The sequence below is a fragment of the Melitaea cinxia genome, chromosome 25 (assembly GCF_905220565.1).
Source record: "Melitaea cinxia chromosome 25, ilMelCinx1.1, whole genome shotgun sequence".
Classification (NCBI taxonomy): Eukaryota; Metazoa; Arthropoda; class Insecta; order Lepidoptera; family Nymphalidae; genus Melitaea; species Melitaea cinxia.
In genome coordinates this window covers 797361-941539 of record NC_059418.1, presented here as the reverse complement: position 1 = coordinate 941539, position 144179 = coordinate 797361, and the positions used below count along the sequence as shown (strand labels likewise).

General features: G+C 37.8%; 8 protein-coding genes and 1 long non-coding RNA gene across 9 annotated transcripts in view; 7 read left to right on the top strand and 2 right to left on the bottom strand.

Moving 5' to 3' along the window:
- Nucleotides 1-27141: 27141 nt before the first annotated feature.
- LOC123666140 (zinc finger protein 48-like) lies at nucleotides 27142-28352 on the top strand. Its single transcript, XM_045600352.1, has 3 exons — nucleotides 27142-27222; nucleotides 27603-27749; nucleotides 28179-28352. Exons 1-3 carry the CDS (start codon nucleotides 27214-27216, stop codon nucleotides 28308-28310), a joined length of 288 nt encoding a protein of 95 aa, XP_045456308.1. The 5' UTR covers nucleotides 27142-27213; the 3' UTR covers nucleotides 28311-28352.
- A 3863-nt stretch (nucleotides 28353-32215) lies between these two features.
- On the top strand, nucleotides 32216-34277 carry LOC123666142 (RNA-binding protein 48). Its single transcript, XM_045600354.1, has 2 exons — nucleotides 32216-32397; nucleotides 33518-34277. The coding sequence occupies exons 1-2, from the start codon at nucleotides 32287-32289 to the stop codon at nucleotides 34268-34270; spliced, it is 864 nt and encodes a 287-aa protein (XP_045456310.1). The 5' UTR covers nucleotides 32216-32286; the 3' UTR covers nucleotides 34271-34277.
- A 911-nt stretch (nucleotides 34278-35188) lies between these two features.
- LOC123666141 (tubulin beta chain-like) lies at nucleotides 35189-52456 on the bottom strand. The gene is made up of 12 exons (XM_045600353.1): nucleotides 52302-52456; nucleotides 49934-50045; nucleotides 48981-49106; nucleotides 48469-48570; nucleotides 47665-47792; nucleotides 45858-46025; nucleotides 45095-45209; nucleotides 44055-44125; nucleotides 37898-38037; nucleotides 37029-37188; nucleotides 36007-36108; nucleotides 35189-35329 (listed from the first exon to the last, which is right to left on the bottom strand). The coding sequence occupies exons 1-12, from the start codon at nucleotides 52356-52358 to the stop codon at nucleotides 35258-35260; spliced, it is 1353 nt and encodes a 450-aa protein (XP_045456309.1). The 5' UTR covers nucleotides 52359-52456; the 3' UTR covers nucleotides 35189-35257.
- Nucleotides 52457-52737: 281 nt separating this feature from the next.
- LOC123666145 lies at nucleotides 52738-53540 on the top strand. The gene is made up of 2 exons (XR_006745155.1): nucleotides 52738-53045; nucleotides 53118-53540. It is a non-coding gene; the product is annotated as an uncharacterized LOC123666145 (long non-coding RNA).
- Nucleotides 53541-57178: 3638 nt separating this feature from the next.
- Nucleotides 57179-58570, top strand: LOC123665843 (zinc finger protein 675-like). The gene has a single exon (XM_045600078.1). The coding sequence runs from the start codon at nucleotides 57179-57181 to the stop codon at nucleotides 58568-58570; it is 1392 nt and encodes a 463-aa protein (XP_045456034.1).
- A 6681-nt stretch (nucleotides 58571-65251) lies between these two features.
- On the top strand, nucleotides 65252-66700 carry LOC123665842 (zinc finger protein 675-like). Its single transcript, XM_045600075.1, has one exon. The coding sequence runs from the start codon at nucleotides 65252-65254 to the stop codon at nucleotides 66632-66634; it is 1383 nt and encodes a 460-aa protein (XP_045456031.1). The 3' UTR covers nucleotides 66635-66700.
- Nucleotides 66701-73654: 6954 nt separating this feature from the next.
- LOC123666134 (zinc finger protein ZPR1) lies at nucleotides 73655-87632 on the bottom strand. Its single transcript, XM_045600341.1, has 11 exons — nucleotides 87433-87632; nucleotides 86332-86465; nucleotides 84504-84622; nucleotides 83688-83861; nucleotides 80140-80255; nucleotides 78981-79122; nucleotides 77975-78045; nucleotides 77084-77173; nucleotides 76222-76397; nucleotides 75063-75184; nucleotides 73655-74273 (listed from the first exon to the last, which is right to left on the bottom strand). The coding sequence occupies exons 1-11, from the start codon at nucleotides 87535-87537 to the stop codon at nucleotides 74182-74184; spliced, it is 1341 nt and encodes a 446-aa protein (XP_045456297.1). The 5' UTR covers nucleotides 87538-87632; the 3' UTR covers nucleotides 73655-74181.
- Nucleotides 87633-89992: 2360 nt separating this feature from the next.
- On the top strand, nucleotides 89993-108556 carry LOC123666136. Its single transcript, XM_045600343.1, has 8 exons — nucleotides 89993-90190; nucleotides 101238-101389; nucleotides 103064-103230; nucleotides 103498-103590; nucleotides 104876-104978; nucleotides 105933-106105; nucleotides 107398-107523; nucleotides 108293-108556. Exons 2-8 carry the CDS (start codon nucleotides 101242-101244, stop codon nucleotides 108485-108487), a joined length of 1005 nt encoding a protein of 334 aa, XP_045456299.1. The 5' UTR covers nucleotides 89993-90190; nucleotides 101238-101241; the 3' UTR covers nucleotides 108488-108556.
- A 16940-nt stretch (nucleotides 108557-125496) lies between these two features.
- Nucleotides 125497-144179, top strand: part of LOC123665841 — a 35124-nt gene continuing 16441 nt past the window's right edge. Inside the window, exon 1 of the mRNA XM_045600074.1 lies at nucleotides 125497-125801. The gene's annotated coding sequence lies outside the window, so the exon portion shown is untranslated. The remainder of the gene's footprint in view (nucleotides 125802-144179) is intronic.

The following is a 144179-nucleotide window of genomic DNA, read 5'->3' as shown; positions in this document are numbered from 1 at the left end:
TTTTATAATGATTAATTTTTAAAAATTATTTTGTCTATATTTATACATTATATTGTAACAAGGTTCCACTACCACCTTGAAACTTAAGAAGCCGACCGATGGCGGGATAACCATCCAACTGCTGGCTTTGAAACACACAGGCCGAAGACGGGCAGCAGCGTCTTCGGTGCGACAAAGCCAGCCCTGCGGTCACCAATCCGCCTGCCCAGCGTGGTGACTATGGGCAACACACATGAGTTCACGCATTTTTGGCGCGAACTTGTGGAGGCCTATGTCCAGCAGTGGACTGCAATAGGCTGGAATGATGATGATGATGACGATTGTAACATACTATTGTATCATAATGCTGTCGGATTGTCTAATAAAATAAATAAGGTTGAATGCCGCTTGCAGATTCATAAGTGATAAAGATTAGTTTCGCTTGCAGACCCATGTGACAACTTCTATTGCCGTCTTTATCTGATTATTGACATCAATATTATTTGTACCTAAGAGTTTAAAATGTCATGTATAATAATGACGCATGATTATATGTCTCTTTCAGTAATATCTCTTAATAACGAACCTTGTAATTTTCGATGACCAGGAAACTAAATCAAAACTGGTACACCACTTTCTTGACCGACCGTACTGCCCCAGTCTTGCTGCTCCATATTTTGAGCAGGACATTTCCTGCTTAGTCCTACCAAATTTATGATGTGTTATAAATTGTATCTATTACAAAAATATTTTTGCTTTTTCAGTTCCCAATAGACGGTCAAGATCCCGAGCTAACGAAATACGCCTGTCCGCTGTTAAGTAAATCCGGTACGCTTGTTTTCGACACAAGTAAAACAAAAAATGGTTACCACAAAGTTTTAGAGGTAAGCGCTCAAAATAAAACTACAAATAATTGTGTTTGCTCAGAAAAGAATAATTGTGTTTGCTCGCAAACGAAAAAAAAACCCACTTCAATTACATCGACAGTAATACAACGTAGATCGACGAAAAAATAGTCAAATAACTACGCGTTATCAAAGATTACTTAAAAAGTAGTTATCAGATCTCGATAAAATTTATATGTGACCACATGATGAACATCAGCTTTCGATTAAATCAAGAATTATCAAAATCGGTATACCCAGTAAAAAGTTATTGCGGATTTTCGAGAGTTTCCCTCGATTTCTCTGGGATCCTATCATCAGATCCTGGTTTCCTTATCATGGTACCAAACTAGGGATATCCTCTTTCCAACAAAAAAAGAATTATCAAAATCGGTACATCTAGTAGAAAGTTATGCGGTATAATACAACGTAGGTCGACGAAAAAAGCGTCAAGTAAAAACGCATTATTAGATATAACTCGAAAAGTAGTTGTTAGATCTCAAATAAATTTAAATGGGACCAATTGGCACACACCACCTTTCGATTAAAACATAATTTGTCGAAATCGGTCCACCCGGTCAAAAGTTCTGATGTAACATACATAAAAAAAAAAAATAAAAAAAAAAAAAAACAAAATACAGTCGAATTGAGAACCTCCTCCTTTTTTGGAAGTGGGTTAAAAAAAGACTTCAATTACATCGACAAGTAATACAGTGTAGGTAGACGAAAAATAGTCATATAATACGCGTTATCAAAATTTACCCAATAATTGTGTTTGCTCGCAAACGAAAAACCACTGACTTCAATTACATCGACAAGTAATACAAGGTAAGTAAAGGAAAAAAATTAACAAACGCACTAGTCGTCAGGATTTCATCATCAGATCCTGGTTTCCTTATCATGGTACCACACTTGAGATATCTTCTTTCCAACGAAAAAAGAATTATTAAAATCGGTTCATAAACGAAGAAGTTATCCGCGAACATACATAATATATATATATATATATATATATATATATATATATATATATCTATACTAATATTATAAAGAGGTAAAGTTTATAACTTTGTTTGTATGTAGGGGGTAATCTTCGCAAATACTAATCCGATCATGAAAATTCTTTCATCAACAGAAAGCTACACTATTCAGGAGTGACATAGGCTATATTTTATTGTAATTGAACAAAAAATTAAGTAAATAAAAAAAAGATTAAAATATAATATCAAAATGGGAAATAAACTAGCGCCATCTATCGCTATTAGAAAACAATTTATTAGTCGAATCTGTCGGTCGAAGTCGGTCGAATAGGTAACCTCCTCCTTTTTTGAAGTCGGTAAAAAAAGTAATCATCAGATCTCGATTCAACTTTAATGGCACTACAAGACAAGAATCAGCTTGTCATTAAAACAAGAATCTTCAAAATCTGTACACACAGTGAAATGTTCTGAAAATTAAAAAAAATCCAGTTGAATTGAGAAGAAAGGGGTTCCTTTTTTCGATGTCGGTTAATTCTGTATCAAAACCATATTATTCGGTTCAGGGATATATCTATACTAATATTATAAACAGGAAAGATTTGTTTGTTTGTTTGCATTGAATAGTCTCCGAAACTAGTGAACAGATTTGAAAAATTCTTTTACTGTTGGGAAGCTACACTACCTGCGGGTGACATGGGCTATATAATATTTTCAAAAAATTTTAGAAAAAAATATATTTAATTTTTGTTAAATACCCGTGCAAAGCCCGGGCGGGATGCTAGTTAATGATAAAGATGTGTGGATTTTGTGGGTGCTGTATTCCATCCCGGACTATCCAGACCAGATATGACTAAAGTTGTGATAAACAAACACAAAAGGACCTGACCCCTGCTTTGGAAACGTTAGACGAGAAAATCGAGATCCTGTCCTCCGAGCTACGCACTATGCGGGACGCGAACAAGACCACAGCGTCCCCCAAGAAACCGTCTCTTGAGACCGAGCTCGCGGTCCAAGAGGTCAAGATGACCCTCGACTCAATCAAAGAAGGGGTCACAAAGTTAGCTCCACTGACGCCAACCACTTACGCCCAGGCCGCCGCCAAACCTAAGAGCGACACCATCGAGCACAGACCGAATCACACCCTAATAATTGCATCCCGGAATCCTAAGGAAACCAGCGAAAACGTCCTAAATAAAATAAGAACATCGCTGGACTTAAAGAAGTCCGGAGCAAGGGTGGAAAGAGTCAGGAAAGCGCGCGACCAAAAGGTTGTAGTGAGATGCGCGTCAAAAGAAGACATGAACAAGATCAGGGGCCAGGTTCAAAACAACAAAGAACTGACGGTACGGGAGCCCTCTAATCAGAACCCTCTAGTTTGCGTAAGGGGTGTGTTGTCGTGCTACTCTGACGAGGAGATAATTGACCACATTAAGGCCCAAAATGGCCATATCCTCGACGGAGTGGACCGGGCAGCGCTGAAAATGAAGGTGCGCTTCAGAAAACGTGCCCGAAACCCGCACGAGTGCCATCCTGTCCTGGAGCTCTCCCCCGAGGTCTGGAGGAGATTCACGGAGAAGGGAAAAATTTATGTAGGATTCGGACGATGCCAAGTCGATGACCAGTCCCCTCTCGTGCAATGCATGAAGTGCCTAAGCTACGGTCACACCAGGGCACTCTGCAAGCAGGAAAAAGATGTTTGCAGCTACTGCGGCGGCGAGCATACGGGGGGGGAACTGTCCATCGAGGGCTAAGAACGAACAACCTAGATGCGTGAACTGCTCCAGGGCCAAAAGGACAGGTGCTGACCTAGCTCACACTGCATACAGCACAGAGTGCCAGGAACGACAAATTGCTGAGGGTGACCCGGAGGCCAAAGTGGTGGTTCCCAACGAAGATGCGGACAAAACAGGCTGCGCCTTACGCTTTATACAGGTAAACCTGCAGCGCTCGAAACTGGCTACGGATGAGCTGCGTCAGGTGGCCGCAGAAAGGAGAATATCTTTCGCCTTAGTCCAAGAACCGTACATCGGTAGAACGGGTGAAATGAGACAATACCCGGGTGCGAAAATCATCCAGTGCACCCTGGGCCGCCAGAAACCAGTTAAGGCAGCAATCGTCGTCTTCGGTGACAATGTGGAAGTCATTCACGACCCCCAGATCGTCACCGAAAACCTGGTAGCGGTCTTTGTAAAGGCCGGCAAGCTCGAGCTCGGGTTACTGTCCGTGTACTTTGAAGGGGACCAAGATATGGAAACCTATCTACAGCAGCTGAGAGCGGCAACCACAAAAATCTCCACTCACCATCTTATAGTGGCAGGTGACGTGAATGCCTGGAGTCACTGGTGGAGCAGCAGCTCCGAAAATCATCGAGGAGCACAATTCCACGGATTTATAACCGAGATGGACCTCCATATTCACAATGTAGGCAATATCCCTACATTCGAGACCTATAGAGGCGGCAAGCTTTACTCGAGCTGTGTGGACGTGACTCTGACCAGTCAGTCCCTTCTTGCAGCAATGGAGAACTGGAGGGTGGAAAGAGATCTGATTACGTCTGATCACAACGCCATCACGTTCAACCTGCGTACCGAGGGACCTCTAAAACCGCTAGAACCAATCTCGACTCGCAGATACAACACCAGTAAGGCGAGATGGACAGATTTCACCACAAACTTGAAGTCCGAGCTTGCAGAAGAAAACATAACTCAGAGTTGCGTCTCTAAGGTCCTGGACAAAGAAGAACTGGAGGATATCATCAATAACTATGTCTCCGCGATCCATCGCACTTGCGAGAAAACTATCCCGAAGATAAAGCCGTGGAAAGGCGACCCCAGACCACCATGGTGGTCTGCTGAGCTTAACTCCCTGAAAAGGGAAGCAAAAAAATACAAACGTCGCATAAAAAATGCTGCACCCAGCCGAAGGGCTTACGTTGTAGAAGAATACATACTGGCTAGGGATAAATACAAACTAGCGGCAAGCGAAGCAGCCACCCAAAGCTGGAAGGAGTTCTGTACGGCACAAGACCGTGAAAGCGTATGGGACGGTATTTACAGAGTCATCAGGAAAACATCTCGAAGAAACGAAGACACATTGCTAAGGAGCGAGGTCGGCGAAACACTTTCACCGGATCAATCGGCTGAACTCCTAGCAAACACGTTCTACCCGATGGACTCTGTGACAACCGAAACTGCCTATCACAAACAGGTCAGAGAGGCCGTAGAATACAGAACTCCTGCGGAGCTACAAGACCTTTCGGATGATGATCCACCTTTTACAGCTGCCGAGCTGGAACAAGTTCTCTTGAACCAAAATCCAAAGAAAGCTCCAGGTCCGGATGGACTAACATCTGACATATGCAGGGTGGCAATAAACTGCGATGTGGGGTTGTTTTTAGCATTGGCAAATAAATGTCTATCGCTGTCTCACTTCCCCAAGCAGTGGAAAGTCGCCCACGTATGCATTCTCCGCAAACCAGCCAAGGAAGACTACACCCACCCGAAGTCCTACAGACCTATCGGACTCCTGTCGATACTCGGAAAGACAGTCGAGAAAATGTTAATAGGTAGACTTCAGTGGAGACTATTCCCTACGCTGCACCGCAGCCAGTATGGATTCATGCCACAAAAGGGAACGGAGGACGCCCTCTACGACTTAGTCGGGCATATCAGGAGGGAAATTAAATTAAAAAAGATAGTACTTCTGGTATCGCTCGATATAGAGGGCGCCTTCGACAACGCATGGTGGCCAGCTCTCAAGAAACAGCTAGTAGAAAAACATTGCCCGAGGAACCTATACGCCTTGGTCGACTCATATCTGAAGGACCGAAGAGTCATAGTAAACTATGCCAGAGCATCCTGTGAGAGGGAAACCACGAAGGGATGTGTCCAGGGATCCATAGGTGGACCGACCTTCTGGAACCTTATCCTGGATTCGCTTCTGAGAGAGGTACAAAGCATGGGAGTGTACTGCCAAGCCTTTGCGGACGATGTGGTCCTCGTTTTCTCGAGCCAGAAAACCAGCAACCTGCAAGCTTCGGCTGAAACCACCTTAGCGGCCATACAGGACTGGGGTAAACGTAATAAATTGAACTTCGCACCGCATAAAACCAATGCGATGGTAATGACCAAGAAGCTAAAATACGATACCCCCATAGTCCACATGTCCGGCACTCAGTTGAGGCTTGTAGAAGAAATAAAACTGCTGGGGCTCATTTTGGACTCAAAGCTCACATTCAATGCGCATGTGGCCGCCGTATGCAAGAAAGCGGCTAACATTTATAAACATTTAGCGCGCGCGGCGAAGGTGTCTTGGGGTCTAAACGGAGAAATAGTCCGAACCATATACGTGGCGGTGATAGAGCCCATCGTCCTGTATGCGGCAAGCGCGTGGTCCTCAGCAGCAGAGAAGTTGTCTGTAAGAAAGCAACTAGACTCACTGCAAAGAGGCTTCGCACAGAAAATATGCAAAGCGTACAGAACGGTGTCTCTGACATCGGCACTCGTTCTCTCAGGCCTGCTCCCACTCGACCTTCGGATCCGAGAAGCGGCCATGCTGTTTAAAATTAAGAAAGGCCACTGCGAGGACCTTCTGCCACCGGGCAGAGAGCTGGAGCGCAAGGTGGGTCCGATGCAAAACCCCCATCCATCTCTACTCATGCCAACTGAGTATGAGCGCTTGGAGAGTCTGAACCCTGAAGACCTCGAAAAACACCACATCGTCGGCTCATACATCTACACCGACGGTAGCAAAATAGAGGGCAAAGTAGGAGCAGCCCTAACGTGGTGGGATCAAGGCAAGGAAGTAAGATACTCCACGTTCCGGCTTGAACCGCATAACACCGTTTTCCAATCGGAGATGTACGCACTCTTCCGAGCCGTGGACATGGCGAGGAAATCGAAAAAAAGCTCTATTAACATCTTGAGCGACTCTAGATCGTCACTTGATCTACTAAGGAGTCCTTCGGTAACCCACCCTCTGGCCATTGAGATGAAGAGTCGCATCAGGCAAATCCGAGAAGACAATAGAACGGTGCGGTTCTTTTGGTTGAAGGCCCACGTAGGTACACCGGGAAATGAAAGAGCGGACGAACTGGCTAAAAAGGCGGCCCTAACGAAAAAGACGGCACCCGACTACGACAAAGTTCCAGTGTCGTATGTCAGAAGGTGGATACGTGAAGAGACTGTCGAGTTGTGGCAAGAAAGATACAATTCTTCGGTAACTGGCTCGGTCACGAAAATCTTTCTACCAGACGTAAAGACCGCTTACAAGCTGGTAAGAAAATCGGCACTAACACCTGTCGACACACAAGTACTGACCGGTCACGGAGGATTTGCGGCATATCTACACAGATTCCACCTTAGGGACAGCCCTTCGTGTATCTGCGACTCAAACTGTCAGGAGACAGTTCTGCACATTCTGCTGGAATGTCCGAGGTTCGGCGGAGAAAGGCTGGCTCTGGAACTCAAACTCCAGACAAAACTAGACCAGACCTCGCTCCGCACCATCTTGGAAAATGAACCGGGCAGAACGTCTTTCCTGACATTTGCGAGAAAAGCCGCTTCCTTGGCTGCAAAAAGAAATAGCACGACCGCTCTACCACAGGCTGCATTCATACCACATAGTGCCAGTACCGTCACAACAACTACCAACACAAACACAAACACAATTACACAGACACCGACACACGTTCAGGTCCGTGTCCCATATACCGTTTACCAGCCTGGGGCAACTGCTTCTCAGCCCCTGAATACCCAAACGCTGCGTGGCCAAATAACACAGACCACACCGTCTTCTCTGCAGAGTTTGTTCCAGAAGAGAGCCAATAAAAACGTACCTCCGCAACCTACTCACAGCAAAACACCAGTGGCCTTGCTCAAAGAATGGAAAGGAAGCGGTGAAGTGGGAATAAAGACCAGATGCGTGGCTCTGTTTATGGACAGCGAAGCGGAGAGAGTCGGAATGAGTTTTTGTCGCTCCGAAGGTCAGGATCGTCTGGTGGTCTCGCCGGGGCTTGCCCTACTGATGACAGGTAGCACGCAAAACACAAGCATAAAGCGCTCTAAGATCGAGGCGCTTGCGCAAAAACCGAAGGACGACTTAATTTACCGTCTGGTGCGGTTGAAAAATAAAACAATCGTGCTTTTCGAGGAAGGAGAAAGGTCTGCCTTCGCGCAGTCAAGTTTGTGGCTACAGCGGCTGGGCGAGGCCTCCGGTGGGGCCCCCGGAAGGATCAGTGTGGACTCAATGAGAGTCGGGTATGACAAAGGCAACGTATCAGACAGGTACGGGTGTCTAAAGGCCTCACTGAACAACGAGGTCATTATATACGAAGACAGGGGGGAGGATCTAGGCTACCTAAAACCCAAGATCAGGACATCTAAACCCCCCGCATCGCCGGCTCTTGAAGAGCCCACACCCAGCGGATCGGAGCGCCTACAGAAACAGGTCGAGGCCCAAAAGGCTGAGTTAAGCAATCGGACAAAAGCCACACCGAAACCGAGCCTGATGTCGATGGCGAAGTTTATCCAATCGACGATCTCCCCAAAACGAGGCAAAAAACCGCCCCATTTGTCCCCCAATCAGGTCGATACAAGAGAGCGGCAAATTAAGGCGTTGGAAAGGTTCACCGAGGACGAAAGTTCGAAGCACCCGGAGGCGCCACCAACTGTTCGAACAAGGGCCGATATGGGGCAAGTAACACCACCAAAACTTCGACCAGCGTCCACACCGTCTGAACACGCGCAAAATGCCCTTACCGAGTTCCTGGCCATAACAAAGGCAAACCGAGAGGTGACCCTGGCCACATGCAATAAGATTATGCAGACCTACCAGTACAACAACCTAAAGTTACTGGAGGTGGAACTCGAAGAAGCCGAAGCAGCCATTTACAACAACGACACTCGACAGATACTCAAAGGAAATATGTCGGGGAGGTATATGGCTGCATATAACATCACAGCAGGCTTCGTGAGCGCGGTCGAGTCTGAGGGGCAGGAACAAGAGCCTCAGATCTTCAATACACCACCAGGGGACCCGGTGGTGGTAGTGGCCAGATGCACGAAAGTAATGCTGGATGATCGGATACTCCGGATGGCTCAAACCATCACGGGGGACCGTGACGCCGATGATTCTTCCGTGGTCTGGGGGCTACCTTCACTGGAATGGATAAATGGGGTTCCAGGATGTGGCAAGACAACTCGCATAGTCGGGGAATTCGATGAGGACGAGGAAGTCGTCATTACGACCACAGTCGAGGCTGCCAAAGAACTTAAGGAGAAGCTGGCACACCGCTATGGCGTTAAAGCCAAATCTAAGGTGCGCACTATGGCCTCCGTACTGGTCAATGGTTTTCGAGGGGGCGCAAAAATCAGCCGTCTTACGGTAGATGAAGCCCTCATGAACCACTTCGGGGCCATAGTGATGGCAGCCCGACTATCAGGGGCCAAGAATGTGGTCCTCATCGGAGATATTAACCAGCTGCCGTACATCGACAGGGAAAACCTGTTCAAGATGCGGTACAGCAGACCAACCCTGATAACAGGCATATCGTGGGAGCTGTCTTGTACGCACCGAAACCCCAAGGATGTCGCCTTCGCCATCAGCGAGGTCTACAAAGATATTTATAGCTCAAGCCCAATAATCCGTTCCCTGCGCGTGGAAAGCTTCACGGGCGCGCAAATCTCTGCAAAACAGAACTGGACCCTATACCTGGTCTTCACGCAGGAAGAGAAGAAGTTGCTGGTGGACCGGGGATACGGGAAAGGGGAGGGGTCGCGTGTCTTGACTATCCACGAGGCGCAGGGCCAGACGAGTGAGAGTGTCATCGTCATCCAGACGAGGAGTGGGAGGCTGCGAATACATGACAGCGTTTCGCACGCGATAGTCGCGGTGACTAGACACACCAAGGCCTGTGTCTACTACACCGACTACAGAGATGACGCGATCTGTCGTTTCGTCGGGAGGGCGGCGGAGGCTACGGAAAAAGACATCCTCGAGCATAGTCTCAAGATGGCGATTCATAATAGAGACACCGCCGTCGTTGAGAGTATTCTCGAGATGTCAAAATAAAATTCGAATAGGTTGCTTTGCTTGGGAGGAGTAAGTTTGGTAGTAATATAGACAATATTAAAAAATATATTTCTAAGAAAACGATTATTACGCATGTAAATAATGTAAGAATTAGCTAGATATAAGTATAGTATTATAAGGAAATAATAATTTAAAAAAAAAAAAAAAAAAAAAAAAAAAAAAAGTTGTACCATAGATTAGATTAAGAACCGGTCGGTGGACTCACGTCTCTTTTGGAGACATTAAAAACAAACATAGTCTGACTTGAACTGCGATGTTGTTGACTAACGCCTACCTTGAAATAGAGAAAAAAAATAAAAATAAAAATTTGCATGTATTAGAGTAAAAAAGGACATGGGTTCATAAGCCCGTGGATGTATAAGACTTGTTAAAAAAAAAAAAAAAAAAAAAAAAAAAAAAAAAAAAAAAAAAAAAAAAAAAAAAAAAAAAAAAAAAAAAAAAAAGTTGTGATAAAAGACATTTTTTTTTTTGAAAGATTTACTGCGGAGTATATTGTTAGTCTCAGTAAGATCTAAATTCTGTTTTAATGCAGCTTCAATATAAATTATATCGATGGCTCCTAAGTATACTGAGTCAACTGACAACTTTTGACTATTTCATTTTTTAAAGATATTAATAACATTTACTTAATTTCCTATCTACCTATGTAACAAAAAAATAAAGTTATTAGAAGTAGAGTTGACTCAGTATACTTAGGAGCCATCGCTATCCACGAAATATGAAATTCCACAAACGATATTGAAATTGTCTCAACATAAAGTTAAAGTTTGTATTAATAGATAAAGCGTATTATTCGGTGCATGATTAAATCTATACTCTATGTCTATACAAAATAAATATAATTTGAGGGCCTATTTGTAATAATTAAGTAACCGCCTTTTAAAAGTAACATTTAAAATTCTAGCATGAGAAACCGAACAACATTAGAAAATTAATAGAAATTCACATACCGGATGACAATATCGTCGGCGACACGAATATTATCGGCGACACGAATATTATCGGTGACACGAATATTATCGGTGACACGAATATTATCGACGACAATGACGTTATCGCCGACGATATCTCTATAAAAGATGAACTTGTTTTCTCAGAAGTTGACGATATGCCGTTACTGGAAATAAGGTAAAGAAGTAATTTTTTATTTTTGAAGTAAAACTAAAGCTTCCTTACGCACAAGCTGGTGAATGCGTGGAGGCGAACGGAGCAAGAGAGAGGTGCGAGCATACATTTTCTTTCTCTCTTCCTCTCATAGCCAGTAACGTTTCGTATATCTAAGACACAGTGCAGGTCTATTGTGCAGAAGTTTTACTTCAGTCGTGTGGTCTAAAGCACACTCGTTTTTTTTTTAAATGGAGTTTTCTCTTTAAGAAATGATATAAGGTGCGCTTAGTGACCGTAGGAACAGAGGCTGTGTGTGTATGTTTAAATAAAAAAAGGGCTTGTACTTGAAATGCTCTTTGCAAATAAAGGGCTTCGCTTAACGTGATGAGACGTCCTACATGGACGAGGAGGCCTATGCCCAGCAGTGGGATATTACGGGCTAAATGAATGAATGAATGAATGATAAAATATTTTTTTATGTCACTAGGTCAGCAAACAAGCGTACGGCTCACCTGATGGTAAGCGATTACCGTAGCTTATAGACGCCTGCAACACCAGAAGCATCGCAAGCGCGTTGCCGACCCAATCCCCAATCCCCCAGGAGCTCTGGTCACCTTACTCACCAACAGGAACACAATACTGCTTGAAAACAGTATTATTTAGCTGTGGTCTTCTGTAAGGTCGAGGTACTACCCCAGGCGGTCTGCTCCATATTTTAAGCAGGAAATTCCTGCTGTGCCCTACCTCAGTTAAATAATTAGTAGTGATAGTCGGGGAATCCCCCTTATAAAATTTGTTTTTTTTCGTTTTTTTTCCTCTTTTTTTATAACATGACAGTTCTGAATTTTTTTTATGAAAAGTTATTCATTATAATATAGGTAAATGTTAAAAATAATTGTAAATTTCTCTTACAGAAAAAGCAAAACTTTTGATTTGAACGAAACAGAGATCAAAAAAGAGAAAAAAGAGAAGAAAAAGAAGGTTAAGAAGAAAATAAAAACCAAAGCACTTAAAGCTTTAAAAGGATTAGATTTTGAGTGAGTGCATAATGTTCACATAGTTTGGTATTTATGACTTTTCTTATGTTTTGAGTCGCACGTTGGCGCAGTTTGCTGTGCCCTGCTTTCTGCTTTGGGGAGTGTGGGTTCGATTGTCGCCCCAAGTTTTGGTGTAACTTATTTATTCATAAATATCGTGTCACAATGTTTATCTGGGATAATCTCCGAAACCACTGGATCGATTTTAATGAAACTTTGCACAGCTGTGTAGATAAATAACTTTATCCAATTTAAAATATGGGCTGTATTTGATTTCGATTAATGGCCGCTATATTTTTATTGCGAAATTAAAAAAATATATAGGGCGGTACGAAATTCGCCAGGTCAGCGATATATACATACTAGCTGACCCCGCAAACGTTGTTTTGCCATATATTGTATTAACATTCTCAACCCCCCCCCCCCCTATAACTCAGGGGAATGAAAAATAGATGTTGGCCGATTCTCAGACTATACCCGATCAGACTAGACCCGATATGCACACAAAATTTCATAATGTTTTATTAACCCTCTTAACTCCCCCCTATAATTTAGGGGTATGAAAAATAGATGTTGTTCGATTCTTAGACCTACCCGATATGCACACAAAATTTCATGAGAATCTGTCAAACCGTTTCGGAGGAGTTTAACTACAAACACCGCGACACGAGAATTTTATATATTAGATAAATTTATGTACATATATCGATAAAAAATGTGGCTTTAACTGTTATTTATAAGACTTTATGATGTTAATATAAATGATTATATTTGCTCACTAACGAAATATTAACAGACTTCAATTACATCGATAAGTAATACAACATAGGTAGTAATTAGTCAAGTAAATACACATTATTAGATATAACTCGAGTTATCTTGAGTGCTTGTCAGATCTCAATTACATTTAAATGTGTCTATATGTCGCGTACCAACTTTGGATTTAAAAAAAAAAACATTGAAATCGGTCCACCCAGTCAAAGGTTCTGAGGTAACATACTAAAAAAAAATTACAGTAGAAACCTTTTTGAATATAATATCAAAAATCGACCGATGTGAAATCATCTTATCAAAATTTTCGATCGAGCGGCTACATCGTTCCATAGCTTAATTGGCTAGAGCACCGACACGGTCAGTCGGAGACGCAGGTTCGATCCCCGCTGGAACGGTCGATTTTTGAGATGTTATTAAAAAATGTTTAGAACTCCTAATGTGTGGGTAACACAAAAATAAAATCGTACAAATTACAATCGAATTGAAAACCCTCCCTTTTTTGGAAGGTGTTCAAAAATTAAGAAAAATCTTGATTACACCTGCCCCCCCCTTTCATTTCCTCGGGGTTCTTAATGATACTAGTGTTTGTATTCAAAATCTTTATATTGTATAGAGTCGAGTTAAATTTAAATCAAATGATTTGACATTATTTGTGTAGGAAGCCATTATTGTAAGCGATTCAATTCACGATTCGATCACGCTTTTCGTAACGCTCTCGTCACGCATCCACCAACTCACTCCCCAAGTCAAGAGTGTGTAATGCCCCCACGCTACGCCACTGCTCACCAGATGTCGCTAAAACACTATGTAATTTTTTAAAACTTTTGCCCCCTTATAAAGCTATACTAAAGTTCTATTTCTTTATCACCAGGGCATCGTTAGAGGCTGATGGACGAAAGATAAGAGTCATACGAAAGCCGCCGGAAGTAGATGAAACGAAAATTAGGATTATTAAATTAGACCCAGCGGAGCAGTTGAAGCAGCGAGAGGTGTGTATCTACCCTACTTATATTATTATGATATGTTACCTTACCTATAACAATTAACTAAGGTAGGGCATAGAAGGAAATGTTCTGCTCAAAATCTGGAGCAGCTCGACTGAGGAAGTCTTCGACCTTACAGAAGATCACAGCTAAATAATACTGTTTTCAAGCAATGTGTTACTAGGCGAGTAAGATGACCAGAGCTCCTGGGGTTATCGTTCATCATCATTTCAGCCTATCGCAGTCCACTGCTGGACATAGGCCTCCTCAAGTTCGCGCCAAAAATGGCGTGAACTTGGATTCTTCTGGCTGGCTGGAACTTCGAATTGGTGACCGCAGGGCTAGCTTTGTCGCACCGAAGACGCTGCTGCCCATCTTCGGCCTGTGTATTTCAAAGCCAGCGGTTGGATGGTTATTCCGTCATTATCATCACCATCGAATACTTTTATGGTACTAGTCTTCATTTCGAAGATTCCGCAATGCTTGACAACAAAGACTTCGGGCAATGCAACCTGTTTGTTTTTTTGACATACGGTGCCGAGACGTGGACACTGACGATGAGACTATCCGTGAGAGAACGAAAATAATCAGCATAGCCCACAGAATTAGCAAGTTGACGTGGCAATGGGCTGATCGTTTGTGACGCAGGACCGATGGCCGTTGGAGAAGACGTCTCCTGGAGTGGAGACCGCGTCTTGGCAAACACAGTGTGGGTCGTCTTCCGGCCCACTGGACCGACAATCCACTGGCTGGATGAGTAATGCAGAAAAACGGGACGCCTGGTGCGAACTTGGGGAGGCCTATGTCCAGCAGTGGACTGTGATAGGCTGAAGCGAGTGATTCCACATGCCAGCAATATCTCGAATTGTAATTTTTACCTAATTTGTATCATTTCAGGAGGAGAGCAAGGCGACGCTTAAGTTTCCTTTCCAATGTAACCTCTGTTTCAAAGGGTTCAACTTTGAAGTGAAACTCAAAAATCACATGTTCAAACATAGTCCGGTGAGTTGTAATAATAATAATTTTTCTCTACTTTTACGTTTTAACACTTATCTTATTTAACGTTCGAGGGTTCGATTCCCCGTCGGAGCATATATATTTGTATAGATACTTGTTTTTAACCGACTTCCAAAAAAGGAGGAGGTTCTCAATTCGACTGTATTTTTTTTTAAATGTATGTTACATCAGAACTTTTGACCGTGTGGACCGATTTTGACAATTTTTTTTTAATCGAAAGGTGGTGTGTGTCAATTGGTCCCATTTAAAGGGGACTGTCCACTTTGTATGGGGGTTTCGGCCCCGAGTGGACAGACACTGAGAATAATAATTATATATTAAGTTAGTAGTACTATACACGTAGGAAAGCGAAAAATGATATAGTTTTGTGTCCAGGTGTTTCTTTTTTGTTTTTTTGTGGATAAGAAGGTTTCTGAAATAAAAAATCATTGTTTTTGTTATTTTTGTTCTACTAATCGGATTCGTGCGTTCACAGAATGTTATCTAAAAACTAGGCAAGTAGATTTATAAAATCTTGAAACCTTTTCTAGCCCAAAAACCAAATAATTGTCATGACATGGGCACAACAACCTACTGTCCGTCGACCAACCATGCAGTTGCAATAATATTTTTTTATGGCTTCTCTGCCTGACCTTTATTGTTTACATATAAAATAAATACAAAATATATTTTCCTACTTATAAATATGCCTACTGTGTATTTTACGTCGCAGTAGTGATGAATTCTCGGTTGACGGAAAACCTTTCAGTAGGTTGCTATCTATGAAAGAATATGGAAGTCAAATGAATGTATGACGCAAAAGTCTGTAGTTTAGGGTTGCCATAACAAATAATATTTTTAATAAACAAAATAAATCGATTAAATCGATAATCGAATTTAATATAATTAATTGTTTGATTTTATGTAGTCAATAACAATGTTTCTAAAATAGTTTATTTTTTACCAAAGTTAAATTGTTTTTACTAAATACACTTTTATAGACTTTTTTTCTTATTCCATAATTCGATTTAACAATTCTTTTAATCGATTTTAACAAATAATTGATTTAAAAATATTTTAAAATCGATTGTTCGTTAATAATAATTGTTTGTTTAAGACTGGCAACGTGGTATAATCAAATCACCAACCGGAAATAAACTAGACGTATATAATTAATGAATTAAAATACTTATTAAATAAACTTTTTATCAGTTTATATTGATACAACTGAAAATCACGAATAATCATGATTTAATATATAAATTTTTGGTATATTTGTTTTTTTTGTATAAACTCTGTTCACGCTGGGCCGAAAATGGACAGTCCCCTTTATTTGAGATCTAACAACTACTTTTCGAGTTATTACTTGACGCTTTTTTCGTCGACCTACGTTGTATTGTACCGCATAACTTTCTACTGGATGTACCGATTTTTGCTGGAAAGGAGATATCCCTAGTTTAGTACCATGATAAGGAAACCAGGATCTGATGATGGGATCCCAGAGAAATCGAGGGAAACTCTTGAAAATCCGCAAAACTTTTTACTGGGTGTACCGATTTTGATAATTCTTTTTTTTTTTGTTGGAAAAAAGATATCCCTAGTTTAGTACCATGATAATGAAATCAGGATCTGATGATGGGATCCCAGAGAAATCGAGGAAAACTCTTGAAAATCCGTAATAACTTTTTACTGGGTGTACCGATTTTAATAATTTTTAATTTAATCGAAAGCTGGTGTTTGTCATGTGGTCACATATAAATTTTATTGAGATCTGATAACTACTTTTTGAGTAATCTTTGATAACGCGTAGTTACTTGACTATTTTTTCGTCGATCTACTTTGTATTACTCGTCGATGTAATTGTAGTCGGTTTTTTTCGTTTGCGAGCAAACACAATTATTTTCTTCGATATTGTCCGTTGCGGAGACAGTGTATGTGTCTGTGACCCAGGCGCGCGGCCCGTTCAAGTGCGAGCTCTGCTCGATGCACTTCCCGAGCGCGTACTCGGCGTCCGTGCACGCGCTCACGCACACGCGCCGCTACGAGTGCGTGCCGTGCGGCCGCCGCATGGCCGACCGCCTGGCCATCACCAACCACTACCGGTGAGACCCACCACCACCACCACCACCACTGTACACGGGCCGTGCACGCGCTCACGCACACGCGCCGCTACGAGTGCGTGCCGTGCGGCCGCCGCATGGCCGACCGCCTGGCCATCACCAACCACTACCGGTGAGACCCACCACCACCACCACCACCACTGTACACGGGCCGTGCACGCGCTCACGCACACGCGCCGCTACGAGTGCGTGCCGTGCGGCCGCCGCATGGCCGACCGCCTGGCCATCACCAACCACTACCGGTGAGACCCACCACCACCACCACCACCACTGTACACGGGCCGTGCACGCGCTCACGCACACGCGCCGCTACGAGTGCGTGCCGTGCGGCCGCCGCATGGCCGACCGCCTGGCCATCACCAACCACTACCGGTGAGACCCACCACCACCACCACCACCACTGTACACGGGCCGTGCACGCGCTCACGCACACGCGCCGCACGAGTGCGTGCCGTGCGGCCGCCGCATGGCCGACCGCCTGGCCATCACCAACCACTACCGGTGAGACCCACCACCACCACCACCACCACTGTACACGGGCCGTGCACGCGCTCACGCACACGCGCCGCTACGAGTGCGTGCCGTGCGGCCGCCGCATGGCCGACCGCCTGGCCATCACCAACCACTACCGGTGAGACCCACCACCACCACCACCACCACTGTACACGGGCCGTGCACGCGCTCACGCACACGCGCCGCTACGAGTGCGTGCCGTGCGGCCGCCGCATGGCCGACCGCCTGGCCATCACCAACCACTACCGGTGAGACCCACCACCACCACCACCTTCAACTGTGGTAAACAAACATATAAATATACATATAAATCAATGTCTACTACTTTTTGTCAAGAATGTAGCACAAATTTCAAGAAGCATCGTTTTCGAATCGAATCGAAAATTCAAAAAGTGTATTTTAAAAATCTACAAATATTTCCAAAAAAAAATTTTTTTTTCAGAGCCCAACACGAAGGCGTACTATCCGTCTTTACTTGCCATATCTGCGGGAAAACTTCAAAGTGAGTAAACTTTATTTAAAACTTTACTGTCAATTTCACCGGTTTTCGGCTAAATTTCAAACAATTTTCTACATTAACCGATCAAATTCAATTGATACATTTTTATACAGCTAGATCGGTGTACGATTACCGTAGTTTACAGCAACTGCAATACTAGAAGCATCGCAAGCGTGTTACCAACCCTACCCCCAGGAGCTCTGGTACCCTTACTCACCATAAGAACACAGCACTGCTCGAAAGCAGTATTATTTAGCTGTGACCATCTGTAAGGTCGAGGTACTTCCCCAGTCGGGCTACTCCATATTGGGGGCGAGAAATTACCTGCTGTGCCCTAACTCGTTGAAACATCCATGCCATTTGTATTTGCAACCCTTGAAACCATGAACTCTTTCGTTGTGTGTAAAATTAGTCCAACGCTCAACAGATGGCGTGCGGATCAAAATAGATCGCGCTAAAACTTTATTTACGTGGTATAATATGTAAGATTAGTAATTTAAATAAATGAGCGATCGAGCATTCGGACGTCGGTGTCGGTGGTCGATACGTAGATCAGAATAATGTAGTGGTTATATTTATTCAACTCTTCAAGTAGTTCACAACTAGTCCAAAAGTCGACCCCCAGCGCCGCCGTAGCACGCCAAGTGCTATACATGTACGTTATTAGTCGATTTCTGATCGCCAAAGAATTCGTGTTGGAAATGGGACTATTTCTAGAGTAGAAAGTAGATAGTTGAGCCAAGATATTGCCGACCTTAAAACAGTAAATGTCGAGTTCTTTGTCGATTCTCGCAATCTACGTTTCGTAAGGTTTTTAGCTTCGCATGACCTAAAATATATATATATTTTTTTTTAATTCTACTCTCTCTGGAATCGTTTTACAATTTCAAATTATTTAGTCTTGATTTATTGTTTTTAGTAAAAAGTGTTATAATAACAGTCGACTGTGGGGCAGTGATGTAGCGAGCTTAACTCGCGCCCGGGGCATAATACCTTTTTAGCATCCCCTCCCATTCGAAAACCATATAATATGTCCAGCAATTTTTTGGTTTGCGGAACATTTGGCTCCCCTTTATGAGCATGCCCGCGGCATGATGCCACCACTAGCTTTGCCACTGCTGTGGGTATTGACCGCTGAGCGGCCGTATGGTCACAACTTGTTTAGCATTTAATTATTAAGTAAAACGACTATAAAAAATAAAGTAATTTTTTTACGGATGAAACGTGAAGATGTGCAACGTTTTAATAGAACAGCAACGTTTTTGTCGAACAACAGAGCCACCTAGCGTGTAGTATAGAAACTACAAAGGTTGTTACATTAATATCGATAGTATTACATTGCAAACTAACTAGATGGCGCTGGAACGGAATCTCATAAAATATAAAGCTTTAGATTTGTATCAATAAAAACGAGACTTAAAAATTAGTTTACCAAAGAAGTTTCACTTCTGACATGTGTACTTTGTACGCACGTACTTTTTTCCGGTTTTTCTAATATCTAATTTTACGAATGCATATTGTCCGAAAGAAATTATTTTTAATTTCTTATTTTCATTGATAAATTATTTTGTATATCAATCAGAAATAAATTATTTTCTTAGCAACGACAAAACCCACCGCGGTCACATGCGGAATCACCACTCGGGGACTCGCGTCAAATGCGATGAATGCGGGAAGAGCTTCGTCAATAGAGATTCTCTTGTCGAACATCAGCTGTGAGTGACATAAAAACATACATATATAATAACGTCCCGCTTCTGGGCATAGATCTTATCTACAATGAAGGACGATTCAAAAACGTGAAACGAAGAAATGAATGAAGAATGAATGAAGTAATTTTTGATTTCAAATTTTTAGGAGAACTCCAAATTACGCTCTTTTTAACCGTCTTTGAAAAAAGGAGGAGGTTCTCAATTTGAGTATTTTTTTATGTACGATCATATAACGTAGGTAAACGAAAATATAGCCAAGGAAATACGCATTATTACGAGTAGATATAACTCGAAAAGTACTTAATAGATCTTGATCAAATTTAAAAGAAATCCCATCATCTAAATCGATCCTGGCTGTGTGGCTACGGCATTAAAGAATATAGCCACCCCCTCTCTTCCCGTGGGTGTCGTAAGAGGCGACTAAGGGATAACTCAGTTCCACTACCACCTTGGAACGTATAAAGCCGACCGATGGCGGGATAATCATCCAAATGCTGGCTTTAAAATACACAGGCCGAAGACGGGCAGCAGCGTCTTCGGTGCGATAAAGCCAGCCCTGCGGTCACCAACCCGCCTGCCCAGCGTAGTGACTATGGGCAACACACGAGTTCACGCCATTTTGGGCGCGACCTTGTGGAGGCCTATGTCCAGCAGTGGACGGCAATAGGCTAAAATGATAATGTTGATGAAATCGGTCCATCCATTCAAAAGTTCTGAGTTAATACATAAAAAAATATGGGATTGAGAACCTTCTAAATTTTTTGAAGTCGACTAAAAATAGTTATACATCTATTAGTGTAAAACTGTCTCAGAATACACCAAGGGATCAAGAACTACGAGTGCGAGGAGTGCGGCAAGAAGTTCCGAACGAGGAATCAAATCCGACACCACATGGTCAAGCACAGCGACACAAAAGACTTCTACTGCGTCGAGTGTGACGTCAGGTGAGATTAACGACTCCACTGATCAGCCAGTTGGTGACATTTGTAGCGACATCGATTTTTGTTCCAAGGATTGTGAATTTGATTCCCACTATAAACAAGCAATAATAATAAAATGTCTTCGGTGCGACAAAGCCAGCCCTGCGGTCACCAACCCGCCTGCCCAGCATGGTGACTATGGGTAACACACATGAGTTCACGTTATTTTTGGCGTAAACTTGTGGAGGCCTATGTCCAGCAGTGGACTGTATAGGCTGTAATGATGAATAAAAAATGTAACTCTCTTTCTTTCTATCATCACTAACTTATATCTCCCTCTTAAATTCCGTTTACTTCGCCCAATCACACTTTTCGCAACGGTCTCTTCACGCATTCACCAGCTTACTTCCCAAGTCAACTCTAATCAATCGAGTCTCTTCTAATACAATTGTCGTTACCAAGATGAGTTGAGGATTCATAGAAAAATAGGTCGAAATTTTCTGCTCACTTACGACGTGGTCTGTCTATTTCCAAAAAAAATTAAATGAATCCCTAACAATAATGTGTTGTCCTGTAGCTAAATATTGTCTGAAATTGGCCTTCCAGCGAAATTTATATGCACTACATTATTTTTAGATTTAAATCAGCTCACACTTTGAGGCAGCACTTGAGACGAACGTCCAAACACAAGGATAAGAAGAGTCTCAAGTAAGTTTTATTATTTTTGTCAATTTTTTTTTGGGTTTTCGTTAAAAAATATGCACTAAATCCTGTATAAAGTTGGATTTTCCACTTGCATGTCGGTCTTGGTTCGTGCTTCACTAGTTACTGATAATGATATCGGATGGATCACGGTATCCGGCAAATAAAATTTAATGCTAGATAATATTGGTCACTTTTCAGCATGCCAAAGATAGCTAATTTTCTATTTGCTATCTGAAATATGAAAATAAGTAAAGATGAAAAAATCGTTCATTGTCAAACAAAACGGCGATTAATCCTGCGTAAATAGATCAGTGACCATATACAAGTAATGGTTGATTGATTTTGCTTGAAATATTCCATGGCTATTGCTCCAAATATGAGAAGGGTCGGAGTTTAATCCACCACGCTCTTCTACTGCAGGTTGGCGGATATATTCCCTACAATTAGTGACGATCTCTATCGTATATCTAAGATATAAAATCGGTTCCGGCAACTTTTTGTACTCTCTAAGGTACAATGTTAAGATTCACAAGATCAATTCAGATACATATGATCTCTATTTTCAATAGCTTGCCCGTTCTATTCTCGTGATATATCCGCCAACCCGCATTTGACCCTACTCACACATGGAGCAGCCAATATGAAGTTAAAGGCTTAATGGTGCTGGCTAAGCTCTAGACTAGGAAAAACCGAATTATGGGGTTTTTGTGGGTGGAGGGCGGAGGGTGTAGGGGAAGCTATACAAGGTAACACTGCCACACTTCGAAACCCCATGGTTAAAGTTTTGAGATTAGAGGATGAATTTAAAGCTATTATAATACCTTTGAGCTCCGCGTCTGACTTCACCTTAGCTCCGGCGCTGCGAGCAGTGCAATCCATGCGCCGTTTCGCAACTTTATAAGTTATTTTCGAACAGTACGTAAAAACGATCTCGACTCCAAGATCAACAAACGATACAACTTGCGGTAACCGTGCTTAGTTCCGTAGCTTTCAGATGTTATATTAACATTTCGCACTTGATATTAAACATTTCAGACGTTAAGTTATTGTTTTCACGCGGTTTTTTAACAAACGATACAACCGATGTTTAATGACTGAGATATAGATGCTTTAAAAAAAATGGCGCGCCACTTATCGTTTCGCTCCAAAGCAATGTAAGCATAAATTCATTGTTTTTGTTTAAATAAGTGTAAAGGCAAAGGCCTAAGACCATACAGCCTTGTTTCATGTTATGTTTTTTAATTAAATATATTTTATTTTTATTTATTTACTGTTATAAAATTACGTCGATAAACGGTGTAATTTTTAAATTAGATAGGTTAGGGTTTTTTTTGTAACAAAACTATCTATAAACGGTGTAATTTTTAAATTAGATAGGTTAGGGTTTTTTTTTTTTTTGTAACAATACTGTCTATAAACGGTGTGATTTTTAAATTAGATAGGTTAGGGTTTTTTTTTTGTAACAAAACTATGTCTATAAACGGTGTAATTTTTCGATTAGATAGATTTGTTTTTTTTTTTTTGTAACGGAATTATGCTATAAACGGCTCCTTTCTGATGTCAGATAGATTATGGTAATATTTTTTATTCATGTCATGTTTTGGAGCGAAACGATAAGTGGCCTGTCGTTTTTTATTATAACATCAATTTCTCAGTTGTTAAATATTAGTTGTATCGTTTGTTAAAAAACCGTGTGAAAACGTTAAATTAACGTGTGAAATGTTAAAATCATGTGTGAAAGCTGCGAAATTCTTCTTCTAACCTCAAAACTTTAACCATGGATATCTCCATAACCATGGGGTTTCGAAGTGTGACAGTGATACCAGGGGTAATTCGGTTTTTCCTAATCTAAAGCTTTATCAAAAGTTGTGTTGTGACGATAGATTCCAGTGTTCGGTATGCGACAAACGCTTCGAAACGCAAAACCAGCTACAATCGCACACGCGCGTGCAGCACGAAGGTGTCCGCGAGCACCGCTGCGGGGCGTGCGGGGCCGCGCTCGCCTCGCGCGCCTCGCTCAACAAGCACGCGCGCGCCGTGCACGCCGGCCAGCGCGCGCCGCCCGCGCACGTGTGCCACACCTGCGGCAAGATGTTCCGCGTGAGTGTCTCACACGCCGACACACTGTCACACACACACACCTCACCCAACAAGCACGCCGGCCAGCGCGCGCCGCCCGCGCACGTGTGCCACACCTGCGGCAAGATGTTCCGCGTGAGTGTCTCACACGCCGACACACTGTCACACACACACCCCTCACCCAACAAGCACGCCGGCCAGCGCGCGCCGCCCGCGCACGTGTGCCACACCTGCGGCAAGATGTTCCGCGTGAGTGTCTCACACGCCGACACACTGTCACACACACACACCTCACCCAACAAGCACGCCGGCCAGCGCGCGCCGCCCGCGCACGTGTGCCACACCTGCGGCAAGATGTTCCGCGTGAGTGTCTCACACGCCGACACACTGTCACACACACACCTCACCCAACAAGCACGCCGGCCAGCGCGCGCCGCCCGCGCACGTGTGCCACACCTGCGGCAAGATGTTCCGCGTGAGTGTCTCACACGCCGACACACTGTCACACACACACACCTCACCCAACAAGCACGCCGGCCAGCGCGCGCCGCCCGCGCACGTGTGCCACACCTGCGGCAAGATGTTCCGCGTGAGTGTCTCACACGCCGACACACTGTCACACACACACCTCACCCAACAAGCACGCCGGCCAGCGCGCGCCGCCCGCGCACGTGTGCCACACCTGCGGCAAGATGTTCCGCGTGAGTGTCTCACACGCCGACACACTGTCACACACACACCTCACCCAACAAGCACGCCGGCCAGCGCGCGCCGCCCGCGCACGTGTGCCACACCTGCGGCAAGATGTTCCGCGTGAGTGTCTCACACGCCGACACACTGTCACACACACACCTCACCCAACAAGCACGCCGGCCAGCGCGCGCCGCCCGCGCACGTGTGCCACACCTGCGGCAAGATGTTCCGCGTGAGTGTCTCACACGCCGACACACTGTCACACACACACCTCACCCAACAAGCACGCCGGCCAGCGCGCGCCGCCCGCGCACGTGTGCCACACCTGCGGCAAGATGTTCCGCGTGAGTGTCTCACACGCCGACACACTGTCACACACACACCTCACCCAACAAGCACGCCGGCCAGCGCGCGCCGCCCGCGCACGTGTGCCACACCTGCGGCAAGATGTTCCGCGTGAGTGTCTCACACGCCGACACACTGTCACACACACACCTCACCCAACAAGCACGCCGGCCAGCGCGCGCCGCCCGCGCACGTGTGCCACACCTGCGGCAAGATGTTCCGCGTGAGTGTCTCACACGCCGACACACTGTCACACACACACACCTCACCCAACAAGCACGCCGGCCAGCGCGCGCCGCCCGCGCACGTGTGCCACACCTGCGGCAAGATGTTCCGCGTGAGTGTCTCACACGCCGACACACTGTCACACACACACCTCACCCAACAAGCACGCCGGCCAGCGCGCGCCGCCCGCGCACGTGTGCCACACCTGCGGCAAGATGTTCCGCGTGAGTGTCTCACACGCCGACACACTGTCACACACACACCTCACCCAACAAGCACGCCGGCCAGCGCGCGCCGCCCGCGCACGTGTGCCACACCTGCGGCAAGATGTTCCGCGTGAGTGTCTCACACGCCGACACACTGTCACACACACACCTCACCCAACAAGCACGCCGGCCAGCGCGCGCCGCCCGCGCACGTGTGCCACACCTGCGGCAAGATGTTCCGCGTGAGTGTCTCACACGCCGACACACTGTCACACACACACCTCACCCAACAAGCACGCCGGCCAGCGCGCGCCGCCCGCGCACGTGTGCCACACCTGCGGCAAGATGTTCCGCGTGAGTGTCTCACACGCCGACACACTGTCACACACACACCTCACCCAACAAGCACGCCGGCCAGCGCGCGCCGCCCGCGCACGTGTGCCACACCTGCGGCAAGATGTTCCGCGTGAGTGTCTCACACGCCGACACACTGTCACACACACACCTCACCCAACAAGCACGCCGGCCAGCGCGCGCCGCCCGCGCACGTGTGCCACACCTGCGGCAAGATGTTCCGCGTGAGTGTCTCACACGCCGACACACTGTCACACACACACCTCACCCAACAAGCACGCCGGCCAGCGCGCGCCGCCCGCGCACGTGTGCCACACCTGCGGCAAGATGTTCCGCGTGAGTGTCTCACACGCCGACACACTGTCACACACACACCTCACCCAACAAGCACGCCGGCCAGCGCGCGCCGCCCGCGCACGTGTGCCACACCTGCGGCAAGATGTTCCGCGTGAGTGTCTCACACGCCGACACACTGTCACACACACACCTCACCCAACAAGCACGCCGGCCAGCGCGCGCCGCCCGCGCACGTGTGCCACACCTGCGGCAAGATGTTCCGCGTGAGTGTCTCACACGCCGACACACTGTCACACACACACCTCACCCAACAAGCACGCCGGCCAGCGCGCGCCGCCCGCGCACGTGTGCCACACCTGCGGCAAGATGTTCCGCGTGAGTGTCTCACACGCCGACACACTGTCACACACACACCTCACCCAACAAGCACGCCGGCCAGCGCGCGCCGCCCGCGCACGTGTGCCACACCTGCGGCAAGATGTTCCGCGTGAGTGTCTCACACGCCGACACACTGTCACACACACACCTCACCCAACAAGCACGCCGGCCAGCGCGCGCCGCCCGCGCACGTGTGCCACACCTGCGGCAAGATGTTCCGCGTGAGTGTCTCACACGCCGACACACTGTCACACACACACACCTCACCCAACAAGCACGCCGGCCAGCGCGCGCCGCCCGCGCACGTGTGCCACACCTGCGGCAAGATGTTCCGCGTGAGTGTCTCACACGCCGACACACTGTCACACACACACCTCACCCAACAAGCACGCCGGCCAGCGCGCGCCGCCCGCGCACGTGTGCCACACCTGCGGCAAGATGTTCCGCGTGAGTGTCTCACACGCCGACACACTGTCACACACACACCTCACCCAACAAGCACGCCGGCCAGCGCGCGCCGCCCGCGCACGTGTGCCACACCTGCGGCAAGATGTTCCGCGTGAGTGTCTCACACGCCGACACACTGTCACACACACACCTCACCCAACAAGCACGCCGGCCAGCGCGCGCCGCCCGCGCACGTGTGCCACACCTGCGGCAAGATGTTCCGCGTGAGTGTCTCACACGCCGACACACTGTCACACACACACCTCACCCAACAAGCACGCCGGCCAGCGCGCGCCGCCCGCGCACGTGTGCCACACCTGCGGCAAGATGTTCCGCGTGAGTGTCTCACACGCCGACACACTGTCACACACACACCTCACCCAACAAGCACGCCGGCCAGCGCGCGCCGCCCGCGCACGTGTGCCACACCTGCGGCAAGATGTTCCGCGTGAGTGTCTCACACGCCGACACACTGTCACACACACACACCTCACCCAACAAGCACGCCGGCCAGCGCGCGCCGCCCGCGCACGTGTGCCACACCTGCGGCAAGATGTTCCGCGTGAGTGTCTCACACGCCGACACACTGTCACACACACACCTCACCCAACAAGCACGCCGGCCAGCGCGCGCCGCCCGCGCACGTGTGCCACACCTGCGGCAAGATGTTCCGCGTGAGTGTCTCACACGCCGACACACTGTCACACACACACCTCACCCAACAAGCACGCCGGCCAGCGCGCGCCGCCCGCGCACGTGTGCCACACCTGCGGCAAGATGTTCCGCGTGAGTGTCTCACACGCCGACACACTGTCACACACACACCTCACCCAACAAGCACGCCGGCCAGCGCGCGCCGCCCGCGCACGTGTGCCACACCTGCGGCAAGATGTTCCGCGTGAGTGTCTCACACGCCGACACACTGTCACACACACACCAGTACAAAAGTGATGACAAACTAATATTAAACCATATGACCTACTTGCGTATATTGCATGATGCCGTCCATTACTGTGACGTCTCGGGTACATAAATGCACCAGTTTAGTACAACAAATGACAATAAAAAAAACAATGTGCTTTTGACCACACAACTGAAGTAAAACTCCTTTATCTCCATTTAACTTATATCTCCCTCTCAACTCTTCACTCCGTTCGCCTCGCCCGATCACACTTTTCGTAACGCTCACGTCACGCATTCACTAACTTAATCCTACTAAGTCAAGCGTGCGTTTAAAGTTTTACTTTGAAAATTGTAATATCGTGTTGTGTGCGTCAGGCAAAGTCGACACTCGTGAACCACGTGCGCACACACACGGGCGAGAAACCGTTCGAGTGCGCGATATGCGGACGATCTTTCGCGCAACGGACCGCCATGCGGACACACATCAAGCTGGTGCACCTCAAGATACACCGCAGCGCACGGGTATGTGCGCTCACGTAAAGTAATTTCTGGTCCAGCTTGTAACGTCCCACGGCTGGGCATAACCTCTTTCCCCATGTAGAAGGAGGATCAGAGCTTAAACCACGCTGTTCCACTGCGGCCCTACATGTTCCCTACTCTGAGTAACTAAAACTATCTGGTGTATATGATAACTACCGGAACAGACAGCTTAACGTGCTCTCCGAGGCACGGTGAGGAAGCCTACCAGGACAGACATCCAGACCGGAAATATATCCACTCTGAGCGGGAATCGAACCCGCGGCCGTCGTTGTTTAGGCGCAGCCGATACATCACATGCACCATTACACCAGAGCGGTCGTCACATAAATTGTTCATCACCATAATATACTTCTAAAATAATAAATCCCAAAGAAAAGTCCATAAAATTTAAATGGAAAATTTCAATTTTAGATCAAACCGAAGTTACCACCGCCGGAAACGATACCAAAATCGGATATGTACAAAGATGAGTCCCCCCTCATATTCGAGTGGGGCCGTCAGAACGAGCAGTGCGAATACTTCACTGTGACAGCGGGGCCTTGATACACCATTAAATATGAAAATAAAACTATTTAATTGTATACATATATTCGTTTTATTGCCTAAATCTATAGAAATAAATAAAATTGAAGTGTCTGCCTGCCTGCCTGCCTGCCTGCCTGCCTGCCTGCCTGCCTGCCTGCCTGCCTGCCTGCCTGCCTGCCTGCCTGCCTGCCTGCCTGCCTGCCTGCCTGCCTGCCTGCCTGCCTGCCTGCCTGCCTGCCTGCCTGCCTGCCTGCCTGCCTGCCTGCCTGCCTGCCTGCCTGCCTGCCTGCCTGCCTGCCTGCCTGCCTGCCTGCCTGCCTGCCTGCCTGCCTGCCTGCCTGCCTGCCTGCCTGCCTGCCTGCCTGCCTGCCTGCCTGCCTGCCTGCCTGTCTGCCTGTCTGCCTGTCTGCCTGCCTGCCTGCCTGCCTGCCTGCCTGTCTGCCTGTCTGCCTGTCTGCCTGTCTGCCTGTCTGCCTGTCTGCCTGTCTGCCTGTCTGCCTGTCTGCCTGTCTGCCTGTCTGCCTGTCTGCCTGTCTGCCTGTCTGCCTGTCTGCCTGTCTGCCTGTCTGCCTGTCTGCCTGTCTGCCTGTCTGCCTGTCTGCCTGTCTGCCTGTCTGCCTGTCTGCCTGTCTGCCTGTCTGCCTGTCTGCCTGTCTGCCTGTCTGCCTGTCTGCCTGTCTGCCTGTCTGCCTGTCTGCCTGTCTGCCTGTCTGCCTGTCTGCCTGTCTGCCTGTCTGCCTGTCTGCCTGTCTGCCTGTCTGCCTGTCTGCCTGTCTGCCTGTCTGCCTGTCTGCCTGTCTGCCTGTCTGCCTGTCTGCCTGTCTGCCTGTCTGCCTGTCTGCCTGTCTGCCTGCCTGCCTGCCTGCCTGCCTGCCTGCCTGCCTGCCTGCCTGCCTGCCTGCCTGCCTGCCTGCCTGCCTGCCTGCCTGCCTGCCTGCCTGCCTGCCTGCCTGCCTGCCTGCCTGCCTGCCTGCCTGCCTGCCTGCCTGCCTGCCTGCCTGTCTGCCTGTCTGCCTGTCTGCCTGTCTGCCTGTCTGCCTGTCTGCCTGTCTGCCTGTCTGCCTGTCTGCCTGTCTGCCTGTCTGCCTGTCTGCCTGTCTGCCTGTCTGCCTGTCTGCCTGTCTGCCTGTCTGCCTGTCTGCCTGTCTGCCTGTCTGCCTGTCTGCCTGTCTGCCTGTCTGCCTGTCTGCCTGTCTGCCTGTCTGCCTGTCTGCCTGTCTGCCTGTCTGCCTGTCTGCCTGTCTGCCTGTCTGCCTGTCTGCCTGTCTGCCTGTCTGCCTGTCTGCCTGTCTGCCTGTCTGCCTGTCTGCCTGTCTGCCTGTCTGCCTGTCTGCCTGTCTGCCTGTCTGCCTGTCTGCCTGTCTGCCTGTCTGCCTGTCTGCCTGTCTGCCTGTCTGCCTGTCTGCCTGTCTGCCTGTCTGCCTGTCTGCCTGTCTGCCTGTCTGTCTGTCTGTTGTTGTTATTTATTATTATTTAGAATATTGTTTATCATTCTCTGAAGATTTTACGAATATTTGTCAATTAATTTCTTTTTAATGCCCTTTAAAGTGATAGATTCGGGGGTTTTTCACCAATAATAATAAAATTTAAAAAATCTAAAATAGGTGAACATGGATTTTTCAAAATATTTTTCTGTTATTGCGATTGTGACGCGATCACATGATAAATATCAGCTTTCTATTAAATTAAAAATCATCAAAATCGGTCCATCCAGTCAAAAGTTCTGAAATAATATATATAAAAAAAAGACAGTCGAATTGAGAACCTCCTTCGTTTTTGGAATTCGGTTAAAAAGTGTCGCGACAGCATATGTCTAACTATTATAATTATGTCACAATACGTTTGGTGCAACGTTGTTGTGCCAAACAATGCCAGTCTACAATAAATGATTTAAGGTTAACCCACATTTTAAGGAGTTGACGATGTACACGGCGATGTCAACGAATCAGGAATAGGGAGCGTAGCACTAATGGCATCATAAGATGATAGCCTGTCATCTGCTAGATAGAATGATTGTTGAAGAATCTGAAGAATAGATTTAACATTGTTAATTTTTAAAGTTGATAAATCTAAGCTTCATTTCACTACTATGACTAAGGTGAACTATATCAGGTGGACTGATTTACGCTTGATTACCTTATATGTGAAATAAAAAAAAAACTTACGGGACAAAAACAGTGTGGCGTTAGGGTTGGTTTGGTGCCCTCGACTAATTTCGTTGTACTGTTCGCCAATACTTGAAAGTTAGTGGTATTGAAATGATCAGAACAAAGGACACTATTTTTTGCGAGCGTCCAGGTTAGTCTGTTGTTACAAAAAAAAATCCATATATCCCTTAAAATTGGATCTTGAGGAAATCTGCCGAATTTTTATATAAAACATTATGGTCGAAGTTCACATTAAGTAATTCTAGTAAAATGTGTTAATACTCGTGAGTATTGTATTATATTTAATTTAATGCAATTTTATTATACATATATCTATGTTTATTAAAAAAAGCTCGCAATATAATATTTAAATAAATCAAAATCTCAAAAATGTCTGGCTCATCTTTTGCCTTTGCTGTTTTTATCGATAACTATCTACAAACAAACCGGTAACAACACTATCGCTCGGCGACAGCGACTTCTTGGAAACAGACCGACTGGCATATTGTATGAGGGCGAGCGGCCTGTGTTGGTAAACAAATCGTGTCAACACGACCGATAACATTTGTTATTTTTAAGTTTGAAAAATGTTTAAAAGAAATATACAGAAATAATCTGATTAAAAAATATTTACGTATTAAAAAGATAAGGCCATCTTTTAGTAATTTTGACGTGGCAGATCTCTTTTTGCACACATTATGATTTTGATATTATGTACCTAATGAAATAATGATGTTTCTGATACTGATGTTTGGTAGGATATTATTCAGATAATATCATAATATTAATACGTGAACTAAAAACTTTGTACCTCTTTTTACGAAAATTACGTGGACGGGGAAGAATGAAATTTCGCACACTTATAGTTTATATAGAGAAGGAGTGCAGAATGATTATATATTTTTTAAATTATGCTTAAAAAATACATTAAATTTAAAAATCAATAAAAAAAATTACACAAATACACACACTACTATGTATTTGACACATACGCGTCAACCGAATTCAGTTTAGATTACATTTTTTATCAATATGTAATTCGTATTTAAATATGATTTCCAAAAAAATACGATTTACTAAAAATACCGAGCTAAGCTCGGTAACCCAGGTACTCCAATTTAAAAAATCATTGAAAACAAAACATTATTTATGAATAAATATTTGGTTTAGTGTTAAATAATATGTAACGTTTAACAGCGCGCATCAAAACGCGTCGTTCTAAGAACCAAAGTGATAATTATAAAAAATAAAAGTAGTGTATCGTTTATAAGTTAGCTACTCGTGAGGCATGCGTGACTCACGCTTGCCATTTTCTCGGACAATCGGATGAGTTCGGCTGGCCTCGTACGATACCTCGCCTCAAGTCGCCTCAAAAGCTGAAATGAGGGGCTTCCTCATCCTCAAATTAAAATGACGAGTTATTCATCACTAGTGCGGCTGCAACTAGTTTTATTGTACGCATATGGCCATTAGGCCTTAGACCTTGACAGAGGGGGAACGCCTGTACATGGCTACTCCCCTCCGTGTTGCTCTTTGGATCGTCTTTTCATCGTCATAATATAGGTAATCGATTAATGAAAAATTTCCCTTAATAATCCGTCGGATATGAAATGTACTAAGCTACTAAGATTGATTTTTTATTTTAATTCGCAAATAAATCTATTAACTATTATAAATTAATTTTTCATGTTTCAATAGTCAATTGTTAAAGATCGATTATAACATACCTAAATCGATTATTTTTTCAATCCCCAATTCCCCCAGTGACATTAGTGTGATATTTTGTGTCAAATTGACAAAATAAAAAGTATACAACGAAATTTGATTTATAAATTTATAAATAACAAATGGAAGAAAATAAGGAAAGTGATAAAGTGCTGTTACCACATCATAAACAACAGTCTCTGTGTACTACGCGCCTACCGTACAGGCAGGGTAGAAAGTTAACTGCTGTTAAGGTACAGAGAAATATGAATAATTTTGTCAACCATATAGACCCTATTATTTTGATATGAACCTGTGTCACTCAGTGAAAACCAAAATCAAAAAAACTTTATTGGAAGAGGCTTCAAAAGCACTTTCGAATCGTCTTTTGACAAATCGAAATTTTAATTATTTTTAAAAGTGAAGTTATCACCGATTCGAAATGTAGATTCTACAGAGAAGAATCGGCAAGAAACTCCGCAGCTACTCTTTTGAAAATAATATATAAATTCTTTTAGTACAAAATTAGTAATGTCTTGCATGAAATATAGCGTCACAAGTCCACACATCTTTATCAACTATGTAATTGTGCACTGAATAACTGAATGCTTTATCTATTAACATAGCCTTCTCCTCGTAAAAGAGTTTTTAAAACGTGTCCAAGTGTTTTTGAGTTTATTCATTACAAGCAATCAAAAAATTGAATTATTTATCATTATAATATCGATATAACAGTAAATATTGCACTTAGGGTCTGTTTGACCAGTGTGTTCACTATTTGACGTTAGCACGGTATCCAGCAGATAAAAGTATATTATATAATTTTTTTTTCAACATAAAACTTCGCTTTATTCATCAAATATTTGTTAGTCCAGAAGCTGTTGTTTATTATTCGAGCAGTAACAGGACCGAAGGGTGTCTGCTTAGTTCCTGCTACTGAAGCCTATCATTAGCTTATATTATAGATAATTGTGAAACTGGCTCTTAAGAGTCATTATTTATTGTATTGTATTGTAACATCTACATTCCGGATCAATAGAGCTTTTGGACCTTTTTATATATAACTCAATCCACAAACAAGCGTACAGCTCACCTGATAGTAAGCGATTACCGTAGCTTACAAAACGTCTGCAACACCAGAAGCATCACAGGCGTGTTGCCAATCCTATTCCCAATTCCCCCAATACCTTACTCAACAACAGTAACACAACATTGCTCAACAACAGTATTATTTATCTGTGATCTTCTGTAAGGTCGAGGTACTACCCTAGTCGGGTTGCTCCATATTCGAGCAGGAAATGTCCTGCTATGCCCTACCTCAATTAAAGCCTACTTAAATCGAGTGATTTTGATTTTTCTCAATTACGTTTTCAGGTATATTCAGTAACAAAGGAATCAAACCATCTCCTCATATTTGGTGTACCGTCCTTAAACCTCCGACAAGAAACAAAAGCCTTATTCGTGAAATTCGGCAAACTGTTACAATTCAACATATCAACACAACACGCCGCCGAACCATTCACAGAAACATACCACGCACAATACGATAAACCTCAGCAATCAAGATTAGCCAAGAAAATGCTCGACACAAAAAACTTTTACGGGGGCATCTTACACGTATGCTATGCACCCGAACTGGAAACTATTGACGAAACTCGGCAAAAACTTATCCAAAGACAGCGTGACGTGGTCTACAGGCTGAAAAACTTGCAGAAGGAAGTTAAAACTGTTCCCAATGTACCGGAACCGTCTAACTCGAGTAACGCTACCTGTTATGCACCTAAAAAGTTAGACATGGGTCAAGTAAATACGATAAGCATAGGAAAACAGATAAGGGAGGTAGTTTATAAGAAAAAGGAGAATAATAAAAGATTTAAGCGAGATAATGATGAAAAATGTGTTATTAATAAAAATATAGTGAATACTGTAGTCGAAAATCCTAGTATAAGTTACAATTTTACAGATAACAAAGAGATTGAAGTCGTTGATTGTACGAATATTGATTCAGAAGTAGTTACAAATATTAATGAGAGTTTAAATTACAATAAATTTGGTAATGAACTAATTAGGAAAGTTCCAGAGAAACCTTTAAATAAAATACAGTTTCATATAAATAAAAAATCTTAGCATATTATATACTTCTTTTTCTTTAGAGACTACGTCTCCATCAGCTCTTCACCGGTGATTTTGCCAATGACAGGCTAAAAGTGAATTATAAAAGTCAGGGGACAGGATCTGGCTTTGACAATAAAAGAGTAGATTAAGCAGCGGTTAATTGAAGTGGTTATTTAATTTTATTTTTTAGCATAATATAATTATAGTAGTAGCCATTACTAGCAGACTTAGTAGACGTTGTCCTGCCCGGAAAAGAAAACCAAAGCTACCTAATTTGATTGGTTACATACAAACAACAGCACCACCTACAGGGTCCAATTGAGATAAAAACTACCCTATCTTCCAAGTTGGACCAAGTTACAGATGCTTACAAAATTTTAATACAAATTGGTTCAGTAGTTTCGGAGTTTATCCTTAACATACATCGTGACACCAATCTTCTATATATGTATAAATAGATATGATTTCTTCCTCTTCTTCTTTAATTTATGGCATGTCAGCGTCGCAACTGTCCGTTGTGCAACATTCTGCCAGTTTCAAGTATGAGATTATGTAAATTATCGAGGAAACTTGTTTTTGATGCAAGAAAAGACAATTGATTGGGTTTTGTTACCTTCAGACAAATATAACAAAGATTTTAGTAATTATCAGGGAGATATACATCTAGGGTAGGAATCTAAACATAATTCTACTCTACATTTTATTATAGATATGATTTATTTTGTATAACGATTTATTTTTGAAATACAGAATCCTCACCAAAGAAATATTAAAATTCGTAATCTTTATTTACATTTCACATTTTAAATAGTTACCTAACAATCTTGATTTTATATAAAAATATAATTAACGATACAATTTTAAATAAATAACAATTTTAAGTGCTATAAAACTATAAAAAAAAAAACGTCACAAGAAAAACGTAAACGTAAAATACAGATAATAAATTAATATAGAATCAGGAACTTCGGGTAGATTAAATAGAAAATAATTATTAAATTATTCTTCGGGATATTCCTCTTCGGCCGGCGCTTCTTCTTGTTCGTCGAATTCATCATCGACACCGACTTCCTGAAACAATTATATTATTTTTTAGAGTAAAGAGAGAGGTGTGAGTACGCATTTTCTTTCTCTCTTCCTCTCATAGCCAGTTACGTTTCGTATATCTAAGACACAGTTTAGGCCTATTGCTAATGATACCACACCGACTTCGTCCTAAGTTGAGGTGCGATCTCGCTAGGAGACACCTTTAGGTCTCCCCATCTTCTTTCACGGCTGAGTCTGTCTCGGCCTCGGCAACACCACCCGTTGACGCTGTCAAGGCCGATAGGACATAGGACCAACAGCACTAATCAGAGTGCCTAGTGCGAGTTTTGTTTAATCCGTCTCGCAATAACGGGCGTAAATTTTAACTTCATTTTGTATGGGAAATTCGGCATTTCAACCTAGTTCTCGCGTTTGCCGCTAGATGGCTCTGTATCGATTGTATCGTATTCTTTATCGTCTAGGCTGCAGTGTTTAAATTCCCATACAAAATAATCTTCACGTATAAACGCGTTTCTGTCATGTTTCTGTGAATAAAACTCGCACTAGGCACTGAGTTCAAAAAAAAAGAAAGCCTGTTGCTAAAAGCTTACTTGTCAGTGTGGTCGAAAGCACTCGTTTTTTTTTTTTTTTTTTTCTTTAAGTTAGTTCCGTTTTTTATAAGACCGAGGGAACGCAAAATGTGTTCAAGTTTAAAAACTTACCTCGTACTGTTGATACTCTGAGACTAAATCGTTCATGTTGCTCTCTGCTTCAGTGAACTCCATTTCATCCATACCCTCGCCAGTGTACCAGTGTAGGAAGGCCTGTTTTAGACATTAATTCTTTTATAATAAAATATATAAAAATGTACTCTGTGGCTACGGTACTAAAGAATATAGCCACCTCCTCTCTTCCCGTGGCTGTCGTAAGAGGCGACCAAGGGATAATACAGTTACGCTACCACCTTGGAACTTAAAAAGCCGACCGGTGGCGGAATAACCATCCAACTATGAAATACACAGCCGGAAGACGGGCAGCGTCTTCGGTGCGACAAAGCCAGCCCTGCGGTCACCAACCCGCCTGCCCAGCGTGGTGACTATGGACAACACACATGAGTTCACGTTATTTTTGGCGTAAACTTGTGGAGGCCTGTGTCCAGCAGTGGACTGTAGAGGCTGTAATGATGATGATGATATAATAAAAATGAATGGCTGATACGTATGTACGTGGATACTTAACTTCCAAGGGTTGTACCGAATTTCATAATATTTTTATAATGGAACAAGTTTATTAAGTTTTTTAAACGCCCGTCGTTTCGGATACGTTCCGATCCTCCCTTGACCATCGGTTGCTGTATAATGAGTGAAATTCGCGGAAACATTACAAAACAATATTGATAATACCCACTTTTGTCAAAATAATCGCCATTCGAAAAAATTTGGTCATTCCCTTAATACATTCTACAACCAATCAGAAAACTTAAAACAAATATTTGACCACTTCTTTTTGAGTTTTCTTAAATTTTTACTAATTTAATATTACTTATTTACTTGCTAGACTACACAGAGTCCCGTGCACAAGAGATGTTCCAGTCCTACATGTAGCTCACCTTTCGGCTATTATGTACATTACAGGTAGATTTTTTTGGGTGGTGGTGAAAAACCCACACTCCCTCCAACCCCCCACACCCCCTTTTCACCGGAACCCCATAAATTTCTCGCCGGGAATGTACATAATTACCCACCTTTCTCCTGAACATCAAAGTGAACTGCTCAGAGATGCGTTTGAATATCTCCTGTATAGCGGTCGAGTTTCCGACGAACGTGGCGGCCATCTTGAGCCCACGCGGTGGCACGTCACACACCGCCACTTTCACGTTATTTGGTATCCATTCTACGAAGTAGCTGAAGATGAAAATAAAATAAGATGTAGTTTGTCTAAGTAGGTTTATTATGGGAAAAAAATGTTATAAGGACTCATGGATTTCACAGCCTATCGTGGCTCGCTATGAAAATTTGTCTGTATTTTTATGGGGTTCATGTAATTTTTTCCATAGGGTCGTACATCGGAACGTCGCTTCAGCCTGTAATATCCCACTACTGGGCATATGCCTCTTTCCCCATGTAGGAGAAGGATCAGAGCTTAATCCACCACGCTGCTCCAATGCGGGTTGGCGGATATATTCCCTACTATGAGTAACGATCGCTATCAGGTGTACGTACATGATAACAACCGGGACCGACGGCTTAACGTGCTCTCCGAGGCACGGTGAGGAGACCCACAAGGACTGCACAAACAAAACCCAGACCACGGGAAATACCTGTATGGCCAATACAAATGTTTGTCATGTTATTACAGGCTGAAGCGCGGATATCTGTCCAAGTGGGCCTTCCGACTATATTTCGGAGAGCACTTTAAGCCCGGTTATCAAAGACATCCGACAGCGGTCGTTACTTTTGGTACGCAGTTTATCTCCTGACTCACAATGGAACAGCTTTGTATGGAAATGGAACAGGATAAGCGGCAATGCAAATTCCCATACCGCGTTATGAGAGGCTGTGTGATCTATAGGCTTTTGTCAATATTTTTCTGAGTAATAACAGGTGATGCTACCTGCTGTTCTTGTCCTGAACGCTGAGCATCTGTTCGTCGACCTCCTTCATGGACATCCTACCGCGGAAGATGGCGGCCACGGTGAGGTAGCGACCGCGTCGAGGGTCGCAGGCCGCCATCATGTTCACCGGGCTGAACATCTGACGGTGAATGGGATATTTATTTATTTATTTATTTAACACTTTATTGTACACCATACAAATAAAATAAGCAAGCAACATTAGCAATAATTTGTAGAAAAAAAAATGTACAAAAGGCGGCCTTATTGCTTAAGAGCAATCTCTTCCAGGCAACCTTAGGGCAAAGGAGATGATATATTGACGGTGTAGGTGTAGAGTATAATTTTATAAAAAATAATAGAAAGCAACTCAATAAATAAACATACATACTAACACAGATAGTTTGTTTACATACATACGAACACACACATACACGCAGACACACACCCATACACACACATTCATACACACACATACACACAAAGTTCATACTAGATAACTAAGAAGTTTTTAAAGAAAGTTAATAGTGACAGAAGAAGACAATCATAAGACTGGAAACCTAAAGCAAAGGATTAATTCCCACCCATTTTAAGAAAGTGTAGTTTAACGGATTTCTTAAAAATAGGAAGGGATTGAGAACGTCTAATCCACAAGGGCAAAGAATTCCAAAGTCGAGCAGCTTGTACGGTGAAGGATTTGGTGTAGAAAGTAGAGGAATGAGAAGGAATTTCAAGAAGTAGATTGTTGTTCGACCGTAAACTACGTTCATGTAAATCAGTTAGATATTTAAACCGCTCTTTTAGGTAAGATGGAGTTGCCGGATTAAACATAATGCAGTATAGTAGCCTGAGAATGTGAGTATTCCTGCGAAGGCGAATTGGGAGCCACTTGAGTTTTTTGCGAAAATTGGAAATGTGATCATATTTGCGGAGACCAAATATGAATCGGATACATAAATTTTGAATGCGCTCAAGCTTATTCAATTGCTCCTCGGTTATGTCAAGGTAGCAAGTGTCAGCATAGTCATAGATAGGTAAGAGAAGACTATGTACGAGCGCAATTTTGGTGGACGTAGGAAGGAAATTTTGTAGCATGCGAAGGGATCCCACAGCAGAAAAAACTTTTCGACTTATCTCACAAATCTGTGGACACCACGAGAGGTTTTGATCAAATATGATTCCCAAATTTGTCACTTTTTCGCTATATGGAATTTCAACACCGTTAAAAATTACAGGGGATAATTGTGTCTTATTTAAGCGAGGAATAAGTTTAGAGCTTCCAATAATGATAGCTTGTGTTTTTCTTGGATTCATTGTTAAGCCAAAAGATTGACTCCATTTAGAAATGGCTAGTAGGTCTTCGTTAATACGAGAAACAGCCTCTGGTAATTCTGTAATGGTACAGTGGGTGTAAATTTGCAGATCGTCAGCGTAGAGATGATAATTTGAAGATATAACGTTAGTGACCGAGTTAATAAAGATAGAGAATAAAAGAGGAGACAGTATGCCACCTTGAGGTACACCAGCACTGATCTCGACCCAATTGGAAAAGGAGTCATTAGCTCTAACTCGCTGCCGACGACCCTGCAAATAGTCAGTAAACCAGTCAATAGCTTTAGGAGATATGTTAAAGGTACGCAGTGTATCGATTAACAAGTCAAAGTCCACGGTATTGAATGCATTACTAAAATCTAGCAGTGTCAACACCGTAACCTTCTGATTGTCCATATTAGATCGGATGTCATCAGTGATTTTGATTAGTGCAGTAGTCGTACTATGACCTGGACGAAAACCGGATTGAAAAGGATTGACGAGATTATATCTAAAAAGATAACGGCTAAGTTGCTGATGTATGAGACGCTCAAGACCTTTAGAGAGAAATGGGAGAATGGAAATAGGACGGAACTCGGATATAGAACAGGGATTACTTTTTTTAGGAAGTGGAATTACATCGGCATCTTTCCATGCTGACGGGAAAGAACTAGTGGAGATGGAGAAATTAAAAATAAATGTTATAATGGGACATAGGATATCAATAAGAGGGATAATCATAGCACGACTAATGCTATCCGATCCAATCGAATTGGACTTAATCGCGAGAATGTTTCTCTTAACTTCACTTTCACTAAACCGACCAAAGAAGAAAGCAGGAGTATCAGGGATTGGCAAAAAAGAAAGCTGGTTTTTTGTATTTAGTTTGGTTGTACTATCAATTGCAGTCGAAGAGGAAAAATGGTGATTTAGTGCATTAAGATCAAAGTTTTGGGAATCAATCCGACGAGTTTTACCAACTCCTAGCGATTTGAGAAAATTCCAGACTTTACTAGAATCTTTCTGTGAGACAGATTTATAGATAAATCTTCGTTTTGCATCTCTACAAGATTTATTGCATCGGTTGCGAACCTTCACATAATTTACTCTGTTGGCTTCACTAGGATCTTTTCTATATTTTGCCTTAGCTCGGTTCATTTTCTCCTGCAATTTCTTAATTTCAGGTGAAATCCACGGTGCAGGGAGATGCTTTATTTTTACGGGCCGAACAGGTGCATGGACATCATATAGCTGGGTAAGTAGTGAAACAAAAATAGCTACTTGATTGTCAATTGTGCTCGCACAATACACCGGAGACCAATCAATTTTTAATGCATCCTCTTGCAGACGTTCAAAATTTATCCCACCAAAATTTCGCTGCAAAAGAATTTTTGTTTTTGTTTTAGGAGGCCTAAGTTTATAGGATAGATATAGTAGGTCGTGATAGGAAAATGCCTCAGATGACATTTGACCGTGTTTAGTAACAAGGTCAGTTGAAGAGACAATAATTAAGTCTAACAGTGAAGGAGAACAGTTAGGAAAAATATGAGTAGCAGACAAAGGTAAAATATGCAGATCCACTGCTTTGACAACAGAATTAAGACGGGAGGACCGGTGGTCATTTTTTAACAAGCAGGTGTTAAAATCGCCCATGATCACTGTGTGGCTGTATGAAGGAGTAATGTTTTGTAACAATATTTCAAAGGACGTGAAATAGTCAACAGAAACACATGGACTATAAAAAACACCGAGAAGCAGTTTGGTATGTGAAAAACCTACCTCAATAAAAAGATGTTCAGCTCCACCACCAGTCTGAGGTTGCGAAAAGTCAATAATATTGTAAGGAATGTGTGACCGAAGGTAGATCGCAACGCCTCCGCCTGACCGACCAACGCGGTCATTGCGGATTAGGTGAAAACCCGTTAGAGAAAAAGAAATAGAAGACAGACAAGGCCTAAGCCAAGATTCAGAAATTAGAATAGCCTGAATATTACTATTGTTGCTAAAGGTAGACAAGAAATCTGGAAAGTGAGCAGGAATACTCTGTGCGTTGATATGTACTACATTAAAATTTTTTTGGCAATCTGAAAAAATAGAATTTAGATTGTCACTTAGGCTAGGAATACTATAGTAACTATCGTCACTACTATCTTCTGAATTCGATGATAATGATACAAAATCATCGATATTGTTTATAAAAGACATACTTTATATAAATGTGATGTGCAGTTATAATACTTGTGAATGAACAATATAAAGTCGTAATTAATATAAATATTAACTAAATAAAGATCAAAATTTATTAAAGCAGAAACAGTAAACGTAAAATATATGTATAATGTAATAATAATGACAATAATATAATAATAAGTGTTGTTACAATATACCATACAACTTCACCCGCCAGCCGCAAGAATATGAAAATAGTACTTTCATAAAAAAGATACAATAACCATTATAATAGACGAGTGATAAAAAACAACAAATCCAAATCACAAAAAGAAACAGAAAAAAAAAATATTTATAGTAAAAAAAATTGTTTGTTTAATCTAAATAAAATACACAGTACTATGCTACAGATCTTATCTATATAACAAAAAAAACACTAACGATGAAAGTGATTAAAAAAAAAAAAAACAACAAATCGAAATCACAAAATGAAATACTAAAAAATATTTGTAGTAAAGAAAAAAAAATGTTTAGTAACTTAATCTAAAAAAAAAAAAAACAGTCCTGTGCTACAGATAATATAATAACAAAAAAAAACATGACACTATCGCTGAGCAACTTTAATCATTATCCTACCTTACAATAAATTGTATCAACTAACTTACACGTGGGTAGATACACAAAAACTTTATAAATATATACCCACCAAAATGTCACAAAACAATAAATGAAAACAAAACCAAAACAAAGTATAGTTATATAAATATGAAAAAGTATGTTATAAAAAAAAGTAAAAAACATGTAACGTGAAAACAGAAATTTGTTAAATAAATAGTGCACAACAGCGGGGACCCTGGGCCCCGAGACAGAGTAGCCGCAAACGAGCTGACAACATTCACAGGTAACTTATTTATTTCTAACTGGCCTCTTCGAACGAGACGCAACTCCTCTGCATTCCGTGGTTTTTGATGTAGTAGCGATGGTTTGAGGTGATGACGTGGCCAGTGTTGTAGGTGTAAAATCAGGAATATCATCCAGATCAGATAAACATTCAGCTCTGTTGCGCGATCCGTCCGGAGCGAGAATAAAAATGCAGCCATCGCGTGTCCAGCACTTACTGACTCCAAAACGCTCTCGAGCCGCCAGGAAAGCGTCATGCCGCTGTTTGGTTAAAAATTCAGACTCCGTAATTCCAGTTCCCTTCAACCTTGTTTTTGCAAACCATACCTTATCTCGAATAGCCACCTCACTAAATTTTACGACTATAGGCCTAGGTTTCTTGCCTGTGGATCGACCAAGCCGGTATGATGACTTAATACTAGTACTAGAGAAGTTCGGTAGGTTGAGATTTTCAGCGACGAGACTGGTGATGCGAGCTGAAACGTTCTCAGATTTGTCTTCGGGTACTCCATGAAAAAGTAACATCTTGCGCCGTGTTTTCATTTCCTGACGATCCATGATTCTACTCAGGAGCTCAACTTGGCACTGAAGCTCAGAGAGAGCAGTCAGGATGAATGTCTTGAAAGCATTAAAATCAGATGCCAATGAAGAGGAAGTTAACCGTGGTGAATTTCTTTCCAATTCCTGTTGAAACTCGTTCATCCGTTCATGGAACATTTTCGTCATCGCTGATAACTTAGTGGTCACTGAATCCATAGCGATATATCTTAAATAGGAATATAGTAGAATTTAAAGGAGATTGCTCGCAGGTGAATGGTATTATTTAAACGCGATAAAAATTCATGAAAAAAGTTCAAATTACTATTATAACCAAATTATAACACTAAAAGTTTTAGCAGAGATTTTCAAACGTTGTTATCACTTCACACCTACCCGCTAAACTCCGGATATTGGAACGTAGACCCAACAACATACGATTGAAATCATAAGTTAAGTAATAACAAAGTTCCATACTAATTTAGGAGTTTGAGGAACATGGTGATTGAATTCCTCATCAACCAATGAAAAGGGAGGATCCTCCAACCAGACGGAAGTTGTGTCTGGCGGGCTGACGCCCCGACGGTTGTTGTCGGGATCTTGTATATATACTTAATCACTTTGAAAACTCTGATAGCGCGATGTAGCATACGTCAGTTTTCTCTAATTACGTAGTTTGTAGTCGTTCGTATTTCGCGCGATAGATGTCGCCACACTAACATCAACCCTTCATTCTACCATTCCCTACTTCCTACTACCACTACCTCTATTTGAAGAGTTTCTTAAAAATACTTTCTCAACTGACGTTTCATACTCATATTTTATCTGTGTGATAAACTCAAACGTCAAAGATTTAGGAATTCGTGTGCTGTCAAATCATTTCAACAAAATAGACATTAATTGTACTCCTAGTGTAATGCTGTGTTTACGGCACCAAAGAATATAGCCACCCCCTCTCTTCCCGTGGGTGTCGTAAGAGGCGACTAAGGGATAACACAGTTCCGCTACCACCTTGGAACTTATAAAGCCGACCGATGGCGGGATAACCATCCAACTGCTGGCTTTGTCGGGTTCTTGTATACATATTCAATCACTCTGATAACTTTGATAGCGCGATGTAGGATACGTCAGTTTTTCTCTAGTTTATATGTCACGTGATAGATGTCGCTACAAATCGCCTGTATCGATATTCCTGTTTTAGAGCGTTTTAATATTTGTGTACATAAATGTATATAGACTCACCTGTTGTGTCAGCTCTGCGACAGTGAGGGCTCTGTAACCTTGACTGTTACGCGCAGTTAGGGGCGCGAAACCTGAAAATTATTAACTTCTAAATAATCAAGTAATATAGTCAGTTCAAAAACAACCGCTCTGGCGTAATGGTGACTTGTGCAATGTCGGCGGTACCTAAACACCAACGATCACGTCTTTATACAAATATTTCCGGTCTAGTTGTTAGTCCTTGTGGGTCTCCCCACCGTGCCTCGGAGAGCACGCTAAGCCGTCGATCCCGGTTGTTATCATGTAGAACTTAGCGATCGTTACTCATAGTAGGGAATATATCCTACCCGCATTGGAGCAGCGTGGTGGATTAAGCTCTGATCCTTCTCCTACATGGGGAAAGAGGTCTATGCCCAACACTGAGATATTACAGGCTAAAGCGTAGCCTAAAGATAATATTCATAACAGTCTAATGTTATCCCAGATATTTGGTTAGCGCAATAGCCCCAGTAGTTTTTGAAACAGCGCGAGTTGGATCTCAATTCAAGACAATTTGAGGTCATACAGATGTTTGTAATACTTTACCGACACAGGATTTACAGCATAATGAAAGTCGATAATATAAGATTATCATGCTGTAGGGAGTCATTCTTGTAGTTTAAGACTTCAAAATGATGAGGAATCTATCAGACTATCTATTTGGTGTCTGTGATGATAACCGGTCACATCAACTTTATGTGCTATTTATGGCATGATGTGGAGCACTATAAGGAAGTACTCCATGTAACCCTTAATATTCTTACTGAGGCAGCTGCAACTTAAAGCAGCCCGACTTAGCAAGTACCTCGTCCTTACAGAAGATCACAGATAAATAATATTATTGAAGAAAAATTGTGTCCTGTGGTGTGGTAAGTGACAACGACTCTTAAGAAGGGACGAGAATTGGATCGGCAGTGCGTTGGCAATACTGGTGTTGCAAGGGTTCATAAGATATGGTATGGTATTATGGTATTGTATGGGCAGACTACCACTTACTGCCTTCATAATAAAAATATAAATACCAGGCATAAAGAAATGCAGTCGCGGAAAGGGCACCATGTTGACCGCCAACTTCCTCAGATCAGCGTTGAGTTGTCCCGGGAAACGGAGACATGTGGTCACTCCTGACATCGTGAGCTGGTTATAGTAAGACAATTGTTATATTAGCGGCAAAATAGTATTAAATGTTTGTTAGTCTAATTTGTCCACCATAAACAACTTTCTTATCTTCCCTGCTTTCTTTTTTTCTATAAATGGGTTTGCTCGCAAACGAAAAATTGTCAATAATACGCAATATTAGGCGTAACTCAAGAAGTACTAATCACATTTCGATCAAATTTAAATGGGACCCAGCATACAGCCCGTTGGAAAGTATCCCAATCTTACAGAAGATTACAGCTAAATAATACTGTTTTCAAGCAGTGTTGCACTCCTGTGGTGTTAAGGTGACCAGAGCTGCTGGAGGGGATTGAGGGTAGGGTCGGCAACGCGCTTGCGATGCTACTGGTATCTCAGACGTCTATAAACTACGGTAATTGCTTACCATCAATTGGACGGTACGCTTGTTTGCTACCGTATAGCTAGTAAAAACGAGTGTGCTTTAGACCACACGACTGGAATAAACCTTCTTTAACTTCATCCAGCTTCTATCTCCCTCGGAAATTCCGTTCGGCTCGCCAGATCTCACGTTTCGTCACGCTCTCGTCACGCATTCACCAGTGTACTCCCCAAATCAAGCGAACTTAAAGAAGGTTTACTTCTAACTATTCAAGACCAAATACTCACGGATACCAAATGATTCAAATCGCCGTACGTCGGCGAGGAGAGTCTCAGAGTTCTGAAGCAGATGTCGTAAAGAGCTTCGTTGTCGATACAAAATGTTTCGTCGGTGTTTTCGACCAGCTGGTGGACGGACAGGGTCGCATTGTATGGTTCCACCACCGTGTCTGATACCTGGATATAATTGAGAAATCATCATCATCATCAGTTCAGCCTATACAGTCCACTGCTGGACATAGGCCTCCATAAGTTTGTACCAAAAATGGAGTGAACTCATGTGTGTTGCCCATAGTCACCACGCTGGGCAGGCGGGTTGGTGACCGCAGGACTGGTTTTGTCGCACCGAAGACGCTGCTGCCCGTCTTCGGCCTGTGTATTTCAAAGCGAGCAGTTGGATGGTTATCCCGCCATCGGTCGGCTTTTTAAGTTCCAAGGTGGTAGCGGAACTGTGTTATCCCTTAGTCGCCTCTTACGACACCCACGGGAGGAGAGGGGTGGCTATATTCTTAATGCCGTAACCACACAGTAATTGAGAAATAATTACAAGAAATTGTTGGTCGTTTCTAGAATAAGTAAAAGTATAAAAAAGAGTGTGCTTTAGACTACAAAACTGAAGTAAAACTTGCGCAACGCAACTCTCTCTTTCTATCTTGAGTAACTTATATCTTCCTGTCAACTTCCGTTTGCCTCGTCAGATCACACTTTTCGTAACGCTCTCGTCATGCATTCGATAGCTTACTCCCCAAGTCAACCGTGCGGGAAAAAGTTTAACTTCAAAAAAATATTGAAGTGTGTTCACCAACTTTGACACGCGACTGGAGACAATTAATGTGTTTTCAAAAATATGTCCATTTCTTTCTGGCAAGAGATGTTGCGCGGTAAAAACGTCAATATCAGCGCCACTGTTCAGTGTTGTTTCACACGATTTCTTTCCCAATATGTTTTCTACCTTTAATATATTATCTTAGGGTGTAAATTTCAAAAACCGAGAATGAAAACTGACATTGCTAGAGCCATCGACAAAGTCAGAGTAAATGTGCGTCATAATCTGATATGAACTAAGGCTATAAGCAGTTTTTCAGACACACTCTTCTCCCCAAGGTGTCAGGAAAGGGACAGTGAGAGTTTCCCAAAAATGTGTTAAGAGGCTCCAAAAGCACTTTTGAATCATTATTTTACAAAATTAAATCCATATATTAAAAAAAAAAACGAGTGTGCTTTAGACCACACGACTGAAGTAAAACTTACGAAACGAAACGATCTTCACTAACTTATATCTCCATCTCAACTTCCGTTCGTCTCACCTGATACTCTTCGTAACGCTCTCATTCAATCAACCAATTTACGTAAATGTGATATCTATACAAATTAATAAAATTGGGGTGTCTCTTTGTAATATTAAAATACCGCTTTTTAATGCATATGGTACACACGGTACTTATACGAAAATAACATTTTTTACAATTTTTGTCTGTCTGTTTGTTCCGGTTAATCTCTGAAATAGCTGAACCGATTTTGACGGGGCTTTCACTGGCAGATAGTTAATGTAATGAGGAGTAACTTAGGCTACTTTTATTTTAGTTTTTTTTTTATAACTCTGCGAACTGACAATAACTGTTTTGTTAAATTCCAAGCGGACAAAGTCGCGAGCACAGCTAGTATGATATAAAATTAGTATTCTATGTCACGTTTATATCACATTTACGTCACGTGTCCATTGGATTATACGGATTTTTGTCGTGGTAGACGATCACGGACGTAATCGCGCCTAATTTATGGCCTCAGTCAAGCAAAGGCCTCTATATACACTAACCTTAGGGGAAGGAGTGACACTGAAGGTATTGATGATCCTGTCCGGGTATTCCTCGCGCAGCTTACTCAGTAGCAACGTTCCCAGACCCGATCCCGTACCACCACCCAGAGAGTGGGTCAGTTGGAAACCTACCACATACATAATATATCATAAATAAGTAAATATCTCATAACATACACACACGGTCGTCTGTTCCTATGGTAAGCAGCTTAATGCTTGTGTTACAGGTAACAGCCGACTGTTATAGCCAAATATTTGTTTATTAATATGCAAAGAAATAATATACATATATTATATAAATACACATTTTACACCCAGACTCAGATGGAAATCGAACCCAGATCGAACAGAAAGCAGGATGACTACAAACTGCGCCAATGGGCTAGATGAAAGCAAATCATGTAACTTGTCAGGGTTAGTCCATTAATTACGTGAGATACGAAAGGCGAGGAAAGGAAAGGCGACGCCGCGTTGGCGCAACGGTCACAGCCATGGATTGTACCTGTTGCGCTGGCGGTTGCGCACATGACAAACATTTGTATTGGCCATACAGATGTTTGCCGTGGTCTGGCTGTTTGGGCAGTCCTTGTGGGTCTCCCCACCGTGCCTCGGAGAGCACGTTAAGCCGTCGGTCCCGGTTGTTATCATGTACACCTGATAGCGATCGTTACTAGTAGTAGGGAATATATCCGCCAACCCGCATTGGAGCAGCGTGGTGGATTAAGCTCTGATCCTGCTCCTACGTGGGGAAAGAGGCCTATGCCCAGTAGTGGGATATTACAGGCTGAAACGTATAGTTTTTACCTTGTAAACAGTCGCAAGGCTCAGCTTCTTTCCTCACGACGTCCATCACGGAGTCGACCAGTTCCGCGCCTTCAGTGTAGTGACCTTTTGCCCAGTTATTGCCTGCAGTAAATAATAAATTTACTAAGATAGCACATAGCACTTACATCATCATTACAGCCTATACAGTCCACTGCTGGACATAGGCCTCCACAAGTTTATGCCAAAAATAACGTGAACTCATGTGTGTTGCCCATAGTCACCACGCTGGGCAGGCGGGTTGGTGACCGCAGTATTGGCTTTGTCGCACCGAAGACGCTGCTGCCCGTCTTCGGCCTGTGTATTTCAAAGCGAGCAGTTTGATGGTTATCCCGCCATCGGTCAGCTTTTTAAGTTCCAAGGTGGTAGCGGAACCGTGTTATCCCTCAGTCGCCTCTTACGACACCCACGGGAAGAGAGAGGGTGGCTATATTTTTAGTACCGTAGCCACACGGTACAGCACTTACATAACCTTTCAGAATTAAGTTTCTTACCAGCGCCGCTCTGTCCGAACACGTAGTTATCAGGTCTAAAGAGTTGGCCGTAGGATGAGGAACGAATAGCGTCCATCGTTCCCGGTTCGAGATCGACGAGCACCGCCCTCGGAACGAATCTGTTACCTGTTACAATTTTCTTTTAAACTTTAGGGGTGTGAGGATCAGGGTGTGAAGTCCCTCGTCCACCATAGAAAAAAAGGGTGCGTCCTCCAACCAGACAGGTGTCTGGTGGGCTACTAGCCCAACGGTTGCTGTCGGATTCTTGTATATTTTGTTCAATCGCTCTGATAACTTTGATATCGCGATGTAGGATACATCAGTTAAGTTCGTAGATAGATGTCGCTACAAAACTATAATTCATCAATGAAGACAAATATAATCAAAAGCTTTCATTCAACTTGTAATGTATGTATGTATGAAAGAAAGTAAGTATTGACATTTAAAAATTCTAAAGAGATTACTGGCCTTAACTTTTAAAAAGATGACAAATAAATAACACTGCTTATAAGCAATATTGTGTTAAATTTGAACAGTTACGAGTGCTGTAAAGGACTCACTATAGACGGCGCCACGGTTGCTTAGACCGAATATAAAATCATCATATCACTTCGATCTAGCGGTTCAATCGTTCCATAGCTTAATTGGCTAAAGCACCGACACGGTCATTCGGAGGTGCAGGTTCGATCCCCGCTGGAATGGTCGATTTTTGATATGATATTAAAAATTGTTTAGAATTTCCTCATGTGTGGGTAACACAAAAATAAATCATACGAATCAATATTGTGTTCTTGTGGTAAGAAAGGTAACCAGAGCTTTTGTGTAGGGTTGGCAACGCACTTGCGATACTTTTGGAATTGCATGCGTCTATAAACTACGGTCGCTTACTATCACCTGAGCCGAACGCTTGTTTGCCGACCTTGTCGTAAAAATATACTTATTTCAAGTCTCACCATCAGCTGCTTCATTGTAATACACCTGTATCCTCTCCAGCTGCAGATCACTGTCACCTATGTAGTGACCCGTTTGGTCTATTCCGTGCTCGTCCGATATTATCTCCCAGAACTGAAAAAAGTTTCAATCTAAATAATATTGAAACGCTAAATTAAAAAAAAAACTAGTGTGCTTTAGACCAAACGACTTCAGTCATAAAACTTCTGCACAATAGGTATAAAACAGTTTTGTGCTACTCTTACTGACACTGTATTAGGTCCATAAACATCGCAAATTTTTTTCGCGGTTTGACCTGCATTTTCCCTATTTTAAAGTAAAACTTTAAAATGTATCAAAGTTCTTCGTTAGATTTACCAATTTTGGCGGATAGAAAAACAAATGAAAAGTGGCGGGAATCTGATTTTTACTTTTTAATTTCATTTTTGAAATGTCACCTTTTCATTGTATCAAAACCAGCCAGTTACAAACAATACGACCAAAAAGATTTTATTAAAACTTTTTTATCAGAAAATATGAAAAGACTTTTTCTCCGACCTTATTATATTGCAAATTGAATAAAGTTTAAGAAAAATCGTCGAAATCGATATCCACTCAGTAGAATAGTTCTGAAAAAACAAGATTTTTAACACATAAAAAATACAATCAAAATGACCTCCTCCTATATTGAAGTCAGTTAAGATTCGTGCGTGCAGCCGGTGTTCATCGATTTATAAGACGTTATCACTTCAAAAAGGACGACTCGAAGGTAATTTAGAAGCCTATTTGAATAAAGTTATTTTTAACCGATTTTAAAAAAGGAGGAGGTTCTCACTTCAATATTATTTTTTTTCTTTAAAAAAAAAAAGACTAGTTTCGGAAACGTTCTTATTTATTAATGATAAACTAAAGAGTTTGTAATAAAAAAATAATTATTAAAAAAAAAACAGAAATCCGTATGCGACAGATTGCCGCTAAAAATGTAAAAGCAAGCCTTACAATTTAGTGTCAAGTGTATTCAGTGCACCGTGTATTACATTCCATTCGATACTTTCGTAAACTACAGACATTTTAATGTATTAATAATATAACCATACTAGCTATACCCGTGCGAATAATTATAATAATTATCACTTTGCTAAATAAACTAGCTATAACCGTGCGAATAATTTGTATTTAATAAGTATAATAATTATCACTTTACAAAATAACAAAAAAGTATTTATACGCGAGTTGTTTTAAAATTGAACAATAAAATTACCGACCGTCAATTATATTGACGTTGTTTTAAAATTAAAGCCGTCATATATATTAATAATTAATTATGTACGGTTCAGCCGCGCATACATATCGCCCGATTAGCTACATACAGGTCCCGTTTTTACCCTCTGGGTACGGAACCCTAAAAACATCCTCTGTAAAGAATTTTATTTGGATAAAGCCACAAGACAGAGTTAGTCTTACATAGGATCTGTTATGATTTCATAGTGCTTATAGAAATATCTTGCGGTGAGCTTGCGGTTTTTATCAGCGCGGAACTTTTTTTTTTTCAGTACTCACTAATAATATTCATAATATTTTATTTTTATTTTTTAAACGACTTCAAAAAGGAAAAGTTCCCTAATTATTTCTGTGTAAGTTATGTTACCTCATTACTTTTTGTAATTGTAAAGATTTTGATGATTATTTTTCAATTAAAAGCTAGTGGTTTTCCTGTGGTTACATTTAAGTTTGATCGAGATCTGACGAATAGTTAGGTATTCCTAATAATGCGTGTTTAATTGTTTAATTTTATTAAGTGGGTACCTATCCCTAGTTATTTTAACCTTAGTAAGAAATCGTGAAATAATTTTATTGACGTCACTCGTTGACCTTGGGACCATTACAATGTTTGAAGTAAATCAGACTTTCTAAAATTGTTGAAATTAATAGGGAACTAATAAATTAATATTAAAAGAAGACAGGGAGAAATAGTTATTTTTTTTTTTCGAACTCAGAAAGCTAGACACTTAATTTTTCTTTTAATTTTTTTTTTATTAAAAATATACTTATATCAATCATACTGCAGACGTCAATGGAGCTTTAATTATTTTAATTATTGATTATGTAAAATTCATAAATTTCAATTAGCAAAAAAGGGCAAACGTCGAAAAAAAATTATATAACACAATTGATGCTGTTTTTAGTTAAATAACTGATTATAAAAATAAATATGTTTATATTTATAAGAAAAGTGATTGTTAATCATGATTGCATCTTCAAGATGTGCAATGGACCGTGATCTCATCAACTGAGATATTTAGAGCATAACAAAATTATAAATAGACTACACTTTTCTATTTACGTCTCACTTAAAAATATTTAATACAAAAAATTAATTTTAAGAGTCACCTTTGAGCCGATCTGGTTGCCGCACTGCCCCGCCTGTAAATGCACAATTTCTCGCATTTTTTGTCAATGTTTAACTATAAAACACTTATTTTAAAAACGGTAGGTATATAAAAAATTGCGACTGTTATAAGCGTGCAATCACACGTGGGTCTTTTGTCAATAGTTGCTATTTATTTAATCAACAAAGTAAATTATATACGATTTGAATGTTGTTTTGTATATAAGTATAAAATATATATGTAAGTATATTTAAAGCGTTTTAGATTATTTAAAATTTCAACTTGTTTAAAGTATTTAAAAATTATTATGAATTGAATAAAATCTGTGATAATTTAATATAAATATCTTAACAATGAGTATTTATTTTATTTTATTTAATAAAGTAGTAATTATTATTTTTTTCTTTTTTGTCGCATTACAAATTATTTTTAATCTGTGCTCCTTTTTAATGTCAATTGTCAAACAATAATTTTTCCTTGGTCTATATTTTACCGTGAATTCTATTAAAATAATAAACTTATAAGTATCTTATTAGAAATAAATAACGTTATAACGTTTTATTTCGATCGGATTTTGTTTTGTTTGTGTTTATTAGTTGATATAGACGCCATGTTGACTGAATATCCCCTGAGGGATAATGGCTTATCGCAAAGCAAAATTTTCTATTGTTGAGTAAAAATTCCTATAAAGTTATGACGTGTGCGAGTGTATATTAAGTTTAATTGGAAACACAGTCGGTTAAAAGTGAGTAATGATTCTGATTTTATATTTAAAAAAAGGTTAAACAGAAAAAAAAAATGTTTTACTTCATTATAGATAATTTAAGGCGTACAATGTCGCGCTGTCGTGTTATCGTGGAAACATGTTAAACGACTTACTCGGATTATATATTTAAAATCATAGCTAAATGTAAAGTTTTAAAACTCGCATTTGTTTTTCTTTATCGAATCGTATTTTCATTTTTGAAATTTTTTTTTTCAAAATTCAGTAGTGTGCTGTCAGTCAGTCTGTGCTTATTTTGAAACGAAAAAAAAAAAAGAAAACACTCGCTAATTAATACTTCTAAGCTTAAAATTCCTAAAGAAAGTTTTAATCATAGTCAAAATGTTAGCATATGTACATTATAGTGCGAATTTTTCACATTAGAAATCGTAAATTGTCAAGAAATCACCTTCCAATGATCGGAGGTCGGAATATTTAGTTTTATGTAAATAAAATAATATACCATCCTTGGAGTGCAACTGGATTTCTTTTTATTTAATGCTGTCCGTTACAAATTCACCAATTCAACAGTTTGAAGGCAAAAGATGTGCTTGAATTTTTACATATTGTATAATATATCATAAACAATTGATAGCGATCGTTAATACACCAGCTAACAGTGGAGCAGCGTGGTGGATTAAGCTCTGACCCTTCTCCTACACGAAGAATGAGGCTTATACCCAGCAGTGGGATGTTACACGCTGAATCAATCGATCAATAATATGTAATAATGGATCTCACTTTGATTTTTCTGTAACAAAAAAAAAAATGCTTAGAATTCAATATTTATTTGTATTATTTGTATTTGGGAAACTAACTATAATCTACATATATAAAAATCGAATGCTGTTCGTTTGTCTCGCTTAACCTCGAGAATGGCTGGACCGATTTGCCTGATTTTGATCTTGAAATATTTGTGGAAGGCAATATGCGGATTATATGTATATAGTATAGTGCTGGTTGGCAAATATATTCCCTACTATGAGTAATGATCGCTATCAGGTGTACAATATAACAACGGCGACCGACGGCTTAACGTGCTCTCCGAGACACAGTGGGGAGAACCACAAAGACTTCACAAACACCCAGACCATGGTATGACATCTGTATGGCCAATAAAAATGTTTGTCATGTGCGGGGATCGAACCCGCAACTGACAGCGCAACAGTCACAAACCATTGCTGTGACAGTTGCACCAACGTGTCCACTGATAAAATCCACTGTAAAACTTTGCTGCTAAAACTAGCACACATACGGTAGTATATTATCTACATCTTCAACCGCTTGATCATAAAAATTGTATCCAGTTGCTTAAGATAAGCGCGTCGAAACAAACAAACTCTTCAATTTATAAAAAATATTTTACAGATATAAAATAATAGATTTAATTTTGTTTTTTTTTTTCTTGAATTGAAATAAAAATACCAATTTTATTGACCTTTTGCTTAGTGAATAGGTTATTAAAAAATTTACGATTCATTCGAATATTATATTTCTAATAAGCCAGTTTATTTACCTATGATAAGATTTTTTAGAGGTTGCCATAAGTTTTAAGAAAATAGACGTACTTTAGTAGAGCCTTCAGTTGAATTAAAGATTAGTGTTAAGCGTCCGAGATGTAATGGAAAAAACCTAAGCGCATGTTTCTGTCCAGTCATAAGTGATAAATTAAATTGTATATATTTTATTTTACTTACACCTAAGCCATATACAAAAAAAAAATCAGTCTAATAAAGTAAGTAAGTACAGGCATAAGTTAGATTTGCAACTGAACTTAAACCACTTCTTCTGCTTAGCCGAAGTTTTCTTCATATTTTGGAAATGGTATGTAATATTTGTGGAAGTTAATTTAATGTTTGCCGAGATTCACTTTAACCAAATAAGCTATGTTGAAACATCAAAAAATAGTCTCCCAAAGTTCTGGAAAATCAGAAGAGAGGAAATGAGTAGGAAGAGATTTTGGATGGAAATTTTCTGTCATAAAATTGCGTGTGCACTCAAATATATATATCAAAATAATGCGGAGAGTTTGTTTGGTTGTTCGAACGCGATTGTCTCGGAATCTACTGGACTAATCTAAATTAGAAATTAGAAAAGACGAACGCGATAAAAAACCGGTCGAGGAATATCATAGGCTTTGAGAGATCAGGTTATGAATTTTTGGGGTGAAGGTAGTATAAACCTCATCTTGGGTGGTCTCGGCGGGTTGTGCGTAGTAAATTCGTAATATTTGAAAATTTATAAATGTGTCACATTCTTGTCCTTATGCATTTGAGTGTATACTGCACGTTTATGGTAGACTCTTTTCATCCAATATCTCTTCCCGTTTTCTCCTTTCATGTGATGCTTCCGAAGGCATTAGCAGAACTCTTATTTTTGGGGTTTGGTTAAAACAGGTAGACTTACGAAAGTAACTTTTTCAAGTTACCAGATTGGTGTTAGAGTCTGATTAAGTATACTCGTACGAGTAGACCAGTATCCCCAAGACAATATCCACAAAATGTTGAGATATATTTCAAGAAAGACCATGAACCATCTGACCATGGCGGTCACCCAATCTGGAACTTGAAAATTGCATTGGTTTGATGAATTATTGAGAGAATCGATTTGGTTATCTAATTAAACCAGTTTTATAATTCTCTTGAAAAAGTGTCTCTTGTGCTAAATAGACTTGGAAGGTAGAAGTTAGGCTTTAATTTTGGCAGTTAAAAGAGGCTTCTGAAGAATCGGAGAAGAGAAATGGCTAAAAAAAAAAGAAATACGTGGCATTGACAATTTATATTTTCATAAGAAAGTCCAAAAAGTTCAAAAGTCGAATGAATAGTTTGTATTCTTATTCTCTCTTCGTATCCCGTTTCTATTTGGCGCGAACTTGAGGAGGCCTACGTCTAGCAGAGAACTGCGATAGGCTGAAACGTATCCCGTTTCATGACCTTGATATTTCATAAATTAAGTGCACTTGCCAAAATTTTTCATTTTAAATCTAGCACGCTAGACCCGATAGTGTGCTACCATGCCAAGACGTCAAGAGTTGTACAAATCGACATCAAGTTGGAGCATAAGCGGAAAATGTGTAAGTGATAACAGTGTGTTCAAATATATGCCGGATTAATAGCTAATATGTAATAAATATACCTTTTTTTATATATCGTTGGCAACTTATACAAAATCGCAGTATAGATAATTGCTTCATTATTCATTTTTATAGTATAAAGTTGAAGAGTTTGTTTGTTCTAATCTCAGGATTTAAAAAAGTTTTTCGTTAGCATCTTATTTAATATAATTAGTGGCCTCCCGACTTCGCACGGGTGTAAGTTACGTCACACGAGTAGCACCCCATGTGTTGGAGACATCGTGTCAGCAAACCATTTCGCCGTGATTTAGTTTTTTTTTTATAGTTTGCATGTGTCATTTGTTTTGCATAGGAAAGCCAATATTAAATCCTAATCCCATATATTAGAAAAAATTTGTAGCGAAACACTTAACTTTTCCTAGTGGACAAGAATTTAAGCAGTGATACAAACAGTATATTTTTAAACCTGAAAAAAGTAAACAAACTGCCCGAATTCGTATAAAAACTCGTTCTTTTGAAAAATAAAACAAAAGATTCAAAAAACGATGATAGAAAGATAAACATTAAGTAAAACCACGACGGAAGGCTCGCATATTTAGCTATAATACACATTATTGTAATATTATAGTTCCGACAATCACTAGGCTAATATCAATAACAAGAGATGTATTCTTACTTCAAGCAAGTATTACAATTGACGTCTATCGAAGCTGTACTTGACCATCTGGTTGATTGATGGCTCTGTCGCTAAATATACGCTAATAAACATCCACTCATAAACCTTTAACTAATAACTAGATCATATCTAAGATTATTCGCCAATAAATATCATAGCAATGTACTAAACAGTTCACGTGGTTTTATTTTTACGAGACGTGGCCTGATATTTTACATCTTAAAAATCTTCCAAAGTAAAGGTCTATTTAACGCAAAGATATTCTTCAAATCTAATCTGAAAATCCTGAGATTCGTCCAAACAAACTTTTCTTCAAAATGTCAATATAATAATGTAATCGATTTTCTTTGTCTTCAGATTGCAACAATGGAGGAATCGATGTACCAACACCAACAACCGAAAATGGAAGACGTGTATCCTCCCAAAGTTGAGGGTCATTTCCTCGATAGCAAGCCCCAGGAATATCCACCAGCTATGCCAGAAAACTATGCCATGCCTAAACAAGAACTAGCTTATCCACCCCCAAAGCCTGAAGAACAGATGATTCCAAGGCCAGGCCCGATGCCCAATCGCCCACCGACCAAGTTCATCAGTGTCACCAGTTCCGCATTGACAGAAGAACAAAGAGCGATGTACGAGTCTGTCCTATCCACATGGAAACCAGTCATGTTTCCAAAGCGTACCAAACGCTACATATGCCAGAAATGTAGTAAAGAGTTCAAGAATTATCAAAATCTGTACCTCCATACGACCAGAGTGCATTCCTCTGAAGAATCAGCAGTTGTTTGTGATATATGCGATAAAACCTTCAAGAATAAACACTACCTATACATGCATCGAATGAATAAACATTATTCCGAATCGGAAAAATGCTATTGCCAGTTCTGTCTCCAAGAGTTCAGGACGAGGCGAGCGCTGCATATGCACGTCAAACGCATACACCCAAATACATTGCCCGAGATTAAATGTCCAGAATGTGGCAAAGAGTTTTCCGTACCTTACAAGTTGAGATACCATATGGACAATTGCCACAGACCAGATCAAGACAAATACAAGTGCCATATTTGTCAAAAGTTGTACAAAAGTCACCTGAATCTGAACAGACATTTGCATTTTCAGCATTCTCAAGTCGAAAGGCACCCTTGTGTTTTCTGTCCTATGACATTCAAATCCAGACATCATATGAAACGCCACATTCTGAATATTCATCCTCCGCTGGAATCGAAAGTGACTTGTCCGGAATGCTTGAAGGAATTCAAGAATGATCAGTACTTAAAAGAGCATATGCAGGTGCATACGTCTTTCGAGAAGAAAGTGAAATGCGAGCTGTGCGATAAGTTTTTCCATTCGGCGGTGCGTTTAAAAAAGCACAAGAAAATCGTGCATCCAAACAAGCCTAAGATACGTTGCGAGAAATGTGACAAAGAGTTTGCGCATGCGCACTATCTGCGTCGCCATAACAACTCCGTGCACGTAGAAGTCGATGAAAGCAACTACCAGCACGAATGCGAACAGTGTGGCAAGAAATTCAAGATAAAGAGATACCTAAACAACCATCTACAAAGACACGAACAACAACACTTGAAGCGTATATCGCAAATGGTCAAAACTGTGATGGACGAAGGGGAAGCCCCACCCAAGGTCGCCAAGAGACGGGGAAGGCCACGAAAGGCTAGAAAGGAAATTGAGTTCATAAAATGCGAACCTGTTTCCAGTTCAGAATCTGAATCGGGCGAAACGGATTCCGAATCCGAATAATTAAGATAAATTAAGTTTCTAAACTTTCACGGTCACTATGAACACATTTGATTTTACGGGAGGCGATTTTCGTTATGAAGATCCCGATATTTCGGCGACATTGCAGACGCCATGGTCACTGGTGATTCGTATGATAGTCACCCTTTATCATGACGCGGCAAGCTCCGTAGAATTGAAAGTAATATAAATTAAGGCAAAGTACTCTCCAAAAACCTCATTAGGGGTGCTAATTGCAAAATAATAGCAATAATTCCAAATTTGTTATCCAATTTCTTCAACTAGCTAGCTAATTTTTTAACGGATTTAAAGTTAGTAAATAAGTGTTTTCCGGAATTTAACATTATTACGGCTAATACTCTAGATGTAACATTTCTTGTTAAAATATAAATAGATGTATGGAAATCGAATGCTTTGTGAGGATTTTCCTTAACGTTATAAAATTCTCAGCATTGTTAAAAAATAATAATCTGTCTCACCGGATGCTAGTAAAGTCTATTGAGGTAGACACACACACACACACACACACACACAGATACACACACACACACACACACACACACACGCGCGCGCACACATTGAGTACAGCAAGAAATATCTTTCTTCAAATTACGAGCAGCCCGACCTGAAAGTAAGCTCAACCTTACAGAAGATCGCGGACAATAATACTTTCAAATAGTATTGTGTTCATGTGGCGAGTAAGGTGGCCAGAGATTCTGAAGACTATCGGGGGTAGAATCGAAAACGCTTGCTCTAGGTGTTGCAGGCGTCCATAGTGTATGGTATACGTTTACCATCAATAGCCAACCTCGTTGACGTTGAGTTACTGATAGGTAACAAAGCAGCAGGAAGTGAAACAGGCACTTGAGGCCTGTTCAACTAGTTTTTGGCACTTATGGTTACACAAGTTGAGTGTAGAATATGAAAAAAAGTATAATTTGATGGTATAAAAGAAAAACTTGTCATAATATTTCATCTGTTTGATATTGTTATACGGGTGAAACGGGTCTTAAGGCTGAATTGAAAATATTTTTGGTGTGATAAATTTTCTGATGGCATTAAAATCCTAAAGAGATGCACAGTCTTTTTTTATATAAAGTCAAATACTAAATATTTTAAAATTATAATAAAAGTAAAATTATAATTTATATAAATTAATAGCAATATGCAATCATGTGATTGCATATTTTACCAGATTTGTCTTCTCAATAGTTCCGCGTGCTCATTAGGTAACTAAAAATGGCTGAATGACATCCGAAATACTACAGTAACAGGCTGTGAAATTGCGATGGCTAAAGCGTTATCCTATAAAAAAAACTATGTCAAACGGATGATTTTTTTTATACCACTAGGTCGGCAAATGGTAGGTAGGTTAAGCTACTAGCAGGATACAACAAGTGCACCGTGCCAAGCCAGAACCAAGACTGCCTTAGCCGCTGTTGCACCGATCGTTTTATACACGTCAGAATAACTCGAGTAATAGAATAAGTGAGGGTAGGTGAGTATCGAACGTTGTGCTAGGTGGCGTGATCGGTGCATCTGTTGTTTATAAATTCCTTTCTAATTTGCGTACGACAGCGCAAGTTCCGTCGGCTATATATTTTTTTTTTTCTCATTAAACCAATCTGTCAATCAATATTGTTTTTGAAGCTGGTTTATATCTCATACAATTATGATTGTAAATAAGAAATTTAAAGTGCAATGACTTTGTTTATTTTTTACTAGTTTGTAACTTGATGAATGACTCTTGTTTGGAAGGTTACGTCGGATTTATTTTCTTTCATCTTTACTGAAAAAGAAATAATCAGAAGAGAGAAATATATAATTTTACTGTTATTACAGTACACAAGAAAATACCGCAGTTTATTATATTTCTTTATGTGAATTTTTAGTCATAAAAGTGCTTAGAATATATTTCAAAGGCGAGTGCTTATATAGAATAAAAATAATAATAATTAAATGCTATCGGAAAACATAACTAACGAGGTACTTCGGTTTTCAATGTTCCATGTGCATTTAGTGGGTTCATATTATTTCACGAAGGAACTATCTCAGTTGTTGCAGTTACTTGCGTGGCGTGGTAACTTGCGTGGCGTGGTCACTTGCGTTTGTGTCATTTATGTGGCTTAATATGGTCGTTAATGTGGGGAATGACACTGACATTTATATTACGTGGTCACTTGCTAATCGTGGTCATGATATTTTTTATAGTTGTATATACATCTTATTTAAGAGCTTCTGTTAATTGTTGAGATTTTTTTTTTAATTGTAAAGATAGTTTTTATATAAATAATTATGGGGTTTATTAGATTTTAATTATGCTTGGATTTAGTGCGCAACTTTAAAGTTTTATATTATTTACTAGGAGATTTGTGCTTAATACGATAAATAAATAAAAAAATAAATATATTAACCTGAGATAGTTCCAAGTTAAATTAATTTTTAAAATATGTAAATAGTTTACTTAAAATTGTCTATTTGTAAAGATATTTTATAATTATAAAACAAATCTATGTGTTAAGATAGTATAAAATATTATAAAGTTTTCCTATTATGCACTAATTATTTACTTTGTTACTATAAATAAATGGTTTAACATAATGTTTATGTTGTTTAACTTAATTGAATCATTTTATCACTATTTTTTTTATACGTGGAGGCCCAGAAAGTTAGGTGAATTTCGAAAAAACAACAAAATTTGTACATAAACAAACCTTCGTACAATAAGAACAAACAATTAGGGTTTTAGCAAAACAATTGAAATTTTTCTGTAGTTACCTTTCGGGGCGATCTCAACAGACTAAAATTGAAAATTATTATAGTGAAGAATTACCAATCACATACGGCGTACCCCAGGGTAGCATATTAGGTCCTACGCTATTTCTGGTTTTTATAAATGATCTTTGTAACCTCTACCTACCTCGATGTAGAATTGTTTCCTTCGCTGATGACACTGCTCTTACCTTCTTTGGTAATAATTGGTCTCAACTTCAATCTACAGCTCAAGCTGGCATAAATCTAGTTTCTGAATGGTTATTCTCTCACTATCTGACCCTAAATATCTCTAAAACTTATTTTCTAACTTTCTCAATTCGATCCGCAACTCAGCCTACTACTCCATTGATTATTAAAGTCCATTCTTGCGCAAACAGTTCAAATCTAAGTTGTGACTGCCCAACCATTAATTCCACTAGCAAAATTAAATATCTAGGTGTTTTTTTGGACCAACACTTAAACTTCAAGGAACACGTTGAGTTATTGTGTGGTAGGATTCGTAAAATTTTATTTATCTTTAAACATTTACGATATATAGCCGGTTCTGCTGTTATTCGTCAGGTATATTATGCCTTATGTCAGTCAATCATTTCCTATTGCATTACTTCTTGGGGTGGTGCTGCAAAGACATCTATCAAGGCTCTTGAAGTTGCCCAACGTGCCATTCTGAAGGTGGCTACATGTCGACCTATCACATTTCCCACGGAGACATTATATAGGGATTGCAACGTCCTCAGTGTCAGAAAATTGTTTATTTTGAATGTTATTCTATACCAGCATAAAAGGATTTCCTATGTTCCTATTTCAAGTAGGCGTAAAAATAGAATATGTAATGTAATAAAACCTAAACATAATTTCATCAAAAGATTCTGTTGCTACCTAGGACCTTTTCTTTATAACAAGATCAATTCCGCGATTTCTATTCATGGGTTGACGAGAGTTAAGTGCAAGCAGGCTGTGATTACTTATTTACAAGATAAAAATTACGATGAGACAGAAGAATTATTAAAAATACAATCATAGTTACATATTGTTTTTACGTATTATAAAATATATTTATTTACAAATTATACGAGCTACATATACTTATATTATATTATTTTAGTACCTACATTATTTAAATTGACAAAGCTGTAGACTTTTGTCTACTTAAACTGATACATGTACTAGCTTCGGCACTTTCGCACACTCACTCATACACACATTTACATACATACACTTACACTCACACATACACTTACACTCACACATACACTAACTAACTCAAATATACTTGATTTCTTATTCAGCATCTTATGCTTTATTACTTTTTAAGATTGTATCTGTTGTAAATATGTCTACCCCTTCTTATAGAACTTGTGCCAAAATTATATTGTAGCATAGGGGAGGTTGGCTGATCATCCTTAACACAGATTATATCTATAATCCATATAGGATGATCAGTCTGAACTCAAAAAAATTTTGTGTATTTAACCTTATGCATAAGTGAACTTTTGTAATTGTTACCATTTGTTTAAAATGTTTATTTTTAAATAAAGCTATTATATATATATTAAAACGGTAATTTGCATATACCTAACATTGTCTTTCAATCGAAAAGACAGACGAGTTGGTTAATAAAAATGAATGACATTTGAAAATAATAAAAGTAGATTAAAAACTAAATGAAAACATTATAATATTATATGACTCGAGTTCAAAAGGTAATTTTAACTAATTTTTTCCATCACTAAAATAACAATAAACTGTTTTTAGTTTTTTTAGTTTTAGTTTTTAAAAACAATATCATTCAGATGTGCTTAGTCGCGCAGCAAATACTCGTCGAATCTGGACGTCAAATTGGTATAAACGCGCTTGCACATTGCGTGTGTAATAGCGGCTATCCTTACTGGATATTGTTCTTAAATGGGCAATCATGGTTGATTTATTGCAGCAAACTGGACTCTTATGTATTTCCATAGAAAAAAGTCTGCTAGTGTAAGATCTAGACTTTTGGGTGGTCATGCAATATCGCCTGTGCTCGATATGAGTTTCATGTAAACATCTCGTTTACGACAGCCATTCAAAAAGAAAATTCTCCATAGCGACTACTTTCCGAGACTTAAGTTACTTATATATACCAACCGCGCACTCCTCATTTTACAAGTTTACAATATTTTTAATTTATTAATTGTATTTATTGTACACTAAACAAATAATAAGCAAGCAACGTTAGCAATAATTTGTAGAAAACGTACGTGACAAAGATCTGGAAAGTAGATTCTGCTGAAGATACTCGCCAACTATCACAACAGTTACGATTTTACAAACTTTCAATAGATTACCTTACCATCATTAGTCAAATGTCCTGCATTAACAGTTACTGCTTTTATAATACAATATTTACTCTTATTAATGAATATCGATTTCCTTCTTTGTAATGAATATTCAGTCATACATCTAGCATGAAAGACAGAGCCTATAAAGCCACCAATTCAATGCATTTGAAATGAAATTAATTATAAACCTCACACTCTACCCCCCCCCCCACTAAGATTTACTCCGGTGTCGGGGGGTCGGAAACTCAATACACAAGCACAAACTCCCAGACCAGTGTAGGGATCGGACCCGCAACCGCCAAAGTGACATCGCAATCCAGCGCTGTGACCGCTGTGCTAACACGTCGTTGCGGCGTAGTGATGACACACTATAACTTCATACTATTTTTCCACGCTTTATAAGTTATAGTCGAAGCTTGCATATTACAGTCAGTAGTAAGTAGTGATAACCATAAGTATTTGACATTCTTAGTTTGAGTTATTTCGCACTGTTTTTCTATTCGCATTCATCACAGCTACACTAAAGTCTGACTGAGTCTACTTTACAAAGTACTAGTGCCACTAACAAAGTCACCCGTCGAGTGTAAATATTCTGTTCTACATATTTATTTATTTATTTGTTTCGACAACAAGAAATACACTAATACAATTTCAGACCAGATGATGCATTATTATAATTGTTGTTAATAATTGTTTTTTGAATATTGTGTCTCGTTTGGTAATTATCTCTTGTGAAATTTTTGTTTTGTTAATTTATTACTACTTAGTATAATAATGAATTGTTCGCTTAAGTGCATGCGGTTTGCGCCTGTAATTGAAGATACACTTGGCGAATAACTGAGCTTGCCCCTTAACATTTTATTAGTGTATTTCTTGTTGGCGAAACAAGTAAATAAATAAAGAATATTCATAGTATTAGTGACTTATGAAGCCTATGAAGTTTTATAAATGATACTTGAAGTTTTAAAATGAAGAACAGACTTATTTTTGTTTTTCTGATTCCATTAGAAACCAGAACTCTAACGCTGTTATAACAGCGCCAGAATTCTGGGTGCGATGAGTCGTTGAAATTTTGAAACGACATTATTTCAATCAAAACGTACGACTAACCTCAACGAAAGCCAAATTATGTGTAGTCGGCGAGAGCACACCAATTCAACAAAAGTGTACTGATAGGCTTATACATATAAGCATATACAAACTAAAGATTATTTATCTGTCTTCACTACTATATTCGTAAATACGTTTTTTTAACCGACTTCCAAAAAAGGAGGAGGTTCTCAATTCGACGGTAATTTTTTTTTTTTATTATGTATGTTACATCAGAACTTTTGATCGGGTGGACCGATTTCGACAAAAAATTTTTTAATCGAAAGGTGGTATGTGTCAATTGGTCCCATTTAAATTTATTTGAGATCTAACAACTACTTTTCGAGTTATATCTAATAAGGCGTTTTTACTTGACAATTGTTTCGTCGACCTACGTTGTATTATACCACATAACTTTCTACTGGAAATACCGATTTGGATAATTCTTTTATTGTTATTTTTTATATAATAAATTCGAAACTCTTGTTTTCAGATTGCAATAATGGAAGAACTTGTTTACCAACAACCGAAGATAGAAGATGTGTATCCTCCTAAGGTTGAGGGTCATTTTCTTGACACCCAGTCCCAGGAGCAGCCATCGACTGCACCGGAAGACTACGTGGAGCCTAAGCAAGAACTAGCGTACCCACCACCGAGACCAGAAGACCACATGATACCGAGACCAGGCCCAATGCCCAATCGTCCCCCGACCAAGTTTATCAGCGTCACTAGTTCCGCACTAACCGAGGAACAGCGAGCAATGTATGAATCTGTTCTCTCTACGTGGAAACCAGTGATGTTCCCAAAGACTACCAAACGCTACATATGCCAGAAATGCAACAAGGAATTCAAGAATTCCCAAAACCTTTACCTCCACACGACCAGAGTACATTCTTCCGAAGAATCAGCTGTTATGTGTGATATATGTGATAAAACCTTCAAGAATAAGCACTACCTATATATGCATCGAATGAATAAACATTATTCCGAATCAGAGAAATGCTATTGCCAATTTTGCCTGCAAGAGTTTAGGACAAGGCGAGCGCTACATATGCACGTTAAGCGCATACATCCGAACACATTGCCTGAAATTAAATGTCCGGAGTGTGGGAAAGAATTCCCTGTACCATACAAGTTAAGGCACCACATGGAAAATTGCCACAGACCTGCCGATGACAAATACAAGTGCCACATTTGTCAAAAGTTGTACAAAAGTCGCTTAAATTTGAACAAGCACCTCTATTCCCAACACTCACAAGTCGAGAGACATCCATGTGTGTTTTGTCCCATGACATTCAAGTCGAGACATCATATGAAACGCCACATTCTGAACATTCATCCTCCGCTGGAATCGAAAGTGACTTGTCCGGAATGCTTGAAGGAATTCAAGAATGATCAGTACTTAAAAGAGCATATGCAAGTGCACACGGCCTTCGATAAAAAGGTTAAATGTGAATTATGCGAAAAATTCTTCAACTCGGCGCTGCGTTTAAAGAAACACAAGAAAATCGTGCACCCGGACAAGCCTAAATTACGTTGCGAGAAGTGTGACAAGGAGTTCGCACATCCGCACTACTTGAGTCGTCACAACAACTCCGTGCACGTAGAAGTCGATGAGAGCAACCAGCACGAATGTGACCAATGTGGAAAGAAATTTAAAATCAAGAAATATTTAAACAATCATTTGCAGAGACACGAACAGCAACACCTGAAGCGTATATCACAAATGGTGAAGACGGTGATGGATGAAGGCGAAGGCCCGCCCAAGACAGTCAGGAAAAAAGGAAGACCCCGAGCTGCACGGAAGGAAATCGAATTCATAAAATGCGAACCAGTGTCTAGTTCCGAATCAGACTCTGGTGACATGACTTCTGATTCCGAATAATATTCTCTTATTACCAATTTGCAAATAATTTAGCTTAATAAATAAATAAAATAAATCGCTACAGAATCGAACATTTTCAGTGCTAATTAGAAATAAAGCAATAATTCCAAAAAATAATACCATTTTCTAAAAACTACGTACTGCTAGGTCGTTTTCGAATGCAATTAATAAATTAGCTCGTAATATATTTCAGAATATTTTTGACTTTCAACTATGAATCAAGGAAATATTTCTAGTTAAATATTAAATAGATGTATGAATTCCGCTGTTTTCGAATAAAATTAATATATAAAAAATTTACTTCATAATTGTCGGTTAGCTTAATTAGTTGGGAGCGGCATTCAAGAGAATTTATCTTATCAAACAGTGATTTAGAAAAGGCTGGATTGATTCCAGTATTAAACGTCTATTGAAGTAAAACTTCTTTACGGACTTTTGACTTGGGGAGTAAGCTGGTGAAAGCGTGACGAGAGCGTTACGAAAAGTGTGATCGGGCGAAGCGAATGAAAGTTGAAAGGGAAATATAAGTTAGATGGAACTAAAGAAGTTTTACTTCAGTCGTTTGGTTTAAAGCACACTCGTTTTTTATATTTAAAACATCTTAGAAGTTGGTTTTCAGACGGCATTAAAAATACAATACATTGTTTCAATGTGTATATATCTGGTTAGTTACTATTTTGATCTTTACTAAAACTTATTAAACTATATTAAATTCTATTTCATAGTTATGCGTAGATTTAACAGCACCCCTTTGGAAAAAATCTCATAAACCTAATAAAAACATGGACGAATGCAGACCAAAACCTCATAGATCTCATATCCTCTCATAGCTCCATGTTTGTATGTTTATGAGATTTTTCCATAGGGACGTTATGGAACAAAAATATATTTTACTTACTCCTTTAAAAGACTGTCGTAGACGCCAGTACCCACTCCTTAATTTTCAACATTGTTATTTATGTTTTCAAAAGTAACAATTATTTGGTGGTTAATGGCGTTTTAGTCAATTGACGACAGACAAAAAAAACTGCAGCAATAAGAAATCTCGAAATAGTTAAAACGTGACAATCTCGATTAACTTAATGTAATTATATTTATGGACACAATTATCTTTCTCAAATAAAACTCTAAAAGTATAAATTTTTGTATGGGATGCGCTTTCTGTACACGACTTTGAGTAATTTTTAGGATCATAAAAAAATTCATATACTTTTAGGTTAGTCAGTGATTAACTTATAAAGATCATAAAATTGATACTTTAATGCCGTCGGAAAACTACATCGGTTTGAAATGCTGCACATACGGATTGCATATGATTTACCTTAGTTATTATTGCTTAGTGTAGGCAGATTATGATTGATATGACATTATCTTACATGGCGTGGTCACTTGGAAGAATTTTTTATCTGGCTTGGTCACTTACATGGTCGGTAGAATGATTGTAATCTATATGGTCATTTATATTACGTGGTCAAAGTTTATTAGATAAATGTTTAAGAATGTTTTGTAAGAATATTTTTTTATTAATCGTTACGAAGGTTCTTTAATTTTAAGTTATATTAAAAATACAAATTAATTATGAGTTCTTACTAGCTATAAATTATGCTTTAATATAGTTTTTATAATAAAGATTACGTTGTAAATGTCTCAACTCTGGTAGTTAAGTCAAAATAAAATTCTTAGGTAGTTCCAAGTTAAACATTTGTTCTAATATGTAAGTAAATAATTTACTTAAAATATCGTCTATTTGTAAAGATATTTTTCGTTATAAAACAAATCTTAATCTTAAGATAGAATATTATAGTTTTTTTCCTATTATGCACTAATTATTTACTTCATTATTATAAATAAATGGTTTAACATAATTCTTGTCTTACTTAATATTTTTTATCTGTAGGGTGATGCGTGGAGCCACAAATGAAAATGTCAACATCGCAACAGCCGAGAAGTTGACAGAATTTTCCTATATATACCGACGATAAATTTGGTGATAATTTTAAAAATTTGTTTTCTCCAAATTTAAACTGTTTTGAAGAAAATGATGCAAAAAATCTGTAATGAAGAATGTCAAACTGTTTTGCTTGATTTCGCTGGCAACTCTGTGTTAAACTTATCATGATATCCAAAGGCTTTAATCATATTCAGACTGGGCTGTATGGATTATAGTCTTTGGCCTTTACCTATTGGGGATACATTTTTTGGGGGAGCGAGGAATAGGTGTAAATTTCCTTATCCCCCATAGAAAAGGGTAGATCCTCCAATCAGATGGGTGTTGTGCCTGGTGGACTATGGCCCAACGGTTGTTGTCGGGTTCTTGTATATATTGTTCAATCGCTCTGATAACTTTATCGCTATGTAGGATACGTCAGTTCTTAGTTCCGTAGTGCGTATGTTGCTCGATAGATGTCGCTACAATTTTAAAACAAACAAAAGCTTTAAATTAAAATAAATTGAAAACAGCATAATAAATAGTTACAAGCGAATTACACTCAGGTCCTTTTGCACTGATCCTGAATTTAATTTATCCTGCACATAAGTTACGAATAGACTTTACCATCAACCGTTTCTCATCAATTAATAAACTACAATTTTTAGACTCACATTTGCAAATAGAAATATCTCATAAATAAAGTGTAACTTGATGGTAATAAAGAATAATAATCCTTCGGGGTTCTTGTTGTACCACACAAGTTTCGTAGAGACGGCAGCATCAATATCTAATAATTGAGGATTGAACCAGCATCATTACTTTCAAACCAAATTCAACCAATTCCGTCTGTAGCATTCCACTGCTGGGCATAGGCCTATTTCACCGTGTAGGAGAAGGATTGGAGCTTAATCTACCACGCTGATCCATTTTTTTTTTATAACACTAGGTCGGCAAACAAGCGTACGGCTCACCTGATGGTAAGAGGTTACCGTAGCTTATAGACACCTGCAACACCAGAAGCATCGCAAGCGCGTTGCCGACCCAATCCCCCCCAGGAGCACTGGTCACCTTACCAACAGGAACACAATACTGCTTGAAAACAGTATTACTTAGCTGCGATCTTCTGTAAGGTCGAGGTACTATCCCAGTCGGGCAGCTCCATATTTTGAGCAGGAAATTCCTGCTCTGCCCTACCTCAGTTAAACCAAGTTAACCAGTCCAATGCGGGTTGACGGATAAGTTACCATGATTAACGATCTCTATCCGGTGTATATGATAACAACCGGGACCGACAACTTAACGTAATCTCCGAGCCACGGTGGTGGACTCACAAGGACAGACATCCAAACTGGAAAGAAATATTTGTACAAATACAAATATATCCATCCCGAGCGGGAACCGAACCCGGAAACCGTCGGTGATTTAGGTGAATACTCGTTTGGGGACCGGAGGAACATGGTGTTGAGTCCCTCGTCTGCCATTGAAAAGGGAGGATCCTCCGACCAGATGGTGTTGTGTCTAGTGGGCTACTGGCCCAATAGTTGTTGTCGGGTTCTTGTATATATACTCAATCGCTTTGATAACTTTTATAGCGCTATGTGGGATACGTTAGTTTTCTCTAGTTTATATGCCGTGTGATAGATGTCGCTACACTCGCGCTACTACACCAGAGTGGTTTTTGAGCCAAGTTTAATATAATGTAAAACTCTCAAATAAATTTAAATTAAACTGGTCGAATTTTCAACCAGTGAGCGACTGACCTATAATTAAACGATCAGATGTACTTTTAATGTCATTGTTGGTTGTTTCGGGTTGTAGTTTACACCGAAAGCCTTGACTATTTCTCATTTTATCTGTGTTCAATTTAGCTTACAGTTTCAACCATATTTATCGCTCTCCTTTGTGACTTTTTTATCCCACATGACTGGTGGAATCGACAGTGCTTCCCTAGCACAACTGAAAGCCATTAAACCCAATAATTAATTATTTAAAATTGGGTATATTGCCATTGCGATGTATTTTTAACCGACTTCAAAAAAAAGGAGGAGGTTACTCAATTCGACCATATATATATTTTTAACCGACTTCCAAAAAAGAAGGAGGTTCTCAATTCGACTATTTTTTTTTATGTATGTTACATCAGAACTTTTGACCGGGTGGACCGATTTCGACAATTTTTTTTTAATCGAAAGGTGGTGTGTGTCAATTGGTCCCATTTAAATTTATTTGAGACCTAACAACTACTTTTCGAATTATATCTAATAATGCGTTTTTACTTGACGCTTTTTTCGTCGACCTACGTTGTATTATACCGCATAACTTTCTACTGGATATACTGATTTGAATAATTCTTTTTTTGTTAGAAAGGGGATATCCCTAGTTTAGTGCCATGATAAGGAAACCCGGATCTGATGATGGGATCCCAGAGAAATCGAGGGAAACTCTCGAAAATCCACAATAACTTTTTACTGGGTGTAAGGATTTTGATAATTTTTAATTTAATGAAAAGCTGATGTTCATCATGTGGTCACATTTAAATTTTATCGAGATCTGATAACTACTTTTTGAGTAATCTTTGATAACGCGTAGTTACTGACTATTTTCGGTTTTTTTTCGTTTGTCTGCAAACACAATTATTTTATGTATGTTCGGGGATAACTCTGTCATTTATGAACCGATTTTGTTAATTCTTTTTTGTTGGAAAGGAGATATCCCTAGTTCGGTAAAATGATAAGGAAACTAGGATCTGATGATGAGATACCAGAGACATTGAGAGAAACTCGAAAATCTTTAACTCGAATAACTTTTTACTGGGTGTACCGATTTTGATGATTTTTAATTTAATCGAAAGCCGATGTTTATCATATTTAAATTTCATCGAGATCTGATTACAACTTTTGGAGTAATCTTTGATAATGCGTATTTACTTGACTATTTTTTTGTCTACGTTGTATTACTTGTCGATATAATTGAAGTCGGTTTTTCTTCGTTTGCCTGCAAACACACACACACATCTTTGCTCGATTTACCTGTTATACCTACGACCGCGTGCTGTCTGACGATAATGGTAATAACACTCACAGAAACAATCCTATATAAATAAAATCACAAGCGCTAACGAAAGATATTTTTACCGGCTTATTATCTGTGAGTTGTTGAACTCTAAACATATCGTTATCCCAAAAAAGGCAAAAAAAATTGTTTATAAAAAATTTATATGTCAAACCGAATTTTACCGCCAATTTGTGTGTCAAAAACTTTGTTGATAAAAATGGCGCTTATCATAATTTGACATTTTTGTAACAAGTAAAAAATATGAATAATTTGGAGAAATAAAACAAATTTCATCGAAATAAAAATATATTATTTATATTTTCCAATAAAGAAAATCCTCTCAATACGTTAAAATGCACTTCGCACAAATCAATATATAATATATCGCTGGCCCCGGGCAATAAAGCGGTATACGCCGGTTACACCCTTTTTAATGTTATTTGATTTTTGGCTTCTCTGAGTATCAATCTATCACTCTTATTTTTTTCAGTTTTTTTTATTAATATTTCGTTAGAATAAATGACAATAACCGTTTTATTGCATGGATAATTCTCTTACGACTAAGCTATGTATTATTGCATTATTCTTAAGAAAAATAACACAAAAAACCGGTGAACATCTTTACAGTAATTGTTAATGATCTTGCAATTAAAATAGTATCATCTATGAATTGTAATATACATTTTTTTAATTATTTCATTAAAAAAATATACGATTTGTTTTTAAAAAAATATTTTTAAAAGCTTAAATTGGTAAAAAAATAGCTTTCATTTGACATATTGAACGTCTGTTTTGGATCACTGTACACTGCACTATAAACAAATTAGCTTCTTTTATTTCTCCTGTAAAATTTGATTTTTGATATTACCGCTTTATTGCCCGGGGACAGCGATATAACAGTTTTCATTTTAAAAAAGTATATTATTTACAAAGTCCAGACATCTTAATATATATAAATCTCGTGGTACAATGTTTGTCCGCGATGAACTCTTAAACTACTTAACCGATTTTAATCAAATTTGCACACCGTGTGCAGTTTGATCCAACTTGAAAGATAGGGTATATTTTGTTTTGATATATGTAATTATTATATTTAAGAAAAAAAAATAAGGCGATACGAAGTTTGCCAGGTCAGCTAGTTATTATATAAATAACAAGTTTTTTTGTCTAACTTTGTGCTAAATACGAATACAAGCTAGACATTTAAATGAAATCACATACATTACATACCATTTATAACATACTAGCGACCCGCCCCGGCTTCGCACGGTTGCATAAACTATCAGTGTTCCTCTACTATATTATACATATAAACCTTCCTCTGGAATCATTCTATTTACTAAAGAAAACCGCATCAAAATCCATTGCCCAGTTTTAAAGATCTAAGACTTTGTTTTATACTATGTAATGTCATCTATCTCGCAACATACGAACTAAGAAATGACGTTTCCTACATCGCGATATTAAAGTTATCCGAAGATTGAACACATATACAAGAACTCGGCAACAACAGGGAGGGGCAGTAACCCACCAGACTCGACATCCATATGGTCGGAGAATCCTCTCTATGGGATGGTGGATGAGGGACTTTACATCCTGTTCCTCGCACCCCCAAATACTACAAAAGATCAGTAACATAAACAATAATATAGCCACGAGATAGGTTAACAACTGGGCTTGAATCACTGCTTCTGTGTGACTGATGGGTTGTGGATAGCTTATAAATGGTATGGTAATGTTTCATTTCAACGTCTCACTTGTATCCGTCTGTATAATATCGTTATGTCTCAGATCTCGAAGCGACCTTCCTCATCTGTCTAATGTTTAATTATAATTGTTACCTGTAATGCTGACCTGATAACGATCATTACTCACAGTAGGGAACACATCCACCAACCCGCATTGGGAGCCCCATGGTGGATTTAGCTCTGATTGTTCTCCTACATGGGGAAAGCGGCCTATGCCCAGCAGTGGGATGTCACAGGATAGAGCGAACGCCAATCCAGTAATTATAATATGAAAATAAAAGACAACCCAACGTTTACATTTTATACAGGCTTCATACTGCCAGTCGGTATTAAATTTTTTCCTTTTAAAGTCATCGATGAAATTTTTCAAATGTGAATTAAATAAGACGTTGAACGCCATGGGGGACCACCAGTTGGGTTGCGCTTGTTTAGTCCATGGGGCCAGTTTTAAAGACCTTATTAACAAAATTTTTATAATAAGTTACAGATCTAACTTATTATTCCTTACACTATCTAACATATTTTTGCTGTCATATTTTTTAAGTTGACTCTGGCAGTCATGTTGTTCCCCACGGCTCCAACGGGAAAATTGTGTATCGACTACATGGTGTCCCCCATGGCCGAAATAGAAAAACTAAAAAATCAAGGCAGCGTTTAACGTGTTAATAGTGTAAATAAAATAATTTTTATCCATTAAACAGATATATGAAGGTTGTTCTAGTCCGGATCTCCGTTATAAAAGCAAATACAAGTAAATAAAATGCATCTTAAATGACATCAAAGTACTGTCAGCCTGTCATTCTTCTCACTTTTCTTCAACTTTCTTCATAATTCTCTGTTTTTATATCATTCAGTCCGAGTTCATCGTTTTGTTCAAACGTTCTGTCGTAGCGCGTGACTTTTAAACCTGAAAATAAATAAAATTTATATAATATTAATTATAACAATTATTATGCTGTGTGGTTATGGTTAATACAGCCACCCCCTCTCTTCCCCTGGGTGTCGTAAGAAGCGACTAAGGGATAACACAGTTCCACATTACCACCTTGGACCTTTAAAAGATGACCGATGGCGGGATAACCATCCAACTGCTGGCTTTGAAATACACAGGCCGAGGACGGGCAGCAGCGTCTTCGGTGCGACAAAACCAGTCCTGTGGTCACCAACCCGCCTGCCCAGCGTGGTGACTATGGGCAACACGCATGAGTTCGCGCCATTTTTGGCGCGAACTTGTGGAGGCCTATGTCCAGCAGTGGACTGCGATAATCTGAAGTGATAACGATTGTTGGTCTTACTGTGGGGTTCTCTCGCGTATATAGCCTGTAGCCTTTCTCGGTAAATGGATAATCAAAAACAATAATTGTGTTTGTTCGCAAACGAAAAAAAAACCACTTCAATTAAATCGACAAATTAACACAACGAGGGTAGACGAAAAAATTAGTCAAGTAAATACGCATTATTAGATATAACTCGAAAAGTACTTGTCAGATCTCAATTAAATTTAAATGGGACACGACAAGCACCACCTTCCGATTAAAAAAAAAATCTTTAAACCCGATCCACCCAGTGAAAAGTTCTGAGGTAACATGCATACAAAAAAAAAATAGTCGAATTGAGAACCTCCTTTTTTGAAGTCGATTAAACAGAAACTTTTTAATTTCCACCTGTAATTTCTCAGATATTAGTAGAGACTTACCATCATCGTAAGCCGCTGGGTCGTCATTTAGATTCTGGACATACGAGTTTCCCGCTGGATCGTCCAGGATTAAGGTGATCGATCGCTTTCCGTCTAGAACTTCTTGAAGCTTCTCTATGAACCTAGAACGAAAAAAAAAATTGAAGTATTACAAACTGTTATCTGCCAATCTGTACTGAATGAAATGGTTTATCCGGCTCGAAGGACCAAATTACTGTATGTGATAAGTCTACAGGTGAGTGAGAGATGACACGTGAGGGAAGGTCACGACGTAAGCCAAACCCGACGAATGTCGATCTAACACTAAGTTTATTAAGATTATTGTCAATATATACAGGAAGGAGTGAAGTACAGACGTCATACGTGCAGTACGGAAATCTAAGGTATTTGCAAACAGCAATTTCGTAAGAAATAACCTGCTAAGCTATAATGGAAAATGAGAGATGACGAACGCGTTATAACCACGAGCTATACCAAATATACGATGAGCCAAACGTAATTAAGACCATAAAGATCGGGTGCCTGCGTTGGGCAGGGCACGTGTTGCGAATGGACGAGGCCAGAGTACCCAAACGCCTTTCAGAAAACTGACCGGAGGGCCGCAGAAGTCGAGGCAGGCCCAAGCTCAGATGGTTGGACGGCGTCGAACAAGATATTAAGATCTTGGGAGTAACAAGTTGGAGATGGAAAGCCTCTAACAGATCAGACTGGAGATCTTTGTTGGATCAGGCTAAGGCCCACCCGCAGTTGTAATACCTCAGATGATGATGATGATATTAGATCACAAAGACAATCACATCGCTGAATGTGAAATACAAAAGCATACTCTCTATAATTTTAGTGTGATAAGCTAATAATTATAATTTACGCCGCCAACCCGCATTGGAGCAGCGTGGTGGATTAGGCTCTAATCCTTCCCATACATGGGGAAAGAGGCCTATGCCCAGTAGTGGGGTATTACAGGCTGAAGCTTATAATTTATGAAATAGCAGTTCAGTCATTTTGAAGCCTATAAACAGAGAATGATTTGATTTATGTAAAACAGGTCTTAGCGTGCTGTTAAATCTGCTGATAAACCTTATCAACGACTTAGCATCAGATAAACTACATTAGCAAGCGGTGAAACAGCGCTAAGTGTATTATTGTCTCTTGCACTCACCTCTCCAAATTATCCTTACTAACTAAGGACGGTGTGTCTCCCTGCAACGTTGGAGCGTCCTTGATTTGCTCCAATGTGGCCCTGACGAGCCCTTCGGCTGTCGAGAACCTGCCGCCCAGGGCTCTGCCCCCCACCTCCAAGTCCAGCTCCGGTATTAACATGTTACAGGTCTCCGACTGTGGATAAGTAATATTGAGGAATTATAACGTGTCAACTATGAACTCGAGGTCTTTACGCACGCTTGACTTGGGGAGTAAGCTGGTGAATGCGTGACGAGAGCGTTACGAAAAGTGTGATCGGGCGAGGCGAACGGAGCGAGAGAGCTGCGAGCACGCATTTTATTTCCCTCTTTCTCTCATAGCCTTACGTTTCGTATATCTAAGACACAGTGCAGGCCTATTGTGTAGAAGTTTTACTTCAGTCGGGTGGCCTAAGGCACATTCGTTTTTTTTCTTAACTCATCTAATATTTAAAGTTTGGCCAAATTTAAAATTGATTGTAATCAAAAATTTAAAGAATATTTCGACCAAAGAAGCGGCTTGCTAGACGATGTACACCACATATTAAATGAATGTGTTAAATACGAAACAGAGAGAGAATCATTGATGAAACGGTTCGGCATAAATAAATTTGATATGGGTTCATTTTTATCTGTGTTAACAGAACCTTTGTCTGATGCAGCAAATTTGATAGTTAATATGATCTTACATCATCAACGATTCTTTCTCCACTTCTTAAATATAGTGGGAATTAGTTTATGATGGGGGCTGACATGTCTATGTAGACAAGTCTCTAAAAAGAAAAGAATAAATCTAATCTTTATAGGTCACATAGTTTATATTAATAAAAGTATAAATTTCACCTTAAGTATATCTCTTGAAAAATCCTCCTTGGTCGCTACACGGACCTCGAACCTCACACCCTGGTCTTCAACACCGCCTCCCGACTTCACCTGTAACATAATGTATATTATAATATTATTTTTCCTCTTAGCATAACATAACGATACACTTTATTGTACACCAATACAGAAATAATACATATTAGATTGATTTTAACAGAGTATCATAAGGTACAAAGGGCCTTATCGCTGAAAAGCGATCTCTTCCAGGCAACCTAGGGGCAGAGGAGATGGTGTTGTGTCGGTGTAGTACAAATTGTGATATACCATTTAAAGTGAGACATACGAAAAAACATATAAATATATAATTACATACATACACCCACACATACATACATATATATATAAATCTTCAGTTGAAAGGTATGTTAAATCGATGTAATTATTTTTAAGGGGTCATCCATTAATCACGTAAGGCTCGAAGTATCCCCCCCCCATCAAGGTCAGAAAAAAATCCATAATAAATATCACAAGATGGCGATATCACGTGTATTAATTTATCGTTGTACGAACGATTCCTAAACCAAACGACACACTGCAATCTTGTCTGCCTGTACTATTTGAAGTAAAACTTCTCCACACACGCTCGACTTGGGGAGCAAGCTGATGAATGCGTGACGAGAGCGTTACGAAAAGTGTGATCGGGCGAGGCGAACGGAAGTTGAGAGGGAGATAAAGTTAGTGAAGATAGAGAGTTTCGTAAGTTTTACTTCGGACTGTCTGAAGGACACCCATTTCTTTTTTATTACAATGCTTAATTTGCCAAAATTTAATAAATTATATCTGTATTTAATTATACGTGATTGGGGGGGGGGTAGTCTAAAAAGTGAGCATCATATCACCAAAACTGACCTCATTAGTCCTGTGTCCACACGCCTCACACACAGTCGCCATGATGACGACTTCCTTAAAATGCGGTATCTCTGGAATTTTAAAGTTGAAATAATTTAAAAATTAATGAAAAACAATAGGAAAGAATGCACTTGGACGAAGCGTGCGTAAGGAAGTTTTACTTCAAAATGAAGAGGGGGGGTGTCAGAAGAAGGGGGGGTGACAGAGAAGGAGGAGAGATAGAAGAGACCACAGTTTAAGCAACTAATTTAGATGCTTATCAACACGGAAAACAAAAACCTAATAATTGTGTTTGCTTGCGAATGGAAACAAAGCGACTTCAATTACATCGATAATACAACGTAGGTCGATGAAAAAATAGTCAAGTAAATACGCACTATTAGATATAACTCGAAAAGTGCTTGTCAGATATCGATTAAATTTAAATGAGTCCACATGACACGCACTGCTTTTCGATAAAAAAAAAATCATTGAAATCCGTCCATCCAGTCAAAAGCTCTGAGGTAACATACATAATAAAAAAAATTAAAAATACGGCCAAGTAAGAGTAGGACTCGCGCTCGCACTGAGGGTTCCGTACAAAAATTATTAAAAAATATTTTTAATGTACGATGTAACTAAAAATTTAAGATTTTCCGCAATTTTTCCTTTATCTGTGCTATAAATGCTTCGTACCCAATTTCAACATTCTGAGTTCACGGGATATATTATGTAGGTTTTGATTCCCTTGCGAGAGCCGAAAATTTCTAGCATAAATGGCTGTATCTTTTGATTGCGTTGGCTTAGAGATTTGATTTTTTCACAGCTCCAAGGGACAGTAGACCTGAGTATTTGATATAAATTTCAGCTTAATACTTCCACGCGTTCCTGAGAAAAATGATCAAGACCCAGATCTTGACAGACGGACAACATAGGGTTCCGTTTTTTCCTTTTGAGGTACGGAACCCTAAAAAATAAAATCGAGTTAAGAACCTCTTCTTCTTTGGAAGTCGGTTTACATACTAACTTGTAAGCTTCATATTTGTGTCAGCCGGAGCGTTGCAGTCGGGGCAGTTGGTTCTAAACTGCAACACTTCATCTGAGACTAGTTGGTCGTAGCTGGCCTGTGACGGGTCGCACGGGGTCAGAGTGTTCGGAAGCGGGTTCACCTGGGGGTTAACGGGATGAATTAAATCATAACTTTCAATATTATTGCAATTAATCACACCATGACATGAACACACAGATATTATTGTTACTTATTTCTATTTGTACTCAACCTAAACACGGTCGTCTGTTCCTTGAGTAAGCAACTTAATGCTCATTGTAGGTAACAGATATATAATTATGTATAGATACATACTTCTTTACGCACGCTTAACTTGGGGAGCGAGCTGGTGAATGCATTGAGGCGAACGGAGCAAGATAGAGAGGTGCGAGCACACGTTTTCTTCTCTTCCTTCCTCTCATAGCCAGTTACGTTTCGTGTATCTAAGACACAGTGCAGGCCTATTGTGCAGAAGTTTTACTTCAGTCGTGTGGTCTAAATCACACTCGTTTGTTTTTTTTTTTTTTTTTTTTTTTTTTTTCGGTAATTAACATTCAATTAATACATATAATGGAAAGAAAGGAATACACACCCCTGGAGACTACACAACCAGATCGGTAAACAAGCGTACGGCTCACCTGATGGTAAGCGATTACCGTAGCTCATAGACGTCGCTGTGTTACCGACCCTACCCTTAATCCTCCAGGAGCTCTGGTCACGTTATTCACCAGGAACACAACACTGCTTGATAGCAGCAGTATTACCTAGGTGTGATATTTTGTAAGGTCGAGGTACTTCCCCAGTCGGGCTACTCCAGATTTTGAGCAGGATGTGTCCAGCTGAGTTGTTACCAGAAGAGAAACATTTTTGAATATCATATCAAAAATTTACCGCTCCAGCGAGGATCGAACCCGAGTCTCCGACTGATCGTGCCGGCGCTCTAGAAAATTAAGCTATAGAACGATGTACCCACTAGATCGAAACTTTTGATATGATGATTTTTATTTTCGGTTTAAGCGAACCGTGGCGCCGTCTATAGGGAGTTCTTTACAGAGACCCGTAACCGTTTTTGATATGATATTCAAAAATGTTTAAAACTCCTAATGTGTAGGTAACACAAAAATAAAATCGTACATACCTCATCCTGTGAAAAAACCCCCAAAACATGATTCTGTTCCTTGGTCCGCTTGAAATCTGTCCGTTCACACCTCGGATCCTTGGCCGGTGCTTGAGGGTTCTCTACGAAGCAGTTACCTGAAAATATTATAAGACCTTATTATCATAGAGAATAGACTCCGTTACATTGTAATGCCTTCGCCATGATATGCATATCCTATCTACTCTCTTTAATATCCTACGTGACCCAAACTCTCCTTCTTATCTTCGATCCCGTTTTCACTTCCTACCCTCACCTAATCGTTCCAGACAGCACGGCACGTGGCATTACAACAAAGCTGGATGTACCAAAGTGCAATACAAAATTCAAACTTAATTCATTTGCGATACGCGCCTCTATACTGTGGAACAAACTCCCAGAAAGTATCCAAAAAAGTCCTTCCCTTGTTTCCTTCAAACGTAAATTAAAGGAGCACTTTATTTCTCAAGTCAATTTACAATCAAGTCAATTTACCTATCTATTATGTTATGTATTTGTATGTATTTATGTATGTATTTATGTATGAGTGTATATACATACACATGTATATGTATGTATATATAAATGTAAGGTATGTATATATGTGTATGATATGTATGTGTGTATGTATTTATACTTGTCAGTTTGTAATACATTACAGTTATTCAACTATTTTCTTCATTGCTCTTTATTCTTGTTCTTCAACTTTTTCCGAGGCCACTTCTAGACTTAATTCTGCCCTGTACTACTTAAATAATTGGTTAAATGATCATGGTCTTACCTTGTCTGTCCCAAAATGCTCTGGCATCGTTTTCACTCGAAAACGCTCTGTCCCAGATAGCGTGTCTCTTCACATCAATAGTCAACCTATTGCCATTCAGAATCACGTAAAATTTTTGGGAGTCATACTGGACTCCAAAATGTCGGGCGTTCAACATCTAAATTATATTTCTAACAAATGTGAAAAAAATATTAATATTCTAAGATCTCTCTCGGGCGTTAGATGGGATCGCACCCTTATTCGCAGAAGTTGTTGTACAATGCGATTATACGTAGCCATTTTGACTATGCAAGTTTCGTTTTGGAACCATGTAATAGGGTTGCTCTCTCATATTGGACTAGATTACAAGCGAAATGCCTACGAATTATAGCTGGAGCAATGAAAATGTCTCCTACTAATGCCCTTCAAGTGGAATTGGTTGATCCTCCTTTACATCTCCGCAGACAGTTCTTATGTGATAGGTTCCTTATTAATGCCGTACAAAACTTTTCTCACCCTTTAATTAATAAGCTCCATGATCTCAATCAGCTTATTAATAATTCAAATTTTTGGACCTATAAAGATAAACCGCCCCTTACTAAATCTTTTCTTAAAATCAACATCAATGGTATATATCAGTTTGACAAAAATCCACTATTCACGTATAGCTACGATTCCTTGATATATCATCCTAGAATTATCCTGAACCTAGGAATTACTAAAGAATCACCTGGCGCCGCACTTGAGTTTAATAGAATAATCGATTCGGACTGGTCAGAATGGTTACATTTCTTCACTGACTCATCTAAAATTAACCCCGAGTTAAACGTTGGTTCTGCTGTCTGGATTCCTAAATACAATATTATCTTGAATTACAAACTGCCTCCTCTCTCCTCAACTTTCTCAGGTGAATGTATTGCCATTTTGGAAGCTGTCTTGTATATTGAATCTCATGGTCTTAATAAATCTGTAGTATTCACTGACTCTCGAAGCTGCCTCCAGGATTTATTGAAAAGTCCATTTCATGCTAAAAATAATCTTCCCATTACTCTAAAGATAAAAGAAACACTGTTCAAATGTCATCAGTCGAATATTGAAGTAGCGCTTGCTTGGATACCGAGTCACAGCGGTATAACAGGTAATGAGATGGCAGACATATGTGCAAAAGACGCCATTCACCTAGGCTGCGATAAATATAATAAATGCTTTACCCGAGACTTTAGAAGTTTGGCTAAACAATACCTGGATAAATCTTGGGATAGATTATGGCAATCTTCAAGACTAGTTACAGGTAAATATTATGGCAATATCCAGCCGTGTATCCCTGTCAAGCCATGGTTTTTTAAATACTCCGACCTAGGTAAAATAACTACGTCGATAATTATCCGTATACGATTGGGTTTCTCCTGCACACCTGTGTTCTTAGCTAAGTTACGCATTCGTGATAGTTCCTTATGTGAATGTGGCTTGGAGGAAGGATCTCTCGATCATTTATTTTTTAATTGTCTGAAATTAACTGTATCACTATATGATATGCTTCCCAAAAACATTCCGCGGCCGGTCAATGTTTGTTTTCTTCTAACTTTAGTGCCATCTTCTTTTTGTGTTGTCTTAGCTAAGTTTATTAGAATCAATGATATAAAATTATAATTTAAAAATAAATTAAAGTTAAATAGTCATGTCAAATATTTTCAACTAACTGCAGTTTAAGCGGCTTATCCCACTATTGTACTGTCAAAAACGGACCGTTTCCGGACTTATACACTTTCAGTAGGTACTTGTCATTGGCAAAATCATCGGCGAAAAACTGATGGAGCCATAGTCTTTAAAAAAGAAGAAGAAGAAGAAGAACTATTTTCTTTACATTGTTATTTCTTGCACTGTGTCCCCCGCTATATGACACTCTCTCTCATGACCATTGGTTAACTGGAAGAGATATCTTCTATAGGGATAAGTCCACCTTTGCCATCAACTATACATGTAATTTTCTGTATATTCTGTTTTTTTTTTTTTTTGAAATGCAATAAAGGTATATATAATAATGAACTACTTGTATAAGTTAATGTGTAACAAACTTAAGGTTTAATTAAAATTGTATTTGTTATCATACAAGCTGTGATATTATAACGCATACGCATTCGACCTATAATATCCCACTGCTAGGCATAGGCCACCCTTCTTAGAAGTCTGAAGACGCTCAACAAACATCTCACACTCGTTACCCTTACAATATATACTAATTATTATAATCTTAAGGAATTTGTTTGTTTGAACACGCTAATCTCATCAAACTGAGGTAGGGCACAGCAGGAATTTCCTGCTCAAAATATGGAGCAGCCCGACTGGGGAAGTACCTCGACCTTACAAAAGATCACAGCAAAATAATACTGTTTTCAAACAGTATTATGTTCCTGTTGGTGAGTAAGGTGACCAGAGCTCCTGGGGGGATTGGGGATTGGGTCGGCAACGCGCTTGCGATGCTTCTGGTGTTGCAGGTGTCTATAAGCTACGGTAATCGCTTACCATCAGGTGAGCCGTACGCTTGTTTGCCGACCTAGTGATATAAAAAAATAATAATAATAAGCTACAGGTTTAATTTGAATTTTTTTTTGTGATGGTCGACTGACCAAATAATCGACTGATTAACCAAGGAAGGCTTTATACGCTATACAATATTATGGTAACTTTTTTTCTCAAATTAACGCTTGTTAAATCGGGGGGCAAAGTTCTCAAATTAACACAATCATACTAAACCACGGGGCAAAGCTTGAGTAAATATAAAATCTCTTACCACTGATGTCTTCCAGTTCCAAGACCCAAGACCCTCCGTTCTTGAGGGTCTGAAGACGCTCAATAAACTGTTCTATCTGTGCCGCTTCCTCCGGATGCTGCTGTCTCCGGACCTCCTGGTCCTGAGTGAGACCGGCTATCGCTCTGGTGATGATACCCTCGACTGTCGTTACCTCTGTTGACAATAGATTGATTATATTGTATTAATGATAACTGAGGTAAGGCACAGCAGGAATTCCCTGCTCAAAATATGGAGCAACCCGACTGGGGTAGTACCTAGACCTTACAGAAGATCACAGCTAAATAATACTGTTTTCAAACAGTATTGTGTTCCTGTTGGTGAGTAAGGTGACCAGAGCTCCTGGGGGGATTGGGGATTGGGTCGGCAACGCGCTTGCGATGCTTCTGGTGTTGCAGGTGTCTATAAGCTACGGTAATCGCTTACCATCAGGTTAGCCGTACGCTTGTTGGCCGACCTAGTAATATAAAAAAAAAAATAATAATAATGGGCATAACTTCTAAACTGTAACCAGTGGCGTAGCGAGGGGAGCCAAGGGCGGCATCAGGCCTAGGGCGCTACTCCCAAAAGGGCGCCAAATGGTCCGAAAAACAAAAAATTGCTGGACATATATGGTTTTCAAATGCGGGTTGGGGGGGGGGCACTAAAAAGGTATTGTGCCCAAGGAGCGAGATAACAACAATTAAGTAGTACACACAAGCACAGGCTTAGCAAATAAAAAAAATGAATCATCAAAATCGGTACACCCAGTGAATATCAAAATGAAATCCTAAGATTTTCTTGAACGGTTCAGCTTACCTCCCTTCTGACTCTGTGCTGGTATCTCAAAGTCCAGCTCTGGTATACGTACAGCGGTGTAGTCACTCTTCACAACTTGTCTGTTGAGATCTATTGGGTCTTCCACGCGGAGTTTCCATCTGAAACATACAATCAGTCTGTAACATCCCACTGCTGGGCATAGGTCTCTGTAGGAAAAAGTTCGTATCTTAATCGATCACGCTACTCTACTGCAGCATTGCATATATATTTCCTACTATGAGTAACGATTGCTATTCAATGTCTGTGATAAAAATCGTTATCGACAGAATTAGATCTTTAAGGCACAGTGGGGAGACACCCAGACTTTTAGGAAATATTTGTACACTTTAATTCCATCCTGAGTAGGGTTCTAACCGGCGAGCATCATCATCTGAACTATAGAAAGTACTATAATGGCAAACAATGATGTGTCTTTTAGGCTCCAGCCTGTAATATCCCACTACTGGGCAAATGCCTCTTCCCCATGTAGGAGAAGGATCAGAGCTTAATCCACCACGCTGCTCCAATGCGGATATATTCCCTACTATGAGTAACGATCGCTATCAGGTGTACATGATAACAACCAGAACCGATGGCTTATCGTGCTCTCCGAGGCATGGTGGGGAGACCCACAAGGACTGCACAAACACTCAGAAAACGGCAAACACCTGTATGGCCAATAAAAATGTTTGTCATGTGCGGGGATCGAACCCGCAACCGCCAGCGCAACAGGTACAATCCATGGCTGTAACCGTTGCGCCAACGCGGCATGATGTGTCTTATGCAAGAGATTGATTCAATCGTCAGTACTATGGACACCTTCAAATATTAATTCGAATTTTTTAATCAATTTTGAGACATTTTGGGTTAAAGTAAGGTGTACGCGCACAAGCAAGCGCGATGACGTCACGGCGACCGGCCTGCGCCGCCGCCGCCTTCACCACGCCCCACCGTGTCCTTCTTCCCCTCTCCGGGCCCCCGCGAGTCGAACTTTGAACGCGAGATTCGACGCACGTTACTCACTTTTAAAATTATTGTCCACTTATTACGCAATAAAGTTGTCTTTATTATTACTTTATTTCTTTTGCTGAATCCATCGCAAACATAAGGAAAAACAAACTCTACCAATGACTTGTGACAATGATATAAAATTGTTCAGTGGGTTGCAAGATGAGGTAATAATAAATATTACATACATAAAGTTACGTAAGATACATAACCCTTCTTGGCAGTCAGATAAAATAGAACACGACTATATAGGTCCTAAAAAATTAAAATAATATAAAGAAAACATTTCGTATCGCACAGGACCACGGCACCAGAAGTTTTAAAATAAAACCGAGTGTGCTTTATATCTCCCGTTCAACTTCCGTTCGCCTCGCCCGAACACACTTTTTGTTACACTCTCGTCACGCATTCACCAGCTTACTCCCCAAGTCAAGGTAAAGAATTCGTATGATTTATTTTTGTGTTACCCACACATGAGGAAATTCTAGACAATTTTTAATATCATATCAAAAATTGACCGTTCCAGCGGGGATCAAACCTGCATCTCTGACTTACCGTGTCGGTGCTTTAGCCAATTAAAGTATGGAACTATGTAGCCGCTAGATCGAAATTTTTGATATGATAATTTTATATTCGATCTAAGCGACCGTAGCGCCGTCTATAGTGAGTTAATTGGCTAAAGCACCGACCGAGCACCGGCACCGGTAAGTTGGAGATGCAGGTTCGATCCCCACTGGAGCGGTCGATTTTTGATATGATATTAAAAATTGTCCAGATAAAGAAGTTTTACTTCAAAATATATTCAAATAGAATTACATACCTGACACCAAGCTCTGCGTAGGACCCGCCGGGCTGTATTTCATTATTCTCAAAGCCACACTGTTCACATGAGAATGACATGATGACCACATTCTTGTAGTGCGGTATCCTTGTTAAGAGTAGCCGAGTTATACCCTGAAATTATATAATTCATGTTGTAACTATAATATTTTGATTTTTGGTTATGTATTGACTGGTCCATTGACTGAGTTAGCAGTGATCCATGGAAGTAACTAACTTTTGATCCAAAATTGTAGGTTTTTTTTTATAGTACTAGGTCGGCAAACAAGCGTACAGCTTACCATATGTAAGCAATTACTGTAGCATATAGACGCAGGTGACACTAGAAGAAGCATCGAAAGCGCGTTGACGACCTACCCCCAATCCCCCAAGAGCTCTGGTCACCTTATTTACCACAGGAACACAACACTACTTGAAGGCAGTATTATTTATCTGTGATCTTCTGTAAGGTCGAGGTACTACCCCAGTTGGGCTGGTTGACTGGAAAAGATCTCTTCTAGGGATAAGTCCACCTTTGCCATCAACTATACATGTAATTTTCTGTATATTTCGTTTTTTTAAGTGCAATAAAGAATATAATATAATAATGAACTACCATATAAGTTAATGTGTAACAAACTTAAGGTAAAAAAAGGTTTAAACTGAGGTACTTCCCTACAAATATATCCTACTGTGCCCAACCTCGGTTGAAAAATTGAAAAGACGAAAGGCGCGAAGTTAGTCTGGTATAGTTTAAGCAGATGCCGCCAACAGCAGATGCCGCCAAATAATTTAACGTTTTTATACTAAATTCTCATTAAATCTCGATAGATCGTGTAACCATAAAAACTTTATTAATCAATGCGTCTATAAAATAGATATTTACGTACTTTTTTAATCGATTAACTTTAAGAAATAAAGCATTCTCGGTTTTTGAGGTTATATTTTAAAATCTAACAGGAAACACTTTTAATATACCATGCAAGTATGCAAAAATAATTTACGATAACATAATATTATTCTAATATTATTAGAAGGTAACATTGTCTTTAAAAATTATAGTCATCAAAACAAAGTTCTAGAAAACTCGATATTTACTTACATTTGCGTAGCAATTAACGCATAACGATTCAATTTCAGTCACTTCGGGATCAGGATCCTCAGCGGTGAGGTCCCTGAATAAAGGTTTCTTATCTTCTGTGCACATTATTATTAGATATTGTTTAATTTAATTTTTTAACACGTTCTTTTATTTCACTGCTACGCCAACAAATCCGCTATAGCTCGATTCCAATTGTCAAATGTCAATTGTCAACAATGAATGAACAAGTCAACAACTGGCCCGCATACCCATGGAGCATAGAGATGCTCCATGCGCATACCAGTGCTCCCAGCTCTTGAAAAAACTTTTCCCTAAATCAGTGTAGCCAGAAATTTTTGCCCGTCTGATAGACACAGTGCCGTGAAATTATCGTGTTTTCGGAACAATTATTGTACACCCAGCAAAAAATTTCAAATTCAAGTTTTTAAGTTAATTATATTGAACAACTGTTTTCAAATTTCAGTCGACCAAAAAAAAAATTCTTAATTTGAGGAGAAATCGTTGTTTCAGTATTTCGGTAGGACAGACAGAATTATCGTACAAATCGCGTACGATTCTCAGTTACGATCGTATATCGTACATAGGAATGAAATTATCGTACATGTACGATAATTATTGTACATTTGGGATCACTGCTCTAATCTTTTAACAAAAGTCCATAAATTAAAAAAAAAAACCCCTAAACCTAAAATTGAAATTATTTCAAAATCAGTCAGATTATGGGATGGGGCCCTACTTTGCAATCGCAAGCATAGTTTATGCAAAATAACGGTGCTTTTGCACCGACTATATTATATAACAGACAGACAGACTATGAATTATATTTATGTCGAGAATAATTTTCTAAAAGTGTGTGTATCAGCTAAAACGACCACAACAAGAGTTTACTCCTTTAGATCAACTGTCTAAATAGTTACAAAAAAGGCTTACTAGTCTAAGAAAAAGATTTATACCATATCAAATTGTAAATAAGCGAATCAAATAACGCCATCTATCTATCTCAGATACTGTTATTAGAAAACGTAGTTACACCATAGATGATAGATGGCGTTACGAGAAATGCAACGAGGTCATTCGTTCAGTAAATTTTACTCCTCATATTTTTTTTATAACGAGGGCCTTAGGTACTTGAAAATCGATCCAATCAACTCAAAAATGGACTTATTTGAAATAAGAAAAAATATGAATTATTTAAATTACAAATAATACAGTTTACGGCTACATCTTTAAGATATAAGACTAGGCAGTAAAATAAATTTTTGTATTTCAATTTAATTTATCTTTTCTTGCTTTGAACACTAAAACCTACAGTTCCATGTTTATAAAAAAGGGCAATTTTTTAATTCTTTTTTTTTTATTATGTATCAAACATAGGCAAGAGTTTGTTACTTTACGGCCTTTATACTATTACTATAATAATCTAAACTAATATTATAAAGCGGGAGAGTTTGTTTGTTTAAGCGCGCTAATCTCAGGAAGTACAGGTTCGAATTGAAAGATTATTTTATGTTAAATAGTCTATTTACCAAGGAAAGTTATATGCTATAAAAACACGCTACGACCCATAGAAGTAATAAGAAATGTTTCCATTGAGTGCTCTGCTCAAACGGTCCAAGTTAGTCAAAAATTATATACGAGGGAATTGATCGCCATTTATAGGTCTAAAAAAGTCCATGACACCATGTCTATTTGTTAAGGTTAACTCATTATACTATTTTTATGGTAATCAAGTTTTAAGAATTAATGATTTTATAATTGTGTTTGCTGGCAAACGAAAAAGAATACCGACTTCAATTACATCGACAAGTAACACAACGTAGGTAGACGAAAAAATAATCAAGAAAAAACGCATTATTAAAGATTACTCCAAAAGTTGTAATCAGATCTCGATGAAATTTAAACGATAACACATAATAAACATCGGTTTTCGATTAAAATAAAAATCATCAAAATCAGTACACCCAGTAAAAATGTATGCGGATTTTCGAGGGTTCCCCTCGATTTCTCTGGGATCCCATCATCAGATCCTGGTTTCCTTATCATGGACACTTAGGATATCTTCTTTCCAACAAAAAATGAATTATCAAAATCGCTGAACATACATCATATATAATACGGTCGAATTGAGTAACCTCCTCCTTTTTTAAGGTCGGTTAAAAAAAGTAAATGGAAGTCTATACCCTTTCGAAATTTGAAAACTAGTTGATCTATTTACAAGATTTCATGGAAATTGATGTGTTTTTGTGTAGTAGTTTAGGTTAAAGGTTTGTAAGCATATTAATTAAAAACACAGTTTATTTTTGTATAAACGTGACCAGCTTAACTAAAGATTAGCATGTAAGCGATTAAAATGTTAATTTTATTCTATAAAGTCAATGACAACAAATATTAGGTATAATTATTCACATTTTTAAGTTTGGCCTTAATAGTGATGTCACTAGAAAGAAATAACCGTAACCTTGAGAATAGCTGTACGAAGGTAAATCAGGTGACGTCAGCGCTTTATTTTTGTCGATTTGTCGTCGGCTAGCCGACTAAATTAAAAAGACTATAAATTGTATAGTGTTACTCGTTTTCTACGTGTGTTTTTATTTGGTAGACTATTCGAATAGAATTCGCGCGATATGATTTCACTATTTGAATTGAAACAAAATAGTCGAAAAGACGCTTTTGAAGCGATTGTACTTAAAAAGTGTTTTGAATGTTTTTAACTAGTCTGTAGCAGTGTATTATACAGGAATTTACTGAGTAACAAATTGTAAGTACGATTCTTTATCATTAATAGTTTTTTCAATGAAATTATTGAAATAAAATTGCCATTAATTCTATATTTTAGTATTTTTTTTTTAATTTAAAATAACCTAAATATATATTTTATTATAGTTAAATAGCATTACTAAATAAAATATATTTAATTAAAAAAAATATGTTGACTTCAAAATCATACTCAATTATGTATAAATATGAAAAAGTGACATCACGTTTACGCTAACTATAAAATGCCCACGTAATTTTATTTGCTATTCATATTACGAACCAGCTTCGCGTGATTTGAAATGAAATGTCTAATTTCTCATTTTTATTTTTAATTGACTTCTAAAGGGGGAGGTTTTCAATTCGACTTTATTTTTTATGTGTATGTTACCTCATAAATTTATAATATTTTGATGGTTCTTTTTTTATTCGAAAGCCTGTGCATGGCATGATCCCATTTAAATTTCTTCGAGATCTGTTATGTACTTTTTGTGATAAACGGATCAGTGCGTATTTACTTGACTATTTTTTCGTCTACCTACGTTGTATTACTTGTCGATGTAATTGAAGTCGGTTTTTTTTTTCGTTTGCGAGAAAACACAATTATTATTGTTTAACAAATATAACTGTACAATTTCAATTTTAATAATTAAAATTTTCTACAAATCTCTCAAATTCAGGCATAGCCACAAGTTTAAATTATGTTATAATTATGTAGGTATGAATATCTGCAAATAAGTTTTATTTACAAGTTGGTTATCCTTACATGACAGTCATGTTGTTAGTTTGACTTCCGGGTATGCCTATTACCGCATCTTTACTTGTGAATTGAGTTTTAAGTGATTTATTTAAAATTCAGTTCATGTTAAAATCACACTCACATATATACATAAAATTATAAATATATTTACGAAAAAACATTGCAATACGAAGTCTGCGAGTCAGCATTTTTAAACGACTGTCAAAAAAGGCGGAGGCTCTCAATTCGATTGTATTTTTTTTATATAGGTACGTTAATTCAGAACTTTTGACTGGGTGGAACGATATCGATGAATTTTTTAAATTGAAATAGTTGGTACGTGTCGTGCCCCATTTTAACTTAATTGAGATCTGACAAGCGCTTTTTGAGTTATATCTAATAATGCGTATTTACTTTCCTTTCTTAATAAATAATCTACCATCGGATTTAAAAGAAAAAATTAAAAAAAAAAACAACTTTAAAAACATATTTAAAAAAAATTCTTTTTAGACCAAAATAATATAGAGATAGAATGTAATCGCCGCATTTATTAGTTTTATTATAATTATTATTATTCTTTAACCACTTGATATGATTTTTTTTTTTCTGTCCAATTATATTCACCTATTATTTATACAGCTTAATGTCATATTTTATATTAGTATATAATATCGTGTGTGCTTTAGTTTTATTACTTTAGAAAAACTGTGCACTGTAAAACTGTTAAAATAAATAAATAAATAAATAAATACTTGACTATTTTTTCATCGACCTACGTTGTATTATATTGTACCTCGTAACATTTCACTGTGTGTACCAATTTGAATGATTATTTTTTTGCTGATGCTCAAGCTGATGCTTGTTTTGTGGTCCTATTTATATTATATCGATATCGAACGAGTAATTTTTGAGTTATCTGTAATAATGCGGATTTAATTGACTACCTATTTTTCATCATTTCCCTAAATTGTACTTATCGATGTAATTGCAATCGGTTTTTTTTTTCGTGTGCGAGCAAGCACTATTATGACTAGTACATGTATGTGTGTTTTTATAATTAAAAGCTGTATTTTGTTTTTTTTTCTTTCTCTTTTCTTGTTTAATTTTTTTTCGTGTCATATTTTCACTGTGTTAGTTTTTTGTCTGTAAGCAATGTGTGTCACAAATAAATCTTTCACTTATTCCATTAATTATTTATGTTTACATTACATTATGTATTACGTAAAACACAGGTAGTTTGAATTACCTTATGTAGTAAAACAACCATTGCTAGATACGGACTGATAGCAGTCAAACGTTATTTTTTTTTATTCATCTTACATATTGTATTTTAAATTACTACACCTTAGGAACAGACGGCCGTGTGTGTATGTTAGACATATGTATATTTATGAAATATCGTATTTTTTTTTTGTTTATTTACATATCATTCATCATCAGGCGGGTTAGTGACCGCAGAGCTTGCTTTATTGCACTGAAGACGCTGCTGCCCGTCTTCGGCCTGAGTATTTCAAAGACAGCAGTTGCATCGTTATCCCGCCATCTGTCGGCTTTTTAAGTTCCAAGTTGGTAGTGGTTTTAGTGGTGGTAGTTTTGGTATTTACATATACGAAACGTATAGATAGGCGTTCGTCCTCGACGTTGCGATAATGACATCACGCCGATTCAATATTTATTTTAAACATTTTAAATTAGCATAAAGTTACGTAACTTGGTGATACTCGCGGTTTCACCTGCACAATGTATACATATCAAATTATATTTAACTGAAAGGCACAGCAGGAAATATCCTGCTCAAAATATGGAGCAGCCCGACTGGGGTTGCACCTCGACTTTACAAAAGACCACAGCTAAATAATACTGCTTTCAAGCAGTGTTGTGTTTCTGTTGGTGAGTAAGGTGACCAGAGCTTCTAGGGAATTAGGAATAGGGTCGGCAATGCGCTTGCGATGCTTGTAGCGTTGCTGGCGTCTATCGGTAATCGCTTACCATCTGGTGAGCTGTACGCTTGTTTATCGACCTAGTTGTATATTAAAAAAAACCACAGACACTATATACAATTTTTATTATATACTAGCCATGCCCGCGAGTTCGTCCGCGTGCAATTCAAAAAATATTGTACAGTTCGCAGAGTTACAAAATAAATTTATAAAATTAATTAAAAAAAAGTTATTTTGGTATTTTTATTTATTTGTATAGATATTGACATAAAGCATCAATCACAAAGAAGAAGTTGTTTAAGTTCAGTTGTAAACATAAAAGCCCTGTTATTTATAATGCGTACTTATTATTTTTAGTTTGAAAGTGTATACCTATATAACAAAACATACATTAACATACGTTATAGCCTGATGGTCATAGGCCTCTTTCCCTAAGTAGGAGAAGGATCAGAGCTTAATCCACACTCCAATGCGGCGGATATATTCCCTACTATGAGTAACAATCGCTATCTGGTGTACATGATAACAACCGGGACCGACGGCTTAACGTGCTCTTCGAGGCATGATGGGAAGACCCACAAGGACTAACAATCAGACCGGAAATAAATATTTGTATAAACACAAATATCCACTCCAAACGGAAATCGTCTCGAGGGCGACGGTGTTTAGGCGCCAGAACCACAAAGCCAGAACACACTATAACGGCCGTCATAGAGATTGTTATATGTCGAACACATCCGCCAACCCGAAGTGGAGCAGCGTGGTGGATTAAGCTCCGGCAGCCTATGCCCAGCAGTGGAATGTTACAAGCTGAATCAATTAATTCTATATGTATCGTCATTCCAGCCTATTGCAGTCCACTGCTGGACATAGGCCTCCACAAGTTTACGCCAAAAATAACGTGAACTCATGTGTTTTGCCCATAGTCACCACGCTGGGCAGGCGGGTTGGTGACCGCATGGCTGGCCTTGTCGCACCGAAGACGCTGCTGCCCGTCTTCGGCCTGTGTGTTTCAAAGCCAGCGGTTAGATGGTTATTCCGCCATCGGTCGGCTTCTTAAGTTCCAAGGTGGTAGTGGAACCTTGTTATCCCTTAGTCGCCTCTTACGACACCCACGGGAGAGGAAGTGGCTATATTCTTTGGTGCCGTAGCCACACAGCAATACTATATGTACAGGTACTACGGATTTCCACGCAGTATGTGTTTCCACAAAATGACAGCTTTAGTTATGGGCACGGACGTTAAACGCTGAATGAGGACAGAAAACCAGATCGGAAAAAAATATTTTTACGAATAAAATTTGTGTATTACATAATTAAGCGAATCTTCAAGGATGTAAAAACGCGTACGTCAACACGAAAAAAAATTACAGCCTCTTAAATCGCAATAACATCTAAGATAACATACCTAACGACATTAAAATGTGTGTTACGATCGTTTCACATGTGGCTGATAGTGCTATCTGAGGTATAACGGTATCTAACAGATACAATACAGATAAAAGTGATATGACTATTTGGAGGTTTCGTATTTTGATTTTTTTTTTTTATGAATTTAGTTTTTGTTTTTAATGGTATTGATTTTTATTTTGTCTGTATTACTATTATTTGTTATGTCTTTTTCTTAGAATTTTTCTTTTTGAGATAAAAGTGTCTGAGATTGAGTTATGTCCCAGATAAAAGTGTTTCTTTATTTCTATATACAAGTACTTACCGATAATTCCGACCCGGCGAACTTCCTACACGGTTCCTTCCTACGGCCACCAACCCTGCCCAGCGTGGTGACTACGGGCAACACACAGCTCGCGCCATTTTTGGCGCGAACTCGTGGAGGCCTATGTCCAGAAGTGGATTGCGATTGGCTGAAGTGTGTGTGTGAACTTCCTACCGCTTCAGAATTAAATTGAATAATTATTTATGTGTGTCAAAGTTCAGTTACATAAAATTAGCAGAAAACCAGAAACAATTAATAATTGTTTCTTTCTAAACAAACAAAAAAACCGACAACAAATTTACATCGACAAGTAATAAAAAGAGAACGCATATACGCATCACTAGGGATAATTAAAAAAGTGCTCGTCAGGTCTTGCTCAAACTTAAATAGGAGCACATACATATATAGCACTACCTTCCGAATAAAAAAGGATCACCAAAATCAATCCACTCGGTATAAAGTTACGAGGTAAGACGCGTAATAAAAACAACGGGTTGCACTCCGGTAGTGCCGGCAGAAGTGAAAAAATACAATAAAAATACAATATTCATTTATTGCGCTATCGTATACAAACATAACAATTTATATTAAACACGAACATTCGCGCAAGCAGATATTAGCAGGCGCAGGCATACATTTTTTGAATTTAAATTTTTCTGTGATCGGTAAAAAATGTTAAACTACCGTTTGGACACGTGACCTGATCGAAAATTCGTAAGACGGAGGAAGTGTGGACCGCGGCGCAGCGTAGGATAGGGAGTATCTCTTTCTACCGTGTCACGAAAATGTTAGCGTAGTGATCACAGTACTGGCTGTTGCGCTAGCGTTCGCGGGTTCGATCCCCGCTCAAGACAGACATTTGTATTGGCCACATAGATATGTATTGTGTGTTTCCGGACCCCCAACAAAGGAAAGCATTATACTGGGGACTGTTGAGTGTGATACGTTTAATTATTTATTTATTTATTATTTTTCGGAATCTCACATCCCTAATACGAGCTCTACAACTGCGACAAATTAAAATAGTCCAAGGTGCTAAAAGTTAAATCACGCCACTGTACGTAACAAGTAACCAACATCCATCCTCAGACAATTCCGCATGTATAATATATTAGTAAGATTCAGTAAAATAAATATAAAACTTGATACTCAGATACAAAGAGCGTGAGATTATTTTGTTTGGATGTTTTCCAACTACGATACGCTTTATTCGATGAACTATAGAAAATCAGAGCTAACATTAATATTATGAAACAAATTATTTGAAGAAATATATTTTTTAAAAAGTCGGTCAAGAACGAACAGAATGTATGCAAAATCACCATAGTTACCATACCGGCCTCCTTTGAAACAGCTGGACCTGTTTTTATGCAATTTTCTGTCCATATCGGGTAGGTCTGAGAATCGGCCAACATCTATTTTACATACCCCTAAGGGGGGGGGGGATTAAGGGGGGTTAATAACATATATGGCAAAACAACGTTTGCGGGGTCAGCTAGTCTATCTGAACACTTATAGTTTATATAGAAGAGTGCAGAATGCTAATATTTTTTTTAAAAATGCGTAAAAAATACATTAAAAGAAAAAAAAATTACACATACTACTATGTATTTGACTCACACACTTTTGTTTATTACTATATATGTATAGTCTTTCGGCAACAGAAACTTAATAATTTTCAAACTTATAATTTAATTATGGTCGAATTTCGACCACGGCCTAGATAAATTAGATAAAAATCTCTGTAACGTAAGGTACGCGAATAAAATCCGAGCGACTGCTCTGAAATGGGTAATTCTTTTTTTTTTTTTTTTATTGTCAGGACAGGGTTTGTATAAAAGAAAACTTGATAACATTATTATATTTACAAAAAAAAAGAACTGTGTGTGTCAGCTCCGACACGCGACTGTAGTTTACTCTTTAGATTAGCTTGATCTTTATTTATTTATTTAGATAACAGATTATAACACGTGGTTCAATAAGTCCCGAGACTAAGTACTAAAAAAAGGTCTTTTTTTATAAAATTAATTTTTATTCATCAACATAGTCTCCTCCAAGAGCGATACAGTCCCTCCAACGCTTTTCTAACTTTTCTATCCCATGTGTGTAGAACGATTTGTCTTTGGCTTCAAAATAAGCCTCCGTTGCTGCGATAACTTCACTATTTGAGCCAAATTTCTTACCCTAAAGCATTTTTTTGAGATATGCAAACAGCCAGTAATCGCTGGGGGCCAAGTCTGGCGAATAAGGGGGATGAGGAAGCAATTCGAAGCCCAATTCGTTAATTTTGGCCATCGTTCTCACGGACTTGTGACAAGGCGCGTTGTCCTGGTGAAACACCACTTTCTTTTTGTTCATGTGAGGCCGTTTATCCGCAACTTCGTACTTCAATCGCTCCAATAAGCACATGTAATAGTCACTATTTATATTTTGCCCCTTTTCAAGGTAGTCGATGAAAAGTATTCCATGCGCATCCCAAAATATAGACGCCATAACCTTACCGGCCGATTTCTGAGTCTTTGGACGCTTCGGGCGGCTTTCACTAGCCGCTCTCCACTCCGCTGCCTGCCGATTGGATTCCGAAGTGAAATGGTATATCCAGGTTTCATCCATTTTACATACCGACGTAAAAAATCCTTTTTATTATGATTCATCAGCGCCAAACATCGCTCTCAATCATTGATACGTTGTTCCTTTTGATTAGTTGTAAGCAAACGCGGCACCCACTTAGAAAAAAGCTTTTTCATGGCCAAATTTTTATGTAAAATAGTGAAAACACTACCAGCTGAAATCTTCACTATCTCGGCTATCTTTCGCACTTTTACCTTCCGATCTTCCAATACGATTTTGAGGACTTGGTTAATATTTTGTTGAGTCACTGCTTCATTTGGACGACCTGAGCGTTCCCCATCATTGGTGTCCATGCGACCGCGTTTGAAGTCGGCATACCACCGACAAATGGTTGCTTTAGAGGGAGCTGATCCTGCATAACATTTTATAAGCCATTGCTGTGCTTCAACGGTATTTTTTCCCATTAAAAAACATTGTTTTATCAACACGCGAATTTAGTTTTTTTCCATTGTATCAAAATTACAACCGTAGCGTCACTTAAATGTTTCAAAATCAATAATTTTATTGTTCCATTTTTAAAAATTTTACACATATTCTTGTATTGATAGCCAGTACTTTTTAAAAATCAAAAGAGTTTTTAATGTATGCGCCATTTCCAGGTTAGTCTCGGGACTTATTGAACGATCTAGTACATACAATTTTTATAATATAGCATAATAAAAGAGGCATATAGAACTAGACGTCATATAGTTTATCCATTATTACGGTGACTCAGATAGTATTTTTATAAAATTGGTTTTGAATTTATTTATTTTTTGACAGTGAAGATGTCGACGTTTTTAAAAAAAAATGTGTTATACGTATGAGGAAGTTTCAGTAAAAGCAATTTTTTTTAATAATATGATTGTGTTTACTCGCATACGAAAGAAAATTGATTTCGATTACAATATCCAGGGCATGACTGGACGTCGATTTTTCATTAGAATTTGCGAAATATTTAGCGTCAAATTTTAGCAAAATCTTATAATTGCATACGTCTGTTTGGACAATTGTACAAATAAGTCTGGAGTCTCATTCAAGGTTGAAGACTTCATATCTATACTAGTAGAGAAACGTGGTTTCACTCGCTAAAATATGTTAATAGCTAGTTGCTCGGGTAACTTCGTAACGCCGTGCTTTTTTTGGTGTTACCTCAGAACTTTTGACTGGGTGGACCCGATTTCGATGATTTTCTTTAATCGAAATTTAAGTTTAATCCAGATATAACAAGTACTTTTCGTGTTATATCTAATAATGCGTATTTACTTGACTATTTTTTCGTCGACTTCGCTTCGCTTCAGCCTGTAATATCCCACTACTGGGCATAGGCCTCTTTCCCCATGTAGAAGGATCAGAGCTTAATCCACCACGCTGCTCCAATGCGGGTTGGCGGGTATCACTTACGTCAGTTAAAACTTAACTATTTTTTCGTCTACTTACGTTGTATTACTTGTCGATATAATTGAAGTCGGTTTTTTTTTCGTTTGCCACTAGCCCGTTGGTGTAGTTTGTATTGACCCTGCTTTCTGCTTATATATATGTGTGTGTGTGTGTGTGTGTGTGTGTGTGTGTGTGTGTATTATTTATATGTATCTTTAACGAAGAAAAAAGTTAGCTATACCATTTGACTGTTACCTACAACACAAGCATTAAGTCGCTTACTAACGAACAGACGACCGTGTGTGTATGTTGTAACAAAACACACACATATAAATAAGGCAAAACATAAACTATGCAGACCTCATAATTATTGAAGTCTGACGTAATGCTTATATATTTGTACATAGTTAGTGACCCGTTGAACTTTTTAATATATACAAACGCTGTCTCGAAGTCTGTTTATTCGTGAAGGAATATAGAGAAAAGATTTGTATTTTTAACCGACTTCAATAAGTATGAGGTTCCTAATTTGACTGTATTTTTTTGTCTGGTCATATTTTTTTTGACAGCCATTTTTGTGTTTTTCTTTTTTTATATTAATTTCTAAACTGGTTCTTGTCGTGGGACCACCATTTAATTTTATCCAAGATCTGACTAGCACTCATTTTCATTTTCATTATAATTGTAACCTACATTGTTTTACTTGTCGATGTAAATATACAAAGTACACCCATTTAAAGGTTATGAGGTACCACACATAAAATACAGTCGAATTAAGAACCTCCTTTTATTTAAAGTTAGTTGACAAATAGTAGAGTTGTTATCTGTGGTTGTGATATAGGTCACTAGAGCCCGGTACGCGCCATTGTATCTGTCAAGTAACGGAGGTCTTTACTGAAATAAATCGTTAGATTCTAAGTGATTAACTTTGTGTTTTATTGATTAAATTAGAAGATCCCTAGAATATGTATATTGCTAACTGTGCCCCGCAATTTCCTCACTTTCTCACTCGCCTGAATTTGAGGGTAACAAAATATAATGAATAGAAGACGTTTGGTCATTTCATATCTATTTAGGATTTAATTAACGGTAAACACGGTTTTTTGATGAAATTCCAGGATAAAAAGTAACCTAATTGTTGCTCCAAAATATTCTTTTACGGTCCATAAAAATCGGTTTCACCGTTTCGAATATTAGCCCAAACAACAAGAAAGATACACAGAGACAAAAAACGAGTGTGCGTTACACGATTGAAGTAAAATTTTCTATCTTCACTAACTTATATCTCCCTTTCAACTTCCGTTCACCTCGCTGGATCACATTTTTCGTAACGCTCTTGGCATTTGCTAGCTTACTCGCCAAATCAAGCGTAAGAAAAGAAATATTACTACAATAATTGTATTTGCTCGCAAACGAAAAAAAAACCGACTTCAATTGCATCGACAAGTACAATACAACGTAGATCGACGAAAAAATAGTCAAGTAACTACGCGTTATCGTAGATTACTCAAAAAGTAGTTATCAGATCGCGATAAAATTTAAATGTGCACATGCTAAACATCAGCTTTCGATTAAATGAAAAATTATTAAAATCAGTACACCCAGTAAAAAGTAATGCGGATTTTCGACAGTTTCCCTCGAGTTATCTGGGATCCCATCATCAAATTCTGGTTTCCTTATCATGGTACCTAACTAGGGTCTCCTTTCCAACAAAAAAAGAATTATCAAAATCGGTACATCCAGTAAAAAGTTATGTGGTATAATACAACGTAGGTCGACGAAAAAAGCGTCAAGTAAAAACGCATTATTAGATATAACTTGAAAAGTAGTTGTTAGATTTTAAATAAATTTAAATAAGACCAAATGACACACACCACCTTTTGATTAAAAATTTTTTTGTCGGAATCGGTCCACCGAGTCAAAAGTTCTGAAGTCACATACATAAAAAAATAATGCATTCGAATTGAGAACCTCCTCCTTTTTTGGAGGTCGGTTAAAAATAATGGTAACTTTCGTAGAATAAAGTGTTCATAGTAAGCGTGAAAGTTGAAAAACCCAATACAAATATTATCTATTAATTATTAATATTTTATTAAGTTGGTATATTTTTATTATTCTTCTATTCCTGCACTACTTTGCCTCGCGTTCACATCATCTCTCACTACAAATTTTAAGAATCGCACTTGAAATAATAGCGCTGTGTGGCTACGGCAATAAGAATATAGCCACCCCCTTCTCTTCCTCTGGGTGTCGTAAGAGACGACTAAGGGATAAAACAGTTCCACTACCACCTTGGAACTTAAAAAGCCGATCGATGGCGGGATAACCATCCAACTGCTGGCATTGAAATACACAGGCCGAAGACGGGCAGCAGCGTCTTCGATGCGGCAAAGCCAGCCCTGCGGTCACCAACCCGCCTGCCCAGCGTGGTGACTATAGGCAAAACACATGAGTTCATGCCCCTTTTGGCCCGAACTTATGGAGGCCTATGTCCAGCAGTGGACTGCGTTAGGCTGAAATGATGATGATGATGACTTGAAATAAAATATGCACTTGAAAAAGCTCGGTTATTTTGAAATCACAGACAGACACTTCAATATTATGTATAGATAATATGGTCTCCCTTATCTAATGTGACTACTCCAAACAAATATAATTTAAAATTTCAGAAACATGGGCAAAGACGAGAAGACCTCCCAGTTCAGTTTCAAGGACAAAGAAAAGGCGGAAGAAACACTGAAGATGTTAGAGGACCACGACCCCAACTACAGAAGACTGACCGTCAGAGGACTCCTGGGGAGGGCGAAGAGGGTTCTGTCAAGTGAGTGTCTTTTTGGAGTTTACTAATTAACAATTTAGTTAACTGAGGTAGTTCAAAGCAGGAAATTTCCTGCTCAAAATATAGATCAGCCCGACGGGGGTAGCACCTCGACCTTATAGAAGATTACATCTAAATAATACTGTTTCCGCGTTGTGTTTCTGCTGGTGAATAAGGTGACCAGACCTCCTGGGGGGAATTGGGGATAGGGTCGGCAACGTGTTAGTAATTTTTCTGGTGTTGCAAACGTCTATAAGCTACGGTAATCGCGTACCATCAGGTGAGCCGTACGCTTGTTTGCTGACCTAGTTGTATAAAAAAAGCATGCGATACAGTTAGTAGAGATTGAGACTGAGAATGAGAGTTTACAGCGCTCTTAGCTATGGCGAGATAGAGGTATAACAGTATACAGCGTTGTACCAACACGTATAATAAGTGTCAACTTATGTTTTGATTTTAGAGTTATACTGTTTTAATTACTTATAATAGGATTCATTTTAAGTTTTTTTATAGTCTTTCAATGTCAGGGTGAACGTACAGAAGGTAACTTTAGTCGTTTATTCAAGCTGACATATACACTATTTTTAACCGACTTCCAAAAAAGGAGGAGGTTCTCAATTCGACTGTATTTTTTTTTTTTTTTTTTTTTTTTTTTTTTTTTATGTATGTTACCTCTGAACTTTTGACCGGGTAGACCGATTTCGACAAATTTTGTTTTAATCGAAAGGTGGTGTGTGCCAATTGGTCCCATTTAAATTTATTTGAGATCTAACAACTACTTTTCGAGTTATATCTAATAATGCGTTTTTACTTGACGCTTTTTTCGTCGACCTACGTTGTATTATACCGCATAACTTTCTACTAGATGTACCGATTTTGATATTTCTTTTTTTGTTGGAAAGGGGATATCCCTAGTTTGGTGCCATGATAAGGAAACCAGGATCTGATGATGGGATCCTAGAGAAATCGAGGGAAACTCTCGAAAACCCGCAATAACTTTTTACTGGGTGTACCGATTTTGATAATTTTTAATTTAATCGAAAGCTGATGTTTATCATGTGGTCACATATAAATTTTATTGAGATCTAATAACTACTTTTTGAGTAATCTTTGATAACGCGTAGTTGCTTGACTATTTTTTCGTCGATCTATGTTGTATTACTTGTCGATGTAATTGAAGTCGGTTTTTTTTCGTTTGTGAGCAAACACAATTATTATGGTACTAGAATAGCAAAAATGCATACCCAACCGCCTTCAGAGCGATATCAGGACCTTATCCCCGCTGTCGATACAGCTGATCAACAGGAGATTTGGCTGCCTTACTCACCGCACTGCTTGAAAGCAGTATTATTTTAAGTTATGATCTTTTGTAAAGTTGAGGCACTTTCCTACTTAGGCGGCTTCAAACAATGAGGAGAATTTTCAATGATATTTTATGCTAGGAGCTCCTTAAGAGGGTTGGAGGTAGTATCTGTATAGTACTTGAAATACGTATGGTATTGCAATTATCCATATTCTAGGGTAGCCGCTTACAATCAGAAAAATCGAACTTGTTCAGAATCTCCTTACCCCTTCCTTTAGCATTCTCATATGAAGTCACAGAAAAAAGTATAGTGGTTGCTACAATATTGATTTTTAGAGAAATGCGCTTACCATTTCTTCTTTTTTCAATTCTAGTAACAAAAGCAGAAGACAAAATAAAAAACATAAAAGAGGCGATCCAAGTTTTCGAGGACTGGCTTGCTGACTTAGAAAAGAGTAAAGAGGAAAAAGAAGGAGGCGATAAGAAGAAGAAGGAAAAAGAAAAAGCAGAGAAAGAAAAGAAACCCAAGGATGATGATGAGGTGAGTTAATTTTTTGTACCACTAAGTTTATCGTAGCCTATAGACGCCTGCAACACCAGAAACATCGCTAGCGCGTTGCCGACCATACCCACGGCCCTTTCTCTATGAGCTCTGGCCACCTTGCTTGAAAGCAGTATTATTTAGCTGTGATCTTCTATAGGGTCGAGGTACTTTCCCAGTCAGACGACTCCAAATTTCGAACAGGATATTTCCTGCTATGCTATACCTCAATCTCTTTTTGTGACTTAATTTTCTTACTATCCTCAGGGCTCTAGTTCAGATGTGGAAATGGACGAGTCTCCTAAAGAAAAGAAGGAACTGCCCCCCGACACCGTACCGGGACTAGGATTTAAGGATAAGGTAAGCTATATAAACATTTATACATTGTTAAGTGGCTAGGCGTTGATTTGCACCTAGGATGTTATAAATTAGCAAGTTGAAATGGCAGTGGGCTGGTCATCTGTGTAGCAGGACCGATGGCCACTGGAGTGAAGATAGTGTGTTGGCAAGCTTTCCAGTAGGCCAACTAGCTCCTGTGCCGTTATTTCCTACCCTATAGCCAAGCTCTTCAACATTCAATACAGACAACTCTCAAGCGTCGTCCAGACATTCGCTCAACATAATGAAATTAATTTAACAAACATATAACTCAGTAAATTCTGAAGCGTTGTCTCCCAGTGGTTAAAATTCGACCAGAATTAATTAGAATTGTATGTTTGAGCATTATTAAGGTTCTGTTGTCAAAGACTTCTGTAATAATAAACAAAAGAGTATATATGCGTGTGTGTGTCAAATACATGGCAGTGTGTGTAATGTTTTTTTATTGATTAAAAAAATTTTATGCGTAATTTAAAAAAATATTAGCATTCTGCACTCCTTCTCTATATAAACTACTAGCTGACCCCGCAAACGTTGTTTTGCCATATTATATGCTATTAACCTCCCTTAACTCCCCCCCCCCCCTCTTATAACTTAGCTGTATGAAAAATTGATGTTGGCCGATTCTCAGACCTACCCAATATGCACACAAAATTTCATAGAAATCAATCCAGCCGTTTCAGAGGACTATAGTATCTAACACTGTGACACGAGCATTTTATATATAAGACTAGGTGACTCGGCAACCGTTGTCTTGTCGCTAAACGCTATTTAAAAAAAGGGGTTGATCGCAGAGGGTTGAAAATTTAAGGTTGTATGTATTTTTTAATGTTGTATCATAAAAAAAATAAAAAAAATAATGTATATAAAAATTAAAAAAAAAATTAGGGGTGGACTACCCTTAACATTTAGGGAGATGAAAAATGGATGTTGTTCGATTTTCAAACCTGCCCAATATGCACACAAAATTTAATGAGAATCGAAGCCGTTTCGGAGGAGTTTAACAACAAACACCGCGACACGAGAATTTTATATATTAGATTTTTCACTGAATTTTTTGTTCAATAACAATAAAATATGGCCTATGTCTCTCCTGAATAGTGTAGCTTTCTGTTAGTGAAAGAATTTCCGTGATCGGACCAGTATTTGCGAAGATTACCCCCTACATACAAACAAAGTTAGAAACTTTACCTCTTTATAATATTAGTATAGATAAGTATGCGATATTTCATATTCACGATGAATATATAGATTAATTTAATTTCAGGAAACAGCGGAAAACACATTAAAGGAATTAGAAGGAAGGGATCCCGATTACCAGAAGTTGGCCATCAAAGGTCTAATCGGTCGAGCGAAGAGAGTTCTAACATGTGAGTTAGCTTATACTAGTCGTTGCTAGGGCTTGTAGGAATAGTAGGGTGAAAGCTAAGTTGTTCTGAATTAAATATTTTTTGGGTAAAATTAAGGAATATGTGTCCAAACTTCTGCATACATATATGATCAATTTATGATATTGAAGAAACTATGAACTGACTCTGTCTGTAACGTCCCACTGCCGGAGTAAGACCTCTGTGTCCATATAGGAGAAAAGCACAATCGCATTCATCCTGTAATATCCCACTGCTGGGCTTAGATCTCTTTCTGCTGAAGAAGGATAGGAGCTTTTTCCACCACGCTGCTTCACTGCTGGTTGGTGGATTTGTTCCCTACTACGAGTAACGATAACGATCAGAGTGCCTAGTGCGAGTTTTGTTTAATCCGTCTCGCAGTAACGGGCGTAAATTTTAACTTCACTTTGTATGGGAAATTCGGGATTTCAATCTAGTTCTCGCGTTTACCGCTAGATGGCTCTGTATCGATTGTATCGTATACTATTTTTTATCGTCTAGGCTGTACAGTTTAAATTCCCATACAAAATAATCTTCACGTATAAACGCGTTTCTGTCATGTTTCTGTGAATAAAACTCGCACTAGGCACTCTGGTGTATATCATAACAACCAGGATCGACGGCTTAACGTGCTCTCCGAATCACGGTGGGGAGACCCATAATGACAAACATCCAAACCGGAAGAAGAAGCAAATATCAATCCCGAGCGAGAATCGAACCCGCAAACCGACAGCGTTTTAGGGACTACTAGCACTTACTACACATTACTGCTCCAATGCTGGTTGGCGGGTACTATTCATATAACGAGTAATGAGATAACAACCTGAACTGAAAGCGTTACGCACTATTCGAGCAAGGGGGAGGGGGGATCCACGCCTCACATTTTACTAAATTAGCGGAGCAGAGAAATTTCGAAACGAACTTTTCCATTTCCAGGCACTCGCGACGAAACCAAACTGTCCAATATAAATGAAGCGATCCAAATCTTCGACAAGTTTCTTGATGACTTCGATTCCATGCACCTCAGTAAACAAAACAACCCGTACATCAGCCTCGGCGTTGTCCGGACCTGTGTTGAATTAGCTGGTGATGATATTACCGAGGAGCAGGTGAGGTCGCGGGAGTAGAGTAGTGTATTTGAGTAGATTTTTAGGTTTATGATCTGGATTTGAGAAGTTGAGAGGATCCGAAAGACTATGGGATACAAAACAGGAATTCGAAGTGCTTAAATCAGGAATTATTATAGCCCTTATGTTACTAGGTCGGCAAACAAGCGTACGGCTCACCTGATGGTAAGTGATTACCGTAGCTTATAGACGCCTACAAAACAAAAAGCACCGTAAGCGCGTTGCTGACTCTGTCCCCAACCCCAGGAGCTCTGGACACCTTACTCACCACAGGAATACAACACTGCTTGAAAACAGTATTATTTAGCTGTGATCTTCTGTAAGGTTGAGGTACTATCCCAAACGGGCTTTTAGTCGAGATACCCATTTTTCTAATACGAACTGACACCTCAGACCCCCATAGACTAATTATTTTAAAAATCCTATCTTTAGTTTTTTCCTACTTCTGCAAAATACTTACCAGATTCAGAAATTCGATCACGACATAAAGTCTCCATGAGATGTCATAGAGGGTCGATAATAAGGGGATGTAAGGGGTCAAAAACGACCACTTTGGAAATACATAGCTCAGGGCAAGGTAGTAAGGGACCAAAGTATACTTGAACCTGACAACTCTTTCCTCAATTTTGCTCAACTGTGGGACTAAAGCTGTCACAATATTAAACGACCTAAGCACCCTCCAAGTTTGACTGACCATTTCCAAAGATCATGTATTTTTAACCGACTTCCAAAAAAGGAGGAGGTTCTCAATTCGACTGTATTTTTTTTTGTGTATGTTACATCAGAACTTTTGACCGGGTGGACTGATTTCGACAATTTTTTTTTAATTAAAAGGTGGTGTATGTCAATTGGTCCCATTTTAATTTATTTGAGATCTAACAACTACTTTTCGAGTTATATCTAATAATGCGTTTTTACTTGACGCTTTTTTCGTCGACCTACGTTGTATTATACCGAATAACTTTCTATTGGATGTACCGATTTTGATAATTCTTTTTTTTTTGTTGGAAATGAGATATCCCTAGCTTAGTACCAGGATCTGATGATGGGATCCCAGAGAAATCGAGGGAAACTCTCGAAAATCCGCATAACTTTTTACTGGGTGTACCGATTTTGACTATTTTTTCGTCGATCTACGTTGTATTACTCGTCGATGAAATTGAAGTCGGTTTTTTTTTTCGTTTGTGAGAAAACACAATTATTTACACAAATCTTTCATTACCTGGAAATTAATTTACAAAATTCTATCACTAAGTGAATAATAATTGTTATAGAAATCCTTCATCGCCGCATATACATCGGTGCGCGGCGAGTACAAGCGTCTTCGGACAGTTCAAAGTGGTTCCGGGAAGACCTGGGACATCGTCAGGAACAGCGCCCTTAAGGAGCTCAAGGAAAAGGTATTATAATCTTATGATGAGGCCCCCTTTATTGAGCAGAGCTAAGGTCTTTTTTTATTGAGGACTACGGCCTCTTTTTCCTAGAAACTTAGGGCTTAGTGTGTGTTAGCTTTGGATCAGAATCTGGAGGATAAGGAGCTTTTCTTTAGGGTGCTAAGGTTTTAGGTTTTGAAGCCCAGGACCCAATGTATTGTATTCTATATTTCCTAATAGTATAGTATCTGAGTGCTAAGGACTTTTTGCTTGGGGGGGGGGGGGGTTAATAATCTGCGTTCAAAATAACAATAAAAGTAAATTTTGGGAAAATCAGTTTCATTAAAAAAGCTTCTAGCTTGTATCAAAAATTATCTAAGAGAGTTTGAGGGTAGTAAGACAGAAATAAAGTCTAGAATAAGCAATTAAATTTAAAATAACACCAAAGTCAAGGCTAATTCTTTCGTCTTATAATAATTTTTTCCTTAAATTGACATTTACTTCAAGTGAAATATTTCTGAAGTAAAACTTCTTTACGCTCTTTACTCTCTTTGACTTGGGGATTAAGTTGTTAAATGCGTGACGAGAGCGTTACGAAAAGTGTGATCGGGTGAGGCGAGCGGAAGTTGAGAGGAGATATAAGTTAGTGGAGATAGAAAGAGAGAGTGTGTGGGAGCTAAATAAGTCTTACTGCAGTCGTGTGGTCTAAGGCAAACTCGTTTTTTACATTCATCGGCGTGTGTCATATTGTATTTTAAAACAAAAATAGTCTAAAGACGTGCTTTAATTTTTCCAGCATTCAGAAGCCAAACTTTTTAATGACAAAGATGAACCAACGCCCGAACATCTGGAAATGCTGCTCTGGGCGTATTCTCCAGAAGCAGCGAAAGTCAAGAAAGTTATAAAAGAGACTAGCGTTGAAAAAGAAGTAAACAGAAAGAGAAGGAGCAGCGCCAAAGAAGAGTCGCCAAGCAAGAAGACGAAGGAATGATTTATGTGATATTATGAAGTTGTAAGCATTTATTGATATTATATTAATAAATATATGTATACAAATTTATTGTTTTGTTTTTTTTTTGCTAAAACTATTTTATATCTGTGACTTATAGAGTAATAACTCCAGTTCTAAAAGGTGGATATAGTCAAGCGGCAGTTTAGACACGGGAATTGTAGAAGCGAATTGCGATTGTAAAAAAAACTTATTTTTTTTAATAATTATCACACTGGCGGTTGATAACATTATCTGACCAAAAAAAATAACTCTTCCGAAAGTATGAAAAAAGCTTAATATTTCATAAATCTGCTAAACAATAAGTCTTTATAACTCTGTAAAACTCTGAAATTTCAGACTTTATTTCGGAGTCCGAAGTTATTCTTTTAAAAGTCTTATTATGACTTCTGAAGATTTTTTCAAACAAATATTTTCACCAGGGCTTTCCTTTTGTATCAAAACTATGATTTTTTTAAATCGCCTAGATTTAAATACTAATAACTCTTAATATAACTCTTTGAAAAAGATATATGGGATTAAATTGTAGTAAAATATTTACTCGAGTACAGATTTGCAAAATAAAAGTTTTTTTATTTCTTTAGCTTTAAGCAATAAGACAAACATAATATAAAATAAAATAAATGTATGTAAAAATAATAGTTTGAATAGGGTTGATACATTGATTAAATAATAATCGATATTTTTTTTCACTAATCGATCAGAAATAAATCGATTTATTATTTATTTATTTATTTTATACTTTATTGTACACAACGAATACATTACAAACAAAGCATAAAGATAGTTACAGACAGTGAAGTACAATGGGCGGACTTATGGCTAATTAGCCATTTCTTCCAGACAACCCATACATAGAAAGGAAACTTATTGTCTAAATTGGGTAGGTGGTGTAGATGTATAATAAACTTACATACAAATGTCTACATTCAAATACTTATAATAAAATAAAGAATTTATTATTATCATTACCACTATCATACAAAATATATAAATAAATAAAAAGAAGAATAAAAATATAATATATATAAATATATATTCTATTATAGATTAATAAAGTATGTAAGCAATGAACGTAAATTGAAGATAACAATTAAGTGAAATGATATAAATACAAATATACATATATTATAAACAAAATGAGAAGAGAAAAAAAAAGAAAATAAATTGCACCATATATACACTAAATCGTCTCCATCTTAAGATAATAATCCTTAACGTTTTTTTTAAAAGTCAACAGTGATTTGGCCTCCCTTATGGCTAAGGGCAGACTATTCCATAATTTAATAGCCTGAACAGTAAAAGACTGACTAAAGTACTTGGACTTATGTACGGGTAGCTTCAGCATAAGTCTTCGAGATGTTCTTAATTCTGAAGCTTCGCCGAGATATATAAATTTATCTTTTAAATAAGAAGGAGAATTTGGATTAAATAGCACACAGTACAACAGAGAAAGAATATGTAGGTTCCGGCGAAGGCGTATAGGAAGCCACTTGAGCTTGGAACTAAACTCCGAAATATGGTCAAATTTGCGTAGGCAAAATATGAACCGAATGGCAAGATTTTGAAGTCGCTCAAGCCTATTAAGTTGGTCCTCGGTCAAATTAGTGTAGCTCGCATCTGCATAATCTAGAAAGGATAAGAGAAGAGAGTTTGCTAACATAATTTTTGTAGGGATTGGCAGGACGGATTTAAGGCGACGTAACGAACTCAGTGTCGCAAAAGTTTTCTTAGTAATGACCTTTAAATGATCCGACCATGACAGCGTCTTGTCTAAGTGAATGCCGAGATCTCTGACAGTGGAGCAGTAAGGCAAGCTAGTATCATTATAGGTAATAGGTGGTGGTGGTCGATTTATTAAATTAATATTAAATAACCGATTTATATAAAAAACTGTGTATTGACTACTTTGATTAATGAAAAATTACCCGCGATACTGTTGGGTATGCCATGTTCTACGTGAAAAATCGATTATTTTTCCACTTACAAAAAATACACAGCTTATTAGATCTTATATAGAGCTGTCTAGATCCCAAGCAATGTAGAGTTTTACTTCATTACAAGTATCTTATTACAGTTTCCTGTCTTTTCTGGTCATATTTATCTTAGGAAATAATATGTTTTTATTTAATCTCAAAATATCCCTAGTTCTGTTTATATTTTCTTTTTAGGGAAATTCTAACATTAAAAAAAAAGAACCATAGACCTTCCCACCCATTACTTTCAGTCAGGGCTGCCATGCCATTTTTACTCATGTACGATCGCTAGACCAAGATCGTACACAAAATGTACGATTTTTATATTCCTATTACCTGGAAGCATTTCATAATTAAAAAAAACGTCATCCAACGGCAAGCACGAATTTAGGAGAACTACCCCAACTACCTAACGCGTGCCTATTTCTTTTACTTTAATGAAGTCTCTTTGAATAATCATATAAGAGCTGTATTTGTTTGCTTTCTAACAATACTAATATATATATAATATAGATATTTATTATATTATATGTTTTCACCATTACTGTGCAGATTGTGAACGAGCATTCAGCGAAGTTTATTTAATCAAAACAAAACTTAGAAACAGTTTATCCAATAATACACGTAAGTGCAAATTATTAGCTAAGCAATCAATCAAGAAGAAACGAAAATTTTACGAAGTTTAACCCAACAAATTCTTTTATTAAAAAATATGACCACAGAAAATATTTTATGAGTGTAACAAATAGTTTTATTACATTTATTTTCTAAAACTAAACGAATTTTGATAATTTATAATAAAAAATTAGTACTTAGTCTTAAAGGGCTGTACGATCTTCTTATTTCAAAATTTCCTTGGCATACGATTTTTTTTGTAGTTGACGTACGATCACACTTTTTGTGCACCTGGCAGCCCTGCTTTCAGTTCATTGATTTGACATAACATTGTAAACATTGAGTACAATGAACCCATTGTTAAATTTTTAATTATTAAACAAATTAAATAATAATACGTAACATTATAAATTAAAAGTCACTTTAAAAGTATTAAATTTGTGTTTTGTAACAATTTTTCCTTTAATTTACGTTTATTTTAAGTGATATACTGTTTCTAAGACATGGGCGTGTGTCAATACTTTTTTGTATTTAAAAATAAAAGTAGTTAAAATATGTGCTTACTTAGTGAAATAATTACGTTATAAACGCAATAAAAGAAGGTTTTAGTAGTGATTTTATAAAGTGTAAAAATAAAGTAAGTATATTTTAATATTTTTATCAAAGAAGTTTTTATATTTTTATTTAAATTGGAATAAATATTCTTTTTAAACTTTATTATATTTTTCATTTATGTTTTTTATTTATTTCCATATAATTATTCTTACATTATTTCTAAACGTTATTTTAAACTATTAAACACGGATATTGCGATTTATTATTTTTAGCGAAAAATTATCAAAATGTTTTGACCCTTTTTTCGTCTATTGATATATTTTTTTTTTTAATTTTGAATGATTTTTAAGTTTTGATCTCAAAAAAGAAAAAAAAAAAACAAAATCTTCCTTAATTTTAGTTTCAATTTTTTAAATGTTCATCTCAAAGAATAACAGGTAATATATAAATTAAAATTTTTACAGAGAAATTATTAACTAGTTAAACTTCGAAATTAAATATATTATTGGATATAATTTTGTTGCTATAAAAGTGATTATTTAATTCCAAATTCAATTTACTAGAGATTTACTTATATAATCATATAAAGTTATGTCTCCTTAGTTATATCCTTATTTTCAGAGTATAGGAAATTTGTGCAAGTAAAGCACAATCATATTCCTAGTCATGCAGTATCATTTAATCAATTCAGAATAATAAATATTAAAGAAAATAAATCACATTTAAACACCTTTCCTTTTTTTTGTTATGAAAATGTATGAATATAATGTTTTTTTAAGATTGGCTTCCATTTAGATCATATATTTTTAATTGTGTTTTCTGATCTAGCCGTAAATACTTGTAAGTCTTCTAATTCTGCCTGAAAGAGCACATACCTATATAATTTTTTGTTTTTTATACAACTAGGTCGGCAAACAATTTATTTATGTATTTATTGTATGGTTAATCTGATGGTGTTACCATCAGATTAATGGTTGTCCTAACTTCTGAACGCCTAAGATCTGAGTTTTCTTCTATAAGTTGAGACAGTTCTCGCCCGGCAGTGGGATGTTTATAGGCTCATTTAAATCATTTAAATTAAATAAATAAATATCAATTTAGTCGATTGTAAATAATAAATTAGTTATTCAGTTTAAGTTATTGCGATAGTGCAGCGGCCACAGCATTGTCTGTTGTGGATTTGATACTGCTCATGGCAAATATTTGTTTAAGCTATACAGATGTCTGTCATGGACTGTTTTTGTGCTTGTGTATTGTGTTTCCTGACCTGAAGAGTAAATCCTTTTGTGGTTCGTTGAGTGTGAGCTGTTCATTATTAATTTATTAATCTCATTGTTTCTTCACTAGGTCATGTGTGATAGAAGATAACGGAGAATGGAGGACCCAAGCGAAGCAAGTTACTGTGAGTTGATATACATACATATTCATAAACATATAGTTTTTATATTGTTATGGTGGCAAATAATAAATATAAAATGATAAATAAATATCTTACAACATACAGACACGGTCATCTGTTCCTACAGTAAGCAACTTAATGCTTGTGTTATAGGTAACAGCTGGCTGATATAGCTACATATTTTCTTTTGTGTAATAATTGTGTTTGCATGTATTTGTAAGCTGATGTTCATCATGTGGTCACATTTAAATTTTATCGAGATCTGATAACTACTTTTTGAGTAATCTTTGATAACGCGTAGTTACTTGACTATTTTTTTCGTCGATCTACGTTGTATTACTTGTCGATGTAATTGAAGTCGGTTTTTTTTCGTTTGTCTGCAAACACAATTATTACACAAAAGAAAATATGTAGCTATATCAGCCAGCTGTTACCTATAACACAAGCATTAAGTTGCTTACTGTAGGAACAGATGACCGTGTCTGTATGTTGTAAGATATTTATTTATCATTTTATATTTATTATTTGCCACCATAACAATATAAAAACTATATGTTTATGAATATGTATGTATATCAACTCACAGTAACTTGCTTCGCTTGGGTCCTCCATTCTCCGTTATCTTCTATCACACATGACCTAGTGAAGAAACAATGAGATTAATAAATTAATAATGAACAGCTCACACTCAACGAACCACAAAAGGATTTACTCTTCAGGTCAGGAAACACAATACACAAGCACAAAAACAGTCCATGACAGACATCTGTATAGCTTAAACAAATATTTGCCATGAGCAGTATCAAATCCACAACAGACAATGCTGTGGCCGCTGCACTATCGCAATAACTTAAACTGAATAACTAATTTATTATTTACAATCGACTAAATTGATATTTATTTATTTAATTTAAATGATTTAAATGAGCCTATAAACATCCCACTGCCGGGCGAGAACTGTCTCAACTTATAGAAGAAAACTCAGATCTTAGGCGTTCAGAAGTTAGGACAACCATTAATCTGATGGTAACACCATCAGATTAACCATACAATAAATACATAAATAAATTGTTTGCCGACCTAGTTGTATAAAAAACAAAAAATTATATAGGTATGTGCTCTTTCAGGCAGAATTAGAAGACTTACAAGTATTTACGGCTAGATCAGAAAACACAATTAAAAATATATGATCTAAATGGAAGCCAATCTTAAAAAAACATTATATTCATACATTTTCATAACAAAAAAAAGGAAAGGTGTTTAAATGTGATTTATTTTCTTTAATATTTATTATTCTGAATTGATTAAATGATACTGCATGACTAGGAATATGATTGTGCTTTACTTGCACAAATTTCCTATACTCTGAAAATAAGGATATAACTAAGGAGACATAACTTTATATGATTATATAAGTAAATCTCTAGTAAATTGAATTTGGAATTAAATAATCACTTTTATAGCAACAAAATTATATCCAATAATATATTTAATTTCGAAGTTTAACTAGTTAATAATTTCTCTGTAAAAATTTTAATTTATATATTACCTGTTATTCTTTGAGATGAACATTTAAAAAATTGAAACTAAAATTAAGGAAGATTTTGTTTTTTTTTTTTCTTTTTTGAGATCAAAACTTAAAAATCATTCAAAATTAAAAAAAAAAATATATCAATAGACGAAAAAAGGGTCAAAACATTTTGATAATTTTTCGCTAAAAATAATAAATCGCAATATCCGTGTTTAATAGTTTAAAATAACGTTTAGAAATAATGTAAGAATAATTATATGGAAATAAATAAAAAACATAAATGAAAAATATAATAAAGTTTAAAAAGAATATTTATTCCAATTTAAATAAAAATATAAAAACTTCTTTGATAAAAATATTAAAATATACTTACTTTATTTTTACACTTTATAAAATCACTACTAAAACCTTCTTTTATTGCGTTTATAACGTAATTATTTCACTAAGTAAGCACATATTTTAACTACTTTTATTTTTAAATACAAAAAAGTATTGACACACGCCCATGTCTTAGAAACAGTATATCACTTAAAATAAACGTAAATTAAAGGAAAAATTGTTACAAAACACAAATTTAATACTTTTAAAGTGACTTTTAATTTATAATGTTACGTATTATTATTTAATTTGTTTAATAATTAAAAATTTAACAATGGGTTCATTGTACTCAATGTTTACAATGTTATGTCAAATCAATGAACTGAAAGCAGGGCTGCCAGGTGCACAAAAAGTGTGATCGTACGTCAACTACAAAAAAAATCGTATGCCAAGGAAATTTTGAAATAAGAAGATCGTACAGCCCTTTAAGACTAAGTACTAATTTTTTATTATAAATTATCAAAATTCGTTTAGTTTTAGAAAATAAATGTAATAAAACTATTTGTTACACTCATAAAATATTTTCTGTGGTCATATTTTTTAATAAAAGAATTTGTTGGGTTAAACTTCGTAAAATTTTCGTTTCTTCTTGATTGATTGCTTAGCTAATAATTTGCACTTACGTGTATTATTGGATAAACTGTTTCTAAGTTTTGTTTTGATTAAACAAAATCGAAACACCCAGTAAAAAGTTATTGCGGATTTTCGAGAGTTTCCCTCGATTTCTCTAGGATCCCATCATCAGATCCTGGTTTCCTTATCATGGTACTAAACTAGAGATATCCCCTTTCCAACAAAAAAAGAATTATCAAAATCGGTACATCCAGTAGAAAGTAATGCGGTATAATACAACGTAGGTCGACGAAAAAAGCGTCAAGTAAAAACGCATTATTAGATATAACTCGAAAAGTAGTTGTTAGATCTCAAATAAATTTAAATGGGACCAATTGGCACACACCACCTTTCGATTAACACAAAATTTGTCGAAATCGGTCCACCCGGTCAAAAGTTCTGATGTAACATACATAAAAAAAAAAAAAAAAAAAAAAAAAATACAGTCGAATTGAGAACCTCCTCCTTTTTTGGAAGTCGGTTAAAAAACACGTTCAACGGAAAATAAACACACGTGTTGTCTCATTAACCGCCCCACCCCCCTCCATCATGGCGATGTTTCGTGATTTGATTTCGAGCCTCGCGTTATTAATGGTCGACCCCTTTGATGTTGTTTTAAATAATCAATCCCTCACGAATAAAGATAACAAAACGAACGCAAATCGTAAATAACTGGAACAAGATGGCGTCATATTTTTAAGCGTATAACGTATATCCTCATTCTTAGTTCCCGCCATTCGTGTATAGCGCGGTCCGCGCGATCTGTTGCCGTTAATTATGACTTAATTTATATTTTGAATTTAGGTGGTAAATCTAATCGTGTCTAAAATCGGTATATTTATGTAACTTTAATTGTTTTTTTTTTTTGATTATCGCAGGTTTAAATTGAGGGTAATTTATAGAGCTTACTTCTTAATAAACGATATAAGACCCTTGGTATGAAAACACATGGAGAGTGAAACGTGAACAGACATATTAACGAATAATCTTGTTTGCTCGCAAATGAAAAAAAAAAAAAACAAATTCAATTACATTGACAAATAATACAACGTAGGTAGACGTATAAATAGGCAAGTAAATACTTGTTATCAAAGATTACTCAAAAAGTAGTCATCTGACACAAGACAAGCATCTTTTTTTTTTGAAGTCTCTCGGAAGTCACAAGAAATGTTGCGTTGTAAAACATCGCTCAGCGTCACTGAGCGTCAGCGTCAGTTGTTTCAGACGAATTCACTCCCCGTATCTTTCTTGTACCATCGATATTATATCGTTTCTCAAATAAAAGAGGAATAATCTTTTGAATCATGATTTGATTAATATTAACACCTTATTAAACAGCTTTTATAATCCTAAAAAATTAAAAATAACGTAATTTATATAATTTTTTTATTATTATAATCGATAAATTCTAAGATGAAAATTAAGCTATACAACGCCTGATCCATTTTACAATTATTGTGTCAACATTCCCGCCAAATGTCGAAACGTAATGGCGGCAAACATCAATATAAGCTATTACTAAAATTAAACCTTTTCACAAAGAAATAAAGACGATTTTTGTATAAAATTGTATCAAAGTACACATTTAGAGACTTTATGGAATTATATTTTTAATTTCTATGAGAATAAGGTGTGTTTTTGTATAGTTTTTTTGTTTGACCTATATTTTTTTTTAATTGTATGACGAAAGAGGGTTTTAATTTCATTCGTTGTAATTAAAAATGTTCGGTTTTTGTGTACATTTTTAAAAAAAAAATGGTTTTTATTAAAAATACCTATTCAATTCATTCGTTTAGTTCTCATTGTATATTCTTGTGTAGATATATTATACGTAATAGAATTAAATTGTAAATACCAATTAGGTGATTGTTCTAGCATAGTGTGGTTGTAAATAAATTATTAACAATTTTCTTGTTTATGTATATAGTATATTTAGTGCTTGTGTTGTTTTAGGTTCATAAATTGATCTTTATATCTACTATTTTGGCAGTCTTCAAAATTCTATTGAGGTTGTTACCTCTATTTCACCGAACAATCTCCGTCGTGTCTTCTCCGTCTTACGTGACATTGGCGAAATCATCTGTGCTATTTGACACTAGTGAAAGCTATTAAGTCTAACTTCATTCATTCATTCAATTCATTCAGTCTCTCTTTATTTGTGTCTTTTTACCATTTTTAGTTTTTTTCTGAAACGTACTTAAGCGGGTACACATTATATTATTTTTTTCATTGATCAGCTTAGTAAGAAAATTTATGATAAGTAAAAAATAGTTTATAGTAAAAAATATAAACTTTTATTATTGTTTTGTATTATTGTGTTCTTTTGAATTATTTTGAACTGAAAAATCATTATATTTTTTTTAACGTACGTACGTTACGTATTACGTACTTTATGACTAACTTCAAAAAATATTTAAAAATTAATTCGATTGTATTTTTTTTGTCTGTTATCTCATAACTTTTTACTGGGTGTATGGATTTTGATGATTTTTTTTTTTTGATGGAAAGCTTGTGCTCGTCATGTATTACTTTTAAATCTGAGCAAGATCAGCTGACTAGCACTGTTTGAGTTATCTCTAACACCGCGTATTTTTTGAGTATATAAGCTGTGTTAGTTATCGATGTAGTTGAAGTAGTTTTTTCTGTTTGGTAACCAAACAGTTATATTACTTTACTGTTGTAATTTTTTTTTCATTGTTTGTGGCGACATCTATCACGCGAAATACGAACGACTACGAAACTACGTAATTAGAGAAAAACTGACGTATACTACATCGCGCTATCAGAGTTTTCAAAGTAATTAAGTATATATACAAGAACCCGACAACAACCGTAGGGGGCGCAGTAGCCCGCCAGACACAACTTCCGTCTGGTCGGAGGATCCTCCCTTTTCTTCACATTACCAAACTGGTGACCCCGAACATGAACATCAGCGCAACCTTCATCGTTATCATCACTTCCTCAAGCTTTCGAGCAGCGAATAGCATCCAGCATCTACTACTTCAGCCAGCCAGCATTTACGGCTACTACGGGTATCCTGACCACCAGCATGCAGCGGACGCGCATTCCTGGTCATCACCCACAGCCTTCTCAGCGACTTTGGCACAGCACACTGCACTTCGGCCGGTCAGCAAGCAGAGACGCACTTCTCTCCTGGTCGACGCAGCAGCAGCCACTACGCAGCACTGCACTACTCCGACTCACTGGAGCATATGCAGCATCACCACAGACAGTTCCGACTCACCGTGAACTATGCGGCATCTGGTTCCGACTCACTGGAACATTCTACTGGCCCGGCAAGCATCACAAGATGAATGGACAACTCAACCTGCTATCGACCTCCGGTCTCGGAGGGGAGTGATGTGGCGACATCTATCACGCGAAATACGAACGACTACGAAACTACGTAATTAGAGAAAAACTGACGTATACTACATCGCGCTATCAGAGTTTTCAAAGTAATTAAGTATATATACAAGAACCCGACAACAACCGTAGGGGGCGCAGTAGCCCGCCAGACACAACTTCCGTCTGGTCGGAGGATCCTCCCTTTTCTTCACACTACATTGTTAAATAAAGACAGACTTAAAGCTTGCATGTAAATACATAAAAGATGATCTTTGTGATCTATCGTTGAGCACGGAATCACGATTCATACAAACTGGTACCAGAAACTACTAGCTATTGGAAAGTGAAAGTTACATGTCGAATTGATCAACCGTTTCTCTCATTACAATGTCTGTGGGATGTTAATGTGTTTCTCTACTACATTGTCCTGTCTTAACTAAGAATATTGAATTCGAATTGGTATAATTAATAATATAATATTGAAAAAAAAAAGTGTTATAATCAATCTTCTGTCAATTCTATGTCAAACGTCATAGGGTTACATTAAAAAAGTTTATACTGTCCAAAGCGCTAATAAGGTCAGATTAGAAATAATTTTACATGGTGGTTAAGTATTCTTATATTTTCTCTTTTTCCGCGCAATTTTCTTAATTTTTTTCTTTTATAAGAACCTTCTCCTGACAATAACAAACACAAAAAAAAGAATTAGCGAAATCGGTCCAGCTGATCACGCGTGATGGCATGACCAAGGGGATTCATTTTATATATTAAATAAATTAGTTTACCTAACACAGACGGTCTCTGTTATTTAGGTGAAGTTAATGCTTGTGTTATATGTGACGGTATGTTTTTTTAAAGAAAGAAGTATCCTTTAATGAAACAACTTTTTTTTCGGATTTTATCGCGGTTTATTATTATCTTTTGATTCCCGACGTTTCGGATACTTTACAGCAACCATGGTCACGGGGGGACTGACCATGGTTGCTGTAAAGTATCCGAAACGTCGGGAATCAAAAAATAATAATAAACCGCGATAAAATCCGAAAAAAAGTTGTTTCATTAAATGAGTAAAATTCGCGTAAACATTAGAAAAGAAGTATCCTGCTCGAAATCTGATGCAGCCCGAGTGGGGTAGTAGTACCTCGACCTTCAAGCGGTGACAGAGTCGGCGGTAGGGTTGCAGGCATCTATAAGCTACGGTAATCGCTTACCATCAGGTGGACTGTTTGTGACCATTTTTTTTTTTTCTTAAATTACTTGTAACGAAAATTTATTCGAAGATATGATAATAGAGTTTACTAAATGATGAGGTTGTCAATTCGACTTTTTTTCGACTCGTTTTTTACCTCATAACTTTTTACCGGGTGTATTTTGATAATTCTTTTTTTTTAACCGACTTCCAAAAAAGGAGGAGGTTCTCAATTCGACTGTATTTTTTTTTTTTTTTTTTTTTTTTTTTTTTTTTTTTTTTATGTATGTTACATCAGAACTTTTGACCAGGTAGACCGATTTCGACAAATTTTGTTTTAATCGAAAGGTGGTGTGTGCCGATTGGTCCCATTTAAATTTTTTTGATAAGCGATGCTCGTCAGATCTAATTTCTTTCTGAGTTATCCCTAATAATACGTATTTGATTTACCATTTATAAATTGAAGTTTTTTTATTTTATTTTTATAAGCGACCAAACGGTTATTATTTATACAGGTGGTCCAATGGGTGATTGATTAATTTAGGACATTCAACGGCCCTGTACATTTAAAGGCAGTTTACGGCTAAAATAGGCCTATTAAGTACCACTTTCTTTGTATTATAATTAAAGCTGAGGGTCTCAGGAAGTTTTTAAAGAAAAGTCATGAAACTTTTTCGTTTTTTTTTTATTTTATTTTTTTATTAAAAGTTCAAAATTGAACTCCGACTCGCTCGAAAAAATAAAGAAAATGGCTTAATTCACAACGAAAATATTTTTTTTTAAAATATATTGTCGAAAATTTTTAAAAATATGAAAAAAAAAATCATATCTCTTAAACTATAAAAAATCGCGGAACATACATGGGGTATTTCCGAATACCTCCAGATGTCAGCAATTCAAAAAAAAATTTTGGCCGTCACCCATTGGACCACTGACCAGCTTAGACCTAGACTTAGTAATGCCTAAAATTTAAAGTGATACTCCGACATATCACTAACGATAATAGTAACCGTTTGTATTAATAGACAATTAAAGCGTTTATTTATTCGTCTGATTAATGACAGTTTCAATGATGGCGCGGAAGTGATTTTTTCCCGCTCGTCGGCCATATTGGTTTATTTTCGTTCATGGGCCGGTTTCACATCTTAGGGTTGAAATGCTGTGTTTTAAAATATTCGCACGTTTCATATTAAAAAATTAAATAAAAAACACTCCATATTTAGCGAATTGGGATAGGGCACACATGTAGCTATAATAAAATCCCACGAACAATTTTGCAATTATTTCAACATAAATTTAAAGTTTTTATTAAAAACACAAAACACAGTTTATATATTATTTTCAAAAGGGTAACTGCGGAGTTTCTTGCCGATTCTTCTCTGCAGAAACTACATTCCGAATCGGTGGTAGCTACACTTTTAAATATAATAATCACTTTAAAATTATAATTTGTAACATGACTATTTGAAATTGTTTTTGAAACCTATTTGAATAAAGTTATTTTTGATTTGGAATCCGCATTCCGATTCAGTGACACTTCGACATGGACTATAATTATTTTACATATGAGTATTATATACTTTGTTAACCGACTTCAAAAAAGGGGAAGATTCTCTATTCGATTGTATATTTTATGTATCTTAACTCAGAAATTTTGATTGGGTGAATCGATTTCGATGGTTTTTTAAATCGAATTTTCATCGAAAATTCATCGAGATCTGATATGTACATTTGAGTATTTCATAATGCTTATTTAATTGACTATTTTTTCGTCTACCTACGATGTATTACTTGTCGATGTAATTGAAATCGGTTTTATTTTTTCGTTTGCGAGCAAACACAACTGTTAATTGAAAAATCTCATTTTAAATTATTGATTCATTAAATGTTTTGATTAATTTTCCAAAACCTCCGAATACTGTTTTTTCACCCGTAAAAAGTTGTTCCAATTAAGACAATACAAATAAATAGTCCTCCCGTGATCACGGTTGCTGTAAAGTATCCGAAACGTCGGACATCTAAAAAACTTAAGACACCGCGATAAAATCCGAAAAAGTTGTTTCATTATAATACAAATAGATTTAACCACCAACCGCAATGGGAGCAGCGTGATAGATTAAGCTCTGATACTTCTACATGGAGAGAGAAGCCCAGCAGTGGGGTGTTACAGACTGAATAAATCAATACTTGATTGATTTTCATCAATCCCAAAATCCCGGGATCGGAAAAGAGAGCCAGGATCGAATTACCAAGTAAATGGGCTATCCAACAGTAGAGTAATTTTTCAATTCGAACCAATAGTTCCGAATATTAGCGCAAACAAAACAAACAGAATTTTCAGCTTTATAAATATTAGTATTGATTATTGTGTGCTGTGTGGCTACGGTACTAAAGAATTTAGCCACCCCCTCTCTTCCCGTGGGTGTCGTAAGAGGCGACTAAGGGATAACACAGTTCCGCTACCACCTTGGAACTTAAAAAGCCGACCGGTGGCGGGATAACCATCGAACTGCTGGCTTTGAAATACACAGGCCGAAGACGGGCAGCAGCGTCTTCGGTGCGACAAAGCCAGTACTGCGGTCACCAACCCGCCTGCCCAGCGTGGTGACTATGGGTAAAACACATGAGTTCACGTTATTTTTGGCGTAAACTTATGGAGGCCTATGTCCAGCAGTGGACTGTATAGGCTGTAATGATGATGATGATGATTGTCCTTGTATCGATTAATTATGTACTTTTTATTCATTAACTCGTTTAAAAAAAAATTTAAATGGACGATAGTTTACAATTTTATCAAATGTTAATTTATTCATTATCTTTGTTGATCTAAGTAGGAAATAGGAATGTACTCTAATTCTTTTTTGCGTTATGTTTTACGTTTCATTTATCGTAAATTGTCCTATTAAAAATGAACGTAAAGTTATACAGAGCTGAACAAAAAATTAATCTTTTTAAAATCTCCATGCTGTATTTGTTCCAAAACTTTCTGTACTAATCATTTATTCAAAGACGCGTAGGCAGCCCTGTTAGTGTTACTTTACTACGAAAACTCGTTTCATTCTCGAAAGAGCTATCTTTCTTATAAGTGGGTAAAGTGTTAATTTTGGTATACAACTACATGCCATATTGTTGTACTAGCTGTGCCCGCGACTTCGTCCGCGTGAAATCTAACAAAAAAGTTATTGCTCAGTTCGCAGAATTAATAAATTTCTAAAATATATGTAGCCTAAGTTACTCCTTACTACATCATCTATATGCCAGTGAAAGTCCCGTCAAAATCGGTTTAGTCGTTTCAGAAATTAGCCGGAACAAACAGACATACAGACAAAAATTGTAAATAATGTTATTTTGGTATATATACCGTGTATGCATTTAGTAAAAAGCGGATATTTTAATTTTAACAGACACCCCAATTTTATTTATTTGTATAGATGATGATATTTTTTTAAGAAATCAAGTTTTCATTATGTAACCACATTGAAGCCTACTGGATTGATTTGTTTTGATAGATCTAGCCTTTAATATCCACTGCCTAGGCCTCTTTCCCCATGTAGGCAAGGATACCACGTTGCTCAACGGCGAGTTGGCGGATTTATTTCGAGTTGCGATCGCTATTAAATATTTATGATAACAACCGGGACCGACAGCTTAACGTGTTCCCTGAAGCTTGATGAGGAAGGAGACCACAAAGAAAATAAACCACAGAAACACATGCCAATATGAAACTTAGAAGACTCAATTGAAATCTATTCAGTAGTTTCTTTTTCTCGGTAAATATATTAGCAAAACAGACGATGTCAGGGCTAAACTGTTGTAAATTCTAATTAATCTTATTTTCTAAAATACGGAATTCGTTCTTAAGTTGTCCATTGTAAAATATGTATAACTAGCGGCCCGCTCCGGCTTCGCCCGGGTATAAAATATACACCCCATGTCATTCACTGAAAAAATGATTAAAATCGATCCAGATCGAGTTTTAATTTATTCATTACTGCCCGCGCATAAAATAAACGCGTCCGATTGCTGCTAAATTCAAAGTGCTACACGGAGAACCACGGCCTCCGACGCGCTATTTATAGGCACGCTCCCGCCGCCTCGGCCGGCCGGAACCGCCGCAAATGCTACGTCCCGCAATTTTTAAATTTGTAATATCTTCGAAAATATTCATCTAAATGATGAAAATGATGATAATGATGAAAGGGCCTTATAGATCTATATTAAATCAACAATGTATTTAAGGTATTTAATAAGATAAGGATTAATGCTGTATTTGGTTAAAATCGCTTTGAAAATTAGCCAATATTTGTCGTAAAAAGTAAATGACAAAAAATGTTATTGTGGGATATTCATAAGAGATAGACATATACCATAGCAGAGTTTTCTGTAGTCCTTTTCAATGTGTACAGTACTTTGTACATTATTTTGATAAATCTCGTAGGGTTCAGCCTGCGTTTGCAATGTAAGCGGAAAAAATGTAATTATTTACGACATCACATTAGAAACCTAAAAATAACAGTATTTCTCCACTCTTTAATACGTGTTATTATACTTATAAAACTTCTTCAATCGCTCTATCTATTAAAAAAACCACATCAAAATCCGTTGCGTAGTTTTAAAGATTTAGGCATACATAGGGACATAGGGACAGAGAAAGCGACTTTGTTTTATACTATGTAGTGATATTGTTAAACTTCGAAATATTTTTTGTGAAATAAATATAGGCAATAAAAAAATAATTTCAAAAGTGTAATAAAAAATCATAATCAAACACAATCTACACGTTACAAAAATAAAAATAAACTTAAAACGAGTTTTAAGCGAGTCTTTAAACCGTAGTAGTACTTCGAATAAGATGACATTTAGAAATGTTGCCATAACAAACTTATTACCACTTTCTAGGGAAAAATTTAACACTCAATTTTTATTTGTTGTTAAAAATAATAATTTATAAATTTTAAACGTAATTAATTTTATGATTTTACCACTGTGAAGGTACACATTTTAAAAATGGTTTAAAAACCTAACTCTCTTTTTAGTAAAGTGGCAGTTATGAGAGCTCATACATGTTCTACCGTAAAAGACCTTACGTGTATTTTAAACTATTAAAAGGTTTGTGGAAAAAAATTTTGCTAGTGTATTTATATAAACTTCTTATATCGATGGGCTTTTTATTGTTCTGTGTTTTTTATTGATAGGATAAGGTTTGTATACTAAGAAGTTGAAAAATCAGTGATTCGCAAAAAAATAGTGGTACGAAGTTCACTGGGTCAACTTATTAATTATAATAATAATAATTGCATTAGATAAATAATTTTGCTACACTAATTTAATTTTAAATTACCGGGAAAATTTAACACGTTACATGGCAGCACTTGGAAACTGCGCCATTCGGCATTCCGCGACGCGCGGCGACTGGCGCAGTCGCTGAGAAACGTCACAAAATATAAATAAACCTACGTAAAACCATCGCTAACATGGATTTATACAATTAAATAACCTTATAGTTAAACAATCAACCGCTTTAGTAACTAGTGTTGTGCTGTTTGTGATTGAAAAAAAGTTTTCAAGTGCGTTTTCCATAAGCGAAACTCCTTGCTGCAACGACCTACTTGGTCTGAATTGTGACGTCACAGTGTTTATTTTTTTCTTTTGGGCATTATTTTAAGTTTTTATAAGTTAATTACAAACGATTTGTAAGTAAATATGAATAATAAAAGTGTTTATAATGCGTTCAACAAATTAAATTAGCTAATCTTATTAATTAAATTAGGAAATCGTCGTCAGAATTAATTAATTTTTTGCTAAATTTTCGGTTAAATTTTTTTCTATATCAATCAATAAGGATGTGAAAGTTGATACGTTTGTTACAGCCAAATAAAAAAAATAGAACCTGTTTGAATTGAATATTTATCTGTGATATAAATTTTAACAAGAATATCCAAAAAAGTATTCAATATTTCTCTATATTAAGTTGTACGTAATTAGTATCAAATTTAATGGCATACAAAATACCTTCAAATGACCTTCTTTTCTGTTTCACTCGCATAATATAGAATTTCTCTGACATTACTTGATTATTATTATAGATTAAACTTTAATTCAGGTATTATCTAAATCCAATTAAAATGTTTATTTTATAGTTAGAACATATATAACAATTAGACATACTGACCTCAGGACTATATAACACTATTAATTTATTTATTTCAAATATTGGTATAAATTAAGGATTATGTGAAATGAAAAGGATAAATAAATTTAATTCATCAATACTCAAGTATGACTTTTCACCATTGTGTCTCTAAAAGTTGTCCCTGTAAAGAACCAATCGCTCTTTTAGCGATAAGACCGCCTTTTGTACATGTCTATATTTTCTTTTACGGTGTAAAATTTTTCTCTGATAGTGTACAATAAAGAGTATTTGTATTGTATTGTATTGTATTGAACCAAGAATGATTACATGTTTACAAACAGACCTAAAACTAATATTTATATATGTATTAATAGAAATATCTGCTATAAGTATGTCTATTATGCAATTATAATATCTATAACATACACACACAGTCGTCTGTTCCTTCAGTAAGCAACTTAATGCTTGTGTTATAGGTAACAGCCGACTAGTATATTTTCTTTTTTATAAATATATATATTAATAATAGTTACATAAATAAATACATATATCAGACTCAGACTCGAGGCGGAAATCGAAGCCGCAACTCCCAGAACAGAAAGCAGAGTTGCGGCAAATTGCACAAACAGACTTGTTCTATTCTCGTCCCGCTAGTAAAATTCAAACCTGCAACCTAAGGTGTCAGGGCCACTTATATTACCACAAGAAATATTAAAATTTAAACATATTAATAGTAATATAAGTAAACAAAAGATGAATTATATACGGAAATTAATAAATATTTTTGAACTTCTTTACACTTAACTTGGGGAGTAAGGTGGTGAATGCGTGACAAGAGCGTTATGAAAAGTAGTCGCTTAGACCGAATATAAAATCATCATATCAAAAATTTCGATCTAGCGGATACATCGTTCCATAGCATAATTGGCTACAGCATCGACACGGTCAGTCGGAGATGCAGGTTCGATCCCCGCTGGAATGGTCGATTTTTGATTTGATATTAAAGAGTGTTTATAAAAAGTATGATCGGGCGAGGCAAACTGAAGTTGAGAGGGATATATATGTTAGTGAGGATAGAAAGAGAGAGAGTTATGTTTCGTATATTACAGTAGGGCTAATTAAAGAAGTCTTACTTCACTCGTGCGGTCCTTTTTTCACTCTCGTTTTTTTTTTTTTATTGTCAGAACAAGGTTTTTATGAAGAAAATTTGAAGCACAATGATAAATTAACAATAAAAAACTAAATCAATATGAATTTGGTCGCCTGTTAGTCAATAATAAAATTTTGCTATAAATTTCTTGACACAAAACGGCAGGTTTTACAAAATGTTGTCCTTGATACAACCTTATGTAGCCTTTATGAGTGTATATAGCTTAGCTAACGTCACCCGCGTCTAATTACGGCTAATTATCCTTATTTCATCATTATGAGTCACTACACAATGTTTTATAGATTCTTCAGTGACAAAAAGTCTATGGGCCTGTTGCACCAGTTGTGGTTAACGCTATCTGACGGATTACGGTATCAGAAAGATTTTTTTGATATATTTATTCATCTTTATTATTTTTTTCCACTGCAGTTGTAGTTAATAATTGAGGAGAAAAAGTTAATCAATTATATGTAAATCCTTTTCCTACATGGAGATAGAGGCCTATGCCCAGCCGTGGGTCATTACAGGCTGAAGCATAGGTCCTCCAATTTCTAATAACCTATTCTAGAACGTATTGTATCAGAAGTTTTGACTGGGTAGATTGATTTTTATATTTTTTTTTAATCCGAAGGTCTGGTCCCATTTAAAAATTGAGATTTGACAAGTACAATTTCGAGTTATATCTAATAATGCGTATTTACTTGACTATTTTTTTGTTGACCTACGTTATATTATACCGCGTAATTTTTCACTGGGTGTACCAATTTTGATGATTCTAGTTTTATTCGAAAGCTAATGCTTGTCTTGTGGTCCCATTTAAATTTGATCGAGATCCTAGACTATTTTTTTCAGTAATCTTTGATAACGCGTATATACTCTACTATTTTTTCGTCTACTTACGTTGTTTACTCGTCGATGTTACTGAAGTCGGTTTTTTTTTTCGTTTGCGAGCAAACACAATTACTTTTTAAATCAATATGGACATTATGTACAAGTTATCTGTTATAATAACTCTGTTGAAAGTTTATTAAGCTTGACTCATAAATAAAGGGATTGTAGCCAATTGTCTGTTGACATCAATGAGTTAATGTGAGGGTGGGGTCCGACTGCCGCTACTTTATATAAGCATACTAGCTGACCCGGCAAACGTTGTCTTGCCGCTAAACGCTATTAAAAAATAAAGGTTAGAAGGTTGAAAATTTAGGATTGTACTCAACAACACGTGGTAATTATGCTGTTAAAATGTAGCTTATATGACACGTTCGTAGATTTACCATAGCAGCGCCATCTATTGATTACTTACTCAACCCAGTCGAAAGGTATCGACATCTGTTAGAATCATTTGGAGTTAACAGATAATTGTGAGTGTCAAATAATAACAGACAAATAATTAGCAATAAATTAAAATTGCGACTATAATTTGAGATTTAAACTATCCTATCTCTCAAGTTGGATTGGTGCGAATTTTATTAAAATTGGTTAAGTGGTTTAGGAGTCCATTGAGGACAAACATTGTGACACGAGATTTATATATATTAAGATATATCTGGCTTTCAATAGCATTTATGGATTTTTATATAGCTACTTAGTGGTCGCCCAGTGGTCGAAATTCGACCATAATTAATTTAAATTATAAGTTTCAACATTATTAAGGTTCTGTTGTCAAAGACTTCTGTAATAATAAACAAAAGAGTATATTTGCGTGTGTGTGTCAAATACATGGTAGTGTGTGTATTTAAAAAAAAAAATTAGTATTCTGCACTCTCATACTCCTCCGTCCGCGCAATTTTCGTAAAATGCGGTTCCTACAAAGTTTTGGTTCACGTATTATATTGTATACATAATTTTGGAATTTTTGTTATCATCATTACAGCCTATACAGTCCACTGCTGGACATAGGCCTCCACAAGTTTACGCCAAAAATAACGTGAACTCATGTGTTTTGCCCATAGTCACCACGCTGGGCAGGCGGGTTGGTGACCGCAGTACTGGCTTTGTCGCACCGAAGACGCTGCTGCCCGTCTTCGGCCTGTGTATTTCAAAGCCAGCAGTTGGATGGTTATCCCGCCATCGGTCGGCTTCTTAAGTTCCAAGGTGGTTGTGGAACCTTGTTATCCCTTAGTCGCCTCTTACGACACCCACGGGAAGAGAGGGGGTGGCTAAATTCCTTAGTGCCGTAGCCACACAGTACATTTTGTTATAAATAAGAAAAACTCCAAAATTAGATTATAAATAAATACACACACACACACGGTTGTCTATTAATAAATAAATAAAAAATATAAAAATTGTTTATTTCAGATTGAACATCCATAGCGTTTTACTGTGTTAGGAACAATATTTAATTATAAAGTATATTAGTTACTAGCGACCCGCCTCGGCTTCGCACTGGCTTGTGGCTGTTGCGCTGCCGGTTGCGGGTTCGTTCCACGCACATGAAAAACATTTGTACTGGCCATACAGATGTTTGCTGTGGTCTGGGTGATTGCAGTCCTTGTGGGTCTCCTCGCTGTGCCTCGGAGAGCACGTTATGTCGTCGGCCCCGGTTATTATCATGTACACCTGATAGCGATCGTTAATCATAGTAGGGAATGGGGTGAAAGAGGCTTAAGAGGCCCACCAGTGTGATATTACAGGATGAAGCGATTTTTTTTTTAAAATATAATATATCTAATTGTTAGTAAAATGAAAGTAAAAATAAGGTCGAAAATGATGTTTTAATTTCATAAATTTATTTATAGGTGTAAGTTTGCAAAGTATGTGACGCTCTACGTGGTCTCGTAAATGTGATTAGCTGTGACAAGGACCGGGGGGAGGGGGGGTTTAATCGAAAAATCGTGAAATTCGTGTGACGTTATTTATGGATGGACTTTCTTTAAAATATTATTATATATATAGAAATGCCTATATGAGCCATATTAGTTATGTTTACGGTTTTATTTGTTCTGTTCTTGACTCGAAACTATAGTGTTACATTACACGTCTGCGGTTTTGAGGTGAGCAATATATTTTTACCGACTTTCAAAAAGGGGGAGGTTCTTAATTCGAATGGTTTTGAAGTTATACTCCTTTTTGGCGCGTTAGGGAAAAATGATGAGATGAAATGAAGAGATAGCCAGTCCGCGAAGAAGAAGTTAGCTAGGCAATGAAGTATAACTTCTTACGTGCGTACATAAGTACACACACTTTTTTTAATGTATGTTATCACACATTTTTTTTACTAGGTGGGCCCCGATTTCGATGATTTTTAACCGACTTCCAAAAAAGGAGGAGGTTCTCAATTCGACTGTATTTTTTTTTTTTTAATGTATGTTACATCAGAACTTTTGACCGTGTGGACCGATTTCGACAATTTTTATAATCGAAAGGTGGTGTGTGCCAATTGGTCCCATTTAAATTTATTTGAGATCTAACAACTACTTATCGAGCTATATCTAATAATGCGTTTTTACTTGACGCTTTTTTCGTCGACCTACGTTGTATTATACCGCATAACTTTCTACTGGATGTACCGATTTTGATAATTCTTTTTTTTGTTGGAAAAGGGATATCCCTAGTTTGGTACCATGATAAGGAAACCAGGATCTGATGATGAGATCCCAGAGAAATCGAGGGAAACTCTCGAAAATCCGCAATAACTTTTTATTGGGTGTACCGATTTTGATAATTTTTAATTTGATCGAAAGCTGATGTTCATCATGTGGTCACATATAAATTTTATTGAGATCTGATAACTACTTTTTGAGTAATCTTTGATAACGCGTAGTTACTTGACTATTTTTACGTCGTTCGTTTTTTTTATTATTACATTATATAATTATTTTTTGTGGATAACTATTTTACTAAAGCTTGACTATTTTTTCGTTTACCTACGTTGTATTACCTGTCATTGTTGTCTTTTCACCTTTGGATGACATAAATATGTATGAATTGTTTATATTTATATATGAGTATACGTTTATGTATGTGTGTAAGCATATGTATATATGTATGTATAATTTTATAATCTATTGTGGTGTATTCTACTTTCTATAACAATTATTTGTAACCGCTTCCTAACCGCTTTTCTATGCGCTTTCCTATATCCAAAGGTTGTCTGGAAGAAATCGCTCTTCTACCGATAAGACCGCCTTTGTACATCTTCCTCTAATTGTACTACTTTTGTTTGTATCTTTTAATGGTGTGAAATACAGAATATTATTATTATTATTATTATTATTATTATTGTAATCGAAGTCACTTTTATTTTCGTTTGCAAGCAAACACAATTATAACCAACTAAGAAAAAAAGATGAGATGTTGTTTAACTGAACACTGATTTTATAATTTTACCAGTTAACTTGCCCTCATATATTTTTTTTTGTCGTAATTTTTTCATTATTATATATTTTAAAGTTCTTTTAAATCTTTCCAGAAAACACAAAAAAAAATACAAATCGGTGTTGTCATTAGACGTTTCATTTTTACTCACAGATTAAATAATTGTATTTGCTCGCAAATGAAAAAAAAAAAACAATTTCAATTGACAATAAGTAAGACAATGTAAGGAAGTCGAAAAAATAATCAAATAGATGCGATTTTTAGGGACTAGCTGTACCCACGCGGCTTTACCTGCGTTGATTTGAAAAAAAAAAAGGTTTTCGTTTCGTTTTTTAATGATTTTAATAGTTATTCTGCTATACGGGACGAAGAAAAAATACAATGCATCAAAAACCATGAAAATCGGTGTTGCCGTTCTCGAGTTATAAGTGTTCGAACATACCCGACTTTATTTTATATATTTAAGATTACTCGAAAAGTACTTTACATCAGATTTCGATTGAATTTTAATGGGGACACCACATGACTTCTAACTGAGGTGTGGCAGCAGGAATTTTCTGCTCAAAATATGGAGTAGGCCTACTGGGGTAGTGCCTCGACCTTACAGAAGATCACAGCTAAATAATACTGTTTTCAAGCAGTATTGTTGGTGAGGAAGGTGACCAGAGTTCCTGGTGGGATTTGGGGATAGGGTCGACAACGCGCTTGCGATCAGGTGAGCTGTAGGTACGCTTGTTGGCCGATCTAGTTATATAACAAAAAAAAAAAAAAAACATGAGAGGCACGAGCTTTCGATTTGGAAAACAATCGTCAAAACAAAGCAGCGGTAAAAAGAAAGTAATGCATAAAATAAAAAATGCACACGAATTAAACACTTCCATCTTTATTTGAAGTAATTTAAAAACGAAAAATTCAACTTTTACTGCAAACGAACAATAATTATGAATATTAGTATAGGATTACTCGAGTGTCTGGTGTCGTGTTGCAACGACCTTGAGACGCTCGGTCGATAGGCCTTATTACCTAACCTATACATAATACGACCTAACATTGTGTTCTACGTGCCCGACGTTGGTTGAAACTTTTACGATGGAAAATATGTCTTCTATCAATAATGATCTATATATATATATATATCTTATACATAAAATTCTCGTGTCAGAATGTTAGTTACAATACTCCTCCGAAACGGCTGGACCGATTTTTATGAAATTTTGTCTGCATATCGGGTAGGTCTGAGAATCGGTCAACATCTATTTTTCATACGCCTAAGTTATAAGGGGGGGGATTAAGGGGGTTAATAACATATATGGCAAAACACCGTTTGCGGTGTCAGCTAGTATTCTTATGAATCTGTAACACATCTTGTTGTTTTTCTATTCTGATATTGTTAAGAATAAAAAAAATGACTTGAAAAAAAAAACTCCTCCGTCCTCAATTCGACTCTATTTTTGAAGTAAAACCTCTTTACGCAAGCTTGACTTGGGGTGTAAGCTGGTGAATGCGTGACGAGAGCGTTACGAAAAGTGTGATCGGCCGATGCGAACGGAAGTTTAGAGGGAGATATAAGTTAGTGAAGATAGACAGTTTTAATTAAAAGTCGTGTGGTCAATTTGACACGTAACTATCTAATACTTATCACCAGCTATATATGTAGTCTAGTAATACTGTTACCACACGTTCTGAAAGCTAATAACTTGATTCGCTCGAGAGGTCTCCATCAAGGGCGTTTGAAATTGAGTTTGCCTGTGCACTAGATGCGTTGCCCGGTTTCGTGATTTTACATGATTAACTAGATGTGCCCCGCGGCTGTACACGCGTCAACTTGAGGATAAAAAAAAGCCAATAGCCTCCCTTGGTAAGTTCCTCGGAGTTTTCAATGTTTTGTCAATTCATTCATTCATTCATGTCAACAAAAGGTTCATATTTATAACTGAGGTTAGGGCACAGCACGAAATTTCCTGCTCAAAATCTGGAGCAGCCGGGCCGTTCCAGATTTTAATATTGTTGTTTCAATTTTTTTTTTTTTTTTTTTTTTTTTTTTTTTTTTTTTTTTTTTTTTTTTTTTTTTTTATTCCTAATCCTCCGATATAGGGGTCGGAGCCGGTTTTTTCTTGTTTCTCTTTCATACCAGTTCTCGCGTTTATTCTTCTCGCACTTTCATTCCTCATACCTTATCTTTCTAGCATTCATCACCTTTCTCACACAGGGTGGGTTCCCTCTACTTTTAAGGCCTACTTAGTAACCGCTTTTTATTTCCATGTACACAGGGTAAATAATTTAACACATTTATTTATAATAATTTTTCTTTTTACAAAATGGTTCTGTCTTTTTTATTTTAAATGCTTTACAATTTGCTATGATGATAGTCATCATCACCATTACAAAGTATGCTAATTTCTTGTTTTATCTTATATATTACATCGGGTCTATCCAATTTGTTCCACATTAACGTTTCGAATATTCTATACTTTCTTAGTATCTTACATAAAACATTAGAACTTACTACTTTATCTATTTTATAATTTTTTATGCAAGGTTTTTTAATTTATTCAGCCTACATTAAACAATTTTTATTTTCTTACGTAATCCTAACATACCTAATTTATTAATTTATACAACAATTGTCTTACTTTATTCAGCCTACTACTTAACAATTTCATTGACATCAATTTACTAGTTTATACAAATTTTTTAATTTGTTCATCCTACTTCATAACTGATTTTTAAAAACTTTAAGAATTTACTAACTTAGCAAATTAGTTATTTTATAATACCAGTCTTACTATAAATATAGAATTATTAAAAACAATACAATATTTTTCCATATTCGATCTACTTTTTAACAATTCAGTATCCTGTTTATCCTAATTATTCTACTTAGTGCTATGCTAACGAAATATATACTTATTATATAAACTTAGCATATTTGCCTATCTTCCTGTTAAGGAGCAAGTCATTTTCCAACATCTATAGTTTTAGGATAAAATGGAAAAGATATTCCCGATTTAACCCTATGTTGTTATCCTTGTGCCCAACGCGGAAGTACCGCACATGCAACAGTGGCCGCGCATTTCCCACTTGCTCTGCGAGAATCTTGTTCTGCATCAAACATACAAGTTTCCTCCAAGGCCAAGACTCCCGCAGATCGTCCCGCGCGCGTCTCGCCAAGGGAATGAGGACTTTCATTTTGCATGCCTCTGTACCGGCCGTCGCACCCTTAGCAGTACGCGACCGATGATCGCGCCAACTCGTCCCATTTCCTCCTAATTGGGCAGGAACTGTCGAACGCATTATGCTCTACGTTTTCGAGCTTCGCCCTCCTACAGTTCCTGCACGAGGGAGGGACGGAGGACGCGACATCGACACACTCCACCTTCAAGTGCGGGCCGCCACAGTGGCTACAAGCGTCCACCGATTCAGCGCAGTACCTCTTACTATGGCCGTACCCTAGACACCGCGCACACTGGACCAGCGGCGACTGGTCCTCAGCCCTCACCCTCTGAAGGTCTATGTGAGCATACCCTTTTTGGGTAATTCTGCTCCAGAGAGTGGGCGAGGTTTCCAAGACCACATGGGTCGTATGCGGGTTCCTCGTCTTCTTTCGGAAGCGGACCCTAGCCCTGCTGGTCTCCTGGTCGAGGCCATCGAACAACTCCCGATTCTGGTTTCTCAGGGCCTTCAATATGTCCTCGTCAGTATGGACTGATATGACGCCCCTCAAAACCAGAAGCGGGTCCCTGTTGCTGACCTCCTCGACCAGGAGACCCTTACCTTTCTCTTCAACTCTCATTCGTGCTTTGTTCCTCTCTTCTTTCGTACTAAAGGCCATCACTATTTTCCTATCCTTGGCCTTGCGCACCTTCTCAACTCTAACCCACCCCTCTTTGGCCTCCATTGTCTCCCTTAGCTGGGTGAGGACCTCCTCTCCCGTCAATTCTTCATTTGCCGACGAGACCACCAGCGAGTGTGAGGCAACCAGTCTCTTCGGCGGTGACCTGGCCGCCGCAACACTCGCGTAGGTTCTCTGCTCGACTACAGCTTCCTCCTGTTTGGTCAGTCTGTCCTGCAGGTCTTTGAGACGTTGTCCATTCTCAATCAGGAGGCGTGTATGTTCCTCTAGTTTCCGGCTCAGCGTGGAGTCGAGGGCTGCTACTGGTGCGGTGTCGGCAACCGATGTCGTCGGCGAAAGGCCACGCGGCGAGTGCTCCCTGCTGGGGTTGAGTACCCTCACCTTCATTGCGTTTATTACCTCGAGCTCCGCCTCACTCGCCACAAGCATCTCATAGAGTCCGTCAACGGCTTCAGAGATTACCTGCTTGTATTCGCGTTTGAGGTATTTGGAGCCTCTTGTCGCCACCGCACACTTGTGGACCAACTCATCGGCGGCTTCGATCCTTGTAGACTTTCTAGTGTCCTCAATTGATTGACGAGGCAAGCGGTGGGGACTGCAGAGTACACCTGCTTGCGGCGACTCTGGAGCCCCCAACGCCCCCGCCTTGTCCTTACTGTACGTAGGAGTAGGCCCTTTGACAGGGCCCGTCCGTAGCGAAAGCCTCGCAGATGCCCCGTCCGTTGATCTCCTAGTGGTCTTCGCGGGTTTCGCAGGCTGGGCCGGTCTGACCTTACTTTGGGGGGGGCTGCGCAAACCAAACATATCGGAGGTGCGTCAAGTAGGTCAAAAGAATGCTGTAAATTAAAATAAGATAAAATAAAGTAAAAATAAAAATATAAAAATTGTCCAATTTTAGTTATAAACAATTAAAATTGTTAAGAGTTCTATATTTTTGCAAGAACGGTCTGTTTACGACCGCTCCCCAATCAAGAAGACAGGCAAATATGCCCCGGTTCCTATACAACTAAAGCTAAACTTAAAAATAGGAAAATGTAGAGAAAACTCTACCTTTTCAAGTCGGACTCTAGGTAGAGTCACTGCGCACGGTCAGTTGTAGAGCCCTTTAGGAGGGCTTGTCAGGAGTGAAAACCGCGTCGCGCTACGACCAGCGGTTGCCGAGATATTGAGCCTCAAAGTTTTTCAATATGGCGTCCGCGCAATCTGTCTAAATCTAGATCTATTTTAAAAATTTATATCTCGGGAACGGCTGATCGCAGAACAATGTGCGACGGCTCCCCGTGCTGGCCCCTTCAAGATCTATCCAAAACCACCCCTTAAAACCCAATCGGGGGTTCGGCTCTATATAGAGCCTTAAAACTATTCCTCTAATTGTGGCTTACTTAGTAGCGAAAACCGCGTCTCGCTACGACCTATGGGGCCGGAGTTATTAAAATTTTTTAATTTTCAAAATGGCCGTCAAAATGGCCGCCAATATGGCAGCCACTTACAAAGACTTTTCTAAACTTCGCTATTTTAGGCCGAAAATACCCGTGATTGGGCTCGTTTTAAAAGTCTTTTTGAGATCTGTAAGTACGGTTAAGAATATTATTTTTTACATCAACCCCCGATTTTTGGGGTGCGAAAGACACACTTTTTTATTATATAATTCAATTTAAAAAATATTAGGAATAGTCTTAAAATTCCACAAAAAATTATGTACCTTAAACTAATTATTTACAATTTTTCAGGCAGGGCACCGGCGAGATTGGACTAAGGGTTGCACCCCACGTGCACACCCCTAATTTTCAAAAAAATTTTACACCAAAACTACCGAACCGAAAAATTTTAAATTTTTCACAAAGCTAGACTTTGATAAATTCTATTTAAAAACACAAAAATATGGGGGGGTCGTCGCTTTACTTTTTTTAATAATAAATTTTGAAATTTTGAAAAATTTTAAAAATCGAATTTCGCCGGAACCACTAACCGTAGAGAAATGAGCGAAGCGCCGTTGAGCTGGTTTCGTTGAGCCGCATCCGATGAGGTAATAAGCTTCCCCCTCGCCCCGCTGGATCCACAAACACGTGACCACGTGGTCGAAGGTTTTTCTTTAATAATTCCGCGAGTTTCCACCGGAAAAATCCGACTCGCGTGTCAAATTGTGGGGCTTAATAAGCCCCGTCTGATGGCACAAAAATATCGATAAGTTATCGATCTCCTTTCCGCAGCGTTTTCGTTTAAAGTTTTTCAAATCACAGTTTTTCACAGTTTTTTCAGTTTTAAAAATACTTTTCACAGTTTTCCACAAAAACAAATTACACCAACTTGTAGAGCGCACGAAGGCGCAACTTTTGATATATAGCACTTTACTTTTCGTTACGAAAAAACTACTTTTTTAGATTTTTAAAACTTTAAAAGTGACGGAGCGGCTTCGAAACTAGTAAATCGTCACATACTCCCAAGAAGACATTCAATTATTTTTATTAACCGACTTCCAAAAAAGGAGGAGGTTCTCAATTCGACTGTATTTTTTTTTTATGTATGTTACATCAGAACTTTTGACCGGGTAGACCGATTTCGACAAATTTTGTTCTAATCGAAAGGTGGTGTGTGCCCATTTAAATTTATTTGAGATCTAACAACTACTTTTCGAGTTATATCTAATAATGCGTTTTTACTTGACGCTTTTTTCGTCGACCTACGTTGTATTATACCGCATAACTTTCTACTGGATGTACCGATTTTGATAATTCTTTTTTTGTGATAAGGAAACCAGGATCTGATGATGGGATCCCAGAGAAATCGAGGGAAACTCTCGAAAATCCGTAATAACTTTTTACTGGGTATACCGATTTTGATAATTTTTAATTTAATCGAAAGCTGATGTTTATCATGTGGTCATCTATAAATTTTATTGAGACCTGATAACTGCTTTTTGAGTAATCTTTGATAACGCGTAGTTGCTTGACTATTTTTTCGTCGATCTACGTTGTATTACTTGTCGATGTAATTGAAGTCGGTTTTTTTTTCGTTTGCGAGCAAACACAATTATAACATTTATCTATATCTATACAAATAAATAAAAACTGTAATATTAAAATAAATTTTTACTAAATGCATATGGATACACGGTATACACGGTACATATACCAAAATAACATTTTTTACAATTTTTGGTGATTTTTTTAAATCGCAAAACCGGTGCCCGTCGTGTGTATCCATTTTTAACCGACTTCCAAAAAAAGGAGGAGGTTCTCAATTCGCCTGTATTTTTTTTTTATGTATGTTACCTCAGAACTTTTGACCGGGTGGACCGATTTCGACAATTTTTTTTTAATCGAAAGGTGGTGTGTGTCAATTGGTCCCATTTAAATTTATTTGAGATGTAACAACTACTTTTCGAGTTATATCTAATAATGCGTTTTTACTTGACGCTTTTTTCGTCGACCTACGTTGTATTATACCGCATAACTTTCTACTGGATGTACTGATTTTGATAATTCTTTTTTTGTTGGAAAGGGGATATCCTTAGTTTGGTACCATGATAAGGAAACCAGGATCTGATGATGGGATCCCAGAGAAATCGAGGGAAGCTCGAAAATCCGCAATAGCTTTTTACTGGGTGTACCGATTTTGACTATTTTTTCGTCGATCTACGTTGTATTACTCGTCGATGAAATTGAAGTCGGTTTTTTTTTCGTTTGTGAGCAAACACAATTATAATTTGATCAAGATCAGATAATTAGTTTTTGAGTTATCCATATATTAATACGTGAAGCAAAAACTTTATACCCCTTTTTTACGAAAATTGCGCGGACGGAGAAGTAGAAAATTTCGCACACTTATAGTTTATATAGAGAAGGAGCGCAGAATGGTAATAATTTTTTAACTATGCATAAAAATACATTACACACACTACCGTGTATTTAACACACACACACGCATATATACTCTTTTGTTTATTATTACAGAAGTATAGTCTTTGACGACAGAACCTTAATAATGCTGAAACTTATAATTTAAATTAATTATGGTCGAATTTCGACCACCGGGCGACCACTAGCCTCTAATGATGTGTATTTAATTGACTCACGTTGTAAACTGAACACGGTTTTTTTTTATCGTGAATAAACCCAAATATTCCTACAGAGACAGACATTAAAGACAAATTATAGTTTGGTTAGTTCTAAAGTTTGTGTAAAATAGGTCACGAGAGTATGTTTTGGCAAATGGAAGCTATAAAAGAGAATTCTACATCGAGTTGGCACTAATGTCTAGGTCTCAATTATGTAGCCTAGATGCATCCGTTGAAAGCTGGAAACGCTGTGGGTTAAGTTGAAGACATGTTTGTTTCATTACAAAGGAGGTTATATCTCAATTCGACCGTATATATATTTTTATTTATTTATAGGATACTAGCTGACCCGGCAAACGTTGTCTTGCCGCTAAACGCTATTTAAAAATAGGGGTTGATGGTAGAGAGTTGAAAATTTAGGGTTGTATGTATTTTTTAATGTTGTATCATAAAAAAATAGAAATTAATAATTTTGTCTAAAAAATAAAAAAAAATATGTAGGGGTGGACTACCCCTAACATTTAGGGGGATGAAAAATAGATGTTGGCCGATTCTCATAGATACCGGATAAGCACAAAAAATTTCATCAAAATCGGTCAAGCCGTTTCGGAGGAGTATGGCAACGAAAACTGTGACACGAGAATTTTATATATTATTAGATAACCTCCATATCTCAATTCGACCTTATATATATTTTTATTTATTTATATATATTTTATTTAAAAAAATTATACGTACAAAACATTATTCTCTAATATATAAAATTCTCGTGTCATGGTGTTAAACATTAAACTCCTCCGAAACGGCTCGACCGATTTTAATAAAACTTTGTGGGCATATCGGGTAGGTCTGAGAATCGGCCAACGTCTATTTTTCATACCCCTAAGTTATAGGGGGGGAGGGATTAAGCGGGTTAATAACATATATGGCAAAGAAACGTTTGCGGGGTCAGCTAGTACATAATATATTTGTCATGAAGACTCACTTATAATGGGTGTGCTTAGGTATATAAGAGATTTCTCCCAGCACACCCAAAAAGGAACGGTTACAGAGACGCGCAATAAATAATAATAATAATAAAGCGTTATTTAATCCCATACAAAAATTCTTCAACAAATTAAATAAATTTTAACAAATTTAATAAATTAAATCAAATCAAATGAAATAAAATTAAACTAAATTAAATTAAACGAAATTAAAATAATCAAATTAAACGAATTAAACAAAATTAAATTAAACAAATGAAAAAAAAAAAACTTAAATTTAATTAAATTAAACGCAATAAATAAGAAACATTAAATCATTGAAATATATATACATATACACGAACATTATTGTGTGTGTTCGCGGATAACTTCATCGTTTATTATGATTGATTCTTTGTTGAAAAGGAGATATCCCAAGGGGTGGTACCATGATAAGGAAACCAGGATATGATGATGGCATCTAAGAGAAATCGAGGGGTATCTTCGAAAATCGTAGTGACCGAGTGGATTGAAAAGCACTTTGAGTCGTCATTTTACGAATTATAATTTATTGTATCGGTCTTAATTTAATTTTTTTTAACACAATACTGCTTGAAAACAGTGTTATTTTGCTGTGATCTTCTGTAAGGTCGAGGTACTACCCCAGTCGGGCTGCTCCATATTTTGAGCAGGAAATTTCCTACTGTGCCCTACCTCAGCTAAGTTCAAATAATCTTTAAGTATTCAGAACCTTTATGGAAATTTATTCGCAATTAACTTTATATTTAACCCCTAAAAATGTTCTATTAAATATTAGAAAACTTAGGAAAAAAAAAAAATAGCTGAAAATATGCCAAGTTTTCTATTTTAATTTATATAGATGATAGATTTAGCGTTAAGTTCAGATGTTACTGATAATTTTATTATCTGGTAGATAAGCTATCAGAGACTTAACAGCCGTAAATACAACAGCTTTTTAGGGTGTGTCATTATGCCTTAACTACAACTAATAGTATTCACATGTTGTGAATAAAAATATCAGGCTGATAAATTGATAAGTTGGAGTTGATAGTGAAACAGGAGAAATAGGCAAATCAAAAACTTTTATATTTTAGATACCGCTACGTTAGACCAACTAACCATCACTCACTTCTCAACCATCCAGCACTTTAACAGCGACTATTGAAACAGGCCCTTAATCATCATACATTCTTAAAATCACTTCTCGAAAAAAAATCTAGGCGCATTAAACGCTACCTCTAATGACGTAGGCGGTTTAACAGCATGAAGTGTACGTTATGACACTCGACGGTGCTGTGAACTTTGCCGCGGGCGTCACATTCGCACGTCGAGTGTTCGACGCTAGTGGAAATGATTTGATGTTTTAACCGACTTTAAAAAAAAGAATACTTAATTCAATAATAATCAAAATTAAATATGTTTTTATTCAAGTGGGACTGAAAAGCACTTAGAATCATCATTTTACGAATTATAATTAATTTATTGTATCGGTCATAAGTAAATTTTTTTTATTGTGAAACTACCGTCGCTCGGACTGTAGTTTCTGCTGAAAAGAATCGGCAATAAAGAGTGACTGCGGAGTTTCTTGCCGATTCTCCTCTGCGGAATCTACATTCCGAATCGGTGGTAGCTTCACTTTTAAAAATAATAATCACTTAAAAAAAATAATTTGTAAAATGACTTTTGAAAAGTGCTTTTGAAGCCTATTTGAATAGAGTTACTTTTGATTTTGATTTGGGTTTATATAGTGGTGTTTTTAGTGTCGAAGTTTCATATATATATATATATTTTTTATGTATCGCTTCAGCCTGTAATATCCCACTACTGGGCATAGGCCTCTTTCCCCATGTAGGAGAAGGATCAGAGCTTAATCCACCACGCTGCTCCAATTTTTATGTATGTTCCGGGATAACTTCGTCGTGTTATGACCCGATTTTGATAACTCTTTTTTTGTTGGAAAGGAGATATCCCAAATGTGATACCATGATAAGGAAACCAGGATCCGATGATGGAATCCCAGAGAATGATGACGACTAGAGCGTTTGTTAATTTCTTTCGTCTACTTACGTCGTATTACTTGTCGATGTAGTTCAAGTCGTTTTTTTTTGGTTTGCGAGCAAACACTATTATTATTTTATGTATATGTAAGTAATTTATAGTCGTAGGGATTGATGTTTGTTCCCCTTGCCTATTAGTTGAGAAAATGTGATTGGCTATAAAGACTTGGTGAACTTCGTACTGTCTCGTTTTTGTGAATTTTTTCATTTTCTTTTATACGGAACCCTGTCTGAAAGTAAAAGTGGAGATTGATTTTGAAAAAAAAAGCGAGTGCTTTTGACCACATGACTGAAGTCCAACTGCTTTAGTAATAGGCCTGCCTTGTATCTTAGATATACGGAACGTAACTGGCTATGAGAGAAAGGGAGAAAGAAAATATCTCCCTCTAAACTTCCGTTCGCCTCGGCCGATCACACTTTTCGTAACGCTCTCGTCACGCATTCACCAGCTCACTCCCTAAGTCAAGTGTGCGCAAAGTTTCACTTTAAAAAAAAGAAATACATCAGAAGTTTTTATCTGTTCGATACCCTTATCTGGCAGATAAGCTAGCTCTAAATATCCTGCTTTCAAAGTTCCGTAACCAAAACCCAACTTAAATCCTTTTTTTTATATATCACTAGGTCGGCAAACAAGCGTACGGCTCACCTGATGATAAGAGATTACCGTAGCTTATAGACGCCTGCAACACCAGAGGCATCGCAAGCGCGTTGCCGACCCATCCCCAATCCCCCCCAGGAGCCTTCCGTAATATTCATGAAATACCCATTCGTTTTCTTTTTAATTTAAAAGTAAAAAAAAAAAAAAACAAAACAAAGTGGAACCTAGTAGAATCATAGTCATTAAACCTAGAAATACTTTTATTGCGATGAAGTGTAAATTGAAAATGTTTTTTACCGTGTGTGCGTGTGTGTGTGTATGTGTGAATGTGTGAATGTGTGAAACGCCGTCAATACACGTGTTTTCAACGTGTTCACGCGTGGTCCAAGTTAAGAGAGACGGCGATGTTTGATAAAATATACTGTCAAAGTTATATTTGTGTTTGTAGTGCTTTCTGTTTCGCGGGTTGTGAGTTCGATTCCTGTCTGAGTCTGGGTGTATTTATATTTATATATTTATAAATGTATTATTTCCATGTATATTTATCAAAATAAGAAATATATATTTAATTACATCAGTCGGCTGTTACCTATAACAAACATTAATTTGCTTAGCGTTAGGAATAGACGACCGTGTGTGTGTGTGTGTATAAGATATTTATTATTTATTATTATTGTGTTGTACATAATTTATTTAGGCGAAAAGCACATAGACAATAATACAATATATATTACTAGCGACCTCTGTCCGTCCATATTACACGATTAGTAATCACCAACATATCATATACTAAACCTTAAAAAAACGAGTGTGCTTTAGACCACACGACTGAATTAAACTTACGTAACGTAACTCTGTCTCTTTGTATCTTCACTAACGTATATCTCCATCTCAACTTTCGCCCGATCATACATTTC

What these genes read in the sequence shown, in the direction of transcription:
- LOC123666140 (XM_045600352.1), top strand. An exon ending in AGATACACCGCAGCGCACGG is followed by an intron (nt 27,750 to 28,178) that starts GTATGTGCGCTC and finishes TTTCAATTTTAG; the next exon opens with ATCAAACCGAAGTTACCACC.
- LOC123666142 (XM_045600354.1), top strand. Translation starts at nt 32,287, where the DNA reads ATGGAAGAAAATAAGGAAAGTGATAAAGTGCTGTTACCACATCATAAA. An exon ending in GAAAGTTAACTGCTGTTAAG is followed by an intron (nt 32,398 to 33,517) that starts GTACAGAGAAAT and finishes TTACGTTTTCAG; the next exon opens with GTATATTCAGTAACAAAGGA.
- LOC123666141 (XM_045600353.1), bottom strand. Translation starts at nt 52,358, where the DNA reads ATGCGAGAAATTGTGCATTTACAGGCGGGGCAGTGCGGCAACCAGATC. An exon ending in GTGTCACTCCTTCCCCTAAG is followed by an intron (nt 46,026 to 47,664) that starts GTTAGTGTATAT and finishes AATTATATCCAG; the next exon opens with GTATCAGACACGGTGGTGGA. An exon ending in CAGAGTATCAACAGTACGAG is followed by an intron (nt 35,330 to 36,006) that starts GTAAGTTTTTAA and finishes TAATTGTTTCAG; the next exon opens with GAAGTCGGTGTCGATGATGA.
- LOC123665843 (XM_045600078.1), top strand. Translation starts at nt 57,179, where the DNA reads ATGGAGGAATCGATGTACCAACACCAACAACCGAAAATGGAAGACGTG.
- LOC123665842 (XM_045600075.1), top strand. Translation starts at nt 65,252, where the DNA reads ATGGAAGAACTTGTTTACCAACAACCGAAGATAGAAGATGTGTATCCT.
- LOC123666134 (XM_045600341.1), bottom strand. Translation starts at nt 87,537, where the DNA reads ATGTGCACAGAAGATAAGAAACCTTTATTCAGGGACCTCACCGCTGAG. An exon ending in TACGCAGAGCTTGGTGTCAG is followed by an intron (nt 84,623 to 86,331) that starts GTATGTAATTCT and finishes TGTATGTTTCAG; the next exon opens with ATGGAAACTCCGCGTGGAAG. An exon ending in GTGGACACAGGACTAATGAG is followed by an intron (nt 77,174 to 77,974) that starts GTCAGTTTTGGT and finishes ATTATGTTACAG; the next exon opens with GTGAAGTCGGGAGGCGGTGT.
- LOC123666136 (XM_045600343.1), top strand. Translation starts at nt 101,242, where the DNA reads ATGGGCAAAGACGAGAAGACCTCCCAGTTCAGTTTCAAGGACAAAGAA. An exon ending in AACCCAAGGATGATGATGAG is followed by an intron (nt 103,231 to 103,497) that starts GTGAGTTAATTT and finishes TACTATCCTCAG; the next exon opens with GGCTCTAGTTCAGATGTGGA. An exon ending in ATGATATTACCGAGGAGCAG is followed by an intron (nt 106,106 to 107,397) that starts GTGAGGTCGCGG and finishes TAATTGTTATAG; the next exon opens with AAATCCTTCATCGCCGCATA.